The 118,218-nt window shown below is 39.9% G+C and overlaps 2 protein-coding genes and 1 long non-coding RNA gene across 11 annotated transcripts; 1 reads left to right on the forward strand and 2 right to left on the reverse strand.

Moving 5' to 3' along the window:
* Positions 1–650: 650 nt before the first annotated feature.
* LOC144367144 (uncharacterized) lies at positions 651–1,696 on the reverse strand. The gene is made up of 2 exons (XR_013426432.1): positions 1,557–1,696; positions 651–1,121 (listed from the first exon to the last, which is right to left on the reverse strand). It is a non-coding gene; the product is annotated as an uncharacterized LOC144367144 (long non-coding RNA).
* Positions 1,697–2,349: 653 nt separating this feature from the next.
* Smg7 (SMG7 nonsense mediated mRNA decay factor) lies at positions 2,350–80,493 on the forward strand. Of its 9 annotated transcripts, XM_078022463.1 has the most exons (25): positions 2,386–2,519; positions 29,432–29,544; positions 37,076–37,214; positions 43,811–43,842; positions 46,051–46,168; positions 47,645–47,777; positions 54,646–54,817; positions 56,306–56,377; positions 57,475–57,625; positions 57,934–58,069; positions 61,285–61,447; positions 61,802–61,958; positions 63,696–63,766; positions 65,348–65,408; positions 68,023–68,142; positions 68,945–69,371; positions 71,348–71,492; positions 72,036–72,418; positions 73,107–73,478; positions 74,260–74,409; positions 76,369–76,449; positions 76,801–76,960; positions 77,603–77,773; positions 77,894–78,039; positions 79,089–80,493. In XM_078022463.1, the coding sequence occupies exons 3-25, from the start codon at positions 37,099–37,101 to the stop codon at positions 79,200–79,202; spliced, it is 3,651 nt and encodes a 1,216-aa protein (XP_077878589.1). In that variant the 5' UTR covers positions 2,386–2,519; positions 29,432–29,544; positions 37,076–37,098; the 3' UTR covers positions 79,203–80,493. The 9 variants fall into 9 exon arrangements, with proteins under 9 accessions (XP_040132593.1, XP_013211633.1, XP_013211634.1 ...); XM_013356179.4 differs by lacking the exon at positions 29,432–29,544 and having other exon boundaries at positions 2,380–2,519; positions 68,945–69,233; XM_040276656.2 differs by lacking the exon at positions 29,432–29,544 and having other exon boundaries at positions 2,384–2,519.
* A 1,351-nt stretch (positions 80,494–81,844) lies between these two features.
* On the reverse strand, positions 81,845–107,007 carry Ncf2 (neutrophil cytosolic factor 2). Its single transcript, XM_005319707.5, has 15 exons — positions 106,584–107,007; positions 104,726–104,808; positions 99,269–99,377; positions 96,518–96,652; positions 95,472–95,579; positions 94,010–94,069; positions 92,883–92,926; positions 90,845–90,986; positions 90,577–90,645; positions 89,598–89,673; positions 88,069–88,094; positions 87,556–87,707; positions 87,339–87,450; positions 85,814–85,988; positions 81,845–83,267 (listed from the first exon to the last, which is right to left on the reverse strand). Exons 1-15 carry the CDS (start codon positions 106,755–106,757, stop codon positions 83,155–83,157), a joined length of 1,578 nt encoding a protein of 525 aa, XP_005319764.1. The 5' UTR covers positions 106,758–107,007; the 3' UTR covers positions 81,845–83,154.
* Positions 107,008–118,218: the final 11,211 nt, after the last annotated feature.

The raw sequence follows: 118,218 nt of genomic DNA on the forward strand, positions 1-118,218 counted from the left end.
TGTGGGCATTTAACCCATAAACTCAGGGGAACAAACTATGTAGGAACAAACTAGCCCATTTTTGGGCTCTCACGACTTAAGGAAAAGCAAGATGCTACATCGGAGATGTGACCAATCTCTCACTAGATGGCTCTCTTTCCCAGGAGTGGGCGGCGCCTTGGTGTCAGAGGGATGATTGGGGGCAATGTACTGCCGCAATCACCGCGCGTCATCGCGCATCATACTAGGCGCTTGTTTGCAGCACGAGGGGCACAGGTCACTTTCTATTTCCTTAATGACAATCTGTCCTTGGGATTTATTTCAAATTAGGCAGTACTTTCCTTTTCTATTTCGTTAATGACAACCTGTCCTTGGGATTTATTTCAAAGTAGGCTGTACTTTTCTTTCCCCCAAACTTAACAGGACGTTCCAAATAAACATTGGCCGATCTTTTAGTGGGTGCGGTCCCAGGGAAGGATTTCAAAGTGCCCCTTCAGCTAGCCTGGAAAGATGGCAGGAATCTGATACTCAAACCAAACCAAAAAACCGCGCATTCAAATCTTGGTTTTAACTATCCAGTGAGGGGTGCATTTCTAAAGGTTGCGTACCATTATTTATTCTCAAGTATTTTGGGATACCTGCTTACATGACTCCACAAGATGAACTGAAAATAAAATTTGGAAAACGTCAATTTATTCAAGCTGTCAGCATGACGACTTCTCCAGCAATTCGCATACACTCTACAATACACGGACTGCGTTTTAGCCCCGTACCTGACACAAAACGCACATAAGACATTCAAAAAGAGTTGTTCATAATGGAAAATTCTTTTCCTAGACTCCTTTCATTGGACTTTCGTGCCAACACTAGTTTAGTCAATATTTTCTCTCTGATCCCCAAATTACAGGGTGTCAAGTTCTAAAATACTGAGACTCCTGGGAGGAGGGTACTTGAAAAGCGGCTTTTAATAATCAAGCCGGGATCCTTACTGGGAACCCTTCTAAGAGGGAGGGCAGTAAGAAGCCCCTCCGACCGTCCTGGATTCCAAAGGCTTGAGTACCACTTGTCAGCTTTCTAGGACGCGTTTCCACCTTCGCCGGTCTAGTCCGCAGGCTGTCGGACGCTCAGTCGCCGACCGTGTCCTGTGGGGTGGGGCGGAGGGGATTTCGGGAAGGGGTCTGCTGGCAGGAAAACTCGGATGTGCTTGTCGGCGGAAGAGGGATCGCTATTGTCGTGTGCCGCTCTCCTCCCTCAGGGACCCCGTCCAGGCGGGATCCCGCCTCCGTGAGCCCGAGGCAGTTGTGGGGAAACCCCTCGCCCTCCCGCGCAGCCCGGCGTCGCAGCCTCGCTTTCGCCCTGCCCGCTCCAGCCCACCACCCGCCAGCCTTCAGGCCCAGCATCTTCTTCGCAGGCCGGGCCCACTCCACGCTCGGCTCAGAGAGGAAAGAAACTATGGAGGTGGTTCCCGCCCGCAACCGGGTGGAAATGCCCACGGTGAATGCCTCGGGGTCTCCCCACAACTGCTAAGGGAGGAGGGAAGGGAGGAGGAAACTGACTTCACTGCCCGGGAAAACTACCTCGATTCCCACACCAGGGTGGCCTGTGGATGGAAGGGAAGTCGAGGGGGAATCCTGGGCGGTTTCCCGGGAATCCTTTCGCCAAGGGGAGGGTCACCCCGTCCGCACACTCCGGTTACTATGACGATACAACCACAGCCTCCAGTTGCCATGACAGCTGCTTATCCAATCCGGTTGGTTTCCTTTCTCTTCCACCCTACCTCCTCCAAAAGTCTCCCAGTTTGCATGGGGAGGGGCAGCAGCAAAGAAGGAGGCCTTCGCGTCACTCGCGCGCGAGGGAAGACAAGAATCGAGGGATTGGCGGGCGGAACTGTAGGAGGAAGGAGCGGCGTTTCCGGCGGGGAAGAGTGGAGGAGTGGAAAAAGGAAGAGAGAAATCGGGTGGAGTGGAAAGACGGGGGGAAGACTTTGAGTGTAACTCCCGGTCGATTTGGGCTCGATGTTCCTGGTGAGGCTGGGGTTGCCTCCTCGCGCGGGAGAAGAGGGGTGGATCCGCAGGAAGCCGCCAAGCGCTACCAGCAGATACCGCAGCAGCGGTAAAGGCGCCACACGCCTTGTGGTTCCCAAGAGGGAGCGGTACAGAAAGACGGAAGTCACCCTGAAGGACCAGCGCTGTTGAAATCTCGCGAGAGAAGCCCCACTTCCTTCCTCTGTTTCTCCCTCCTTTCTCCCCCGCCCCCTTCCTTCTCCCTCCCCTTTCCCCCTCCCGGGTCGGAGTGTCCCTGCGCCCCACGGGCCAAGAGCAGCAGCTAGAGCAGCCTTCCCCGCTCCCTCCCCCTCGCCTCACTCACCCTCCCCCCCCCCCCCGCGCCGAGTGAGGAGGAGCCGGAGGAGAGGAAGATGGCGGCGGCCGCCAGCACCCGCGGTGCCGCGGGGCCGCTCCGAGGAGCTTGAGAGACCCACGGAGGCTTCGCGGGAAGACGCGGCGGCGGAGGATGAGCCTGCAGAGCGCGCAGTATCTCCGGTGAGTGCCCAGGACGTGGTGGGAACGGGCGGAGGGTTAGGGCAAGAGGCAACAGACACAGAGGTGGTATGTCCGGGGTGGTGGGGGAGTTGCTGCGTCCTCCTCTTCCCCGGCTGGGAGGCGGGGGCTCCGAGGGGATCTGCGGGAGGGGGCGGAGCGGGCACCCACATGCCTGCAAGGGTGTCTAGCTCCTGCCGGCCAGGCTGAGCTCCAGCGAAGCCGGCCGGTCCCGGTGCGCGGAGGGAGGTTGGGGAAGCGTGAGAATGTGTGTTCGCGCGCGCCCGGGGTCTCGGGCTCGCCGGCGAGTGGTGGGGAGAGACGCCTGGGAAGGCATCTGCGACCCCAGGTGGAGGTGGGTGTGGAAGAGTCGGATCCCTGTGGCAGGGGAAACGTGGTGCGGCGTGGGATTGGTTGGAGGGATGCATGCGGAGAGGACTGGGTGGAAGTCGGCACACCTGGGGTGCCGGCGGGGGGGGGGCAGACCGGAGGGGGGTAGACGGCAGGAAACTAGAGCTCCTTCTTCATTCGCGGGCTGGGAGTAGTGAGAATTAATTTCATCTGTAGTTAGTTGACCAGGTGGGGGAATATGAAGACGGGGAATGAATGGGGAAGTGAGGAGAGGGAGGTACTCTCTATGAACAAGCTTGTGTTCCCTAGAAGAAACTGGGTTGGAATCAGTGTAGTTGGAAGATACCATTCTGAGAGTCGTGTGCATTCATTAAGTGTGGTGTAAGGAACTTGTATGTCCGAGATACAGTGACGCATGGATTGTGTGTGTGTGTGTGTGTGTGTGTGTGTGTGTGTGTGTGTGTGTGTGTGAGAGAGAGAGAGAGAGAGAGAGAGAGAGAAAAAAAAATAGATATGTGTGTCTGGGGTGGGCAGATGGCAGCTATTGATGAACATTTCAAGAAGGAGAAGATACAGATACAATAGAACTTAGTACCTGATAGCAGAGAGCATGTTGAATATAAAGACCTCAGCTATCATGCAGCGAGAAAGGAAGCTGAATAAGAACTTGGAGGTAGAGCTAAAGAGGGTCAAAAATCTTGATGGTACATAAAAAATAAGCTTAGATTAATTTGTGTGTTGCTTTGCTACTGCTTAGAAAAGGAGAAGATCTTAAAACTGGTCCTTTTTGTCTTGCAGGAGCAGAACTAAGAAAGGCATTATAGGAAGATGTTTTTTAAAAGTGGTTTCATACCTTGTGGAGGAGGGAATTGGATGGGATGGAAGTCTGAAATTAGCAGAAAAGTCAGTTTAGCTGTTTAGTGAAGTGAAATTATTGATTGTGGACCCCTATATATATTGTAAGAAAGGGTGGTAGGTGATACAAAGGGTGGCTATTCTGCTTTGAAATTAGCATTATTAAGCACAGAATGGAAAGGAGAGAATGATGAGATCTTTGAACTATGCTTGAATGCCTTTGAATAAAGCAACTTACATGCTCAATGACCATAGGACACTTGGAATGATATCTGTATATTGAGCCAATTTCTCTATTATCCCTTTATTGTTTAATGTATTATATAAACTTAAAAAGTACAGCTGTGGCAAAGAGCAAATGTATTAGATAAACTTAAAAAGTACAGCTGTGGCAAAGAGCAAATGTATTAGATAAACTTAAAAAGTACAGCTGTGGCAAAGAGCAATGGTAGGTACTGAAGAGGGATATGGAAAACATCATGACAGTCCTTAATCTTAAGGAATTTGCATTTTAATATCTATTTGGCAAGTAAATTAATAATAGCACAGTACCCTGAAAGATACCAAATGTTATGAGTCCAAAGGCAGGAGATTACCTATCTGAGCAGTTGGAGGAATCAGGAAAAGCTGTCTGTATTCATTCACTCATTCATATACTCATGATTCATCAGTTGTTTAGTTGGTCACCTATATGAGAGGCAGTGTACCAGCTGCTAAGAATAGAAAGTTAGAACTCCACCCTCCTTTTACAGACTTACAGTTTGTTAGGCTTTAAGAGGAAAATAGCACTTATAATGAACTTTAAGGATGAACAGTATTCTGACAGGTGTGGATTAAGGAGTTTCCAAATGCAGTGAAACTGAGCAAGGTATTTAAATAGGAGAGAGAGAGAGAGAGTTGTTCAGTTAAACTAGAATGTAGGGATGTTTTCAGTTGGAAAAGCTTACATAGAGTTTTATCAAGTTTGACTCCTTCCTTTTTCAGATTAGGAAAGTGATTTATTTTGTTAATCAGCACAATCAGAAGAACTTATCCTTGGGTTGTGGAATTCATGATAGACAACTTGTGATGAATTTAGTACTTTGAAGAAAGGAGAAAAGAAAAAAGAATGAACATAATGTTTAAATAAGCTACATACTTCCAGCCAAAAATCAAATAAGCAAAAAGGGGGATTCATAGGAGCTGGTGTCCCTTTAAGATTCCTCAGAGCCAATTTTTTAAAAAACATATATATTTTTAGTTGTAGATGAACACAATGACTTAATTTTATTTACTTATGTGTGGTGGCTGAGGATTGAATCCTGTGCCTCACATGTATGAGGCAGGTGCTCTACCACTGAGCCATAGCCCCAGCCCACCCCAGAGCTAGTCTTGTCCCATTATTGTCAGTTTTTCCCAGGTAAATAAAGCAAGTGTTAGGATTCATAGGAGCCAGGGACTGAAAGGTGTGTGTGTCTTGGAGGCGGGGATGTGGTAATGAAGAAGGACTTCACTAGCCTCAGTTTCCTTCTTTCTCCTTTAGATAATTATTCATTCCATTTAAAAGCTGCTGTGGGGAGACTGGAGAATATCTTCAAGGAAGCATTATGTTCACTCTCTTTGAAAATAGAACTGTTGGTTTTTATAGAATCTCAGGGTGGCTGCTGGGTATTGCTGAATGAGTGTGGTTGGGAGTGTAGCAGTTATTTGTGACCTTGACACTAGGAAGAGTTTATTGTCTACCTTTATTGGTGGTAGAAGACCATGACTGAACAATTTTTAAAATACATAGCTACAGATCTTTTCTCATGTAAATGAAAATTAGTTTTCTCTTAGCTGAATTTTAATTTCTCAGGAAAAAAGAGGCCAGAGTGTCTAGCATTGAAATGGTGGCATGGTGGGAAACGAGGGAGCAATGTGGCAGTTTCAAAAGAGTAAGAAATGAGGATATGAGGTAAGAAACCTCAGTAAGAACAAGAAAAGGGGAATTCAATATCAAGGGGACTGAATTAGTCTCAAGTTGTAGAAATATAACAGATGAGAGGCAGAATCTCTTTATAGGAAAGGGGATGTTTTGTGGGTTTTTTCTTTGCTGCTGTTGTTAGAAGGGAGATGTCATTTTTTCCTAATAGTAAATTAACATGACTCCTATCCAAATTAAAATACTTTCTTAAATTTTACAAAAGTGAGGATTGAACTTAAATATGGAGGTTCTAGGCTGAAGAGCATTGGGAATTTACCACTAAATTTGAAGAAAAATTGGATTTTAAAAATTTGATTTATGATAAAATGAAAGATTTTGAAAAACTTTTAACACTTAGGTGCAGTAGAAGGAAAAGAGTGGGTTGAATATAGTTGCTTTGGTAGGGGAGGGGGGAGAGTGAGAATAGGCTATAGATGAGATCTTAGATGAGGTATAATATACTTCAAAAGAGTGGTGTTTTGGAAGAGTAGAAATATGGATTAACAGCAGGGTCAGAAAACTAGGGTAGGAGAAGTATTAAACTACCAGTAGAGAAGACATCATCAGAGTTGTTTTGGAAGATGAGAAAGTAGAATAATCATAGCCATAGGGAATACCAGTCAAACAGGTCAAATCCTATTATAAAAAAGGTAGCACAGGTGCCACCAAATGACATCTGTTGCTGTTATGGGAGACACTGCTCATAGTCTGTATTCTCTCCAACTTTTATCTTTTGCTTCTTCACTGTTTTTGGTTTTAATTTCTTCCTGTGCTGTGGGTGTTTCAGTAAACCCTTAGCTGATCCTTGGTATTAGACTTCTTTACAAGAAAAGTCCACAAATTTTCCATTTTATTAGGATTATTTTTATTTTTTTGCTATGATACCTCTATAGAGAATAGGGAGTATTCTGGGGGCACACTTCTTTCAGAAACTTTGTTACCAGAGGTAGAAATAATGTAACAGCCACAGAATTGTCTTCTGACATTGCAGAAAAATGGTTTTCATTTAAATAGTAGTGAAAATATCCATTGTGTTGAAAGATAAAATGTGTAGTTGAAGGGCTGGGGTTGTAGCTCAGTGGTATAGAGTGCTAGCCTAGCATGTGTTAGGTACTAGGTTAATCCCCAACACCATATAAAAAGAAATAAATAAAATAAAGATGTTGTATCCATCTACAACTAAAAAATTTTTTTTAAATGTGTTATTGTAAATCAATGTAAATCTTGGGATGAAGCTGGATAAAGTAGCAGGCAATGCCCTGTCCTAGCCTGTGGAGAGGAACAGGTAGGAGAGTGGGAGAATTGGGAGGAACGTGTAACTAAATAGGCTGGGCTTCAGGTTATTTACTGTCTCCTGAGACTTCAAAAAATCCTGTAGCACATGCTGATTTTAATCCATGTGGTCTACCCAATCATGCACATCCTTTGTAGGATATAAAGTAGCTTTGGTTCCAGAAAATCAGTAAAACATGATTTACCAAATATGGGGAAATTATTTGAAATAAATGACAGCCTCTTGAGAATTATACTTTGTTAAACTGGTACATAACCTGTTTGGCTATTGACTGGTTAAATTATTTTAGCAATTGATTTCTGCTTCCCTTGTAGTTTCAGATGGATTCAAAATATATACTTTCTGCCTTAGCCTATGTTTCATTTCTGTGCTAACAGCTGCTGTTGTCTACCTTTGTGATAGAGGAAGCAATTGTTGAGCTTTTTGTTGTTGTTTTTAATGAGTATGTTATAGTAAGATCTGGAACCACCAGTATAGCAAGTTTCTCAGGAGGCAGTTTTAGGGTGGAGAGTGGTTCAGACTTTAAAAGGGATAGTTTGTTTTATACTGTAGTAAAATTGTTGGTGGTTTCCAATGACATCTCTAACTCTGGAGAAATTTTCAGATATTTGTTATTAAGCACATGAATGGGTGCCTGAAAGTTTAGATGGGTTAATTTAACCCGTCTTCTTGTTCAGAGAATAAATTATTAAGCGTAAGTCTTACAGATAGTGGATTGTTCATCTGTATGTAGATATGTTGGCAGTTGGTTGTCACATATTGCCATATAAGTTTTGCAGTCGAACTATATTCACATTTAGTTTGCTGTATTGTTTTGCATAAACTTATCAGTGATCTGGGATATTGTAACTAAGAAGGACTAATCAGCAGTTAGAGGAAAATGTAGGGATGGAGTCTTGCAAATATGTTACGTGGTAAGTGAGAACTTGTAACCACCTCTTTTCTTATTAACATGTAATTGAAGCTGTTTAGGAAAGTTGTTTTTACTCTCTCTTGGTTGGACCCAATTTTTAGTCAGTGAAAAGAGAAAGTGGCAACTAATTGTTCAAGAAAACTTTAGGAATCTCAGGTAGACTAGCAACTTTGGATCTTTTTCTTGTTGGCTTCATTGAGAACAGGGTTTCTCAACCTTAGTACTTAGTGACAGTTTGGGGTAGATTGTTCTTCATTGTGTCCTGTGCATTGTAGAATGTTAGCAGCCTCCTTGGCTTTAACTTTAAGATTGCCAGTTTCATTCTTCCCCATTTGTGACAAAATATTTCCACACACTGCCAGATGTTTCCCTAGGTGTGCTGGATGTTCACCCTCAACTGACAACCATTGATTTAGAAAATATGTATAGGAAAGATGTATCATGTATGCATAGTATCTGTCAGCTTTCTATCACTATAACAAATAACCTGAGATTATCAGCTTACAAAAAGAATTTGTTTGCTCACAGTTTTGGAGGTTTCAGTCCATGTGTTTGTCCCTATTACCCTTGGGCCTGTGGTGAGGCAAGTACATCATGGCAAGAGGATGTGTGGTGGAACTAGCTGTTCACCTCATGGCAGCCCAGAAGCAAAGACAGCAAGACACTTCTGTCCCAGCCTCTTTTGAGGGCATACCCCCAATGACCTAAAACCTCCCATGAGTTTTGTTTTGTTTTGTTTTGTTTTTAAGGCTTCCATGAGCCTTTCCCATTCCCCTTTCTTAAAGATTCCACAACCTTGTAGTTGTGCCACCCTAGGGACCAAGCCAAGCCTTTAACTCATGGGCCTTTGGTGGTGGTGGGGGACGGGACGAGACGACATTGCAGAACCTAACTGTAGCTCATAACATGTATGAGTCTGTTTTCTTGTCTTCTCTTTCTGTAAGCCATGGATTATTTCTTAAATTTTATTGATCATTTTTCTCGTAGGTAGTAGTGGACTAGTTACCATGTTCATACTTTATCCAAAATGCTTGTACATATTCATTTTTTCTTTTTTAATCTTTTAATCTTACCTGCCCAGTTTTATTTTGCTGGCAATTATTGAATACTAATGTGTAGAACACAATTACAGGGGTTTTGCCTATGGCCAATTCAAAGATACTGGAAAAAGACATTTAAGTAACAACAGCAGCTGGTACACCATTAAGTGCTGTGATAGAGAAACAAAGGTACTGTGTGAATTTGGGAAAGATGTTTATTCCAACAGAGGTAGAGGTAAGGTGAGGAGGGTATCTTGGAGGAGGTGAGATTTGATCTAAGTATTAAAAGAAGGATGGAAGTTTTAAAGTGGATATTGGGACAAATTGACATTTCAGGGAGGAAGGACACCTCCTTTATTCCAAATTATTTTTTAAAAATTTTATTTATCATTTAATATATGACATTAGTATTTTGACTAAGCCTTTCTAGATTTTTCTAAGATAGGTTTGTGGACAGAGAAGTAGAAATGTGAAAGTAGTAGTTCTGAAGATTTGGTGACTGGTAAAGGCCTCAAAAAAAAAAGGAAAAGCAATTTGGTCAGGTAGGGTTCCTGCAAAATCCTCTTTAAAATATTGTGATTTTAAATGTACACTAATTCTCTAGAACCTATTTCAATTGTGTTGCTCTCTTCTTTTAATCTTTTAAATTATTCTTTTCTTTACTAGTCTTCTCTTCTGTGAACCAACCTCAGTTTTCCCTTAAAAGTCCTATTCTGGTCTGATTTTCTGGTCATTCCTTATCTTTGCTTTATGGCTCAACATTTCAAGTTTGTCCTACAGTAGTTTTTTTCTTTTTTCCTTTTGTTACCATCCAGTTATTTTTCTTTAGTACTTCATTGGAGTTTGCATTTTTACAGGTGCCAAAGATCTGCCAAATTAATCCATTGATAATTTCCTTTTTCTTTCATACTCATGCTTTTGTCTTCCTGTCTGTGAAACTCTGTCCCTCTCTCCCTCTTTTTTTTTCTTTTTGACTTGACCATTGAGCCACATCCCCAGCCCTATTTTGTATTTTATTTAGAGACAGGGTCTCACTGAATTGCTTAGTATCTTGCTTTTGCTGAGGCTGTCTTTGAACTTGCAATCCTTCTGCCTCAGCCTCCTGAGCCATTGGGATTAAAGGCACCACTGCACTGGGCTTCTGTCCCTCTTTTATATATCTATTTATCTATCCATCCCACCAGTAAACATTCACTTTGGGTAAGCTGTATCCTAGGTCCCTGGGAATAAAAATCATTTGTCTTCAAGTAGTTTTTACTAAGCTCACAAGAAGAACCAGTTAGCATATAGTTTATACTAGCTATGATATGTATGTAGGGTACCTACAGGAAGTTCTTGAACTCAGTTGCTTTCAGTAACAAATCTGATTACCTGCCTAGTTTAGTTTTCCTGGCCTACCTCACCCCACTAGTGGCAAAAAGAAAGGCATGCCCCATTCTTGTTCCTCTCCTGGCATTACTTTTTTTGATATCACATCCACTCACAGGATTTTTGGTATCATTTCATCATCATTGTTTAACATCTGTCAAGTATCTACTGAGTATAAATCGTTGTCCTAGGTTCTGGGAAGACAAATTGGTCTGAGATATCATCCCTGCCATTCATAGTTATAAACAATTTAATGATATAGGTAAAAACATAAAATAATGCAAAGAGTACAGTTGATTATAGTGCTTTAAAAACGGAGTTTCTGGAGTAGAATTGCGTGGATCTAAATCATATCTCTGTCATTTACTAGCTGAGTTACCTTGGGCAAACTCTTTAGACTTTCTGTGCCTCAGTTTCCCCATCTGTAAATTTGGGATAATAATAATTACAAAACTCAAATAAGTTAGTATGTGAAGTTATTAGAATGGTTGTGGCAAATTATCAATACTGTATAAATTTTAGCTGTGAATAACACCTGAAAATTATCCTCTGGCACTGACCAGTCTTATAGTTTTGCACCTCTGCCTTCTGGTCATTCCTCAGTTTAGAAGTCTTACTGTGTCACATCAAATTCAGCAGTCATAAAAGTAAACTCTTAATCTTTCTTTTTCTCTTATCCTCTTCCTGGTGTTTTCTCTTTTTCCTCATTGGTGCTGCAGTACTCTTCCTTCCTGACCCCAGTTCAGGTTTAAATCCTTGCAGTCATCTTTGAGTTTTCCCAGTTTCATCACATCTTCTCCATTTATACAGTTCTGGAAATGTTGCCGCCTTGTTTCTCCTTTCTCCTTTTTCCTTGCTGCCAGTTTTATACCTATACTATTGAAGTATTCTTTCAACTGATGCCTTGCCTGCAATTCTTTTTGCAAGCAGCAAGAAGAAAGTATTGACTTTGAACTTTAAATGTTGCCATTTACTCTCTTTTTAGACCAACAGCCTACCATCTGTGGATCTTGATTTATTTATCTGTGAAATGGAATAATGATCTCGTAAGATTTCTGTCCTTGTTAAAGTAACTGATTGTGTGTATTTAGTAAATTCTGGTTCTCCTTTGGACTTCCCATCACCTTTCCCACTGCAAATTAATCTTTCTTATTACTTCTATCTTAATATTCCTGGGAAATTATTTGTGGCTTTCCTTTCCTTAAATTCCTTAATCTAGCATTGTTGATCATCCAGAAATTTACTCTAACTTACTTCTGCCATTTGGTACCTTTTTACTCTTTGATAGGAGCCACCTACCATAGACTAAAGAGTAATATCCTCATTGTCTTCTAGACATGATGTGTATTCCTGCTTAAGTATCTCTTATGCTGTTTCCCTTGTAGATAGTGCCATCTTCTATTAGTTTATTAACACACTTGAAGATTCTCTTACCTACTTTGGTGATTTCTCCATGCTTTGAATACTAAAACATTTTCAGTCTTTTAGTCATTTAGTACTTATAATTTCTTCTTTTTGGGGGAGGGGGATTCGCAGGAGGGTTGCTAGGGGTTGAACCCAGGGGTGTTTGTTCGAGGCCAGCCTCAGCAACTTAGTGAGACTCTGTCTCAAAATAGAACAGGCTGGGATTATAGCTCAGTGTTAAGTGCCTCTGGGTTCAATCTCCAGTACCAAAAAAAAAAAAAAAAAAAAAAAAGTTTGATGTTGGGAATGACTGAGAGTTTGGTTGAAGTGAATATCACATGAGAGGCTGGGGTTGTGGCTCAGCGGTAGAGCGCTAGCCTAGAACGTGTGAGGTGCTGGGTTAGATCCTCAGCACCACATAAAAATAAATAAATAAATAAATAAAAATAAAGGTACTGTGTCCGACTACAACTGAATATGTGTGTGTGTGTGTGTGTGTATGTATGTGTGTGTAAATATGTATGTGTATATATATATATATATATATATATATATAATCAGATGAGTTTAGTGGTCAGATTATATATTGTAAATTAAAATTGAAGGAATTTTGATTAGTCTTCATTGTGAGTTTCCTAGGGAGTCCAAGATTCTCTTTCATTAAACCTCGTCATTAATGTGTGTGTGTGTGTGTGTGTGTGTGTGTGTGTGTGTGGCTAGGAATTGAACCCAGGACCTTGTGCATGTGAGGCACTCTGCCAACTGAGCTATATCCCCCCCCCCAGTAATCTTAAGGGGGCAAATTATGTTGTAATGGCTGGTGTTTGTTGTACAAATTCCTATTAGATTAGGGAGACACAAAAGAAAGCTATTTATGCGGTGCATACAATACTTTCTTGAGATCCACAGGTTTTTAGATTTCTTTCCCCTACTTTTCTAAATCATTTTATCTTAGGTAAAATTTAATTATTTAGAACATTATTAAATATGAGGGAGATAATGAGAGTTTTGTGAAAACATGATTCTGAGGACGATTTTGGAATAGTGGGGTTTACATTTTAGAATCCTCATCTTTTGAGATAAAGAAGAGAGATGGAGATGAGTTTTTGTAGCATTAAGGGGAAACATTAGAAATCTTTAGTTACTGATATTAAGTGAAGTCTTTGGATTTAACTGAAATCCATCAAAATACTTTGCATACTGTGTTTTGGTGATTGGGGTTTTACTCTCCCAGGTTTTGTGCATGCACATGCATGCTGGGAATTGAACCCATGGCCTCATGCATGCTCGGCAAGTATTCTATCCCAAAGCTACACTCATAGTTTTCTATCACAGTTCTTTAATTCCATGATATCTTAAGTGATTCTAATTCTGATATATTTAAGTAACTGCCATAATGATGCATTAATATCCTCAGTCTATTTCCTAAAACTGTTCACAGACCACAGAAATTGAGTCTTTTTTCCTTCCCTATTCTTTCCAAAGGCATAGTATTTCAGGGGTATGTAGGTTGGAATATAGCAAATTAGTGTTTATTTTACTAATACTATTTCTTAAGAAATGTCATGTATTATTAGTTTTTGTAATCAGCCCATTACCTAAATAAAATTTTTAAAGGTACTGTACAGCTATGAGATAAGCAGTAGTGGGATAATCAAAATGCAACTAAAAGATGGTACTCAAAGAAAAAAACATTTAAGACATCTGTCTTGGAGTTTTTCTATTAAGTGGTGAAAACAGATAAAAAGTATAGTGTTAAGAGAACCATCACAGACTAAGCTTAAATATTAAAAGAGGATCTTAGGGCATCGGTAAAATTTTGTATATATGCACACATGTAGCTTGTATAATGTGTTTTGAATTGTAATTTTAAAATGTTGATATTATTTGTGGTATTGGGTATTGAATCCAGGGACATGTGACCACTGAGCGATATCCTTAGCTCCTTTTTATTTTTTATTTTGACATAGGGTCTTGCTAAGTTACTGACACTGTCCTACAACTAGTGATCCTCTTGTCTTAGCCTGCCCAATAGCTAGGTTTATAGGCATGTGCTACCACACCAGGCAATTTTTTTAATACCTAATTTTATATAATTGTTTTCAAATTTACTTAATTTAAAAAAGCAAATGATGTTTGGTTGAAATAATAATTTTTTAATGAAAAAAGATTAGAACATTTTAAGAAGCATAATTTAAATGATAAGGCATATTGTTTGTAAATTCTGTTTTCTATAAGGAAAGCAAAAGAAATGTGACAGATTAATAATTTTCTATTTTATTTTATTTTATTTTTTTTTTAAAGAGAGAGTGAGAGAGAGGGACAGAGAGAGAGAATTTTAACCTTTATTTATTTTTTCTTAGTTCTCGGCGGACACAACATCTCTGTTGGTATGTGGTGTTGCTGAGGATCGAACCCAGGCCGCACGCATGCTAGGCGAGCGTGCTACCGATTGAGCCACATCCCCAGCCCCCATAATTTTCTATTTTAAAAAGTAATTTGTTAATTTGGTTGTCTATAAACCCATACACTAGGATCTTTTTGGCTTCCTAAAATACCATTATGGTGAAGCAAATTTAAGAGTAAGTTCTTTGAATTAAGATTTTTCATGTTTAGGTTGTTCTGAGTTCAAATCCTGGGTCTGCTAGCTATTAGCGATATGACCTAAAACATCTCTAGGTTTTTTTTTTGTTTTGTTTTGTTTTAAGTAATGTTATTGTGTTTTTATACATTTATTTTATTTTATTTATTTTTTATGTGGTGCTGAGGATCGAACCTAGTGCCTCACTCATTCGAGGCAAGCTTTCTACCACTGAGCTATAGCTGTAACCCTCTATTTTAGTTTTGCTATCTGAAAAATGCTTATTATAATAGGATTACCAGGAGAATTTCACTAATATATGTATATGTATAAAGTATAGCATAGTTTCAGATGAGTAAAGAGCCTAATTTCTGCATTGACTTAATTTTCTGCATTTTTAAAAACATATTGGTATATAACTTATAAGTTTGCAAGTTTAGTCTTGGAATTAGAACAGTTGTGATATAAATAGCTGTAGGATAATTGAGGGGTCTTTACTGTAAAGCAGACTTCTTTATTCTACAAGAGTATATTCTTGGATATCATTAGTACTTTGTACTTTTCAATATACTTTTTTTTAAATTTATTTTTTAGTTTTAGGTGGATATAGTATTTTATTTTATTTTTATGTGGTGCTGAGGATTGAACCCAGTGTCTCATGCATGCTAGGTGAGCACTTTACCACTGAGCCACAACCCCAGCCCCTCAATTTGAGAAATTTGGTTTAATTTGGATTCTTTATAGGATTTCTCATTACTTGCAAAATGCTATGTGTTGTGAACTTAAGGAGGGAGATGTATTTTATTGTTTCCCAAAGTTAAGCCCCTCAATATACTTTTCTATATACTCTTCTTAAATATATACAGTAACCTTGTATAATTGGATTGGGATTTTATAGAGAAGTAAGACTTAAGTCAAGAATACCTAATTAGACAAGTTAGGATTAGTCTTAATCTACTCCGTACTCTTTGACTTCACGCACTTGAATTTAAAAATGAAAAAATGTGTTTGAGTATTCACATTTACTATTGATGTTGTTAAGCGGTGTAATATATTTAAATGATTCACAATTAGGTGGTTGCAAATTCATCTATTAAAAAGGATATTTCTTAAAAATTATTTTTTAAAATTTCAAGTGTTAGTATAGTTGTCGTCTTTGCCACGTTTAGTATCTACTTCTTTTTGAAATAAAACAAAAACCAGAATATGGTAAGCATAACCATATATATGATAGTTTTAGCCACTGTTGGGACAACAGACCTAAGTCTGGACTCTTCAAGACACATAGCAACTATGGTCACCTTACCATCTAGGGATATATAGCCTTCCAGTTATTTTTTTATACGTATATAAACATATCCACATAATTGTATGTGCATATGTATGTGTATACCTTGAAAACTGGGACTGTACTATATCATGGTTTTGTAATCTTTTTTCCTGACATATTAAAATGTATTCATAATGGTATACTATATTATTGAAAAACTGGCATGCTGTTCTATTGTATTGAAGTACTATAATTTTTTGAATTGATTTCCTAATAATAAAAATTTACATTGTCTCCAGTACTTTATTATTTTAAAAAATCCTATTACGAACATCTCTGTACATGTCTATCATTTTTGTACATCTGCTTAGGTGGAAAGTATATTGACATTTAAAAGTGTTAGTTAGATGTATCCTCCTTACCCCCAGTACGTCCATATCTGAACCTTTGGAACCTGTGAATATTACTGCATATTACTTGGCAAAAGAGAGTTAAAGTTGCAGAGGAAATTAAAATTGCTAATCAGTGGGTTTTAAAGAATTGTTATGGTTTATCTGTGGATCCAATGTAATCACAAGGAACCTGGAGTATCACAAGTGTAGAAGAGTGAGATAAAAGAGCCAAAACTAGAGAGATGACATCCTACTGGCTTTGAAGATGGAAAAGAGCCAGGAGTCAAGGAATGCAGGTAGCGTCTAGAACTAGGAAAAGGCAAAAACCAGAATTCTGTCCTAGAGCCTTCAGAAAACAATTTAAGCATGGTAACACCTTGATGTTAGCCCACTAGTAGCCATTTTGAACTTCTAATCTTCATACCTGTAAGATAATAAATTTGTGGTGTTTTTATATCATACACACAGTTTGTGGTAATCTGTTACAGCAGCAATAGGAAATTAAAGAAATGGATATTTCCATAAATCATCACAAAGTTCAAACTGTTTAATCTGTCCCTAGCATTGTTTAAAAGTACCTGATTCTGTACATCCTCATCAGTAATGAGGGTCTCACGCATATCACTTTTGTTTTTAAGCAGACCTTTTGATGTCTTTATTTGTATTTCATGTATGCAAAACTATCCAGTACTCTAGCAATTCTTAAAATGTATCTTATTGAACATGAATTTTCTAGTATATTCATGGTCACTAGGCTTATCAATGTTTCTAAGGCAAAAATAAATTTGAGAAAATTGGTTTAATTTGGATTCTTTATAGGATTTCTCATTACTTGCAAAATGCTATATGTTGTGAACTTAAGGAGGGAGATGTACTTTATTGTTTCCCAAAGTTAAGTCACATTTCATAGGATTGATTTTTTTTTTTTTAATGGTGCTTTCCCTTTTGAGATCTTTTCTCTCTTAACCATTTTGTTAATATACTCAATCTTCATATATGCTGAAATCAGACCTTAGAATTCATCATTCTTTGGAATTCTTCTATCTCTAAAATCTTAAATTCAGCCATTCTGTTTTGACCACAGCTTCACAACTTTCACAACTGCTTCTGGTTAAGGCTTCCAGTGTATTGATTTTTTTTTCTTCCTTTTTCTTTATTAGTTAAGTCTCTACTTTTTCATTTTCTTCCTTCTGTTTTTACTTTCCCTCCCTGCTTGTCTTTAGACATCACTTTACTATCTTACCTGTGTCCTTCTTCCTTGTCCCATTGTCCTTCCACCTCACTTGTTTGGGAAAATTCAATACAGAATGATTCTGACAATGTCCTTCTTTGGGTATTAACAGGTTACTCCACATGGGGAAAAAATATTACAGAGTAGTTCATTGCTATTAAAATGTATAGTCTTCACTTTGGTATCTGTTAGTTGTTTTTCCCTCTCTGATTTGCCTTTAAAGCAGTGGTTTTAAGCTTTTACTATTTTCTTGTAGTATTCTTAGCAGATGACTTTATAGCACAAAGCCTTTTGGTGGGACTTATCTTATTTCTGCTCCCCCTTTCACTAGTCTGGTGTTTGTCCCCTCTTCTCAGAATGGGAAGAAGTTGGCTTCCTCCATATTAAGGTGTTGTCTCTGTGATCTCACAGTGTTTGTTCTGTCTCACCTTTTTCTTGTTATTGGAGCTTCATCATAAATATTTAAACACGCTCCCTTTAACCTCTACATCTTTCCTAGCAGTGTCCTATCATTTCCTCTTCCTCATTTATCACCTTAAAAATATCCTCACCTCATGCTCTTAAGATTTCTACCCCTACTGCTCTACTGAATCTATACTTGTCCTGGTTACCAAAGGCCTCACCTGTTTTTAAAGTCCATGGACTCTTTCCATTACTCCCTGTTTTTCTCTACAGCATCAGTGATGTGTGGAAGAATGTAAGGACATGGGTTTGAGAGGTGGTCATGTGGCAGATTATGAACTTCATTATAGTTTGGATTTGATCCTGAAAGCTATGGCAAGTCATAGTAATGTTTTAAGCAGGAAGCAATAGAACTAGAGGGAATTAGAGAGGATCCAGGTGAAAAGTGATTTAGGGTACAGACTGAGTGACTGTTATTTATTTCATCTTCACACAAGAACCCTGTTAAAGTAGGTGTATCTTTTGATGCTTGGTGAAACATGAGTTTTCCTTGTTTTAGACCCAGATGAGGACTTTTTTTTTTTTTTTTAATGTGCCTCATTTTCCGATCCCTAAATTCCCATGTGAAGTGAGATGCAAACAAGAGGACAATTTAGATTCTGGAAATTTCAACCATGTATTGTAAAGTGAGTTTGAAAATAATATAATGTGATACCAACCTAATAAAATAACAGTGATTCTTCTAATCTCACTCACCACAGCATAGAATACTTCTGTGACCAGACGTGTGGAAAGTTTTCCCGACACACCAAGCTATTTTCCAGTGGGTATCTTAATTTAGATCAGATCTCAGAAGTTGAGGACTCATCTCACAAGGCTGTCTCTACTTCAGACACCAAACACAAATAGTAGGTTGTCATTTATATATACTTCTGACCAACAGGGCATAAGTTGGGTTTCCTACAGCCTTACTCATTGGATTCGATAATTTGTCAGGAGGCTCACAGAACTCAGGGAAACAATTTATTTACATTATCTTTTTTTCAAATAAAAGATATTATAAGGATATTATAATAAAGGCTATGATAAAGCATCATACAGATAATATTCTTTATAAAAAAAAGATGCTTTATAATATCCAGATTAAGAAATGGATAGAGCAAGATATGTAGTAAGGAGGAAGCACAGGCATCCTTGCCCATTCTGGGTTCATAACCTTCCAGTACATCCATGTATTCAGTAATCTGGAAATCCATCAGATCCTTGTTCTATAGTTTTTATAGTGCTTGATCTCCAGATCCTTCTCTCCTCCCCTTTCTTTTCTTTTTTTCCTTTTTTTTTGGGGGGGGGGCGGGGGGTACCCAGGATTGGACTTGGGCACTCAACTCCTGAGCCACATCCCCAGCCCTATTTTATATTTTAATTAGCGACAGAGTCTCACTGAGTTGCTTAGTACCTCGAAGTAGCTGAGATTGGCTTTGAACTCTCGATCCTCCTGCCTCAGCCTCCTGAGCCGCTGGGATTACAGGCATGTGCCACCAAGCCCAGCTCTACTCCCCTTTCTTAAAGGTCAGTGGGTGGGCATGAAATTTCTAAACCTGTAACCGTTTGGTCTTTCTGGTGACCAGCCCTAACCTGAGTCGCTTTTTTAGCATAAAACTTAGATATGACCAAAAGGGATTTATTATGAATAATGAGACATTTCTGTCAGTCAGGAAATTCCAAGGGTTTAGGTACTCTGTGATAGGAAACAGAGACAAAGACCAAATATATTTCATATTATGCCACAATAACCATCAAGTTTTCTGCTTTCTGTTTGTTACCTCCAGTGTTTACTCATACTGAACTAATGATTAGTTTTTCCTCTCCACTATTTTTGGCAGCTAGTGTAAAGCTACTGGTGATGGCAGCTTTCAAAAACATGTCACCATGAGTGATTCTCCATTGTTTTAAATACTTACAGGGAATTGCATTCCTTTGTAAGGATTTATTGTTTTGTGTTGGATTTGGGAGATGTTTGTAGCATACCCTGATGTAATCATGTATGTATCTTTGTAAAACTTTAAAGGGGAATTCTGAGTTAATATCCTTCATTTTAAAATCTTTTGGCACATCTTTTTATGATTTTATAAATAATGTTTTTTAGGAATCATTTTGACCTATTTGTTGTTTGAAAGCCTTCTTGATGATTATGCTCTTAGACTCTGTCATGGGTCCTGGGTTAACTCCTATTCACCTGTAATTTGGCAGACACTGATATGCTTTTTGCTTTTTCAGTTCTGACTTTGAGGCCTGCATAGATTTGTAGTGAGGAATAACTTTATAGAATAGAGAGGCTGTTTTTCTTTTGACTTGATTTGTAATAGCCAATACTTATTTTTGTGCCAGGCATTATTCTAAACATTCATTTTTATTCTTTGAATTGTGATAGGAGTACTATGGGATATATACTTGAGGAAACAGAGGCTCACAGTAGTTGAGGGTCATATACAAAAAGACAGAGCCAAGTTTTAAACCCAGAAATCAGGTTTCACAAACTGTGTTTTTAATCATACATCATGCCAACTGTATTTCCATACTTATATTCTTATTTGTTTAGGGTTGTAGGATTTTAATTTTTATTTTGTATGTTTACTATATATTTACATAAAACACATAATTAAATGATCTAAACAAACATTTCTCATCAATCTCAACTTTTCCAGTGCACTTATTTTCTGTGAACAACAAAGAGTGGGTGGGATAGTTTTATCAATATTGAGGGAAGCAAAAAGGGAAGACTTGTTTTCTTTACTATTTGAAATAAATTTATTTAGACTGCTTTAAGTCATCTTACTGACTAGTCAATGTATTACTTCTTCCCTATTATAGCTACCCTTTCTCCAGTTTCTGCCTTTAGTATTGATATTTAAATACAGTCTATTTACCAGGATCTTTGGAAATATTATAAAACAGTTGTTTATGGGAGCAAGTAATTCTGACCCACCTGGGTTCATAGGACAAGTCAAGAATACCTTCCAGATTTTTTTTAAACTACAGAGAAGATTGGAATTCTATTTTTCCTTATTGACTAGGTAGAATTATTAGAGATATTTATGTGCTGGCTTCTAATGCTAAGGGATATGGTTTTGTGTGTATGAAATTCAAATTTTAGTAAGTTGCTTCAAAAGGAAAAATTCAGTGTGATTTGCTTATTAATTTATTTTTGTGATGCTGTCCTCCTGCACATTGGGCAGGTGCTCTGCCAGTGAGCTACATCCTTAAGCCCCAAGTGTGACTTTTTTAAAGTAACAAGTTACTAAAGCTTTACTTTTGTATTTGGCAAAATACATGTTTGAATTTACTATTTTCCTTCTTAAATATATTGTCAATTGAATGGCAAGACTGTGGTTAACCCAGGAAAAAGGACAACTTTCTTTTACTTCACAGTGTTAACTTTTTTTTTTTTTTTTTGGTGGTAGTATCAATGATTGAATTCAGGAGCACTACACTGAGCTACACCCCTAGCCCTTTTTGTTTTGAGAATGTCTTGCTAAGGTACAGAAGCTGGCCTTAAACTTGGCATCCTTATGCTTTGGCCTCTCAAGTGCCACCATGTCCAGCTCCTCTCTTTTTCATGTTGCCCTTTAAATATTCCTTCTTCCAGAAAATTTTTTCTTGAATCATTTTGGCATTATTTTCCTCAGATAAATAACTAGGTGTTTCTCTTTATTCTTAATTCTCTTTTATTGGTCATATTATTTTTGTGCATTTACCATTTTTTTTGTTGCCATTTTAGCATTTGAAGAGAAATGTACAACCTGAGGGCCATACTGACATTCAGTAAATATTCATTAATAATATGTGAGCTTGTACTAATTCCAACATTTTGAATTATATGAATTTCTCACAATAATTGACATACCTTGTTCTTAAAGGAATGGTAGAGTCTGAATAATCAGTAATATTCTTCCTTGTGACATAAACACAGCGAAGTATACTTGATTGAAGCAATGGAAAGAAGCAATAACTGTATCATTGTCTTTAAAATATTTTTTTTAGTTGTTGTTGGACATAATACCTTTATTGTATTTATTTTTGTGTGGTGCTGAGGATTGTACCCAGCGTCTTGCACATGCTAGGCAAGCGCTCTACCACTGAGCCACAACCCCAGGCTTTTAAGAAGTGCTAGTACAGTATAGGTGTAAAGATGGAAGGATAAGGGGAGTTTATATTCTTAAATTGTGAGGAACAGAAACATTCTGGTTTATTTAAGCATCCAGGAGTTGGAGACGTCGGTTCATCATCTGTAGGAGTTTCCTATTAATACTATAACAAATTACCACTACATTATGAGTTAAAATAACACAAACATGTTATCTCACAGGTCTGGAGGACACAGTTTGAAATGGGTACTTGCCCTTTCCAGCTTTTGAGGCTGCCTTGGCTCATGGCTCCCCTCCATCTTCAAAGCCAGTAATCCTATCATTCTACCTTCTATTTCCCTTATTACATCTTTTTTAATTTCTTGCCTCCCTCTTTTACTTTTTAGAATCCTTGTAATTGTATAGGGCACACTCAGATAATACAGAATAGTCTTCCTTTTGCAAAATCCTTGATTTAATCACATCTGGACAATTCTTTTTCCGGATTTACATATTCAGAGTTTCTGGGAATTAGGCTGTGGACTTCTTTGGGGATCATTCTGTCTCCCACGACAGCTATACAACCAGGAACAAAGTCTCAAATCACGCCTGTGAAGATACTGTGCAGCACCTCAACTGCATTCATCACTGATATGATTACAGTATTTTTTTTCTTTTTCATAAGTACTTCAGCATTAACAGTATCTTCATGTGTTAAATGTTCTCACTGACAAACCTTGAAAAACAAGCCTTCACTTTTCATATAGGAAACTGAAACTCAGGCCAAAGGTCAAACAACAAAGTAAACAGGAATTTAATTATTTAATTCTACTTATATAATATAAAGTGCCTAGAGTGCCAAGTGTTATGTTAAATGATAAGATAGTGAAAAAGCTTGGCTTGGCTTCATTCTCAAGTTCATATAGAATTTTTCTGCTTGGGCTGGGCAAGGGAGGTCAAGTGAAATAACCTTGAGAAGGTAAAATACAGTTTCCCTGAGACTGCTTACTGTAGCTGTTATACATCTAACTCCAAGGTCCTGCAGCTTGGGTTGAGGCCCACCCTCCAAAGTTAGATCTGATACTTTCCTAGGTAGTCTTCAGCAGCCTTATCTCTTGTCAAGTTCAGGCTATAATCCCCATTAGATTATTTTATATGTTGATTTGCTTACTACTTATCTCCTACAACCCCTGGTCAACAACATAAGTTCCCTGAAAGCAGGAGTCTTCTGTACTTTCTTCACTGCTTTATATCTCTGGGCCTAGATTAGTGTCTTAGATATAATGGGCCCTCAAGTATTTGTTGATGGAATAAGAGGTAGATTGTAATATACAACTTGTGTTACTAATAAAATACATAGATTGAATACTTTGTAAAGAAATTTGTTACTTACCGTGCTTGAAGCTGGGAAGTCCAGGGGTCCCACATCTAAGGGCTTCTTCCTGTCATCCTGTGGCAGAAGGCAGAAGGACACGAGGCAGCAAGTAAGGCAACTTTATAACAAACCCAGTCTCATGATAACTATCCTACTCTCGTGACAAGAACATTAATCTCTTTATGAGAGCTGAACCCTCATGACTTACCTAATCATCTTTTATTAGGCCCCCACTTCCCAAACTGTTGCATTGGGAGTTTCTAACACATGAAATTTAGGAGATACATTCAAACTGTAGCAATTAGTATGCAAGGTGGTTGCCCTGGAGAACCTTCCCACCCTTACCCCACTTTATAGTCAGTGTGGTTTTTAAAATTTAATTTAATTTTAATTTTTTTAGTTGTAGATGGACACAATAACTTTAGTTATTTTTTATGTGGTGCTGAGGATCAAACCCAGTACCTCACATATCATGTACTAGGCAAGTGCTCTACCACTGAGCCACAATCCCAGCCCAGTCAGTATGGTTTTAGGCAACAGTTATCTTTGTAATCTTTCTTTTTTCATATTGTTAAAATAAGAGATCCTCATGAGTGGTTTATACCTGTTCTGATCAAGTATAGAGGTTACTAGCCACCTGTGTCTATTGAGCACTGACTTTTAAATTTTAATTAATTCACATTTCAAAGACCTATGCTTGATTATGTTATTGGAAAGCTTTTATATGTATGGAACAATTTGGACATGTAAAAATCACCCTTTTCAACAGTAAATTTTGTGAAATCTGAATTATGTTAAGTATTTCCAATGAAAATCTAGGATGGGGAATTTAGAGGTGCTGTAATTGTAAAATACATATTAGATTTTGATAATTTATTGTGAAAAGAAAGAATTTTAAATCTTTTAGCAGTTGTTAATATTGATTGCATATTCAAATGCTAATGTTTTAGTTATGTTAGGTTAACTAAAATTCAGTGTTTTCTTTTTCTTTTTTAATGTAGCTACAATTTAATTATATGTGTACTCATATTTCTTTCTGTCAGCCAGTAGTAATACTATAAGGAGTTTCCACCAAAGGATTTTTATTATGTTTTAAAAAACAACTTTATTTTTTTGTCATCCTCATTATCTTGATATTTAAATCACAAATAACATCTTAGCAGGCCACTTAGTTCAGACTTTATCTGTTTTTGAGCTAGAAATGAAATTGATGTGTTTAGAATTGGTATGATAAATTTGGGAACTGCAGTGAAGTCAATGAAGACTGTTGGTGGAAACTGCCAAAATTCACGTGAAGACAATAAGAACCTAAATCAAGACACTGAGAAACATTAGTGAGAGATTTTTAAAGGGATATAAGCAGTGGGATTTTAGTAACTGTTTAGATACGAAGGGTGAAGGAGCAGGAGAGTCATTGATGATATTGAAGTTGGCCTTGAAGAAGTGGTAGAACTTTTAATGGAAATAAGGAATAAAGATGTATGTATTGAAGGGAATTTTAAAGGAATGTCTATGCTGACAGCCCTATAGGCAACTGGAATGAGACCATAGCATGAACTGGGTTAGAAATTATGGACTTTGTAGTTGTCTTTTAGTGGTAAGACTTAAATCTGTAAGCAGGGAAGTACAGCCAGACTTCCACCTCTGCTGGTTCTGCATCTCTGGATTCAACCAACCCTAAGTTGAAAATATTCAGGAAAAAAAAATCTACAGACTTAGCTCAATGGTAAAGCACATGCTAAGCATACATGAGACCCTGGGTTTGATGAGTAGCACCCCCTAAACAGTACAGTAAAAGTAACTTTTTAAAAAGCATTTACATTATATTTGGTGTTATATGTAATCTAGAGATAATTTAAAATATACAGGAGGATATGTTAAGGTTATGTACAAATGCTATAACATTTTATATGAGGAGCATGAAAATATGTGGATTTTGGTATTTAAGGGGCATCTTGGAATCAATCCCCTCTGGATACCAAGGAATAACTATATAAAGTTATCAAGGCCAGATCCTCAGGGAATAGGTGCTAGATGATAATAAAATCAACTTGCATTCTTAATGGCTTTTAACACCCCATTGTTGTTACAAATGTATATGTGCCTTGAATAAAACTAGAGGATTGAGAAATAAATTTGTAATATTAAAATTGCTACCACTGCTGTCAACCCCTTCCAACCTTTTTGTGAGTATAAATTTGTATTTTATGTATATACAGATGATGCCTTTTAGAGTAGACATTGTTTTTGAAGAACCACAAAACGACCTGCTTTTTCTCTGCTGACACATCACAAGTCAATGCAAAAGCCTTTCATGACCTTAAAAGGTATAAACCCCCCACCACCTCAGCACACCTGCAAGTTAGCAGATCAAATTCAGTTCTGTCACTGTCTACCTGGAAATAGCACAGATCCCATAGGTTGAGGGAGTTATGAACTAGGAACCATGAACAAAAACCCCAAATATATATGATAACCTCATAAGCATATTTTTTTAAATTTTATTTTTATGTACATGTATTTGGGGATCAAACCCAGGGCTGCACATATCCTAGCCAAGCACTCTATCACTGAGCTATACCCCAAACCCTAGGATATACTATTTTCAGTCAGATTCTTATCTTTCTATAACAGAGTACTCTTCATCTGAAATGTATAGTTATGAATTTTTACAAACATATCCCCATAACCATCCCCCAAATCAAGATTTAGAACATTTCCAAATCCCCCAAAAATTCTTTCGGGCCCCTTTGTAGTCAGTCCTGACCTATTTCATCTTCTATACCTCAGGCAAATTATTACTCTGATTTTTATCACTGTTGGTTTCTTTTGCTTGCCACAGGTTCATAGTGGAATAATACAGTGTGTACTCTTTTGTATGTATTCTTTTGCTTGACATAAAGAGATTCATCCACATTGTTGTACATTTGTAGTTCCTTCCTGTTGACTGCTGAATTGTATTTCATTGCATGTGTATACCAGTTTGTTCATCTATTCACCTTTTTAAAAATATTTTTTTGTTGTTGTAGTTGGACACACTATCTATTTTGTATTAATTTATTTTTATATAGTGCTAACGTGAGCACTCCACCTCTGAGCCACAACCCCAGACTTTTTGATGAACCTTTAGGTTATTTCTGATTTTTTTTTTTTTTTGGCTATTGTGAATAAAGCTTTGTAGAAACATTCTTTTAAAAATGTTTTCATGAACATATTTTTATTCTTGATACTTGTGGCTGTGCACGTTAATGTTCAATGAGGACATTTTGGTCAGTGACAGACTGCATATACAAGAGTGGTCCCGTAAGATTATACAGGAGCTAAAAAATTCTCATCTCATTGACTGAGACCAAAAGGCAGAAGTATTAAATATTGATGAACACAGTTTATTAATTTTTAATTTCATTGAATCATCTAAGAGTTATTTACTCTGGGGTCGTCCATTTTTGTTTCTATAACAATACCTTAAACTAGGTAATTTATAAACAAAAATTTATTTCTCACGGCTTTGGAGCCTGTAAAGGCCAAGATCTAGGTGTTGGCAGGTTCCGTTTCTATTGAGGGCCTTGTCTGCTTGTAAAATGAGACCTTGTTTCTGCATCCTCCAAAGGGGACAAATGCTGTGCGTTCACATGGCAGGAAGCAATAGAAGGATAAAAAAGAGGCTCTCTAGTTCTCTCCAGCCCCTTATGAGCCACTAATCCCATCCTTGAGGGTGGAGTCTTCATGGCCTGATAATTTCTAAAGGCTCCATGCCTTAATGCTGTTGCTTTGGAGATTAAGTTTCAACATGGATTTTGGAGGACACATAGACTTTCAAACCATAGCAGGTTGTAAAAATTTGCTCCTAAATCATCTTCCAGAGATGTTACAGATCAAGGCCTGGATCCATTTTGCATTAATTTGTATGTATGCTGTTTATGTATTGTTTGAGGTTGAGTTTTTTTCTAGTTTTAAATTTTTATCCAGTTGTTTCAGCATCACTTATTGAAATTTTATTTTAACCCATTAAATTCCTTGCCACTTTGGTCAAAAAACTATACACAGACACCTATATACAAACATACATTCATACATAAGTAGAAGAATTTATTTCTGACCTCTTCTATCCCATTGGTCTGCCTCTGCCCTTATACAGATTGCTCCCTGTTTCCTTGATTTTTCATAGGTCTTCGTTAGGTTTTGAAATTAGTGTAAGTTTGTTACCTTTATTCTTTTTGAAAATTGGTTTCTAATAAATTCTTTAAACCAGCCTCTTGGTTTCTACCTGAAACAGCCTGCTGTTTTTTTTGTTTTGTTTTGTTTTAATTTTTGGAATTGTGTTCTAACAATGGATCAAATTTAGGGAGAATTATAAGTATTTCTAAAGAATCAACTTTTGGCTTTTACTTTTTTCTTTTCTGCTCCTTATTATTTCCTTCCTTCCACTTTATTTGGGCATAATATGCTTTTGTTAGCTCCTTTAGGTAGAAGCTGAGATCAATGCTTTTAGACTTTTCTATTTTAATATAAGCGTTTAAAGCTATAAATATCTCTACTGCTTTTATTGCATTCTACACATTATGTATGTTTCCACTTTCATTTGGTTTGAAATGTTTTCACATTTCTCTTATGATTACTACTTTGACCTTTTATTTGGAAATACATTATTTCATTTCCAAATATCTCAGGAACTAGAAAACTTTATTCCTCAACTTAAGACATCTGATTCCAGGTGGGTTTCTGTATTGATTTGTACTTATGTGATTTAGTTCTTTTAAATTTCTGGAGTCTTGTTTTGTGGTTCAGCATGTGATCTGACTTGGTGAATTCCATGTGCACTTGCAAAGAATATGTGCTCTTTTGTTGGGTAATATATTCCATAAATAACAGGTTTATTTGGTTGATAGTGTTCATCAAACCTTAACTGGTTTTCTGCCTGTTTGCTCTGTTATTTACTGAGAGAGGTTTCTCTTTTCTGTTTCTGATTTTTGTTTTGTTTTTTTCTATTGGTTTATTACTAGCCATGTCTGTCTGTCTTTCTCTTTCCCTCTTCCTCTCTTTGGTTGCTCTAAGACTTATAATATGGGGTCTATTATACCCTTTTATATTTAATGTAAAATGTTGTAACATGTACTTTCATTTCCCCTTTTGTTTATTATTGTTAAACATCTTCTATATATGTCTTGAGTTCCAAAATATAATATTTTCTTCTTAAAACAGTTAATTTTTAAATACAATTTTTAAAATGGTGTAAAAAGTTGTTGAGTATCTGCTGACATGTTTATTATTTCTGGCAATTCTCATTTCTTGATTCAGTTATAATTTTCCATCTAGTATCATGTTTCTTTTCTTTTTTTAAACTATTCCTTATGATGTTGATCTTTTTGGCATCAAATTTCCTTAGCTCTTAAGTTTCTGAAAATGTATTTATTTCACCTGCAGTTTTGAAGAATATTTTCACAGAATGTGAAAGTATAGATGGAGTTTTTGTTTTTTCCTCTAGTACTCTGAAGATGTTCTATGTTCTATTTATTACCTTCTGGTTGGATTTTTGTTTTGTTTTTTGGATAAGCAGTCAGCCATGATTCTTAACTTATTCCTCTTTATGGTTTATATCTTTTTTGTTGTTGTTGCCTTTTAAGATTTTCCTCTTTTATGATTGTTTTTCAACTATTTCATTGAAATGCTTTTGTGGTTTTTCTTTTTTTGTTTAATTACTTGTAGTTTATTGAGTTTCTTACATCTGTGAGTTTATAATTTTCATCAAATCTGGAAAATGTTTATTATTTTTTCACCCAGTACAGAAAAATTGATATCAACCAGATTCCATTATGAACTCTTTAACTTCTCCGGGTCAGTTGCCCAAGTGAACTGATAATTTAGTTTTGTTGCTATGGTATAGAGTTGTATTTTGCCTTATGCACACTTGGCAACATAAGAAGGTATAGTTTGTTTTTCTTGTTTAGTATTAGAAACAAACTGAAAATCTGGCTTTTAAGCTGTTAGAATAACAAGTGATGTTAGTCTATATCTTTGCTTTTGAATAGCAGTATGAGAGGGTGTAATAGAATCTGTTTGATCTTACTCTATGTTTTAGATGCTGCTGAAGAAAGTTGCATAGTATGAAAATGTGTCCCCCTTGTCCTTTTAATTGTGTATTCAAACTTTTTCTATGAATAACAGTTTTGGCCCTAAGCCACAGTACAAATTATTTGTAATGATGACTTAGAGTCACTTCCAAGAACATTCTACAGTTGCTGTTAAGTCTGTGTGTTTATTTCTCCTATATAATTTATATGAAAAAATATAGGAAATCTATGTTATCCATAATTATATTAATTTTAAAAATTTCTGAAAATTAGGATTTTTTGTTTTGCATTGTGTCGAGTAGGAAGAGAGAAGGAAGAACTGGAGAGATACCTCCTGGGAAAGAACTTATACTAAAAGCTAAACCAGGAAAATCACTTTGAGAAGTTCTTCATGTTTAGCAGGAAAATGGGGGAGGTAAGTGGGTCTTACACTGTTAAAAAAGGCAAACTCAGATTAAATCATAAACAATAGGTATTTTCTAGTTAACTTTGAGTATGTGTGAACTGTTGATAATTGAGATCTGTCATGCATTATGTTTGGAAAATGTTTAGGCTGCAGAATTCTGGATGTGAATCCTAGTTCTAGGACTTAATATCTTTGTGGCCATGGGCAAGTTCCCTAAAATCTCTGATCTTTATTTACTTACTTATAAAATTGGAAAGATCTCAGGTTACTATTAAAATTAAACTCTGAATGGTTTATTTCACTTATCATTTAGTAGACCTCAATAATTATTGTCTTTCTTTCTGTCTGTATTTTAAATTTTTAATTTTATTCTGTCTGAGACTTTTTTTTCCTTTTAAACATGCATAATATTTGAACAAGCCCCTATGGCTTCCGGAGACTTCTGTTTTCACCCATTTTTTTTCTATCAGAATTTTTCCTATATTGTTATTTATCCCATTTCACCCTACTTAAAAACCCTTATTTTTATATATTCCATCTTAAAAATCTTTTTGACCTTCATATTTCCCTCCGGCTCCGGGAAATATGAAGGTCAAAAAATATGAAGGTCTTTTCTTTTTCTAGACAAAGTTGTCTGAACTGAGTTTTAGTCTCAGTCCTCTCTTCTTACTCTCGAGGTAGTCTATAGGCTTAAGCCTCTACTTCCCCAACAAAATTACTTAAAAAGATCCTCTCTGACTTCCATATTACTAAATCCAGTGGGCAATTTTCAGCCTTCATTTTAATCGTTAGCAGCATTTATTGATTCTATCCTCCTTTGTTGGACTTTCAGGATTCCATGTTCAAATTTACCTCCTGTCTGTATCTGTTTACTGCTCCCTTCTCAGTGTAGCCTTTAAATATTGGAGTTTCTCAGACTTCTGTATTTCTATACTTATTCAAAATTTTATGTGTGTGTGTGTGTGTGTGTGTGTACACACACACACACACACACACACAAATGGGTATCTGTACTCCCAGTCTTTCCTCTGAACCACAGACACTAACAAACTGCTAGTTACAGTGACTTGAATGTTTAATGAACATCTCAAACTTATCAACATTGTTATAAAAACAGCAAATGCTTATGTAACATCATGTGCCAAACATTGTTTTCCCCAAAACACTCTTCTCCTTAAATTTTCAGTTGCCTTCCCATGTTAGTAAATGGTAAATCCTTGATTTCAGCTTCTTATACTGAAAATCATCCTTGATCTCCCCACCCCCCACTTAACAATCAGTCTGCTGACAAATGGACAGAGTCTGACTGCATCTTACTGTCTCTACTATTGCTGTTATTGGTAAGCCTGTTAGTGTAACACAGCAGCCAGGTGAAACCATTTTAGATGTTAAGTTAGCGCATGTTATATCTTAATATCTTCAGAGGTTGTGCTGGAAGATCTCTCACCCCTCAGACTAAGTCAAGTTGATCCTGACCTTTATGATTCAGTTCATTCAAATGTCTGGACCCTTACTTGGGATGACTGTGATAGCTGGGAAAAACAGATCTCTCTTTCCAAGTACTCTCTTATCCTCAGTTACATATACAGTGGGTGGTATTACAAAATGAACAAGTGCTTATCAAGTCTTTGTGTCATATTTGCTGAAACCCAGTTAGCGCAGGTAAGCCAAGTGACCAAGCCCAGGGTCATTGAGTGAAGGGAGTTCATGAGGGTGCAGGTGCTAGGAAGTATGTGATTCACTGGGGGCCATTAATAAAACAATACACATAGACTCTTTCTGATCTGTGTCATGTTTAATTTGTTAAATTGTTTGCTTATAACATAGCACCTATTTCTTTACTTAAATAAAAAAATAATCTAGGTCGGGAGCAGTGTGCACACCTGTAATCCCAGCTGCTCAGGGGGCTGAGATGGGAAGATCTTGAGTTCAAAACCAGCCTCAGCAAAAAATGAGGTGCTCAGCCAATCAGTGAGCCCTTGTCTCTAAATAAAATGCAAAATAGTGCTGGGGGTGTGGCTCAGTGGTCGAGTGCCCCTAAGTTCAATCCCTGGTACCAAAAAAAGAAAAAAAAAACTATCTACATAAAATCATTGTGTTGAAAATATGGGCTAATGATTCTTTTAAAAATATTTTTAGTTGCAGATGGGCACAATACCTTTTTTTTTTTTTTTTTTTTAATGTGGTGCTAAGGATTGAACCAAGTACCCACACGGGTGAAACAAGTGCTCTACCACTGAGTTAACAACCCCAACCCAGGCTAATGATTCTCTGATTGAAAATCAAATTTGACTTTTGTATATCTTTAGATTTTTAATTTTAGAAACCACTTACAAGAAGAGACTATACAATGTGTACCATAATGATTTATGTATTCTTTTAAGTCAAATAGTATCTTAAATGTTGCTGCTAGCTGTTTAACTTGGCCATCTGCCATATTATCTACCTACTTCAAGATAGAAAGTTGAATTTTATTTTTCCATAATTTAAATTTATTTGGTTCTTTACATTATATAAATGACTGTTTGCTGTTTCTTTTTCCAACCTTATTCTTGTTCTGCATCACCTATCAAAGGATATACTCATACCCTTGTTTTCTCACTATTGAGTTTTAAGAGTTCTTGTGAATTTTGTATAATAGTCCCTTATCAAATTCATTTTTTACAGATATTTTCTCATTTTTATTATTTTTGTGTGTTATTAAAAAATTTTATTAGTGCATTATAATTATACATAGTAAGGGGGTTCTAATTAGTACATGTTCACACATGTACACAATGTGATTTCATTGATACATTCCCCAGGACCTCCTCTTTTCTTCCCCTCCTGCTTCCCCTTTGATCCCCTTCCTATACTCTATTGCTTTCTCTTTTATTTTCTTAAGATCTCCCCACCTTTTTCCACTCCCTACCTTTTTTCCCCCCTCTCTATCTTCCACATATGAGAGAGAACATGTGGCTCTTTAGTTTGGCTTATTTCAGTTAGCATAATGTTCTCAAGTTCCATCCATTTTCCAACATGATTTCATTCTTTATAGTTGACTAGAATTCCACTGTGTATATATTTCACATTTCCTTTAACCATTTGTCTGGAAACTTCTCTTGACATGCTTGTTGTCTTCCGTCACATCCTAATGCTTTATCTTGTCATGTTGTTGCTGTGTCAGTTATTTTTCACTTATTCTTACTATTTCTTGGTCTAGTCTGTTTTTACATTACAGTTGTTTTTAATTCTAGTGTCTACTCATTTTTGCTTTACTTTATATCCTCATTTGGGATTCTGTTGACTTTCCTTCTGTTAGCCACGTATGGAAGCATATGTTTACTTCATTGTTATCTTTTAAGGTGATCTTTTTGTATTTATGGTGATACTAATTTTATTCAAACTTGCTTTCTTTTTATTTTTCTTTTCTATTACCTGTATTAGGTTTTAATATATTAATTTTGTTATGTGTGTTTCATTTTGTGAAGGTATAGGGGTTATTGTAAAGGATTGATTTTTTTTTTTAAACCAAAGAATTTTTAAATGGAAATTAAGTCATTTTGTTAGTAGTTTAAAATGTAGTATTGGAAGCTTTTATATAATCACCACAGTAATGATAAAATGATATTCATAGAAGACATAAACAAAGGGAAATGGGATTATAAAAATCAGTGAAGTTGGGGCTGTGATTGTGATTCATTGGTAGAATGCTTGCCTAGCACATGTGAGGGAGGCACTGGGTTTGATTCTCAGCACCACATAGAAAAAATAAGTAAAAATGAAGGTATTGTGTGCATCTATAACTAAAAATACTTTAAAAATATATCAATGAAGTACAAGTTAAAGCAAAAAAGAAAAACAAAACAACTACAAGAAACACGGGAGATAATAACAAAACGGAAATGGTACATTTTCAGGAATTTATTTAAATATAAATGGATCAGATTCTCCAATCAAAATACATAAATTAGCTAATGAGATTAAACTTTAATAATATTCCAACTATATATCTTGTCTCTGGGAAACACTTTTTATTTATATTTTATAAAGGCTTGTTTTTTTGTTCTTTTTAGATATACATGACAGTATAGTATATTTTGACATATTATACACACGTGAAGTTATACTTCCCATTCTTGTGGTTGTGCATGATGTAGAGTTTCAGTGGTTGTGTATTCATATACAAACAGAGGAAAATGATGTCTAATTAATTCTCCTTTCTTTCCTATTCCTATACCCTTCCCTTGCATTTATTTCCCTTTGTCTAATCCTGTGAACTTCTATTCTTCCCTCTCTCCAGTAATATGTGTTAGCATCCGCATATTAGAACATCTGGCCATTTGGGTATTGGCTTAGTATTAGCATGGTAGTCTCCAGTTCCATCCATTTATTGGCAAATACTATAATTTCATTCTTCTTTATGGCTGAGTAATATTCTACTATGTATATATAACACATTTTCTCTTTAAAGTTATAGATGGACACAATACCTTTATTTATTTATTTTTTATGTGGTACTGAGGATAGAACCCAGTGCCTCATGCATGCTAGGCAAACCCTCTACCATTGAGCTACAACCTCAGCCCCACATTTTCTTTATTCATTCATCTGTTGAAGGGCATCTAGGTTGGTTCTTAGCTATTGTGAATTGAGCTGCTATAACATTGGTGTGGCTGCATCTCTGATTTTAAGTCCTTTGAGTATATGCTGAGAGTAGAATAACTGGTGGTTACATTCCAGGTTTTCTGAGGAATCTCCATTCTGCTTTCCAGAGTGGTTGCATCAATTGCAGTCCCAAGAGCAATGTATGAGTGAACCTTTTTCTCCACATCCTGGTCAACATTTATTGTTACTTGTATTCTTAAATTGTCAAAGAATGGATTATTGGGGGTGGGGATGTTGGACTTTTTTTTTTTTTTAAGAGAGAGAAGAGAGAATTTTTTTAATATTTTTTTCAGTTTTTGGTGGACACAACATCTTTATTTTAAGTTGTGCTGAGGATCGAACCCAGTGCCCCGCCCATGCCAGGCGAGCGCGATACCGCTTGAGCCATATCTCCAGCCCCTGGACTTTTTTTTTTTTTTTGATGGGGTTGAAAATCATAGTTCTTGGCATACCTTGACTAATGTAAAATTTGAGATGAGGGGAAATAGCTTCCCAGTTGATGGCTTCATTTAAATATCACTTGGATTATTCTATTTGAGATTTAAGATTTTGTATTTCTAGAGAAATATTTAGTGTTCTGTGTATGCTGTATAGATGAAAACTAAAAATGAAAATAAAATCTGAATTTTCAGAGAGCCAAGTAAACAGTCATCTATTTCTCTGTATAAAATGATAGGTTTTCTGAACTTAAACAGGAATTTGTTATCCTTTTTCAGATGGAAAAACCTTGCTTTCCTGAAGACTTTTTGAAAACTATTATCAAAATTTGAGAAACCTTGATTTTTTTTATTATCTTGACCTTTAACTGAGAGACTGTTTAGTTCAAATTAATTTAAATTAGAGCACACTGTAATAGAGGGCACTGTTAGGTATAGGATGTACAGGGTGGAATAGGACAGTGTTTAGTGTAGATGTGTAAACAAATGAGTTCTTATAATGCTGTGACTACGGTAGTTGAAATGAGCATTAAGATGTGCTGTCAGTACTTGGCCAAGCCAAGGCTTTCTTAGAGGAGTTGCTGAATTTTAATATACGAGAAGGGTTTAACAAGATAAAGAAAGAAATGGGAGGACACGCCAGGTTGAATGAAAATGCATGAATAAAGATATTGGGGGACAAGGGAGTGGGGATGTGGCTCAGCAGTGGAGCGCCTGCCTCACATTACACAAGGCGCTGGGTTCGATCCTCAGCACCACATAAAAATAAATAACTAAAAATGGAGAGATTGTGTCCATATACAACTTAAAAATAAAAAGATATTGGAGGGCAAAATAGCAAGAGATTAAAAGTAAAGTCATTGGATCATAAAATGCAAAGTAGAAAGCTATGGAATCTTTTATGTGCTGTATGGCACTTCTGTTTTATCATGAAGTATTTTATATCATTCTTTTCCACTAAAGTACAATTAAAGTCACAAGAGTTTGAATATATGTTTTGGAAATATGGCAGCAAAGTCCACTGCTACGTGTTTGAAATTTCTCTTAAGACTTGTTTTATTATTGTTCTGCTGCGGATGACCCAGGGACACTTTACCACTGAACTACATCCCTAGTGCTTTTTAAATTTTTTATTTTGAGATGGTCTCACTAAGTTGCTAAGGTTGGCCTCAAATGTGCAGTTCTCCTGCCTCAGCCTCCCAAGTTGCTGGAATTACAGGCGTGTGCCACCATGCCTGGCTTAAGGTATAACTTATTGTCAGAAATTATGAAAACTTTATGGTCAATTGTGGAATTGATAGTATGGGTTCATAGCTTCAGTTTCCTAATTTAGAATGAAGATAATATCATTTACCTTTTGGAACTGTTGGAAGGGATAATAATAACTGTAAATGATGATAATAACAGTGATAATAGTGACTAACATTTTGAGGGCTTGCTTATGGTCTTAATTGCTTTATTTCTACTACTTTCTTTTATCCTCAAACCATCTCAGTGAGGTAGATTATTTTATTATCTTACAAAACCAGAGCGTAGAGAAGTAATCACCTTAAGTTACATAGCTAGCAAGTGGCAGAACTTGCTTTGATTCCTAGCTCTCTTAACAATATATTATATTAACTTAACAATATATTAACTTAATATATCATATCATACTCCCATTCTATCAGATCATGCATATAGAACATTTGGCCTGGTGTCTAGTACATAATTACAAATGTAATCAATAGTTACTTATCTAACTGCCTAAATCTTTGAGTTAAATTGATACCCTCAAGAAATTGGGCTCTTTTTACTGTATCTTGACTTAGTCCCTGCCATACCATTAATTATAGACAGTGACTTCCCAGCCCATGGTTTTTACCACTACTTTTTGTTGCCTTCTCCTTTCTAGTTGATCTGTTTCTACATTAAGTTTTAAATCTATGGTAGGGACCATATCTGTTTCATTTATCATTGTGTACTTAGGCCTTCATGTAGCAGCTAGCACATTAAAAATGACCCAATTTTGTTCTATGAATGAAGATGTTAAAAATCTGACATTTAAAAAACTAATCTTAGAATTATTCGTATCACCTGTAATTGTGGTTTAGTTGTTTCATGTGTCTTGTTTTTTCCTGCAAGGAGTCTCTCTGCTTCTGTATTCTGCAGGGCATTCTTACCTGGTCGTACAAGACCCCGTTGGGTAACCTGTATCTGTCCTATGGAGATCACTCAGCTTTCAGCCAGTGAGACAGACTAGGAAAGGATAACATTTTGGTCTATAACTGGAATCTGTTAGAAATACTTGAAACAATTTAAAAGGGTGTATTCTAAGAAACTAAATATAAAAAGAAAAAACTTTGGTATTTTTTTCTTTGCCTTTCACATTAAATCATTTCAAAGAAAAATAATTTTATTCCAGGGGAATCTGCTTTTGTGAGTTAACTCATATTTTCCTCCTCTCCTCTATCTAGAATGTCTTAAACCATTCTACCTTATGAGAAATTGGATGTTCTTGCAGATAGTCATTGTGGGAGAAAACGTTTCATTTAAGTCCCAGATGAGGACCGAAAACTTGAAATCAGAGGAGCATCTGAAATCAAGTAATATTAGGTAGGATAAAACTTACAAGGGATTTCTACATGTTTTTATTCATTTTTTAGAGATGTATGTTAAAGTATTTATATTTCATGAACACTAATGGAAGACTTGGAGACTTTGTGAAAGATTTTATTTTGACCAAGATGGGGGAGGGGCATGCTAAAGATTTTTTTTTTTAACCTCTGTGGCTTTATGAGAACTTTGGCATGTTTACTTTGTCATGAGCATTTGTATCTTGTGATCCAAGGAACAATTGTTTAAAAATTTACTGAAGTAAATTTAAGAGATTTTATGTTATGTACTAGTTTTCTGAATATTTATAAGCATAGAGATGTGACCTATCTTGTAAATTATTCTCTAGAATGAAGATTTTGTGCTTCAATTACATGTATAGTAATATATTTGAGTGCCAGAGACATCAGCTCTTATTTCTTTACATCAGTATGGGATGCAGTTAAGCCTACCTAATGCCTAAGGAAATATGTTTATGATAATGTACTAGAGAAGTCTTTTACATGATGAGTTAGTAACTCTTTGCTATAGCATCTTAATGACAGAACATGGGAAAATGCTTAATTTTATAGATGAGGCCTTTAACTGAGAGGTGATAGTTGCTCCTGCAAATCAGTGCTGTGACAGTGACACCTGTATTGAGGCTATTTCAAAAGATTTACATTATTCTATAATGCTTATGAGCTCTGGTTCTGGGAGTGGATTGCAGGTGGATCCCAAACCCTCGAACTTCCTACTAGTTGTGTGACCTTGGGCAAATTTAACCACTCTGCGCCTCCATTTTCTCATTAGCAAAATGGAGAGCTTATATCTCACTTGGTAGAATTGCTGTACAATTCAAAGATTTTATAATAGGTGAAAGCATATATGATCTAATTGTATTATTAGATTATTAATTTTTAACAGATGGATTTAGAGTCTGTTATCATTAGTGTGGCAAAATTTCTATAATTTATAGTTTGTATTATCAGATCCAGTTTTTAAAATACTAAATAACGACATAATGACAACTAATGTTTAGAGAGAGAAAAAAAGAAAAACATCTATGACTCAATTCTTTAACTCCTTCTTGGATTTATTTTCTGTTCATACTAATAATATAGTCTCCATGACATCTAAACAGTTTATTGTTCTTTTGTCACTTGGCATTGTGTGGTGGTAGAGAACCTAGGATTTTTCCACCTTGAAAAATCTTCAACCCAATGTGTCTGCAGAAGGGATCCCATGAAGCAGTAGAGGGGGAGTGGACATTTGACTAGCCAGTCAGTAACCGAAAGAGCAAAAGTAATTTGGTGGTCACAGTCAGATGACCTCCTTTTTGAGGGATCACTTATCTTATTTTATGGAATTTGTTTTATTTATTCCCCATAGTATCTCATCTCCAAATGGCTGCTTACACATATTTACCTTTTCAGATACCCAGCTGTCTAAGCTAATAATCTGGGAGAGATTTTTGTGCTCTTTCCTCTGTTTATCTCCCTTCTGTTAGTTTAACTTCCAGATATTTGTTCAGTCTGAGTTTTTCCATCCACCTGTATTATCACTTTCTCATTTCCAGTCTTGAGCTATTAAAATCCATCTTTCAAAAATCTTGTAGAAGTCTTTTTAAATAGCAAATCTAACAATGCTATATACCTTACATAAACTTAAACTTTGGGTTTTTATTCATTGTAGTATAGGATTTGAACTCCTTAACATTCACACAATGCTTCTCACAATCTCTTGTCTTCCTTGGTGTTCTCCAGCTTCATCTTCTGAGGCTTCCTACCAAGTAGTGTTCCAGTCATCTTCACTCACTGACTTAGCTTTGCTTTTCATTGTTGTGTTATTTTCTTTTGCCTTCTCTTCCTTGAAATTTCCAGATCACAACTGGCTCTTAATAAAACTAGGTACATGGGCTGGGGTTGTGGCTGAGCAGTAGAGCACTTGCCTAGCACATGCCAGGCTCTGGGTTAGATCCTCAGCACCACATATAAATAAATAAATAAAATAAAGGTATTGTGTCCAACTACAACTTAAAAATACACACACACACACACACACACACACACACACACACACATTTTAAACCAGAAATGTTTAAAAATAAATAAGTAAAACTAGATACACATTTTCAAAGAATATAGATTGTGCAGTAAATGTTATGGTATAGAGCTTTGGAGTATTAGGAAATTTTAAAATGCCATAGGGAGAAAGCTGATTAGTATTTTTACTAACATACTGAGAAAAGTTCCTTTAGGAGCTTTGGATCCTTGAGTCTCAGCAAAATTCAACAATGCCGAAATATGATTTGGTTTTCTTGATTAACATCATGAGACATACTGATGTCTGAGAAAACTATATATTGCCTATGAGGTTTTGTGAGTGTGTGCGTAAGTGTACTACACTCACTTTATAGTATCTGGCCTCTTATTTAGTGTAAATTATTATGATTAGGTTCTTGATTTATGGATATAATTACAGAATATTGTTACCCCTAATTGCTCCTTCTCTGGAAACAAGTAAACAAATTAACACAATAAGAAAATCTACCTTGGCTGTTGCTCACACTACTTCCACCCCCCAAGGAAAGAAATTAACCTCTTAAAGTAAAAGGGAGTGATGGGCCAGGCCCAGTGGTGCATGCCTGTAATCCCAGCAGCTCAGGAGGCTGAGGCAGGAAGATCAAAGAGTTCAGCAATTTAGCCAGGCACTTAGCAAGTTAGTGAGACCCTGTCTCTAAATAAAATACAAAATATGGCTGGGGATGTGCCATCGTAGTTGAGTGCCCCTGAATTCAATCCCTGGTATTCTTACCACCACCGAAAAAAAGGGAGTGATTTGCCTTTTCTCAATAGCTTTGAGATTTGGGTTTATATTTCTGTTCTTTTTATAGAGAAAGTGGATCTGGAGTTCAGATAGAAGGAATCTCCTATTTATGTGCCCCCAATTTAGAAATATCTTGTATTTAAACCATAAATTTTAGAGTGAATGTTCTTAATAGAATGTAATCTTTATTTGTTACCTTGCATTGTTATATAAGTACTATGTATGATCAAGGAATTGGTTTAAAAAGATAACCCAAATTTTAGGATTCTTTTTTCTTTTTTTAAAAAAATTATCTTAAAATGACTAAGTATTAAAATCCCCAGTTCTCTGGACTGTTACTATCAAACATTCTCCATCTTTTTTTCCTGTGTACTCTTGTATTAGGAATTCTAATGTAATGGTTAGGAACTAACTAGGTGTTGGAACCAAACTGATTGAGTTCAAATGTTATTTTTACTGGTTACTAACTTTGATTTTCAGCATGTTACTTAACCTCTTATCTCCTTGGGTTTTCTTCAGGGATAAAGTGGGGACAATAATACGTAGCATGAGTTAAATGATCACTTTCTGTAAAGCCCTTAGAACAGTGTTTGACAATAGTAAGTACTGCGTATAGTGTTAGCTATTACAGTACATGGTGCTTAGAATTCATGAAATTACTTGTAGATGATGATGTCTCCAGGAGTGCTGCTTCAGACTGTTGGTCTTCAACATATTTGTCACTCAGTGATCCAGACTTTATTCAGTCTTTTAATCACTTTTTATTGCTTGATAGAAGTGATTAATTTCTCTTATTTAATAAGACAATATAGTAAATGTTTTGAAAGCTTTATATTTTATAAAAGTGTTTTATAAATAATGGCATGGTGATGTAAATTTTAGATTCTTGGCTCATTCTTTTCATTAATTTAGCTTAAAGCAGGAATGGAAAAAAACTCATGTTGCCATACCCTATGTCAAGAGAAAATATTTTGTCTCTTTACAAAAGCATTGGCTTTAAACTGTTCATCTACTGTACATAATTTTCCCCCCTTGTGTGTGGTGCTGTGGATTGAATCTGGGGCCTTATGCATGCAAGGCAAGTACTCTACCAACTGAGCCACACACACTGCCCCCCACCCCAGCCCCTGTACTGTAAGTCTTTAACAAAACCAGTTGAACAATTGAGGTATAGTACTTTTTTCTTAATGAAATAAAGTAATATAATAGCCAATTTTGTCCTGTCCTGCTTTTGCATAAGATCACATATCTATTTATTTCATTTCTTATATATTGTACATAATAAAAAAGGAAAATTAATACTTCCATATTGTGGCAGAGAAGGGGACATTGGTAGAATAGTAAACATAATATGTTTCATCAAGTTGTATGCTCTTAGATTCTAAGAGCATAAGCCAATAGCCTTGTGACAGTTTTTTTTTTTTTTTAATGCCAAAAGTTGATACCTGGTCCTAGGCTGTGTGGATAATGGAATTTGATGATTATGATATCACGTTTTAGGAATAAACATAACTAATTAATACTGTTCCTTTGTATTGGTTGCTCTCATGAGATTTGTGGTACCCCACTGTGATTCTCTTATTTGAAAGCTTAGTTTAAAACTAAACTTATCTTCATAAAGACTAAGAAAATAAAAGGGCTCACTTTGTTTTAGTTAAATTAAAATTTGTAATTTCTGTTAAATAACTAAAACATTATGTGTTAACTGTTTACAGTAAAAATTTTAGAACCTTAATCTCTAGCTTTCCCATCAAAAAGTTATTTTTTAAATGAAATTTACTACAGTTACTTTTTTCATTTTTTGTTTTTCAGTTGACAATGTATAATTGTCAGATTTATGGGTCACAGTGTGTTGTTTCAATGAATGTATAATAATCATCTCAGGGTATTTGTATAGGTGTCACCTCAAACATTTATTATTTCTTTGTGGTGAGAACATGCAAAATCCACTCTTCTAGCTATTTTGAAATATTTAACACATATTGTTAACCATGATTATCCTGCTATGCCACATAACACCAGAACTTATTCTTCCACCATAATTACAACTTTGTGTCTACTGACCAGTGTCTTCTTATCCTCTCCTGCCCCTTACCCTCCCCAACCTCTGATAACCATTCTTCTATTCTCCATTTCTATGAGTTCAACTTCTTTAGATCCACATATGAATGAGGTCATTAAGCAGAGTATACAAAAATGACTTAACCTTTTCCTTTCTTCATTGGAAAAATGTTTGTCAAGTGCCTGCTGTGTGCTAGGCACTGTACTAGTAGGCAGCCTTTGCAGTGGTGAGCATTCTTAAAAACTATAATATGTACTATAAAGAAAAAATACAAAGTGCTTTAAGAGCATAAATAGGATTGTCCTTGATCTAGATGGGTTCTGACTCAAGAAAAGGAGTAAGTCATAATTAACCAGACAAAGAGGAGGAGGTGTTCCTAGCAAAGGGACTGTCCTTTACAAAGGCCTAGAAGTCCAGCAGTGAAACATGGAGATCAAGGAGGGAAGAGTGGTAGAAGTCGAGTTCTGAGACTATACAATTTTGTAGGACACTTTATCAAAGATTTTGTTATACACCTCAACAACAGTGGGAAATCATTCATGTAAAGTTTTAAGTGGATAATTGATAGATCAGGTGTGCATTTAAAAAAATTTTTTTGTAGTTGTAGATGGACAGAATGTCTTTATTTTGTTTTGATGTGGTGCTGAGGATCGAACCCATTGCCTCCCTGACACATGCTAGTCAAGTGCTGTGCCCCTGAGCTGTAGACCCAGCCCCCAGGTGTGCATTTTAAAAAAGAGCCTTCTGACAACAGTGGGAGAACACAATGAAATGGAGCAAGCCAGAGGTGGAGAAAGCAGTTTTATGGCTTTGTAGCAGTTCAGGCAAAGAAGAAAGTTACAGCAATAACTTACCAGCTTCTGCCTTTAACAACTGCAAAGCCATATTTATTTGCTAAGGTAAAAAAAAAGAAATGTTAGAAAGACAACCAGGGGTGGGATTGGGGATGGACCATAAGTTTGATTTTGGATTTCTTGAATACAGGCAATTCCTGGAGAATATGAGAGAGAAAAAACAGGCATCAGCTAGAGAGAAGTATAGGGCTGAAGTGTGGGAGTGGGGGTTAAAATATATGAAAGGTTTGGAAATGTTTAAATGCTAAAGGAAGGATCCAGTAGAATTTAAAAATTGTCAAAAAGGATAGGTGTTGATTAAAGAAGCAAGCCCTTACAAAGAGCATACATAAGTGGAATTTTGGTCTTAAATAAGAGGTACTATACCTCTGATCTTTTTAACAAGAGATAAGGAGAGGACAATATACATGTAGTATTTAGTAAATGTTAATTGTTTTCCCTGAGATAAAATAGGTCTGTCATTTGGAAGTGAAGAAGGGGAACAACAGTTTGATAAGAGTGAAATTTTGAAATAGCTGTGGTAACTAGTAAATTGAGAAACACAGTAGGATCCTTAGCAGCAGCAAGGGAAAACTTTTTAATTTTAATGGATAGTCATTTAATGTTTACCTTTAAAAAGTCAGATTGAAGGAAAGCAGCAAGAAAGTCAACTACTTGATAAAAGAGGTCACTGGTGATCCTGTAAGCTTTTAAGTAATGGCATCAGTTTGTCAAGATCTAGTGCTAGCTACCCAGGATGTTCAAGCAAGAAAGCAAGAACATACAATAGCCTTAATTATATTGTAATAAATTGTTTCACTTAATTTATATTGTTATTTATGTTGGTCAGGCCTAATTTGTTTCTAACTGATGTTCTTTCTTCCCCTATCTAGGCAGGCAGAAGTCCTGAAGGCTGATATGACAGGTATTGGCTAACTTTATTTTTCACAGCTTATTTTATACCATTAAATTAATGAAAGGATATTCTCTCTCCTATATTACTTGTAGCACTAAATCCTGACCTAGTTGCCAAAAGGGATGATAGTTTGCTGTTTGCTGAATATGTTATTTTTATACTTTGAATTCTTACGTATACACTTGTCAGGAATTGTATATAACATATGCCACAATTAATTGAATATTACCTAATTTAATATATGTAATCACTTTTTTATGAACTTTTTATCATCAGTTTAACTTTTATCATCAATTTAAGATATTCAGAAAATAATTTATATTCCATATAAGTAAAAACATAAAATTATGGTGTTTGGTTATTATTTTCCTATAGAAAGTGTTCTTTTCCTATTTATAATTACCCAAATTGAGTAGGAATAAGCCATCAGAAAAAAATGTTTACAGGAAAACTCTACTGAAAGCTTTTAATTCATTGAGCTGTCTTGCCACATTTCTTTCTTTTTTTTTTCCCATATCTTTGCTGCTTTGAATAATAGCTGAAGTCTTTTTAAAAGAATTCCTGGGTTAGTCACTGACAGGAGCAGATTTTTAACTCCAAAATAAGAACCTATATAGTAATAACTATGTAGTGATCAGTGTATCCTCCAGTGATAATAGATCTCACTATAATTTTTGAGGATTTTAATTCTACAGTAAAACCCATGAAAAATTAAACTGTTTTGATAACTAGCATTCCTGCCAAGATTTACAAATCAAGAAGGTAAATACTGCTGAGGTATCTTTTTCTCAATTTCTAGAATCACAGGCTGATGGTTGGAGTTCATGGGTTATACTGTCATCTTATTCGAGAAAAAAGGAAGGCCTATTATAGATTTATTATTATCCATATTGTATGTATCATTGTCAGCTCTGAACAGCTACTGTATTCTGCTTTTGAATTAGCATGGAAGGCATAATCTGAATCATCTGACAAAAATAGTTCATAGAGCAGCATCAGGCTATCTATGCCATTATCTTTTCGTTTTTTGAAGTATTTAACAGCCTTAGTAAATAGTCTTAGAGTTTGACTTTTATAGGGGACATTTAGCTGCCCAGAAAATTCACCTAACATTAAATTTGCTCACTTAAATGAATCAATGTGATAGAGTTAATGATCTCTGATAGTCCCCTTTTTTGCTATCAATGAATCAAAATGGTTAAATAAATCTATTAATCTATTAGTGATTGAAAATTTAATTTATAATAGACTTTATTCTTATTAGTCAGTAAACTCTTTTGAGCATTAACTCAAATATATAGAGATTCTGTTTGCAGAATAGTATTGTGGTGGTTATTGATACGATTAGCAAACCTAAAGAGGAGTAAAGTTTAAGCCATTGTGCAGCATTGGATTCCTAAAAGAAATTAAATACCTTAACTGGTATTTATTGGAAATATATAATTCAAAAGTCCATTATTAAGTTCCTCTACTGAAGCAACTTGCTGTCAAATAATAACTGATACCTAAAATGCCTTGAAGGACTTTGGCATACAGTATGACAATATGTATAGTCATAGTCTAACTTCCTGATTTTAGTCTACACCCAGGCTGTCATCTGGCCTCATAACGAATTTACTCCCAGTCTTTTACTGGCCATTCTTCACATTAAATGGCAAGTGTGGATTGCTCACAAAAGTGACTTAAAGTAATTGATCACCCATTAAGATAATTCCTATTGCCATGGCTTTATTGGATTGACATGTATAAAATAGGAATAATAGCAAAATATCCAAGCAACGGCTGGATGGTGAGCCAATATGAGAATTCTATGTGAACACTCTTGAGAATAATTCATAATAAAAAGGAAAAGTCTGCTTTGGACAGAGATAACGGGACTGTAGAGATTCCAACTTGATTGTCCATTATTTCAAATAGAGTGACTTACTGTGAAGCATATGGTTTCCAGTGGTATGAATATGACCAAATCAGTAGCAAAGGATAAACTGTTCATATTTTTTTAGCCATTTCATTTCATGATATTATTTCACAACTAAAAGATTAACAAAAATGAAAGCATCTTAAATCACAGCCATTAGCTAAAAGGTGGGCATTTGAAATGTGGTAATATAAAACTTCTGCCTGGAATATATTTAGAGCAAATTTGCTTTGGGGAATGGAAAGGGAAGGAATTACTGTTTACCTGTCTATGTGTTGTATTTTTGTTTTGTTACTCAGATTCTAAGCTGGGTCCAGCTGAGGTCTGGACATCCAGGCAGGCTCTGCAGGACCTGTACCAGAAAATGCTAGTTACTGATTTGGAATACGCTTTAGACAAGAAAGTAGAACAGGATCTGTAAGTATTATCATTTGGGATGTTCCTGTAAGATCAAGACTCTCACCAAGACTTTAAAACTGGTTGGTTATTTTTTAACCTACCTTAGAACAAACTTTTTTGGTAGGAAGAAATTAATTATTTTTGTAACTTTTTTTTTTTTAAACAAAATATCTGGCCATTGGTATTTCAGGTGCAGTTTTAAAGGTAAGAAAGAAATGTTTAGAATGGAATCTTATAAAGGGCAGTCTTTTAGAGCATATCAGAAAAACATTTCAAGTGCTAAGAATTTTTGATTATCTATTTTCAGTCCTACATTTAAGTCATGATTTAAACAACAACAACAAAAAAACTTTAGAAAAATGTTTCTTTGGTAAATGTGATCCTATAAATTTCTCCAGCAGAAAAATGTATAAGCATTATAGAAAGTTAATCAAATAAATTGACATTTTATTTTTTTCCTTCCCAATACAAATTAAAGATTTGGGGTATTTATAGGCTATTCCATTTGTTCTTTCTATGAAGGGTAAGATAACAGATAACCAGATTCCCAAGTGAGTAAATAAATACCTCTTGCGGAAGGTCCTGCCTGAAAAATTGGATCAGGGACATTAACCTAGTGGAAATTTGAAAGTCAGTGAAGAGATATTTCTAGTAATGTCCATTACCCTAAGTTGTGGTGAAGATTAGTTTTTCCCATTTGTTTCACTTTTTTTTATATACTTTATATTTTTAGGAAACCTAGATAATAGAGCTAAATAGCAACTAATCAGAATCCATGTCTGTGATATTAGAGTCAAGATGAGATCTTAGTAGCAATAATGAGGGAGTGATGACCTCCTAAATCATTTTTTAAAAAAAAGTACCTCAAGTTGATGTTGATTTAATTAAAATTAGGTGCTTTTTTGGTAAAATTTTATGACTCTTGTGTTTACCTCCTTTTAGTTACTATGATTTTCAAGTTACAGATTGTATTTCACCAAAACTGAATGTAAACTGATTCTCTAAAACTATTAGTTACAGAGGGAAGAAAGTGCTATGGGAAATGGCTTTTGGTAAAATAAGAGATAAAGCATAGCTTAATATTTACACCCCTTCCCTTTACATTGTCACTTCTTAGGGTACAGTTAGGTATTTTTGGCACAATGTATGGAATTTTGTTAATAGCTTATTTTTATAACCTTGCCACTGTAGTTCTGATTTTTATACTAGAATTTCTAAATAGGCTCTAATTGTAGTTGCTCTAAAAGATTAATAGCTGAGGCCACAGTCTTATTATTTAAGTATTTGGTAAGTGTTTACTAAATGTTGGATTCTACTGCACGCCTATTGTTCAAGGAGGAACATAAAGTTATTTAAATACATGAATAACTTTAATGCAGGTTTACTGTCCAGTGTGGTATAATTATAACAAACAGTTCTTTCTTGTTCTCAGGGGGACCAGTGTCTGCCCAGTGAGTCACTGCTATACCAAATAGAATTACATTTTGTTTTCAGCTGGAATCATGCCTTTAAGAATCAGATCACAACACTACAAGGACAGGCAAAGAATCGAGCAAACCCGAATCGGAGTGAAGTTCAGGCAAACCTTTCTCTGTTCCTAGAGGCAGCTAGTGGCTTCTATACCCAGGTGAGTTCTTCATTATACACCAGTTTTCCTGGTATTAATAGTAAATATTCTTCTCTTCTAATACATCTTTATTTCATCTAAACACATTGCATAACCACTGTAAGAATCATCTAGGGGTTGATATCTGTAATCTCAAGTGAATACAGGTTTCTAAAATTATTTCCCAGAAGATTTTTAAAAACTAAAGACTCGATTCTTAAGCTGATTGGTTTTGGCTTATAGATTGGAGGTATAACTATATGAATAGAAAAGGGGCAATGAAAGCAAAGTTTTAGTCAAACAGTGGAAGTAATCAGTTCCAAGTGTGAGTTTATAGGTATGAATATAGTTGTTATGAAAGCAAGCTATGTTATGCTAGATAAGAAGTAGTTAAATTTTCTAGATAAGAAGTAGTTAAATTTTGCCAGGTACAGTGGTGCATGCCTGTAATTCTAGCAATGTGGGAGGCTGAGGCAGGGGGATCTCAAGTTCAAAGGCCAGCCTGAAAAGCTTAGTGACCCTAAGCCACTTAGTAAGACTGCCTCAAAATAATAAATAAAAGTAAATTTTTTAAAAGGGGGGGGGTGGTGGTGCTGGGGATGCGGCTCAGTGTTTAAGCACCCTTGGGTTCAATCCATGGTACCAAAAAAAAAAAAAGTAGTAATAGTAGTAGTAGTAATTAAGTTTTGTAAAATCAGGTGGGTTTTTGTTATAGTATTATTTATATAGGAGAATTTATCTTGGCTTTGAAATGTTTTAAACTACCTACAAAATGGAATAACTTTTTATTAGTTTAAGTAATAAAATATTATTCATAATTTTCACAAGATTTTTCTTTTCCTTGGTCACATCTAGATAAAAATCAGGCAAGGAATGAATAAATTTTATTTTTGACCATGGAATTTTATTTGCTATAAGCATAATCCTTTAAATTCCCATCTTATCAATTTGTAATTTAATTAATAAAATTTTATATATAAACTACCATCATAATATAATATAGATCCTGTACTGAAGTCTTGGGCCAGTTCTATGTTGCTTGCTATATTTGCCTTTATCATCTTCTTTTTTTTAAGAAAAATAAAAGCATTTCTGTACTGGAAGACATCAATCATTATAGAGGTTATTTATGTTTTATTTAGATCAAAAACATTCATCACAATTTGTAATTGAAAGAACTCAAGTATAATTCGTATTCTCAAAATTCATTTTCAGTGGTTATGCCAGCTTTTAGCAGTGTAAGTTGATGCTTCTGGAAAGGGAAGACTCTTTACCTTCTGCAGTACATTCAATAGCCATTAGACAGATTAGTTTGTTATCTTAAAATTAATTCTTAACCTTTTTTATGATGTGATGTACATATGACTGGATACTGGTAAATCAAAACAAATATGCAAAGTACACTTATATTGAGGAACCATGGTATTTATAAAAGTGTTCTGTATGCTGGTGAATAATAAAATCATTCAAATGTCTCAAATATTTTATAAGAGAAAATACATGGACAATTTAATTTTGAAATTAATTTTTTGAAGTTTTTATAAGCATTGACTCTTTCCTACCTGCATTCTACAGGCAGTGGTTGACCAATTATGAATGATAGAATAAGTACCAACAAACTTCTTTATTTTCGCATTATGCTTTTTTTTAGACTTTTCAGATGTTAACATTATTAGGACTTGCATTTTGACTTATTTTACCATTGAAACAATTAATAGTGTTACTAACAATAATGTTTCATACATTTTTCTTGGTTATACGCAGTACAATCATTTACCAGATTAAAGAAGTAGACAAATTCCAGATCATTATATGACCACATAGGCTGAAGTTTTGAATTTTAATCTTTAGTATAATTGCATGCCATTGGAGAGTGATAACATGTTCTGATTTGCATTTTTAAAAGATTACTTGATATTGGAATTGAGGATAGAAGCTAGTCTGGATGGAAAGAAATGAATTTTGAAGTATGGCCAATAGGGCTTCCTCTGATGAACTGGGTTAGGTTTGTGGAATTCAGGGTAAAGGAGTCATCAAAGCTGATAAATCAAAGAGCAGCTAGTTGAATGGTTGTACCGTTTACTAAGATGGGAATCACCAGGAGGAAAGGAACTTTGTCCATGTTAAATTAGAAAGATGCCCATTTGATGTTAAAGGAGGGTTGTCAAATAGGTAATTGCATAAACATGTTTGGAACCCAGTGAAAAGGTAAAAATGTCATGGTCATAAATTTTATGATTACAGTACAGAACCCTTAGTGGGGAACAGGTTTAGTTCAAGAGGAATAACATCTACAGGTAAAAGAAAATCAGGGAAAGGAGACTTGGGAGCCAAACAAGAACATTTCAGTGAGGAAAGGAAGTGATCAACCCTGTTTGAGTGCTGGTAAGAAGTCAATTAAGATTTTAAAAGTGTCCAAATAGATTTGAAAACATTGAGGTCATTAGTGGGCTTAATAAGTAACATATTTCTTCATTTCTAAAACTTGTTTCATATTCTAATAGAGGTAAGTTTATCATAGAATTTTTAGATTTCAGTATATAAGACTAACAGCAAGTCACCATTTAATTTACAGTGTTTTTCTTGCCATACTGTATAAAATAATGAATGGCTCATTTTATAACTTATGATTTCAGCAGAGTGGAGATGATAGTCTGATTGGAATAGCATGAAAACTAACTGTGTGTGATCATTCACACTTGGGTTTTGTGCAAAGATCCTTTGATTTCTTAGCTGTTACTTTGTTAACAAATTAAAGCTTAATGCCTGAAGCAGATAAGAAATTCCTGGTCAAAGTAAAGATATAACATTCTACTGTAAGGTTTTTTTTTTTTTTTTTTTTTTTTAGGGGTGTTTTACCTCTGAGCTACATTCTCAGCCCTTTTTATTTTTTATTTTTTTTATTTTTATTTTTTTTATTGTTGGTCGTTCAAAACATTACATAGTTCTTAATACATCATATTTCACAGTGTAAGTTATTTTTATATATCAAAGAATAGTAATCCTTATGAAAAAGGGATTAAGTTTCTACATTAGTGAAGGTAATACTCTGTACCTTCATAATCAGTCCTTCATTCTTGGCATAGAGTGAAGAGCTGAGGAGAAATGGAACAGTATAAAGAGCACTGGATGAGTCGGAAGCCAGGACATATTGTCTAGTACTGTTCTAGTGCTAACCGTGACAGTTTGGGCAAGTCACTGACTTCTATGGTACTTAACTTCCTCATCTGTGAAAAGAGTAGGGTGGGCAATTCTATGATTGGAGTTTGAGGAGAACACAAAGCATTAGTTATTCAGCCTCTACCCTTAGGAGTATCTCCTGGTTAATGCTACAATAAAATGAACTAAACAGCTTCTTATCTTAGCCACACACCTAGTTTTAGGAAACTGCTGCCAAGTACATTAGAATACTTTATAAAGATAGGATACAGGTTCATATATAAAGATAGAATATAGTTTTAGTTTTTTAAAAAAAGCCAAATATAGTTTTGTTCAACTTCCTCTTTTTTGGTTCCACCTTGTTATTGCCTCTAAACAAAACAGAGCTGTCTTTCCCAAAACCTTTTTACCAGCAGAACTTTTGTTCTGTTGGATATTTCTACCTATAATTCATGGGTTCTGGCATATTTTATTACAAAGCTGTTCTACATGATTTTTTAAAATCTGTATTTGATTTACTTTTTTTGTGATCTTTCTTTTTGCCTTGCCTAGTTTCCCAGTCTGTTCTTTCAGTAACTACTGAATTCAGTTCTTTATCTTCTCATGTTTTCTTGTTATATTCCAGAGTTTTGGGTTTTGCTTCCCTTTTTTTAAGGGGCCATGGATGTGGGCAGGTGCTTTCTGTTTCCTTACTTCCCACTTTTTAGTGTAATTTTATGTCAGCAAGTTCCTTGCCCATTACAGATGTACAAATACAAGGAAAGAAGAAGTGGGTAGTTAATGAGGAAGCACTTATTGGCTTTATATTTCGTTATGGAGTTATCTTAGGAAAAAGGTGGCACCTTTCAGATACTTGAGTTAGGTACTTAGATGGTGTTTATTTTGGATTGTGAATTCTGTACATGCCAGAGTGATGATAGAATTCAAGTATTTCTAATTCTGTAATCTTAGTCAATCACCAGATATTTGTTCTCACATCCTTATCTGAAAAAAAAATGGAACTGTATAGCTACATACACTGTGTTGCTGCTGCTTTATCAAAAGGGTGAGACAAAATAATCTAGGGAATGAAGTTTATTATAGATATAGAATATTCTATTGATTTATGCTATTCATCCTGCTTTCTTTCTCTCCTTCCCTCTCCTCCTTTCTCTCCCTTCCTCTTTTCCTCTTTCTTTTTTCCTCTTTCCTGTCCCTTTTTTCTATATATATATTTATATATTTTATACCTGACTTGCGCATTTGGCTATGAGCTCTTCAGGGACACAGATTTTCTTATTCATTTTTGTATTTCTGTTGCTTACCACATTAGTCTTTGCCTGAGAGGGTAGGCAAATCGTAGAATGAATATAATATTTAGGAAAAAATATTTGAATGAATATATTTCTGAGAGTTTAATAAATGAGAATAGAATTGGAAGAACTGTGTAGGGACCAAGGATTAAGCCCTTGACAAGGTGGGAGGAATGCAGGAAACTGAAAAGATATAATTAGAGAAATATATAAAAGAAAAGCTCAGTGATCAACATTAAGATCTACTGGGTTTTTTTTTGTTTTTTTTTTTTTTTTTTTTTGGTTTTTGTTATTATTGGTACTGGGGCTTGGACCCAGATAGTCACATGTGCTAGGTAACCACTCTACCACTGAGCTATACCCCAGCTGCCCCCGCTTTTTTGGAACTGGGATTGAGCCCAGGAGTGCTTGACCACTGAGCCATATCTACAGCCCTTTTTTATATTCTGTTTAGAAACCAGGTCTCACTGATTTGCTGAGGCTGGCTTTGAACTCGTGATCCTCCTACCTCAACCTCCTGAGCTACTGGGATTATACGTGTGCCCAGCTCTTTTTTTAGTATATTTTAGTTTGAAACAGGATCTCACTAAGTTGACAGAATCCTCCTGCTTCGGCCTCCTGAGTAAGTGGGATTATAGGCATATTCCCCTATGCCCTTCCTAGATCCACTGTTTTAAATGCTGTCAGAGAGGTCCAATACAATGATTACTTAATAAACAAGCATTGTATTTCACTACTGGGTAGTGAATTATAAGTTTTAGTAAAGCAGTGGTGGATGGTGGAGTGGGAACAGGGTTGTGTAGAAACCAAATAGTAATCAATTCAGGGTGGATAGGAGTTAACAAAGCAAATATGAAAAATGGACTCCTTTGAAGGAATTTGTTTGAGAGGAGGAACTATTAGAAAGTTGCTGGGAAGGATTCTAGGGTCAAAGGAGGGTGGTTGTTTTGTTTTTTGTTTTGTTTTGTTTTTTGTTTTTTTTGCTATCATATTTTTTTTTTATAGAAAATCTCGATAGGTTTAGGTCACCAGACAGATGCATGAGAGGTTGGAAATAGATGAAAGAATAGAGCAGTGTGTGGGAGTGATAAGCATGAGAGAAAAAAGCAAGGTAAAGCAGGCATGTGCAGGCAGGTGAGTTGGCTCTGACCAGGAGAAAGAGCCCTCACTCTCTGAAGAATAGAAAAGGAAGGAAGAAAGAATGTATCTATGTAAGGCCTGTGATACCATGAGCTCTGTTTTGTATACAAAGAATTAGGCTAGAACTTTAAAATGTCAGATAACAAATACTTAGCTTTTATTTAAGTGACGTTTATAACCAACTAGTCTTTAATGGATTTTGTGTATTTTTAAGAGAAGTAAATATATGACTTTATGGAATTTCTTACTTTGCTTTGGTACAGTTTTTTTTTTAAGAGCTTCTGTTCCTCATAAATGCACATCCTAGAATGTTGTAATATTTGAGAATCCAAAAGATGATTTATAATAAATGATATTAGTTATCCTATCAGAGATTACCATATAATTTTCATATAGTTCTCGCCTCAGGTCTTAGCAGTATGTGTTAATAAATATACATAGACTTTACTGCTAAAACACTTCTTTTTTAAAAATTTTTATTATTAGTTTTCAAAACATTACATAGTTCTTGACATATTTGATACATTTGATTCAAGTGGGTTATGAACTCCCATTTTAACCCCGTATACAGATTGCAGAATCACATCGGTTACACATCCACTTTTTTACATACTGCCATACTAGTGTCTATTGTATTCTGCTACCTTTCCTATCCTCTACTATCCCCCTTCCCCTCCTCCCCTCCCATCTTCTCTCTCTACCCATCTACTGTAATTCATTTCTCCCCCTTGTTTTTTTTTCCCTTTCCCCTCACTTCCTCTTATATGTTTTGTATAACAATGAGGGTCTCCTTCCATTTCCATGCAGTTTCCCTTCTCTCTCCCTTTCCCTCCTACCTCTCGTCCCTGTTTAATGTTAATTTTCTTCTCTTCCTCCCTGCTCTGTTCTTAGTTGTTCTCTTTATATCAAAGAAGACATTTGACATTTGTTTTTTAGGGATTGGCTAGCTTCACTTAGCATAATCTGCTCTAGTGCCATCCATTTCCCTGAAAATGCCATGATTTTGTCATTTTTTAGTGCAGAGTAATACTCCATTGTGTATAAATGCCACATTTTTTTTTTATACATTCATCTATTGAAGGGCATCTAGGTTGGTTCCACAGTCTAGCTATTGTGAATTGTGCTGCTATGAACATCTATGTAGTAGTATCCCTATAGTACGCTCTTTTAAGGTCTTTAGGGAATAGTCCAAGAAGGGGAATAGCTGGGTCAAATGGTGGTTCCATTCCCAGCTTTCCAAGGAATCTCCATACTGCTTTCCAAATTTCTACTAAATTTTGCTTATGTTTTTCTTTCAGTTATTACAAGAACTGTGTACAGTGTTTAATGTAGATTTACCATGCCGTGTGAAGTCTTCCCAGTTGGGAATTATCAGCAATAAACAGACGCATACCAGCGCCATAGTGAAGCCACAGTCTAGCTCCTGTTCCTATATCTGCCAGCACTGCCTCGTCCACCTTGGAGACATTGGTGAGCCTTTGGTGTAAAGAAATTCATAGGGCTGGGGATGTGGCTCAAGCGGTAGCGCGCTCGCCTGGCATGCGTGAGGCCCAGGTTCAATCCTCAGTACCACATACAAACAAAGATGTTGTGTCCACCAAAAACTAAAAAATAAATATTGAAAATTCTCTCTCTCTCTCTCTCTCTCTCTCTCTCTCTCTTATTCTCTTTAAAAAAAATTAAAAAAAAAACAGAGAAGGAAAAAAAAAAGAAATTCATAATATATTCATTCCTTTCTTTTTTTGGAGTAGTCATAGGAAAAAACTTTTCCTTTAGACCGTAAGTATGTGCATATAATTTAGATTATCATAAGAGGAAATTATGAAATGTATTTTTAGGAACTTAGAATTTCTCAGGGTTTTAGGATTGTCAGATAATCTTGAAAATAATTTTTATATTAAGATTTAAATTTTATTTACACTTTATGAGGGTAGAAAAATAATAAGCAGCAAAAATGTAATCAGAACAAAATTTTTCAAAGTGATACATATTTTCTAAATTGAAAGTCTGTACTCTTTTGGAATAAATAATTTGTAAGTTATTTCTTCTAAAGTTAAATTCCCTTATTTTCCTTCTTACTAGTGCGTTAAAAGCTCATTTTTAACTTTGCTTCCTTTTTAAAAGATAAATGTGTATTTCCATTACATGTATTTTATCTGAGAGTATTATACTACTTACTTATTCTTGTTATTTCTTTAAGGTGACCTTAAAAGGTTATAAAACAAATTAACTATAGGATTATGTTTTGCTTGTTGTCCTCAAAATAATAAGAAATGGAAAACTTTTTTTTTTTTTTTTTTTGTGTACAGATATTAGGTTTCTTAATGTCTTAAATCAGTGACTCCATTAGAGGAGTTACATCAAAATAAGCAGTTGAGTTCTTCAAGGAGATTCAGGGATAGTATGTTTGAGTTGTTTTTGCTTTCAGTGTATTCTTTGCACACACATACTTAATATTGCAGTAGATTATAAGGCATTTTTCAAATATCACTTTATAAGATATTGAAGAACTACATAATTCTCAGATCATATTGTATAGTGGTTTTTTTTTGTTTTGTTTTGTTTTGTTTTGTTTTTAAGTGCCATATAAGTCACCCCTTCTTGTGGGCCGGCTCCAGGTCACCAGCATAGTCCATAGTGGGAGCTGGTGATGCATGACACTGGAGGACCTGAAAATGGGGGCTAGGTAAGCTTTAAAATTGGTTACATGCTGACTGTCCCAAATAGGGAAGGCGGATGGACACTTCACACATAATCCTATAGTTCATTTGTTTTAAAGTTTTTCTGTCTGTAAAGTGATCTTAAAACTAATTCTAATGCCTTTATTATCTTTAGATAATTTAAAATGCTAACTGCTTGGAAATGCCCTCCTGGTGGTGTGTGTGTGTGTGGGTGTGCGCGCGTGTGTGTGTGTGTGCGCGCGCGCGTTTAACTAAATTCTCTTTCTCTTATTCTTAGCTCGATATAGAAACCAGACCAGCCAGGCAGAGTCCTACTATAGGCATGCAGCTCAGCTTGTCCCCTCCAATGGTGAGTGGGTCTGTCAACTGGAGGTTGGCCGTGACACTTTGTTCTTTATAGCACTATAACGGATAACTAAAGGCTCATCTTTCAAGTTTTATAAAAGCAATAGATGTTGAGTTTGATATTGAGTTTTGTAATTGCCTTTTAAAGTGTACATTCCATATAAGTGAGATAAAAAAGTTTCAAATAAGATTACTTTTGTTAATAAAATAACAGAATTAATTAATGTAATCTAATATTGTTTCTATATCTGTAGCTTCCTCAATTGCTTGTGGAATAGTTCTCTTTAATACTACCATTTCCCCCTTTGGAAATGATCAGTTATCTAAAAACGAGTACTTTAGTCTTTTGGTGGTCCCAAAATAGTCATTAGCAATGATTCTGTATTTATTTAATGGGTTTATTTTTATGTGATGCTGAGGATGCTAGTGCTTCACACATACTGGGCAAGTGCTCTGCCACTGACCTGTAACTCTAGCCCTAGCAGTGATTCTTGAATTAAAGAAATTGCATCATATACTTAATGATTTAAATCATTGGTGTTAAGCCAGGATGAAATTCCTTTTAATTCTAGAAGAATCTAAAGTAGGGTTGGTAGTCTGGCCATACCATTCATTTCGTATTATCTTTGGCTGTCTCACTGAGTGATTTTGATAGAGACCCTTTGGCCTGCAGAGCAAAAAAATACTTACTAGCTAGCCCTTTGTGAACCCTTATTTGAAATGCTTATCATGGGTTGGGGTTGTAGCTTAGCGTAGCACACTTGCCTAGCATACTTGAGGCACTAGGTTCGATTCTCCGCACTACATACAAATAAGTGAAAATAAGAGTCCATCAACAATTAAAAAATATTAAAAAAAAAAAAGAAAAATGCTTTTCGTGCTCTCCACCCTAAATATATGACTTTTAAACGTATACATGATAGTACATATCATTGTTAAAGTATGCTGTTTCACATTATGTTCATTTGTAATTAGTCATGAGATTTGTCTTATAGAATACTTACCATTATTAATTTAAGGATTTAAAAACTGAACATTTGTATTCTGATAGCAAGACTGTGGTTCTTGGGTTATTTTAGAATCTGAACTTTTCTCCTTTAGGTCAGCCTTACAATCAGTTGGCTATCTTAGCTTCTTCCAAAGGAGACCATCTGACCACAATTTTCTACTACTGCAGAAGCATTGCTGTGAAGTTCCCTTTCCCAGCTGCCTCCACGAATCTACAAAAAGCACTTTCTAAAGCACTGGAAAGGTAGGGTTGAAACCCCCCGCCCCATGAGAGGCATACAGGAAATAATAGTCAGTGACCTGTGCTTCTCTTCTTTCATTCCTAAACCTATAGATGCTTCATAATAGTATGTGTACAATCACTGAGTTTTACCCAGTGTCTGATTTGTTCCCAACCAAATACTTATCTGAAGTTGAAAAGTTAATTAAATGTGCAACTCTTGCCTCACGCATCAGGTGCTCAAATAACTTGTTCTTGCAAGCCCAACCTCTTTTAGGTGGTTTTATTATATTTTACTCTTAAGATTCACAAAAGTTTTTCTTTCTTTTCAGCCGGGATGAGGTGAAAACCAAATGGGGTGTTTCTGACTTCATTAAGGCTTTTATTAAATTCCATGGTCATGTATACCTGAGTAAGAGCTTGGAGAAGCTGAGCCCTCTTCGAGAGAAATTGGAAGAACAGTTTAAGGTTAGATTTCAAAAATAGAGAAATTTTTTTGTCTAAATCAGAAAGGCTAACATTTGGAGAAAACTGACTCCTGGTTCTATGACAAAACTTAACCAAGGTATTGGTAAAAATTAAATTGGAAGAATAGGAAATTCTTGCATATACATTTCGTCATTTAAACTGAAGTATAATATCAAAAGAAATAGAGTAGCGATGTTTTAATTGAGTAGCTGCCATTTGGCAAAAAGTGTTAACTCTTTATTCTTGTTTGGAAAATATTACTTTAGTTGATTTTGCATTCTTAGATATGATTCTAATGCCTATTTTATAGACATTGCCATTCTACAAACCATTCTCATTGTTCTTAATGTGCTTCAATCTGTCAGGTGTTTTGGTAGTTTGAAGGAAAGTAATGAGAACTTCACCAACAAAAATACTTATTTTACTAATTATATAAGTAAATAAAATTAAATAACCTTTGTTCTATTTATATAAGAAAATGACCTTTTTTTTACTATATTGAGAAATTATTTGTTTAAATATAGTGTAATACATAAAATAGAGATAGTCAAATTTAAGTATTAACTTTTATTTTTAATTAATATATGCAACAAATGTTTTGTTAAGTATCAGTCACTGTTGTAGGCACTGAGATCAAGAGCACAAAAGACAAATCTCAACATTTTATTTTTCTTGATTATTTCTTTCTTTCTATATACTTGGGGAATTGTCTATAACTACCTGACAGTTCCTATAATTTATGTGGATACTTCAAACATAATCCTATAGTTCATTTGTTTTAAAGTTTTTCTGTCTTTAGTGATCTTAAAATTAATTTTAATGTGTTTATTATCTTTAGAATTTAATAATTGCTTGGAAATGCCCTCCTGGTGGTGGCGGTGGCGGTAGTGGCGGTGATTGTATGAAAGTCTCCCATTCTAATATGTTTTTGAACATGGACAGTTAAAGGCGTGGATTATCCAGATATAGTCATTTGAAGTAGTTTTAAAGATTATAATTTTTTTGTTGGTACTTGATATGTATAACAGATTCTAATAGAAATTGTTTTAAAATAAACTTTTGGGATACCCTCCTTTCTCTGTTTCTCCTAATGGCCTATTTTAATCTTAGCTCATGATATATCATTTGTTGGGTTGGATATATGAAAGGAACAACGTAACTTGATGATGCTCTGGGCTATTTAGCCTGGAAAAGATCAAAAAATCTAACTAGATTTTTAATAAGTATTCATATATATGAAGGATTATTTAAAGAGAATATACCTTTGTCTTTCTTGAAGTCAAAACTAAAATTTTTAAGTTGAGAGCTATAGGTAACTGAGGGAGAGTGTGGATTCTCCTTTTTTGGAGATTTTAGGTATCAGATTGACAGTCATCTGTCTTGCATGATTTAGATAAAATTCAGATTAAAGGGCAAGTCATTGGGCTAGTTGACATCTTGAGATTGCTTCTAGCTCTGATTCTATGAGAGCTGCATTAATATGATCTTCACTGTGTAGTTTTTCTAGTTTGAACCCAGTCAGTTTTGCATTTAGTAGAACCTCAAATGCTAATATTTTCTCAATATATATATTTCTGTAGGTAAGAATGTAGATGGCCAGTTGCTAAAATATACTTTAAAGTGTCATCACCAACACATGGGATTAGCAGGTCTATTTGAAACCTTACCCATTATGTTAGCTTTTTATTACTGTGGCAAAACACCTGAGATAATCAACTGAAAAAGAGGAAAGTTTGGAACTTTTAGTCCAATAGTTGGTTGGTTCATTGATTTGGGGCCTGTGGCAAAGCAGTCAGTACACATCGTGGTGGGAGCATGAGAGGAAGCTGCTCACCTTATGGCTCTTGGGAAACAAAGAGGTGAAGAGGCTGGAGTCCCAGTGTCCCCTTAGGGTCACACCCCCAGAGATTTGACTTGCTTCCACTAGGACCCACCTCCTAGATTTTCTTCCACCCACCAATAGCACCACAGGCTGGGGACCAAGCCTTCAACACATGGGCTTTTGGGGACATCCAAGTTTCAAACTACAAGATCCAGCTTTAAAATAACAGAATAATCTTGTTAGAATCAAATTTTAGCATAGTGGATTAAATTTCTAAAAGTGTTTCTAAAACATGTAGATAATTAATATCATCCTCATATAAACTTCAGGGTACTGAACTCACAGTGTCATCTGTGTAAACGGTTTGCTTATTTAGAAGATTGGATCTAGAGGTTGAAGGAGAACTTTTGTGTAAAAATTCTGGAGAACGGGTAGAATTTTAGGAAATTTTGGGGAAAGAAAGAGAAATGCTTTGTGGCCTTTAGAGAAGGGATGAGCATTGTAGATAAAGACAATGGGATGGCAGATTGCAAGGGGGCTGAGAGTTGTGATAGAAAAAATAGAATGGATTGTGTTTTTCTACAGTAATAATGTGAAAGACTTTGCTTAGAATTGCAGAGATTACTATGGATATTTCAGATTCTTAAACTGTGTAGAAACAAAAACTCAGAATAGTCAAAGGCAACTGTGAATCTGGGTATATTCTTTTATTGCTGCTGATATAGCTGTAAGTAAAGGTTGTTATTTCTAACCATAAGACTAGAGATGCAGATCGCTGCTCTCTCCAAAACCTTTCCCTGGGGAGGGAAGGAAGCTGACTGTAGTTAAGGTAGGGTGAAACCAGTGTAATGCTTCTGGTAACTATCAACTTTGTTAAGAACTTCTCTTTGAAAAGTATTTTACTGGGGGATAGTCTAAAACTATTGAGGTATCAAAGTAGAAGGGTAATTAAGTTGAGGCCGCCAGCTGAGAGTATCGGGTAACAACTTCTTTGTAATGCAGTTGATCAGATCAAATAAATTTCTTTATGTGCTTTCTAATTATTGGTATTTTAATATATTTGTATCTTTTATAAAACAATATCTAATGAATTAAACTGTGTAAAGTTATGGATAGATCCCCCCAAAACTTTTTTCTCAAGTCATATTTACAAATGTATAGTCTTAGGATAAAAAGATTGTTTGACAAACAACTCAGTAGTTTCTGGATTAATTCATTTGAGAATTATTCAGATTGGGAAATGTTAGACCCAATTAAAATACTGGGATGAAAAGTGAAACAGTTTACTCATCTGTAATTCTATTACCCATGTGGTCTTAAGTGCAGACTACCAGTCTTTAATTCAAATTCTTTTCTTAATAATATACCAGTATTTTTTTGTCCTCTTTTACAGAGACTGCTATTCCAAAAAGCTTTCAACTCTCAGCAGTTAGTTCATGTCACTGTCATTAACCTATTTCAACTTCATCACCTTCGTGACTTTAGTAATGAAACGGAGCAGCATAGTTACAGCCAAGATGAACAGCTATGTTGGACACAATTGCTGGCCCTCTTTAGTGAGTATTACATCTTTCAACTTTGACAGGCATCATCTTCTTGGAAAAGCAAAATCAAAAGCATTTTCATCAGTGTAGCAAAACAGAATGATGTACAAAAATGTGTTCCGTTTTTGTTAATATTAAATCAGGAGCCCCAGACCCCAAGTTCTTTCCTTTTTACTTGATGATATCCCCTCACCAACTTTACAACATTTTAACATAGAAAAAAAAAATGCCCTTTTAGGAAGAAACTTGAAAATCCTTGCATATTCAGTAGAATATAGGAGGAGGAGACTCATAATGACATTTTAATTTAGATTGGTATGCAGTTTCAAATATCTTATGCTTTGTGAATACATTTTTTTCTTTAAGTGTCTTTTCTTGGCATCCTGTGCAAGTGTCCTCTGCAGAATGAGTCTCAGGAGGAGTCCTACAATGCCTATCCCCTTCCTGCGGTCAAGGTCTCCATGGACTGGCTAAGACTCAGACCCAGAGTCTTTCAGGAGGCAGTGGTAGATGAAAGACAGTAGTAAGTGTTTTGTAATTTCATCGTAGCTTGTATGCTTTGTTTGTTTGATATTCATAGATATGTAAAACTGCCTTCTGAAACACAACAATTCAAACAACACAACATTCAAACAATGGAAGACTTTGTATTTTCTGCCTACACTCTGGAAATTGAACTAAAAACCTCTTTGTATGCTTCTCATTTATTTGAATTCTTCATGTGAGGCACAGTCTTAAGAATTTGTGCCTCTCTCTGCCCTTCCCTGTTCCCAGTTACCATCCTGAGGAAAAGATAATTTTCACATTTCAAGATGAACTTGACATACAATCAGTTTGTTTCTTATCAAATACCTTGTGCCTCAGTTTTTTGTTCAGGAAAAGGGATTATAAAGGGATTCTTAATTCTTTCATTATTTTCTGTATGTTAAAACTATTTGATGTTGCTTTATAATGACACCCAATTTGAATTGTATTTATTTTAATCACAGAAGATTGAAAGCTATTTTTACTCTTACCATTTTCTCTGTGATCTGTATTCAAAGTAATTCTGACAGAACTGTTGACTTCACAGTGACAAATGAAAACTTTCAATTTACCTTTGAGTATTAGAGGTAAATACCTTCAAGAAGGCTTTGCAGTGAATAGGAAGTTCCTTCCCTGTGTGTTTTGGTGGTAAATTTAAGGAAAATCTCTGAAATTGCTATCTGTGGCCCATCACATTGACGAAGATCACAACTTAAGAAAAGGCCTCATTTGAAACCCTGTGATTCCTCTACTTCATAATTCTCTTTCCTTTTTTCTCTCACCTAACTGTAAGCTAGCTCCATCACTTTTGACATTATTAGTGGAGTTTGGGAACATAGCACCACGTTGTATACATCTCCTTTTAATATTTGCAAAGGTATTTGTTATATAGATTTCTAGGCACTGTCTCGAATAAAATTTTTTTCTTAACCTAGGCTACATTCACAAAATATTGGGATATTATAAAACTTTTGAAGTTGTTTATTCAATATCAAATATAATTTCAATTAAACTATGACAAATCAAAAAACCTAGGCTATACAGTTTTATATATGTAGAATTCAAACTTCTGTTTGGTTTAATAAATTGTATCAGTAATACTGTGAAAGAAGTCTGTTTTATCATTTACATATAGGGTTTTTGTGTTTATGGACAGGGATGGCCGTTTCTGTATATAGGCCTTGTTCCTATACAATTATCATATTGGCCCAGAGTTTAGAGATGATATTGAGCAGAGTAGACTTTTTTATGTGTATATCATAAGGAAGAAGGCATTATTTATCATTTAGAAGAGAGTGATTTGAATGTGATGTGCCCTCTCTCCATCACAGGTTAAAAGTTCTGCCAGTGGGTCCCACAGCTGCTAATATATGTTTAAAAAAAAAAAAAAAGTCTATAAAAACGCAATATCTTTTTTTTTTTTTTTCTGGTTAGAATTTTCTCAGTAAACATCAATTTTCAGTGTTTAAAACTAATATCATTTTTGCTATTTGTTAAATAAGAAACCTGGAAAACAATCTTTAGTAGTATGTCTCTGTCATGGAAATTTGACTCTTCTGGGTACATCTTTATAGCGATATCTTTGAAAATATATTTTAGGGATTAATACAAACTAGAAATGTTGAAAAGGAAAAATACATTAAGACTAGTTCCTGTAGACATCATTTTCATGGTTTATGAGTATTCTAATTATCTTGTATAAAAATTAAATTTGAAATATTTATTTACTTTACAGCATTTGGCCCTGGCTAATTTCTCTTCTAAATAGTTTCCATCCGCATGAAGAGGATCTCTCAAGTACTAATGGTAACAATGAATTTTTGCTATAGTTTCTCTATCACTAATGGTGCGTTTAAGGCCAGAGAAAAATATGTTTTTGGTGAGAAGTCTTTGACTTTAAATTCAGTATTTTAGAAGAGACTTTGAGCTCTATACAGATTAAGTGGGTGAAAGTAGAGATGATGTTCTTCAAGTGTCTTTTGGGGGTTTTTTTGTTTTGTTTTTTTTTTTTTTTAGTTGTATATGGACAGCATGTCTTTATTTGTTCATTGGTGTGGGGGTGGGGGGGGGGTGCATACTAGGGATTGAACTCAGGGGCACTTGATCACTGAGCCATATCCCCAGTCCTATTTTGTATTTTTATTAGAGACAGGGTCTCACTGAGTTGCTTAGCGCCTCACTAAATTGCTGAGGCTGGCTTTGAACTTGTGATCCTCCTGCCCCCTCCTCCCAAGCCACTGTCATTAAAGGCATGTGCCATTGTGCCCAGCTTTATTTGTTCATTTTCATGTGGTACTAAGGATTGAACACATTCCTCACACATGCTAACCAAGTGCTCTGCCACTGACCTATAGCCCCAGCCCCTCAAGCAGCTTATTCTTGCTCAGCCACATTTGAGTAGGAGTTCAAAAAGTAAAAGAATATATTTAAATTATTTCCATCTTTCTTTCCTCTTCATTCATACTATTTAAAGGGGTAGGGGTGTTAAGAATATCACTCTGTCAAATTAATACCTACTCATCAGAAAATTTGGCACATGCAAATACACACATACACACACACACACACATACTGCCCATAGTTATCCTGAAGTACTTTGTACCATTCACATGATAGTATATTTTCTCCAAGCCTCTTTCTTATAGGTAACAAAGTAATGTATGATATCAGATACTGCTGTGTACCTGCTTTTAAAATTAACATTTTATTGTTAAGACTCTTTCACTAAGCATTTTGAAAACAATTTTCACTGACTTCATGGTATTGTATCCTATATATATATGCCATAATCTATTTACTCAGTGTCTATGACTTTTAACATTTTCTCCCTTAATAAGTAGTACTGCATTGAGCAACATATAGCTTGACTCCTTTCTGATTATCTTCCATTAGATCAGTAATCCTCAGGGCTAACTTGCAAGTGAATCCCCTGGATCTTGTTCAAATTCAACATGATTGAGTAGGTTGAGAGGGGGCCCAAGAATCTGTATTTTTTTTTTAAGTTCTTGGTGATATGAATGTTGCTCATCAATACTTGGAGTTAAAGGAGATAAATGATATAAATATTGGGATTACTAAATCTGAGGCTAAGAATTTTTAGAAATGCTGATAATAAAGTCTGTATACCCATCCTCCTGCGCATTGACTATTAGGTGAATAGTAGAAGAATGCTAGGCTCCAAAGGTAACATACTCTGGGATTTTGATGGGTAAGTTATTTTTATCAAGATTACTATGAAGATTACAGAATCGAGCATTACAGATACTTTCTTTGCATATTTATTTTATTTTATCCTTAAAATTTAGTGAGCATTGTTTGAATAATAATATTTTAATTAAAATACTAAATAAATGAAATTTTAATAAAATAAAAATTTGCTCCCTTTAGCTACACCACTTCCAGAGGAGTTTGAGTTACAAGGATTCTTGGCTTTGAGACCTTCTTTCAGGTAGGTGGCTGCTGAAGGAGGTTTATTGCATTGCTAGTGGTTGAAGTATTATAATTAAAAAGAATTAGGTTTGCGTGTAGAACCTTTGCTCTGTTCTTATTTCATAACAAAAACTAATAATGAAGTGTGTTGATGTGAAATGGATTCATGTATGTCATGTCTTTAATTCCTGTATAATACCAATACTGAGTGTTTAAGAAAGGAATGGAAAAGAAAATTGCTTCTCCAAGTAATATTTTTTCACTGAATGATATGAACTTTCAAACTTTTCTTGAAATTAGAGGGTAAATGTCAAAAAGGGAAACAGATGTAAACCAAAGGTTATTACTTGTAATCTGGTTTTCCCAGTCATCTTACGTCTCTTGGTCCCATCCCTTTCTACCTCCTCTGGCACCTTCATTCATCTTTTACTCCTCTCCATATCATTTTTCTTTTTCTTTCTTTCTTTCTTTCTTTCTTTTTTTTTTTTTTTAAACCAAGCACTTCCCTTCAGCCTAGTATCACTTATGTATGCTCCATTCTTTTACATAAAATAAAGCTGGATTCAGTGGTACATGCTCTATAATCCCAGACACACAGGATGCTGGGTCAGGAGGATCACAAATTTGAGGCCAGCTTCAGCAACTTTGCAAGACCTTGTCTCAAAGTTAAAAAAAACAAAAAAAGGAGCTGGGGATATAGCATCCCTGGTATTACCCCCAGTGCCTCAAATATTAATTAAATAAATAAATTAATAAATAAATTTACAACCCCCATCTTCACTGTTGTTATCTTTTCTCTTCAAATTAGTATGAGCTAACCATGTTGACCTATCTTCAACTTTTATTCATTTCTCAGCCTTCAGCAACTTAGAACTGTCAGTGCCCTCCTAGATACCAAATTCCTGGGGCTGTTGCATAATTTTCATCCTTTTTTAATCTCCAGCATTGAATATATTGATCCCCTTTCTTGTCAAAACCTTGGGGGGCTCTGTGGCATTACTCTTCTGCTCCCACCTTTAGTCTTTTTCACTCTTTCTTTTGCACCACACATGTTAAATGTTGTTCTCCCTGGTGATCAGATCCATCCCTGTCTTGAGTTTTTATCTTGTTTTGTAATTCCCAAAGTTTTACTTCTGAGTTCTCTTGGAATTTGGATTCTTATTTTTAAAAATCTAATGACCCTTATACATTTTAAGCTATATTATGCCCAAAATTGAATTTATATTTTCCTATCTGGTCATTAAAATTAATCTTCTTTTTTTATTTTTATAACTATGCTTGTGTAGACCAAGCTAGAAATTGTCAACCAGGCTAGAAATCAGAAAAGCTCTTGTTTTTGTTAATATTTCTCACCAAGTTTATGAATTCTGTGGCCAAAATGCCTGTCAGCTTCATCACCTTTTATTTCCCCATAATTCAGGTTTTTATCACCATTTACTTGGAGCATAAGAAGCCTCTTAGAGTTCTCTTCCTATAGCTCCTACTGCTTCCAGAATTATTTTTTTTTTTCCAAGTGTAGAACTGATGCTGTTCCGTGACTAATCTAAAAACTTAGATTCACCCAACTCAGTCACTGCAGTATTTCTTTCAGGTCGGTGTCCCAAGTTCTAATATTATTTAGCTTAGTTTTTCAGATTTATTTTCACCTGCTTTCTTCCCTTACCCCTGGTACTTATACACTCCATGCACTCACTGTGTTTTATTCTAGGTTAGCTCTGTATTCTTATTTCTCCGTGCACCTTATTCATGCTGTGCCTAGAACATTCCCTCCTCTTCTCGGCCCTTCCCCTACTAGCTTGGTAAGCAGTTATCCCATCTGCTAACATCCAGCTCAGTGTCATTTTCTCTGAAACCCTTCCAGAATTGCTGAGAAGGATCTCATCCTTATTTTACTTTGTTCCCTTATTCTTTGCATAGTTTTTACTATAAGATTGAATCATAATTTATTTATCAGATTGAATCATAGCTGATGTCCTCAAACTCCTCCCTACTGCCTAACTTTTTTTTTTTTTTTTTTGAAAGTGTAGTGAGAGGAGAACTGAAAAACCATTACTTTCTCTGGTTGACAAACCCTTCTCTTATCTGTATACTTCATGATATTTATGCTTTTTTCTAATTTAGAATGGGCCATCTTAAAAAATGGATAGATTAATGCTGTTTATTATAATAGGCACCTCAGAGACTCTTAGCATTGCCTTGGTTATTTTAATCAAATTGTTTGGAAGGCAAGGTAAGTGTTGATAAAACTTTATTCTGGGCTGGGTTTTGGCTCTGTGGTAGAGCACTTGCCTAGCACTTAGGAGGCCCTGGGTTCCATCCCCAGCACAACAAATAAACAAAAAATACTTTATTATTACAGGATAAAAGAATGCTAGTGAAAAGTGATTTATTTGAGCTTCTTAACTAGAAAATGAAATAGAAGCAAAAGTATTCCATTAATGTAATGAGCTCTTATTTTTGTTTTCTGCTTTATTGTATTTAAAGTCTTTGCAAGTGTAATTCATACAAGTGCCATCAAGTAGCTAACTTGTCTGGAAAACATCTTATATACTTTGCATTTAATTAGGTGAATTTGTTTGCCTGGAAACTATTTTTAGAGTTTCATTTTCTATAATTTGTTGTGTGAATTTTAGGAACTTGGATTTTTCCAAAGGCCACCAGGGTATTACAGGAGACAAAGAAGGTCAGCAACGGCGAATACGACAGCAACGCTTGATAGCTATAGGCAAATGGATTGCCGATAATCAGCCAAGGTATGTCCATTGGCCTTCTAGCACACTCCTTTGAATCAAATTATACATACCCGCTCTCTCACATGTATTTCAGGCTTTGGTATAAATACTATCAATTATAAACTAAGTAAAAATATTTGTAGCAGAACATCTAATTATGACAAGTAATCATAAGTATACATTTTATTTTAAAATTTGTTCCCCCAGTACACTGGAACTGGACGTGTCTTCGTTGTTTGTCATGAGCTTTGCTCAAGCTTGTAAACATCTGTATAAATCTGAGCTTCAGTTCTCACAGTGATTTCTTTGGGCGAGGGCATGCTGGTTGGTTTCTGTCAGGACTAGCTGGGATGGTGCTAGTACTAGTTAAATACAAAGCAGATCTGACAGTTGGTATAATGGAAAAACAAGTTTTCGAATCAGATAGGTTTGAATTCAGTTTCTGGTTCTGCCACTTTCTAGGTGGCTTTCATGTGAACTCTTCATCTCTGAGTGTCAGTTTTCACACCCGAAAAATAGGGCTTATAGATAGCCACTTTACAGTTTATGCCAAAAGGCTTAGACTAGTGTCGTGTACTTAAAACATGGTCAGTAGTTATAACTAATTATTAGCAAATATTGAAAGGATAGTGGAATGTATTGTGATGTTAAGTGTGCTAATAAAAAATCTGAGTTTCAATGTATTTTCTATGTGACCTGGATTCACAGTTATATCCTATTGTTTCTTTGATATTCAGGGCCAGGAATATATTGACTATTGAATCATACACAGTTGAGTTACTGTTTTTTAGTTTCATATATGGATTTATTTTTACTTTTTTAGGCTAATTCAGTGTGAAAATGAGGTAGGGAAATTGTTATTTATCACAGAAATTCCAGAATTAATACTGGAAGACCCCAGTGAAGCCAAAGAGAACCTCATTCTACAAGAAACACCTGTGATAGAGTCGCTGGCTGCTGATGGGAGCCCAGGACTGAAATCAGTACTGTCTACAGGCCGAAATCTAAGCAACAGCTGTGACACAGGAGAGAAACCAATGGTCACCTTCAAAGAGAACATTAAGCCACGAGAAGTGAACAGAGACCAAGGAAGAAGTTTTCCTCCCAAAGAGGTGAGAAGGGACTATAGCAAAGGAATAACTGTAACTAAGAATAATGGAAAGAAGGACAACACCAAGAGGAAAACTGAAACCAAGAAATGCACCTTAGAAAAGTTACAGGAAACAGGAAAGCAGAATGTGGCAGTGCAGGTAAGCTGTATTTGAACTACAGAGCAGGTAGAGGAAGGCAGGCTCACACAAAAGGCAAGATTTCTTATTTTGTTCCTAAAGCCTTCAGCATTGGCTGTTGTGAAGTTTACGTGAATTCTTTGAATTCATCGTAAGGTATGTAAAGAGCTATGGTAGGGCTAAGGGTATAGCTCAGCATTTAGCATGTGCAAGACCCTAGGTTCAATCAGTCCCCGATCTCCCCCCCCCCCAAAAAAAAGGCAAGCTGTGGTGACTTTATTGATTCTTGGGCATTATAATGTGAGTGAAAAAAAAAAACTGATAAGAAATTCTTATCAAGTCTGTCTTAGTGATTTGAGTTGACTGGTTGTAGATCCCTCATTTCCATACAGGATTATATTTTTATTTATAAGGTTATAATTACCATTTGTTAATGTTAAAGCAAAGATTTGAGGTCTTTTGTAGATCTAAGATCTATTAAGGTTTGTCTGATCTTTTGTTTTCTGCTAAGATTCACTATCCAAATTACAAAGCAATAGCTGAGACACAGGAGAGAAACCAATAGTCACCTTTGAAAAAATGTCAAGAAAAAGCTTCTCATCTTTGAACTTATACCTGTTCCAGCCAGTGGCACTATCCGTTAGTAATATTCCTAAAACATGAGTCCTTTGGTTAATACCTGACTCACGGGAATTTGTAAAACAAGAACCCAAAATATCTTGTTGGGGGAAAAAAGAAAGAAAAAAAAAAAAACTCTGCTAAGTTATTTCTGAGAGTTTTTTTTTTACTTTATATCTTTCTAAAGAAATACAGGTAATTTCATATTAACAGAAGGTATTTACTCTTTGCTGATTTTATCAATACCATTAATTTTGAATAAATACTTAAGTAGCCATGTGATTTGTTAACACATTTCAGCAAATGTATGTGTTTGCAGGAGGAATGTTACATTATTGAAGGCTGCTTACAAATAAACAGTATCTTCAATTTATTTCCCTAATAGAACTTTTTTGAGAAAGGGAGAAATAAGAAAACAATAGTTTCATTTTCATTTTCAGATTAATTGTAGGAAGAGAAACAGAGAAGAACATGGTGGAAACTGAGAAAAGACATGGAAAAAGAGGTCCTGGGAAAAGAAAAAAAAAAAAAACATAGAAAGCCAAAGGACTCATATTTTAGGAATATCAAGACTAGCATTTTCTGCCTGTCCTTCATCCATTCTCATGGCCTTCCAGTAAGGTCCAAATTGATAAATCTCCTTTCTCCATTTGAAATCCACCCATAAAAAAAGCCTCATCGCAATTTTTCGTAAATGCTAATATTTCCCCCCCCCCCAACCTTGAGTAGTATATAGATACTTTCTGGCTCTGCTGAAAATATCCTTTTTTTATTCCAAAGAGTGATAAGGTTGCAGGGTTGAGGGTAGGTGCCTGACTACACTTAAGCCTGTCCAGATGAAATTAAACTGGGGGCCAAAAAAAGTCACCAAGAACTGATGATCTTAATTAATTCATAATTCAGCATAAAGAGCCCTAGACCCCATAGTAGGCAGCTTAAGATCACAGATAAGTTTGATAACCTGTTGGCATCAGGTATATCACTTGTAAAACAAATGGGCATTGAAGTCCTTTCCATATTTAGAGGTTCTGTGATTGTATGAAAGCAAAATTACTACATTAGTTAAACTAAATCCTTATCTATTTTATTGGCAATTAAATAATTTTAAATTTTTTTTTCATTTTTTTTTTAATATTTATTTTTTTTAGTTCTCAGCGGACACAACATCTTTGTTGGTATGTGGTGCTGAGGATCGAACCCGGGCCGCACGCATGCCAGGCGAGCGCGCTATCCCTTGAGCCACATCCCCAGCCCTTTTTTTTCATTTTTAACTTAGGTGAATTTAAATATCTTCAACATACTTTCTTAGGAATAGGTACTTTTTCTGACACATTAGAATTCCATGTTTTTATTGATAGTTTTGCTTCTGTTGGTCATAGGTGAAATCCCAGGCAGAACTAAGAAAGACTCCAGTGTCTGAAGCCAGGAAAACACCTGTAACTCAAACCCCAAGTCAAGCAAGTAACTCCCAGTTCATCCCCATTCATCACCCTGGAGCCTTCCCTCCTCTTCCTAGCCGGCCAGGTAAATGCATTTTGTAATTTGTTGTACTTAATTCCATATGTGTCTGGGGATTTCTGTTCACTCATTGAGTAGTTTATTCTCTTAGAATAATAATGTTATCAAGTAGAAAGAAGTTCAGTTTCCCCTAATACTTATGAAATTATTTTTGTAGTTCATATACAAGTGCATGTTTGTTATCATGAAGGAATTCCTATTACTAAACTTGAGAAGCCATCTTTAGAGCACTCAAATGGGCTGGGGGTGTGGCTCAGGGATAGGTTGCTGCTTAGCATACGTGAGAACCTCGGTTCAACTACCAGCACTGTAAGAAAAAAAAATCTAAAACTTAGAATGTGCTTATTACTTCAGTGGACAGAAGAAAATTAGAAAATAGTGTGCATTTAATTCTTAATTCTTGAATTCTTAAAGACTGACAACATGGTTGATGTGTTGCTTTTATAATGTATTAGAAATCCCCCACCACCACAAAAAAAAAAAAAAAATGACTTTCCCCTTTTTGGCTAACTTTCTTTAGAACTAAAGCTGTGTTCTTCTGTTTTGAAGGGTTCCCGCCCCCAACATATGTTATTCCCCCTCCTGTGGCATTTTCTATGGGCTCAGGTTACACCTTCCCAGCTGGTGTTTCTGTCCCAGGAACCTTTCTTCAGCCTGCAGCTCACTCTCCAGCAGGAAACCAGGTGCAAGCTGGGAAACAGTCCCACATTCCTTACAGCCAGCAACGGCCCTCTGGACCAGGGCCAATGAACCAGGGACCTCAACAGTCACAGCCACCCTCCCAGCAACCCCTTCCATCTTTACCAGCTCAGCCAACAGCACAGTCCACAAGCCAGTTGCAGGTTCAAGCTCTTGCTCAGCAGCAGCAATCCCCTACAAAAGCCGTGCCAGCTTTGGGGAAAAGCCCTCCTCACCACTCTGGATTCCAACAGGTACATTGCAGTCACGTATGCTGACCACCCTGAATAAGGGGAAATGCCAAAATGATATGTTTGACTAATTAAAAAATGTTAAACTTTAAAAATACTTTTTGTTTAGACTTATGATTTATTATTGTGGGAATACAAAAGTATTCTCTGTCAGAAAAATAAATATTTTCCTTCTCTATTAATAAAGGATAATCTTCACTGTCATTCTTTGCTAGTGCTAATTATGAGCTTTGTAGGAAAGATTTTATTTAAATAATTATCTCTTATTTGAATATAAACTGCAAAATGAAAAGAAAATCATAGTCTTAATGAAGTGCTATGATGAATGTGATACCAATCTTACATGTTATCCCCATAGCACTTGAAGCAGAAAGTCTCTCATATATATTCATTCATTAAACTTCTTAAATAATTGAATTGAAAAAGTAAAATATGATTTCAGTGCCCATACTTGGTTTCCTAAAATCTATATTGAAAAAAACAATGAAGAGTAAAGGAAACTACTGCATTGCTGAGTTTTGGTTTTGGATTTTTATATCCCCTTCTACCTGCCCACCCACATACAGAGAATTTGGTTTGTTTTGGTTTGGTTATAGTTTTGGTTTCTGGTTCATTCTGTGATTCTTTAGCATTAATTTTCAGTAATATTGCATATTATCTTCACCTTGGTCATAGGTATCTGTCTTTTTAGTATCAACAGACAGATGCCTCCAAACAGCTGTGGAATCCTCCTCAGGTTCAAGGCCCATTAGGGAAAATCATGCCTGTGAAACAGCCCTACTACCTTCAGTCCCAAGACCCCATAAAACTGTTTGAGCCGTCATTGCAACCTCCTGTAATGCAGCAGCAGCCTCTAGAGAAAAAAATGAAGCCTTTTCCCATGGAGCCATATAACCATAATCCCTCAGAAGTCAAGGTCCCAGAATTCTACTGGGATTCTTCCTACAGCATGGCTGATAATAGAGCTGTAATGGCACAGCAAGCAAATATGGACCGCAGGGGAAAACGGTCACCAGGAGTCTTCCGTCCAGAGCAGGATCCTGTGCCCAGGATGCCATTTGAGGTGTGTGTCCTTTCCGATCACCAGGTTCTTGTAAAGCTGGGTCTAAGATTGCTTATCTTTTTAATTTCTATAGTAGATACTGTATTTATTTATATTTTTCAAGTTGACACTTAAAAAATACATGTAGGAAATAGATATTATAAAAGATCACTATGCTCCATTGGTACTACAGCACTTGGTCTCTTCAGAATTACATAGTATGGTTCAATTGGGGGAACTGAAGAATTATAACCGATTTTAACTATGATGTTCAGGTGAGAAATGTACAGAAATCTCTAATACAGCATGTTCGAGAATTCTGAGACAAAGAGCTCCTCTTAGTTGGGCCAAGTCACTGAGTTTAAAAATGATTTTATTGAGCATTTAAACAAATTGCTTTCTGAGAGGAAAAAAGTCAGTTATCGAGGACAGTGGAATTCCCTTTTCTTGCCCTTTTAGTCATGAGAAGCAGGTGTGCTTATAAACTTTTTTAAAAGACCTGTTTTTCTATTTGTTAGCACAAAATACGCTAATCATTTGCTCCATTGCCTTGTTTTACTAACTACATTAATCTTTTATGTTCTGCTCTGTCTGTGTCTTTGCTTCTTTCTGTTGGCTTAGTCTTTCTCAACCATGTCCTATGTCACTTTGCTTTTATATTTCACAGCCTTTTCTCTTTGCATTAACTATTTCCCTACTGATTACTTCTCCACCCTTTTAGTTGCCTTATCCACGCTACTACTACTCCATTATGCTTTTGTCATACCTAATTGCATCTCACTGTGCTCCTTTCTGTCACTAGGACCCCAAGAGCTCCCCTTTGCTTCCTCCGGACCTGTTAAAGAGTCTGGCTGCCTTGGAGGAAGAGGAAGAGCTGATTTTTTCTAACCCTCCTGATCTTTACCCAGCTCTGCTGGGGCCTCTCGCCTCTCTTCCTGGACGAAGCCTCTTTGTATGTATTTGACATAATCCTGCTTCTTGCTCTAACCCCAGCTGCTTTTCTGAGATTTTTGTATTACATTATAGGTGATTTCTTCTTTCCAGGGCTTGGCTTCTTTATAGTATGAAGTATAAAATATATTTCCTCGTTGCCTGGAACTAACCTTAAAATGGTAATCCAATATGGCAAAAAAAAAATTCTGACTCTGGTTCCTCCAATCGTAGAATCATACAGAGCCTAGATACATGTGCTACCCACAAAGCATCCTGCAGGGCTAGTCATGCTCAGGCCATGGTATTAGCAAACCTACTCGCTTTCCAGGTGGCACTTCCATCTGGACCCAGAAACTTAAGTGTCATTTAATCTTGCCTAGGGGAAGTGAGATTTTTGGTCTTAAATGTATTCAAAATATGAAAGGAAATATGTTCTAGATTTTTCTTACAGAAATTATTGAACAGTATTTAATTCTTTCCTGTTTAGCTGGCTGAACCCAGAAAGAGCCCTGATATTAAGAGTTGGATGCATAAACTGAGTAAAATTAAAGAGGATTCTATTTGTAAACATTGTTGAAGTACCATATTGACATGTATGAAGATAAATAATTAGGACAATTTTAGAATTTAAGACTGGATTAATCATGTCTTTTTAAAAATGATCTACAACATAGACTGCATTTCAAAGACATTCTTCATGCTCATGAGCATTATATTTTACTGAGGGCAGGGAGTATAAAAGTTGGGAAGACAATGTATGCCATGAGGCTTTACCCCGCTGTTCACTACATTTCAAGGGGGAAAAAAAAGTTTCTTTTTTGGTGTTTCTTTCCCATAAACACAGGGCAAGAAAAACATTTTAAACATTAGATTAAGATGCATTAATTGTAGTATCAAGAGAAATAAAAACAGCTGTCATGACATTAGCTGCCATCCCTAGTACCTGAAAGTTCCCTTAGGAATTTGCCTGGGTGAATGAAAATGAAAGCCTCTTCCCAAGTTAGCAACTAAGACCCCTGGTATTAGTGCTACACCCGGTAGCAAGGACATGCTGAAAGCCCAGCTGCTGTACTGTTGCCTAGGTGTTTGTGCCTGTCTTGTTTCTTTTCTGCTGGAATGGCTTGAGAAACTGGGAATACTGACTGGCTGTCCATCTGTTTCCATATCTTATCCCTGGGTTCCTGTTGCTCCTGCTCTTACATTGGAGGTGGAGCAAGTGGTGGGGGTTTCAGTTTATTTTTATTTTTCTTATGTGTGTTTTAAAAAACCAACCATTAAAAACAGATTTTTTTAAAGCCCTCAACAGTAACCCTTCTTAAACTCATTGTTAACAATATAATATATATGAAAATGCCTTGCCATGTAATAGGTATTCAATAAATGATTTGTTGACCCACTGTTTAGTGGCAGTGAGCATTATAGATTCAGCTTTCTTTTCCCCATATTTTTCTTATAGCCAATAAATGTAATTTAGACTTTTAGTATATTCATACACCACAAATATAGCTGCTTAGGAAACATGTAAACAAAACCAGTTGTCAGACAGCTTTGAAAGGCTTTTTTGTATGTCATCCATGTCAGTATTTTTAAAATTTAGGGAGTAAGCAGTGGTAGAACAGTTCGCCATCTTGTTTTAAAAGCAATTATTGATAAAGGAATTCCTGAGATTCATGCCTTAAAAATACTGAGAACTCCTGCTGTTTTCCTGGCTCTGTGGTCCCTGCCAGAATCTCTGAGCTAGCCTAGATAACACTGATAAGGAAGAGTTCTGACTAACTCACCTGTGGCAATTGAAGCTTAGCTAGCGTCATGGTATTTCAGCTTCGAATTCACATCTTCTAGGCATTCGTTATATACATTGAATGAGTACAAGTATCCTTAAACGGTGGTCTTTTACTTGGATTCTGTAGTGTCTTAAGATTAATATTAAGAAAATGGAAGGCATAACTTAACTACTTTTCTTTCTGGGACTGTGAAGAAATCCTTATTGGAGAAACCCTCAGAGCTCATGTCACATTCATCCTCTTTCCTGTCCCTCACCGGATTCTCTCTCAATCAGGTAGGTAAAAAGTTAAGAATCTTGCTTTGTACTTTTATTCTATGCTGATGATTTTTCCTATTCTTTTTCAATCTAACTGTTTTTCTCTTTCCCTTCTTTTCCATATATTGATATCTTCCCGAAATTTGAGTTTATCCCCTAGTGTCTGATTGGGTCAAATTAATGACCTGTATAATGTGAGTAGTTTATGTAGAGCAAAATAAAGGGTGAGAGAAAGCAAAAGGGGAAATGAAAATAAAAGCTTTAGGTATATTAAGAATTTATGAACATGACATTTCTTTTTCTTTTTCTTTTTTTTTTTTAATTTCTTTGTTTTGGAGAAGTTTGTAATTTGAGTGTCATATCTTTCAGGAAAGATACCCAAATAACAGTATGTTCAATGAGGTATATGGGAAAAACCTGACAACCAGTTCCAAAGCTGAACTCAATCCCTCGATGGCCCCCCAGGAAACATCACTGTACTCCCTTTTTGAAGGGACTCCATGGTCTCCATCACTTCCTGCCAGTTCAGGTATTAACTTATCTTAAATTATAGATTTTGCCATTCTCATACAGTCAAATTGACTAAGATTTGTAATTACAAATATATTGGTTTTGTAAAAAAGTAATTTCTGAAAGAAAATAGGGAAAAGAACTGATAAGCCAGTTTGTGTAGTAAATGCTACTGAAAAAAGCTTTTTATTCCTAGATAACCAGTATATAAGAGACAGAAATATGGGCTATATATCATATGGCTTCAGCTTTTTAACAGTTTTGTTTATAGATATTCATTCTTTGCAAGGAAAGTTATACTTTTCAAAGTAAAGATTTTTTTTAATCTCAATTTTATTGTCTGACTTTACAATATTCTTAAGACCAAGAAATTTTATTTCTGATGGAGAACCAAATAAGTATTTATCTGAAACAAGCTAGAATAATGTTCAATTGACAAAATTGTGTACTATTTAAGGAAAAGAATGTGCCTCAGATAGGCATACTAAGGTAAATTAGTACATTACCCAGGCTCCCTTATGGGGCCCTGGGTTTACCTCTCTGCCAAAGCCCTGGGGTTATTTTTAATAAAATTTGGATGATTGGATCTGCAGGAAATAATTGGTTCTTGGTATGTTTGTGAAACATCTATTAAATAACCTGTATTGCTATCATTTAATAGATCACTCAACACCAGCTAGCCAGTCTCCCCATTCCTCTAACCCAAGCAGTCTGCCCAGCTCTCCTCCAACACACAACCATAATTCTGTTCCATTTTCCAATTTTGGACCCATTGGGACTCCAGACAACAGGGATAGGAGGACTGCAGATCGGTGGAAAACTGATAAGCCAGGTAAGATCCAGGCTTTATTATATAGAAAAAATGAGATAACTTGCTCTAACCTTACCTGGGGTTTGGAATTTGGCAATGATAGAACATCATCTTGAATTCTTATCTCTTTCTATCTCTTAGCCATGGGTGGGTTTGGCGTTGATTATCTCTCAGCATCATCATCCTCTGAGAACAGTTGGCATCAGGCCAGTACTCCAAGTGGCACCTGGACAGGCCATGGCCCCTCCATGGAGGATTCCTCTGCTGTCCTCATGGAAAGCCTAAAGGTGAGTAGACTTCCAAAACAAGAGCCAGGAAACTGGCAGCCATGATAATTTCTACTTTTGTTCACATAAGTAAGTAGGCTTGCTTCTGTGCCCTTAGAGCTGCCTAAAGCAGAGTCCATGTGTAGTGCAGTCCTGGGAACATGTGAAGCCTAGCAATTTGAAGGGGATTTTTTTTTTTTATTTGTGAATTCACTAGTGATTAAATATCATCACAGAATCCAAAATGTAAAGCTTTTAGTTTTATTCTAAAGTTAAGAAAATTCTGATTCACCTTCAGTGTTTGGTTTAAACCTTTTCTGACAAAGTGAAAGAAAAATATATCAGAAATATTTTTGTTTACCTAAAATAGACTACTACAAATATACCCTGTGGTACCACATGGAGCTGAGTAAAGAGATTTTACCTAAAACATAATTTCACCTTTTCAAATTTAAAATTGATCTGGGCTGTTTTTCATCTATCAGGTCCAGTTCCATGATGCATTCTGGACCTTCCACTCTGGAGCAGTTGTTAAAGTCTAGGAACTAACTAGTCTTTTTTTTTTTTTTTTTTTTGGTACTGGGGATTGAACTCTGGAGCACTAAACCACTGAGCCACATCTCCAGCCCTTTTTTCTTTTTTTTGTATTTTATTGAAAGACAGGGTCTCATTGAGTTGCTGAGTGCCTCGCCTTGCTGTTGCTGAGGCTAGCTGTGAACTCATGATCTGAACCTTCTGAGCCATTAGGATTACAGGTGTGCACCACTGCACCCCGCAGAACTAACACTAGCCTTGAGAGTATTATAATGACTTTGTGATAGCAGTTGTTTCAGGAGGCAAAGTAGGGTTCTTGAGATATACGTGTCTTTTTTTTCTTTTTCTTTTTAGATATACATGACAGCAGAGTATATTTTGACGTATTATACATACATGGAGTATAAGTTAAATCTAAGTAGGATCCCATTCTTTTGGTAGTACATCATGTTATAGTTGGCTGGGATTAATATACAAATCCCAGTCAGACAACCAGGCATTTGACCTCTGTTGACAAGATCTGGGCTATTTTTCAGTCTATCTGGTCCAGTTCCATGATGCATCCTGGACCTTCCGCTCTGGAGCAGTTGTTAATGCAGCAGAAGCAGAAACAGCAGCGGGGACAAGGCACCATGAACCCTCCACACTGAGGCCAAAGTGGCAACCCTGGGAATGAAGGCTCCATAAACCATGGCATGTTGGGTTTGCAGGACTGGCCCACACAGTCCCCTGCAGGTGGCAGCCCTCTTGTCTGTTTCTTGCTATCAAGAGGGTGTAAGTGTTCCACCAGCCCGCTGAGTGTGCACGAAATGTTCGCAGTGCAACAAAAAGAAAAATCCATCAGGAACTCTCCGTCCCCCCAGGTCCTTCCGGAGGGAGAGAGGAACTGCTGTTTGTCTCACTCAGTTACTTGATATCACCACCTCTCACCTTCTCCATCGTGCATGTCCCCAGCCACATGGGAAGTGAAAGCTGAGAAGGGAAGGCAGATGGGAGAAGCCAATGGGAACTTCTCAGTCCTTTTTTTCCTCTTTGGGGAATAAAATAGGAATCCATTAATGATTGCTTTGCTGACTGAGAATGTAGTTGAAATTATTCCTAAACATCTTTTATTATTGTTATTACTCTCAGTAGTAAATTATCACACTGAATTCTTCCATACACAGGTGTGCTTCTAGTCAGTGTGTAGCAAGGACAGCCCTATTCACTGCTCCTGTGAGAGGTTGGTGGTGACAGGATGGGGAACCGACCTCTTCAGCCAGTGGAAGTGTTCTGTAAGGGAGAGTACAGGGCCTTGTAGAAGGTCCTGGGTAGGACCTTCTTCTGGCCTGGAGATTCCAGCAGGAAATGCCCTTCACTCTGTAGGTGCTCGAGCCCCCAGATACGGTATGGGTAGTGGTGCTGGGCTGGACTAGCAGGTGACTGCTGTAGGATTTCAAATTACGTTTTTGATTCCTGTACCTTCTGAGGTAGCCTAGCAAGCAGTCCCACAGAAGGCAGGCTGATCCATTCTGGCCTGACACATTTTAATGGGTAGAAGCTTTCAGTGTGGTTATTTTTTGTTTGGTTGGTTTTTGTGCCCCCATCCTACTTACCAGCCTCCTGCGCCTGTCTCCATCCCCTTTTAATCCTATGCTGTTTGCTAGTAATCGTTTTTTATTCTTAATGTGTACAACATCTTGCCAAGAAGCAACAGCATGGGGTCCAGCAGTTGGAACCCAAAAGACAGTCTGAAGAAGAAGGAAGTGACGATGTCTGCACAGCCGCAGAGGGGCCAGGCCCCGGCCCAGCTGCAGCCTCCCAGCCTCCACTTCGAGAGTGAGATTCAAGGCAACATGGACACATGCACGTCGTGAACAGAAGAAAACACAACGAAGGCCGTTTTGGAAAAGGCAAAAGAATGGAAAATAAACTTTGTATTTGATATTTATTAGGAGGAAAGAGGACTGAAGATGTTCTTGTGTAGAAACGGAAGGACAGCGTTTCTGTTAGTCGTTTCCTGGAAAAGTAATATTTTAAGGGGAAATTATGGAAACAATCTAAATGTCCAATTGCTGTGCTAGAGGTAGGGATTATTTTCTGGGAGGTCTCTCCTGTGTTGTGTGTGTGTGTGTGTGTGTGTGCGTGCGTGCATACAAGTGCTCACACATACCCATCTGCTCTCACAGAGGGACAGGGTTGTGTGTATGAGTGTGTGAGTTAGTGTGGAACTTAGCTGGAAAACAGCTTCAGAGCAAAGCACATCCAGGAGCCCCGGTTGTCACTGGAGTCTGGGCAACCCCAGCAATTGAAAGGGGTGAGATAATGCTCATTGCTCTTCAGAAAGAGTGGTTGGAGTCCCTGTTGTGCTTACATTATTGCTCTTTTAGTTTGACATGGTGTTGGGATTTTTGTTTTCTGGGTTTTTTTTTTTTTTTTTTGAAAGGTCTGAAAGGGTGAAGGCCCCCACCCAATGGCAATATGAAACCCTTCGTGCTTCTCTCCAGCCCCTTCACTGTGTCCACCTTTTTCCTTTTCCTTCTTTCCTAAGCCTCTTTCCCTACTGCCTTACCCAGTTTGTGTGTTTGAGCTCTCTGCATTCAGGCAGCTGCAACATTCCAGTGTTTGAACTGTCACTGATTCTTGCACCCTAGACAAGCAAACCAGGCTTATCATCTCCCTCCCAGTAGTACCCAGTTCCCATCTACAGCCCCATTCTGCATGAGAATTTGATGTTTGGAATGTTTTCTGACTCTTGGGGCAGGGCTCCTCGCCTTGTCATCCTCTCTGTGGAGTAATGAGGAGGGGAAGGAGAATCTTCATCAGAAATTGGTTTTGTGTAGTAAACTTACTTTTATGGGTTGATTGTTTGGTTTGTTTTGGGTTTTGTTTTGTTTTTTTGTATGTCTGTGCGAGACCTGCAGCTGCTGAAATCAGCTTTGCCTTTAATTAAACCATGTTCTCTCCAACCACATCTGTGTATGGATTGTTTCTTTTCTATCCTAACAGATTCAGTGTTGAAGGAAATCCAACTTAAAGAATTTCACCTAGGGGCTGGGGATGTGGCTCAAGCGGTAGCGCGCTCGCCTGGCATGCATGCGACCCGGGTTCGATCCTCAGCACCACATACCAACAAAGATGTTGTGTCCGCCGAGAACTAAAAAATGAATATTAAAAATTCTCTGTGTCTGTCTGTCTGTCTGTCTGTCTGTCTCTCTCTCTCTCTCTCTCTCTCTCTCTCTCTCTCTCCTCTTAAAAAAAAAAAAAAGCAAGAATTTCACCTATGCAGAAGTAGTCTAGGGAAGAGCAAAGATGGCCAGAACTTGCAGGTTTATTTTTGCTTTTTGTATCATTCAAACAAAATACCAATGAATTATTATCGAAAGGGAGGTAGAAAGAAACAGGTTTTCAGAATTATTTTATTTAAGGAAGAATGATTGACTTTTGTAAAGGAATTATGTAATACCCACTATTTTTATCCCTGTTCTGTTAATGAGTCAATTCAGAGATAGTTTATTGTTTGGGCCTATAAAATTCACTAAATCTGGTTACCATCAACAGTAATTACTATTCTTGGCCTTGTGGTGGCTTCTCTTCCAGTTGTGTTCAGAGTTCCCGTTGGTGGTTTGCTGGGCCTTCAGCGGTGTGCTGGAAGCCATTGCTCACACTGATTGTCCTTTCACCTTAGTGCTGATTCACTCGTAGTTCATTTCCTAACTCTGCATTTCACAAGCACCTACACACTTGAAAATGTGTTAGCAAAGCCGTACATAGCTACATGAAAAAGGGGCGGAGGAAAATTAAGGTCAGGTCCTAAGGTCTAGTATTTATTGAATCCTTCACCTGAGTCAACCCCAAATGATGACCAAATAAAACTGACATTATGTATCTCTCTTATTATAATACTATAATGTGTAAAGTCATAGAATACTGTTAACCAACTCAAGTATTAGCGGCAAATATTCAGTATTGAACTCTTTATAAAAATGTCCCTCTGAGAAGGCATAAAGGGATTTAATTCTAGTATTTTAGTTCTTTGGGGAATTGAATGTTATATTCTGTGGGAGCCTAACTCTGTTTAGGTTCTGTTTAAGCAATGAAACTTTTAGTAAGAAAAGAACAAGTTAGTTTTGTCTGTATACGCCTTCTGAATGACTTGTGAAATTGCTTTCAGGCCTCAGTATGTGATATTAATGATATAAGAAGAAGAATGTTTCCACTGAGCTCTTGAGCCTGGACTCTGGATGTCTTGCTTTATTTTTGTGAGATTTTTATTGAGGTATCATGCATATAAAGTGCACCAATTACACATGCAACTCAATTTTCACAAAGTGAACCCATCTGGATAGCTAGCACTAAACAAAACCATATTGTCACATCCTTGAGGACCCCCTTTCATGTACCAGGAAATCTTCAGACATTCACTCCCCCACTCCATGTACCAGGAGATCTTCATCCTGAGAAGATCTCATATCATTGTCTAATAGTTCAACTTTAACAGGGAAAATTTAGGTTAATGAACACTTACAAACTGTAATGTTGTAGTATAGTGTACGTCAGAGGTGTGGTAAATCTTGCAAACAAATAATAGACCTTTTTCTTCTTGGTAGATTGTGAAACATCCTAGACTCCTCTAGGAGTGTTCTCCAAATCTGTAGTTGCACACTCTTCAACAAAGGCTTTAGGGAAAATGCCAACTTTCCCTTTACACTCCCCTTCCAACCATTCTTCATTCACTAAAAAAAAGGGAAAGTACATATCAGTTACTAAATCCAGAGGAGGAAAATTACTCCCTTCAGGTATTCCATGCTTATCTTTTGTCAGTAACCCCTCCCCCACATTGTGGTAACGGAGAAGGCGGTGTTGGAAAGGGATTTGATGTTAGAGTGAACATAGGTTTTAGCATCTCAATGATTTTTTTGTCTTAAACATGATAAAGGGTAAAAGAAGAATGAGTTGAATTTTTTTAAGTATTTTTTGTTGTAGATGGACACAACATCTTTACGTGGTGCTGAGGATTGAACCCAGTGCCTCATACGTGCAAGGCAAGTGTTCCACCACTGAGCTACAGCCCAAGCCCTGAATTCTATTTTTCAAGAAGTTACCAGGGGCTGGGATTGTGGCTCAGTGGTAGAGCGCTTGCCTAGTCTGTGTGAGGCCCTGGGTTCAATTCTCAGCACCACATATAAATAAATAAAAAGGGCCATTAACAACTAAAAAATATTTAAAAAAAAAAAAAAAAAAGAAGTTACCAGATAGAGAAATAAGGTGAAAGAAATGGACCATCTGAGCTTTGCTGGGAATGTTCATTTTGATGACAGAAAAGGGGGCATGCCATTGGTTAAATATATTAAAAATGAAAGTTTCCAATACAGAATTCATCAAAACATTAGGAGTTAGAACTAGTGATAGTTTAGTACATTTTATAAAATATAAGAATTTTGACATATTATGTCCCATTGTCATATATGGAATTCCTATAAAACAAATTGAGCAACAAATATGCCACTTACAGTAACTTTCAAATAAACTTTTTTACCATTCTTTTATTAATGATGATGAGTTATATGATGAACTCCTGATTATGATTTCCAAACTTAGTGCAACTATGTCAATTTCATTGAAATAATTGTAGAATTGGAAACTTGGGACTTAATGGGTTCATAGCCCCTTTCTTGAGCCTTTAATGAAAAAATAGATGTATGAGGGTGTACGCTCAGACTTAATAATTACTCAAGTTTATCTTTTACCCCATTTTGCTAAGGAAAAGGAGGCCCAGAGATTATTCAGAGCCATTCTACCAGTAAATGTTAGATGACTTGGGTATAACCTCCAAAGCCCACCTATCAACCACACAAGCCACTCAGAATTCATCTTTGAGTGAGTGTAAGACAGAGCTCAACTGCATGGATCCTGCCCTCAAGAGATTCTGTAATTAGGGTGGAGTGTGGTTGAGTGTCAGTTTTTCCAAGAGTACCCTCAGGTGGTTTCTTAAACCAGTTAGACGTGTACATATCGGAGTAGGAAGTACATTGCCTTCTCTTCCCAGGGTTTTCTTGCATATGTATGGTTTGGGCTTTTGTGGTACTGGAGATGAGTCCTAGGGCTCCTGCATGCACGGGCTAGGCAAGTGCTCTTCCACTGAGCTACATCCTCACCCTGCATGTTCTCTCATTTTTATCTCATCACTGGCATACCCAAACAAAAATTAAAATGTTTTGAAGAGTTTAGCTGACTGGTTGATAGTGGTCCTTAGAAAACAGCACTGAGGTTCTCAGATCCAGTTTCCAATCTCCCCTGAATGAAATTCACTGCAGGGTGCTCTGCTGCTGTTTCTGTTTGAGTTCATTGTCACACACTTATATACTCATTAACTTCAGAATCTCTCACTGATTTCTTAATCTGTTGGGGTTTCTACTGTAATTATAGTGGTTTTTCACTACTTCGCATCACTGAAGCACAGCGTTTTAATCTTGTGATCAAGGCTTTTCAGGATGGGAATCTGTTGCACCCAGGTAAATAAATGGGACTACCCAACCATGAATTAGGACTGTTTCTTAGAGTGTAGGCCTGGATCACCTGGAAACTGGTTATAGAAGTACCAATTTGTGGGCCCCTCCCTAGGTCTGAACCAAAATCTGGGAAGCAGGCCAAGGAACTCCATTCAGGAGGCTCTTTAAGGGATTCTTGGGCATACTAAAGTTTGAGATTACTAAATTAGAACTCCACTTTCTTTTTGTTCATTTGTTTTGCGGGACTGGGGATTGAACACAGGGCACTTTATTATTAAGTTACACCTCCAGCCCTTTTAATTCTGAGAGCCCTTTTAATTGCTGAAGCTGGCTTCAAATTTTGTAATCCCCCTGCTTCAGCTTCCCAAGTTGCTGAAATTATAGGCATGCACCACCATGCTTGGCTCAGATTGACTTTTTAATCTTTTGATCCCTAACGGAATCCAGAGAGATTTTTCAGGTAAAATTTTTCTTTTCCTCTCTTCCTCTTTGGGAAGTGTGTGACTTCATAGATCTATGGTTTGATATAAAGGCAAAATGATTCCAGGCAATTTGTTAACTCTTGGAGTGAAAATCCATGGTTCCAAAGCTCAGCTGTCTTTTAATAGCAAAATCACATCCATGTTGCTTCTCTATTAGGACAGACAGGGAAAGGAGATTGAAACCCCTATGAAGTTTGGTTTGTGGGATATCAGTGTTTACTTCTCTGTGCCCTTGACCTTGTTTCTACTAATGTGAGTTGAGTTCTGTGGTCAAGCAGAAACACTTACCTGTTGATAGAACCAGGATTACGTCCCCTTCTTGGAATTCCAGGTCCTCCGGTTGGGTAGCCTCGTAGCTGAAGAGTGCTACCACTTGGCTGCCTTCCTTAAACTGAGGTTCCATTTTCTGATTAGAATCACATTTTTCATGTTCCTTGGATTTGTCTAGAAAGCCTTGGTCACCCTGAAATAAAGGCCCTGTTAATTCAGTGAGAGCCAACTGACTTACTGCCTTCAGGCTAACGGATGATGACAGAGCATTCAACAGTGATCCCTGAGCCTGGATGAGTTCCAGAAGACTGCATTTGGAATATGGGGAGGGTTAGATACATATAGCCACTAAACAGATTAACCTCATCACAGGGGGAAAAAATTCATTTTTAAAAATTATTTAAGTGAAATTGTTCACATTTAGAGTAAAGAGCCCTTTCTAAGCAAATGTCTGCCAACAGGTAAATAGATAAATGGTGGTCTTCATGCTATGGAATACCAGTTAGCAATTGAAAGGAAGGGATTACTGGATTGCTGAAATCTAAAAGACCATATATATTGTATAATCCATTTATAATGAGATATATAAGAGAACAGTATATTGACAGAAAGCAGACGGATAGTTTTCTGAGGAGGGATTAACATCAAGGACGCTGGGGGCTTTCTATGGGTAGTTTTTTTAGGGGGGAGGAGGGGAGGGGCCAGGGGAGTGTGGAATTAACATCCACAACAGAAAAGAAAGGCAACTTTTCCTCTGGAGATTAAGGGACAAACTTCAAGCATGTTACCTCCTGGTTACCAATTCTAGCCTCTCACTTTGCTTCTGATTCCCATCATTTTTACGTGAAAGGTAACTTACAAATCTCGGGGCTCTAAGATGATCTGCCCTCGTCCTGTCAGTACAGCCTGGTGCCTGTGAACACAGCCGGGCTCTGGAGTCAAAATGCTTGCCACAGCCCTGGCTCCACTAGGGACCAGCAGTACAACCTTGGGCAAGTTGCTTGACCTCTTTCTGCCCTGATTCCTGATCGTGTACCTCGTAGAGTTGTGGCGATCCTAAGAATTCATATACAGAACATGCTGGCACAGTATCTGGCCATGGGAAGTTCTTGGTGATGTTCGCTATTAATGGGAGGCTGTTGCCCTAACCATCTCTTTGTGAAATAAATTGTTTTCCTTCATTCACCTTCAAGTACCTCCCCCATGGAAGCTGAAGATGAAGAATGGCAGTGACCTCAGCCTTGAGCTGTGACTTTGCTCCAGCCCTTGTCCTATAGTGATGTGCATGATGCGTGTCCTATGTAGGCCTGACAACCATTGGAGGGTGACCAGGCTTTGTGTGGGCAGCTGGGCCTCTGAAGCCTGGCTTTTTTCTCTTGAGTTGGGGGGGACCCAGCTGGGGTTAAGATGCAGATAAAAAGGAGTCAGAGCTGCAACTTGTTCCCCACCGTATCCCCAACACTAAGCACACGCTGTGGTGCCTGAGGAAGGTGCATTGAGGAAGTGGCTCAGTGGAAGGGATCTTGGGGCTCACTGCACTCACCACTGTGTTCTCACACCAAAGAGTCAGGCAGTAGTTTTTCACGTGGCTCCAGGCATCCTTCATGTTTTCTTCCGTAAGGTGCACCAGCTCATTGCTGTCCCGGGGCCGATAGCTGAGACCACAAGTAAGGACATCAGCAAGGAAGACACCCCCTCTGTGCTCTGGGCCAGCACGAGGCCCACAGCCTGCCCCTGAGTGCCCCCTGCAGGTAGCTCACCTCAGCTTAGTGTGTTCTGGCAGCAAGTCCAGTTTCTGAGACACCACGTCCCGGACCTGGCTGTATGGGAGCCCAGGCTGTGTCTCCATGACCACCGTGTACTTGTAGTGCACCTTGAGTGTGTAGGGCATGGGGACGCTGAGCTTCACTTCCTGAGGGAGGAGGAAGCAAAGGGAACTCCTGAAGTGTCTGGCTTTCAGCACCATCCTAGATCACTGTGGTGCTGTACTTTGGCCCAGGAAGTAACCCAGCTGCAGGGAGAGACTGGCAAGCCCAGGTTCCTTAGTGTCCCGCAACCTGCAGAGGTCCTCTAGGCCACGGAACCAAAGTTGGTCACCTAGCTATGAGCTAGGACAAAATGTGTATGGGGGATGGGGGTGGTGGCTGAGGGGGTCCCCAGCCCATGGACTCTGCCAGAGGGCACCTGGTTCCACCTTTCCCTTGGGACTCCATGGCTGACACCTCCAGCTCTTCCCTCTTCTCCCACTTGAAGCAGTGCAAGGAAAAACTCACCTTGAGCTCTTCTTTTTGTTTCTGACCTAAATGGAAAAGGTAAGGAGTAAAACAAAAGAAGGTGGCCAGCTAATGGAACCCCTTAGGATGCAGCACCCGCTTCCTGCCTAGAGCCTCAGGGGAAATTGTTAGCCATAGGAAACGGTGGGAAAAGCCCACCCTGGGAGAGCATGAAAGTCACCAACACCTGAACAACCCAGCTTCTGCTTCTAGGAGCCAGAGGGTAATTTCAAAGGACTAGCACATCCTTACACCACAGTGGTTAGCACAAGTCCCCAAAGTCAGTAAACCAGTGGGACCAAAGCCATGAAAAGCAGGGAGTGGGGGATGAGTCAGAGACCTCAAGAGGAAAATAACCACTTGTTTTTACCTTGTCCTTTATTTTTTGTATGTTTTTTAACATACATAATGTATTAATGTAGTGTGCATATACTTTATTTGCAAGAAATAGAAGATACTATAGGAGGTGCATTAAAAAAACAGATCTTAAGCTCGGCTGATTATTAGAATAATTTGGGGAGTTTTGCTAAAAATGCAAATAGTTTCATTCCTGTCTTTAAAAAAAAAAAAACAGAATCAAAGACTCAGGAATCCATACTCTTAAAATCTTCCTAGGATAGTAAGTCATCCTTAATGAACCTCTAGACAGAAAAGATTTAAAAAAAAAAAACTATAAGGATATGGTGGGCAGGGCAATTGAAGAAATTTACATGTGGAAAATACATTATATGAAGTCATTATGTTAGTGCTGAATGTCCCAGATCGTGCTGTGGTCCCACAGAAGACTGCACTGTTTTTAGAAAAGTCAAGGCTCAGGGGGAAAATGAGAGAGGGAAGCAGGGCGAGTGCTTGGTGCAAAATGGAAACAATTGGTGCACTTAGGTGAAAGGCATTCTGGTATCTATTACACACTACTTCCAACCTTTCCGACGGTTTGCAATTTTTCAAAATAAAAACACAGGAGGGTACAACCTGAGTGATTCTGATGACCAGAGGTCAAAGACAAAGCTCTCTCTATGAGAACGTGCTTAAACTGCACCAGTAACAAAATCCCTCCACTTCCCCCAGACAGCCCTCTCCACCTCAGGGAGATGCTCCTGGAGAAACAATCTCCCTTTCACGTCTGCAGAGGCTCTATCCATGCCCCAGGGCACTACAAAGCAGTTTCTTTCCAAGGTACAGCTCCTCAGATATTTTAAAAGCCATCCACGTCCCTCTGAGGTGAAAAGGCGCAATTGCTGATCCTTTTATTCTGCGACTGGTTTCTGAACTTAACAAAGGAGGGGTTTGGTGCCTACTTGAGGGCTGACACACTGCGCTGAAACCAGCACATTCACCCACGCTCCAAGGGTTCTGGAGCAGGCAGGGAGAGGGCGTGGGTCTCGGGTTTGGGGTGGGTGAGTGCAGGCAAGAGGGGGCTCTGGGCCTCTATGGTCATAAGCTGTTCCTAGAAGAGAAACCAGAAATTCCTGGGAGGTGGGGAGAGCACCTTAGTTGGAAGCAGCCTGGAGTGCCCCTGGGCCACTTACCTGGAGACAACTGGGGTCTTCCTGGGGCATTGGAACTAGGAGGAGGTGGGATTTCAGACTCCAGCGAAGTTTCCTCCTGCAAGAGGTAGAAAGAGATGGTCAGAACTTTCATTAGGACAAAACTCTTGGGGGTAAAGGGTCATGAAAGGAGCCAGATGCAAATGACTTTCTAAAAGTTGGGGTGGTGATGTCACTCAGGAAGACTAAGGAAAATGCTGGCTGAGAGAAAAGGCAAGCTTGGCCCAATGAGGTGGAAATATCACAGTAGAAATAGACATCCTAAAGCCATCTACGAAGCCCTTCCACCTTGCATCCCTTCCGCAGTACTGGAAATCTACTGGAGATGCGGTAGTAGGCTGTGCTCTTGTCTCAGTTGCAGAGGGCACAAGAAAGGAAAAATTCCATGTCCCATCTGCATCACATTTGAAACTTTTCAAAACACCTGGATATGGTGATGACCAGGAAGGGCTGAGCCCGTATACAACTGGTCACAGGGTCTGGAGGGAGACAGGTCCCGCTGCCATGGGATCATTTACACGTCTACTCAGGGCCAACAAAGTACACTGTAGTCTGGCAGAAGGGCTGGGTAGCAGCTTCAGAGGCAGCGACTGCTCTGACTCAGCACTGCTCTGCAGCTCTAAAGCTCTAAAGTGCATCTCACCAACCAGCATGTTGACTCTTCTTCCTGATGAAGAGGCCAGATCTAGGAGGACTAGCTCTTATCTACTGTAGGCTCTGGTTTCTAAGTCACCCCAGAGGTCTCAGAGATGGATGGGCCCTGTGGGTCCCTGTGGGTCCTCTAGATCCCCCACTCAGCACATCTTGACCATTTCCCTCGTCCCCAGGTTCAGCTCTCAGCAACTCATCCAGCCCAGGACCAACTGGTGACAGCACCAACATCTCTTTCACCACCTTCTCCCATCCAGAGGGAGTTCTGCAAAGGAAGGGAGGAGGTGGGTGGGCATTAGCGTTTGATTACCTGGGGCTGCTGCTGAGGGTGGATTCGAAGCTCGACAGGCTCCAGGTAGTTGCAGGGAACAAGCCCCTTCTGCAGCCCAGCGTCACAGAATCAGAAAGAAGAAAACAAAAATATGCTTGTCAGTGTCCAGACCTCAGAAGACCAAGAGCTTCTGGGAGGGATGGCACACGACAGGAGAACCTGGCCACTCTGCAAACGAGGTGGCAGAAAGCCCTGCCATTGCCGCGGGGTTCTTGTGGCCTTAAACCTCTCCCAATCCTCTGAATACCTGCCCATTGAACATGACCGTGGCCCAGTTATCATTGCCCTTCTTCAAGACGAAGACGATGTTCCCTGGCATGACCTGGAGCTCCTCTGGTGTCTCAGGCACAAACCCAAACAGCACCCGGTGAGCTTCCCCTTCCAGAGCCCTGCAGGGGCAGACACAAGATCCACTGCACTGTTGAGCCTGGACCACACCCCTCATGTGGTGCTGTGGGACAAGCATAATGGACTTGGAGGCAGCAACTATACGAATACTATTTTTTTTCCTATACCTACGTACACAACGGTAGGTATAGGAAACTAAACACTTCACATGCTGTGGCTAAAACTTTTATAGTTTGAGGTATGACAGCAAAACCAGCACAAATTTCTTTTCCCTTCTTCACAATTTCACAAATAGAAGATTGATTTGTTCCTTTTGTAGATATTAGCAAGGTCAGCATTATAACTTTCTTTACCCTTTCCTTATTAAGGTGAGCACTTGCTTCTTTCACTTGAAGCAAGCATTTTACAGCTTCTCTTTATATAAGCAAATTGCTGGTATCACCACCCTTGAGCTTGCTTCTTGAACGTAAGTGATACTGAGATAATCTTGATTGCATAGACAGCTACTAAACAACTAATGGGCAGGTAACATATACCGAGTGGATACATTGGACAAACCAAATGGATGATTGACAGCTCAAGAGTGTGAAGTGTGAGTGAAATTTCATCACACTACCCAATGGCATGCAACTAAAAATTTACGATTTGTTTATTTCTGGAATTTTTCATTTAATATTTGTGGACTGTGGTAGATCATAGGTAACAGAAACTGGGGAAAGCCAAACTGCAGTTAAAGGGGAGCAACGATACATGCAGTGGGACAAGAATAAAAGACAAAGAATGACAGGTTTATGCTTGTTTGAATAAAGTTATCCAGGAAAACTTTTTAAAGAATAAAACAAAATAGCTATAGGTAATGGACCTTACAGTCTCCTCTCTTCTGAGGAGATTTCCTGGCTGGGTAAGCTTGGCCAGGTCCCAAGTGTGGGCAGAGATGGGTCATGGGGGTGAGGCAGGGGACTGGCTAAGGTGGAAGTCAGGTGAGAGCAGCTGAGCAAGGAAATGGATGGTGAATTCTGAGGGAGGAGAGTCTCCTCGGGCAGCTGGGGCCAGGGTAGGGGCAGGAGGATGAAGAAGGAGAGAGGTGAGGCGTGGGAAGTCTGAGATGTGTGCGGAGGGTCCTGCAGCTGCCTTGCTGTGCCAGGCACCGCCTTCCCCTCTACTCTGCTCAGGGTCCACTCGACTCCTCCACACTCTGGGGCGTCTCAGTGATGCACTTTGGAAGGTGTGGGTGAGGCTGGCTTCAAGGTCCCCAGTCTCGGCCCACACCGCCCTCCCTTCTGATTCCAAACATCCCAGCTATTCCTGTAGGGGTTACAGACTCCTGAGCCAGAGAGTTAGAGAGGACCTCGTCCAGCCCCCACGTCCTTCTGTCACTTGGTACTTGCTCTCACTTGGTACTGTTCTAACCTCCTTAATGGTGTGGACGCTCGGCTTGGGCTTGCTTTTTTACGGAGAGGGAATTCTTAAGAAAGCTGTAGGTTACATCACTCTTTGCTTCTCATCTTACAGAAGGATGACTTCCTGTGCTTGAGTCCTTCCTCTTACTTCTCAGAAAACATGTGGCAATAGAGAATGGAAAACACCCACGCAGAGAAGGGGGTACCCATCCAGTTTCCTGACTTCAGAGACCTCTGACCTCCACCTCTTCTCTGACCTGGGCCATGTTCCATGGGACCTTGGTCCTTGCTGCCCTTCAACAACCCCTCAGTGTGTGGGTGACTGTGCCCACGGACATGGGGACACCACATAGCGGCAGCCAGGCCCCGATGCTCTGCCCTGCTCCAGGCGAGACCCCTCCTTCCTACTATCACTCTGATCTAACCTTGGAAACAGATTTAGACCTGACCCCAGCTTCGGCTTCTTCACCCTCTTTAATACCATCGACACAGGCTTGGCGATTGGCTCTTCCACATTTGGACCCGAATCCAACTTACCTGAAGATCTCTGGGGTTTTGGGTCTGGGTGGAGGCTCAGCTGCCTATGGTACATTCAGGAGAAATGAAGAAGGGGAAGACAGCGGGGGAAGGAGGGGAAAGAAAGCAGACTGTTAATGGTGGTTTGAACATTCTTCCAGACGAGAGCATCCAAGACTGCGTTTCTGACTGATGGGAACAGTCTCGGGGGAGGCACGGTGTACCCTGATGGAACAGGACAAAGTTCTCCCTCTCGCCAGCTCCCTGCACATGGGATGCACATGAAGCCAGAGCTGGTTTCCGGAGGTTAGCCAGCACAGGGCCACGTGGCATCAAGGGAGGGCTTACGACCTTGAGCTCTGACCTTTTCCCAGGACACTTTCCAAAAGTGTTCCATAATTAATGTCTGTGGTACCACGTGCCATGTCTGGTATTTAAAATCAACTCAGGATCCGCTGATCAGGAAAGAATCTGCTTTCAATACATGTTCTCTCTTCTACGCTGAATATCACAGAGTCTGGTCATCTGGGGGTCTGTCCCCTCTGGTTGTCCTTAGCTGAACTGAAGCCCGGCAAGGCCTTCTTCACCTTTATGGCGAAAGCTGAGGTCCAGCAACCCACACACTGGCCTTTCCGCATCCCTCTTGACTTATCCTGTGCCCTAGAGCCCCAGCATTGGTCACCCTTGGTGGCCCTGGGAGTGTGACTGCAGCCTGGGTCCTCTGGTTGGAAACCCTCCCTCAGTCAGTGCTGACCGAGGTCTCGCCCACCACAGTTCCACCGCGGCAGGGCTCCTGTATCTACAGGGGTGTCTCCTGAACACGGGCAAATGGATGGTACCAGGACGGCCCAAGGCCTCAGGCCCTGGGCCCACAGGATTCCCCCACTAACCACTGACCCAACAAGAGTCAGAGGCCCCAGGTTCGATCCCCAGTCCTGCACATTAAGAATAAAATGCCTTCCACAGCTTGCATTTCGATTTTCTGAGAAAACGGTCAAGGAAAGTTTCACAAGATAATCAACTGATCTCTTTGAACTTAGAGAAGTGAGAACTGGTATTTTGGGGAAGCAGGAGGACATGCAGTTACGCTGACCTGGGCTTATCCCCCCATGCCTTGGGAGCTGGGCCTGAGAGATCGGGGCGCTCACCTGTGGTTGCAGAGGGGCAAACCCGGAGAAGCTGTCTTGGTCCACCACAGACGCCACAACCTGGAATCAAGGGCAGCGAGGCGTGAGGGCTCGGCCAGATGCTTCCCCAAGACCCTTCCTTCCCCACATCACAGGTCCATGCCCACTCGTGCAGGTTCCAGAAGTGCACGGTGGCTAAGGGTCAGCCCACTGACCTCCGGATCAGAAGTTCCAGTGACCAGAGAGACTAGTACTCTCCTCACCACCGATAACCCAAACTCGCTTTTTAAATTTTAATTTATTATTACTATTAATTTTCAGGGCTAGAGATCAAATCCAGGGCCTTTTGAATGCTAGGCAAGTGCTATACCACTGAGCTACAATATCCCAATATTTCTCTCTCTCTCTCTCTCTCTCTCTCTCTCTTTTTGGTGCTGGGGATTGAACCCAGGACCTTGTGCATACGAGGCAAGCACTCTACCAACTGAGCTATATCCCCAGTACCTTCTCTTGAAAACAGAATTTTTAAATTGAGGTGCAATTCATAGAATATCAAATTAATCTTTGTAAGTGAACCATTCAGTAGCATTTAGCAGATTCACAGTGCTGTCTAGCTAACACCTCTACTAGTTCCAAAACATCTTCATAACCCCTGAAGAAAAAGCTGTACCCATTTAGCAGTTAGTCCGCATTCTCTTAGCCTGGCAACCACTACCTTGTTTTCTATCTCTGTGATTATATTTTACATAAAAGAAAGTTTATAACATGTGATGTTATATGTGTGGCTTCTCAGACACAGCAGAGTTTTCAAGGCTCATCCATGTTGAAGTATATATCAGTACTTTGTTCCTTTTTATGGCTATGGAATATTCCACCGTGTGGACATATCACATTTTGCTTATCCATTCCTCCACGGACAGACATTTGGGGTATTGCCGTCAACCTAGGCTCTCTTGGCCTCTGCCACTGTGCCAATCCCAGCTGCCCAGCTATCGAGCACCTTAGCCATCCAAATGTATTAAAGTCAGGTGCAGTTTGGAAGGGGACTGGTGAGACACTTTGAATCATGGCCAAGAGGATTTCTAACCCGATTCAGAAGGAACCCAGTTTAAGAAGGAATCTAGTGAGGGCTGTGGAAGTGGAGGGAGTCCTCAGAATCCTGAGAATTGAATGACAGAACTGAGCCTAGGACTGCCACGCTGGTCCTTTCCACAGTTAGGAGCCCGTGTGGCTGTGCTCTCCTTCCCCTGGATCGGCCCCAGCCCTCAGCACCCAGACAGCCACTCTCAGGAATCACTCATCAGGTTGGGAGGGAGAAATGAGAAGGGGCCTGGGGAAGATAAGCCCAAGAGGTTGCCCCGTCCTCACCAAGCAATGCCGTCGTCCACACAGCCGCAGAGGACACCCCGTCCTCCAAGGTCCTTGCCACCTTGCCCCGCACGGCCTTGGGCACAGGACTCAGGCAGAATGTGATCCCACCTACCGTGGCCTTGCCCAGGTAATCCTTCTTGGCCAGCTGAGCCACTTGTCTCTCGTTTGGACGAAACAATCTCCCCACGGGGATCACCACAGGCTCATACAGCTTCTGTTTCTGAAACACAGACGGCAAAGGACAGTCACCCGTCACTTAGCAATGGCAACACCCTCGGAGACATGTGCTGTCTGGTCATTGTGTGAACAGCACCAGCTGGGCTCAGTTCTGTCATTACTTCTCAGGATTCTGAGGACTCCCTCTACTTCCACAGCCCTCACTGGACTCCTTCTACAACACACAGCCCTAGATGCCACGGCCCCTGCTGGACATGGGATCGGCCGCTGACCAAAATGTCAAGAACCCTCCTTTGCTGTCTTGGGACCAGCGTTGGTGATATGGATGTGACTTGAACGCTCTTCCTGGTGTTTTAAACATCTTACTTAAGCCTGGTGTGGTGGTGCACACCTGTAATCCGAGTGACTCCAGAGGCTGAGACAGGAGGATTGTAAGTTCAAGGCCAGCCTCAGCCACCTAGCAAGGCCCTAAGCACCTTAGGGAGACCCTGTCTCAAAATTAAAAAAAAAGAAAAAAAAGAATAGAAAGAAAGGGCTGGGGTGTAGCTCAGGGGTAAGGTGCTCCTGGATTAAATCCCCAGTACCTGTCCCACCAAAAAAATCCTATTTAAAACTTCATTCCCAATGTGCTCAGACTATCATTCATTTTTACCATTTGTTCCTCTAATCAAGATGTTTGTGGAGGGCCATTTTGTGCTGGCTCTGTGCCAGGCTGCTAGGACTCAAAAGCGAGCAGCCTCTGCCCTCACAGCCCTGCTCAGTCTCCAGCATCCTGCCGCCCAGGGGTGCAGGCTGCGAGGATCCCCACTACAAGGGATTCAAGGGCTCTGCCACCCTGAGCTCTTGTCCTTGGCTTCTCGGCCCAGATTCAGAGCTTCAGTGGCCTCATGCTGAGCGCGGAGCAGGGCAGCCCAGACTCAGCCCTGACACAGTGAGAACCACAGTGAGAACCGTGGAAACCTCCCCTCCCCACACACCTACCCAGACGCTTTCCATGGCCTTGTCGATCTTGGAGTGCCTGGGCTCAGACTTCATGTTGGTGGCCAGTGCGAGCTGTTCTTCGGCCTTCTTCCATTCCTCCTTCTTGGCATAGAGGAAAGCGATGTTGTACAACACCTGGAAAGGCAGAGGCCGCGGCAGAAAGCTTGAGGCTCCTTCCCGCCAAGGTGCCAGCAAAGGGCAGGCACGTTACACACAGGGCATGGCACCTGGGCCACTTCCCCTCCCAGCTCCCCCCGGGGGCCACATTAGTCTTGCTACCCAGTTCTGTCAATCACTAGCCTGGTGCTAAGATAGCGTCTCATGGCGTGTCAGTCAACATCTCTACGTTCTTCCCAAACCAAAGGGGGCCCAAGGGGACAAGAGCTCAAGGGGACTGTGTGGTTTTAGTATGGAGATGAGTGACTTGCCCAAGGCCCCTTGAAGAGGCAGAGAGAAGTGTGGCCTCCCAGTCCAGTTCCTGCCTCTGAGCCTGCGCTGAACCACAGGACAGGTGCAGGGTGGAGAGAAGGTTCTAGAATAGGAGTCTCACTGTAATCTAGCAATGTACATAAGGAAGCTCCAGGGGCAAGGTCTAGCGGAGACAGCAAAGAGTTAGGTGAGCGCTTGTCCTGGGTGGGGAGGTGGCAGGTTAACCATCGTCATATTCCAGGCCTTTAGTTGAGATGTAGGTTTCTAAATGTGCGTTTTATTATCATGCATCACGACTTACACATAGGACCCATTTTTTTTTTTTTACTTTAAGATGGTAATGTGTATCCAGCAGAAAAGGTATTTCAGTTTTTTAATTTGATCTTTTCCTGGTCCAGCAATATGCACTACAATAGACTTGCACTTTGAGCAGCGGCAGTGAGCCCCAGCTCCCAGTAACCAGCTCCCAGCCATCATGGGGGAACAGTCCCCACCCTGCAGTGGACCATGTTGCCAAGCTGTGACGGTCAGTAAGTCAGGTGCATGGCATGCATTAGGGTATTTTAAATTTAAGATGAGGGGGCTGGGGCTGGGGCTCAGTGGTAGCGCTCTTACCTAGCATGTGTGAGGCACTGGGTTCGAGTCTCAGCACCACATACAAATAGATAAGTAAATAAAATAAAGACCCATCAACAATTAATAAAAATATTTAAAAATAAATAAATAAATTTAAGATGGGTTAAGCTGCACAGGTCTGGAAGCATCTGTGTGTGCTCAGCTGCTCTTAACCATGGGTAGAAAGGAAAGGAGAACTCGAGGGGGCTCAGAACTTCCTGTTTGGTTCTCAGCCACCTTCTCTTGAAACCTTTACCCACAACAATTTTTGTGACTCGGTGACTAGAAAAACCTTGAGACTCCTTGACAAGACGGCTGAGATTTCTCAGAAGGCGAGGAGGTGAAACACAGTGGGGCGAGAGGAATGGAGTTAGAAAGAGGGAAATGACTTGACATCGAGGGCCTCAGGTCCCCAAAGATGGAGCTCCACTTGCAAGGAGACCCCCTCAGTCAGCATTTCCTGTTCCTCGGGTCATTTCAACCTCTGCTACAGGGAGGATGTCCCTTTCATGGAGTTCTGCTGGGATGCCACTGGGGCATGATCCTTTCTCTAGTGCCACTTGACCCCCCGACCCTGTGTTCCGTGTAAGTGGTACTGGGGTGACTGGCAACGTTGAGATGGTTTCACCACCACAACTGAGGGTAGGGTGCCTTGGCATCTAGAGGGCAGAGCCCAGGGGCCAGCATCACCCGGTCCACCGTAACAGCTCCAATACCAAGCCTCATCTGTCCGGTCTGTGAGAGGTAAAGAAAAGCCGCTAGCCTGCTCTAGGGCTGACATGAGGCCACATGTCCCCAGGGACCCTGGGCAGCTGTGGACTCTTATTTTTAGCCCTGGGTGACCCTGGGAACACTTGACTTCTTGTGCCTGAGAAACTAAAGCAAGGAGACTTTTTTTCAGCAATTCTTCTAAATAAAGATCCTTGACATTTGCAGGGATTTTTGTTTTTAAAGTCACGGGTGTGGACTTGGGGGCAGGAGGGGGTGGGGAGGTTGGTTTGGAAAAATGACATGAACCTGCCAAGTCATGTCTGTCCTTTCTGGTGATACCGAAAAGAAAGTTGTCCTTCTATGGAAACCTTGACCTAAATTGGTGCTTTGAGCTGTTCTGGGAGCAAGAGGGGACAGATTTGTGCCAAAGTATCCTCATTTTCTCTTTGGGTGTCAACCAAACACATGGTGGAGACCACTGATAGCAGGAGTGTGGTCTGGAAACAGCAAGGTCACGGCAGGAAGGTGCTGCGTGGAGAGCGAGGCTGGGATTTTGGATGTGTGAGTGCTGAGCAAACAGCTTGTCAACCTGGATCGCTAAACAAAACACGCCAATTATGATGAATGCTTTCTTAGGGTGACACAGTCCTGTCATCTCCCTGTGAGAGCCCATTTGGCTCATTTTTGCAAGGCCCTTGAAGCCTAATATTAACAAAAATGCACACCAACTAATGACTCTGATGACCCTGAACTCATTTGAGTCTGTCTTTCTTCCTTTCTTCCTCTTTCTACACTGGGGATCAAATGTTGGGCCTCACATATGCCAGGCAAGTGCTGTACCACTGAGCTATCCTACCAGCCCATCCAGATCTTCTTTCTAATGGAAAACCTGAGCCCTGAGGCACGGGAAGCAACATGGCTTTCATAAGCCCCTGGAAGTCGCTGCAGACCACTGAGCATCTCAACTGTACCTGCCGGAGCCATCGGGGCCCTTACCTCACAGGCAAACAGCTTGAACTGCAGCCCCAGGATCTTGTAGTCTATCAGCTGGTTCCCTCGAAGCTGAGTCAAGGCCTCCTTAAGGTCTTTAATAGCTAAGTCGTATCTGCAGGAAAGAGGGCGAAAATAAACCCGTCCCAGACTCGAAGGAATAAATGCAAAAGCAAGTGTTCCTGGGTCTGTCTCTCCCATCTAGCTCACTGGGAGAAAAGGCCTTTCAGATTTCTTGATTCTGTAGTTCTTGTTCTTGTTCTTGGTGGGAACTCTCCTCTGGATCTGGGATGCCCCCAGTTTGTCCCTGGGATTTTCTTCTCTATGGATTGTATATAGCTCTCACCTTTCTGGCCATCTGGTTTGTCACCTTCAAATACAGTGCTTATTCCTTTCTCTGGAGTGCTCCAGGCAGAGTCACGCCTGCCCACCTGCATCCCTGCAGGTCTTAGAGCTGATCTGAAGCACAGCTGGCTTTGTACCCCACCCACCCTCTGTGTAAGATCAGAGCAGCCTGGCACAGCAACGAGGGGCGCTTCTCACAGCTGCGACACCACCCTCCTGCCCACAGCCTTCTCCAACTAGGCTCTCCTCCCTGCTCCCACCTCCTCCACACATTTGGAAAAAAGGAGGAGGTAACCACCCTGGCAGCCAGACGGTACCTCTAATGTTGCTCCTGGCACGGCCTTGCGTACGGTTGAACTGGCATTGTTGACTAGCTGAAGGTGTGTTAGGGCTGCTCTCCTTGAATCGCAACAGAGAAAGGATCCCAGACACACAAGGTGCAGGGGTCCAGTGGGCAGGACCTAGATTCACACTTCTCTGGAAGCCAACCCAGGCTGCAGCCTAGCCCTGAGCTCCAGAGGCCCTGGGGAGAGAGAGCCCTTGCTGGGCTGCAAGCCACCCTACCTATGGCTCCTCTCAGCCCTCTTGGCTGCTTGGTTGTGACCCCCACCTGAGCAATTGAGCTGGGAAGCCCCCAGGCCACTGTGATCAGAGCTGCCATGTGGGACTTGTCTTGCAGTACGGTGTAGGGAAGGATCCTGGAGCAGAGCCAGGCGTCAGGCACCCTATCCACATGTCTGCCACTAACTGGGAGACCCTAGCAAGCTACTTCTCTGGCCTCAGGGGCACATCAATAATATGGGAGCATACTGTATACAAGAAGCATATAACACGAGGAGCTTGCTACTGTGTAGTCCCAGATCCAATTTCTGAAGTCAAGGTAAACTGAGCCTGAGTCCTGGCAGGCTCTGCCACTGATGTCTGGTGACCTGGTGACGAATGGCAAATGACTTTGCTTCTCTAAGTGTGCTTCCTCGCCTTTAGAATAAGAGGATGCTAACAGTGCAGACCTGAAGCGTCCAGGCACTTAGGACCCGGCAACCCAGTCACTCATTTAGTTCTTGGGCTCTGAAACCCCAGTGACACCCTGCATCGGTCATTTATCACCTGCTCACTTAAAGCTCTCTGTGGCATTAGATGTTCTCAGGAGATTAAAAAATTGCCTGTGGAGAAGTGGAAATCTGATCTGGAGGAGGCTTAGAGCTGACCGAGAGGGCTGGTGGGCCAAGAGAGTCCTAGGAACACGGACGCGGGGTGTTTGGGGTGGGGACTTGACTTGCAGTCCCAGGTAGGTTTGAAGCAGCTCACAGCAGGGCATCTGTGGGTGGGAGGGGACAGCCTGGGCCTGAAACAGGACCGTGGTTTCTCCAGGATCCTTGTTCACACGGATGATTGTAAAATGCCTTAAAAAAGTGCAGGCCGCTCTGGAAGACGCACCGGGCATTTCAAGGCCTCACCACGCGTCTTTCAGGCAATCCTGGAAAGGGGGAGAAGTAGCTCCACCAAGGCTGGGCACTGGCTCCTTTCACCACACAGAGGAGGGGGCAGGTGGAAGTGCAGGGGTCCTGTTCCCTCCGCAGCGGCCATGCCAGGTCTCTGAGTGCCGGTCAGCATCGACCTAGGATCGCGCCTTCTTCCCTGCTGAGGTCGCTAAGCAGATGGATTCCAGCTGAGAAGAGACCCACCATCCCCTGGCCGCTGTCTGTTTTTGCATGAGCCTAGCAAAATCCTCCTTGTGATTCTCCAGCCCATGAAGTTGTCTGGGCCCCGTGGGAGGGAGAGAGAAAGCACTGACAAATTATTCCGAGTGCTTGCTTTAGGGGTGGGGGGAATGGGCTAGAAGGGATCCCTGCTAACTGTCCCTTCTTAGGAGTTCTTCAAGCTCAATCGCTGGCCTGGCGGCCCCCTCCCTTCCTCTGCAGGCCTTCCTCAGTCCTCTACTCGCTGACCTGGAGCTGCACTTAGGAGCTGGTGGGGGTCCACTCTGACACACAGCTCTGCTTCCGGCTGGGCGGGTCTGAACAAGCTCAGAGTGAAAAGTCTGAAATAGCTCGTCAGCCTGTGCCCCTGGAACCTGGGCATAACCCAGACTCCTTTTTGCCCTTGTCCAAAGTTCCCTTGGGGGCCGTTTAGAGGCCTCCTGAGGAGCCAAGGAGCTGCCTGCTTCCTGTGGCTTCTGGGAGGCCCCGGAGAACCCTGGCTGTGCCATGCTGTGCCCTGGCCTCCACTCCCCCGCAGGAACTCCCTGCCCAAGTGGGAAACACGCAGAGTCTTTTTGCAGGCTCGGAGCTTGAGACGGTTCCTAACCACCATTTTTGTAAGACTCTGTAAAGGTGACCGTTGAAGTTCCTGCTTGTTCCTCTGGGGGGACCCAGGTCCTGCCCTTTCCGTTTCCGAGTCGGCAGGGAGCAGCCTGCCGCTGGCCTCTTGAAGCCAGGTCCCTCTAACGGGTCTGTGATTCTTCTCTCTCCACACCCCTGAGATTCAATGAGGCGCGGGGCTGAGAGCCCCTTAGATGACAGGACAGCTCAGCTGGTCGTCCCGAGGCACCACCTGCCTCTTCAGACACACGCTCTAACTCTGTGCTATTGGAACTTGATGGTGACCAAAGAACCAATAACAATCAAGAGTGGGAAGACAGAGAAAGGAGCACCCTCCACGACGTTATCGCCCGAGAACAAATCCCACTGTGATCAAAGGGAACTCGCAGCCCACTCGGCAAGAAGCCTTCTCTAGATCCCCACAGCCCTTAAAAATAGCACTCACAGCCTGGGCTGGTGGTGCATGTCGGTGACCCCAGGGATTCAGGAGGCTGAGGCAGGAGGATTTCAAGTTAGAGAACAGCCTCAGCAATTTATTGAGACCCTGTTTCAAAAGAAGAGGGGAGGGAGGGGTGCTGGGGAGGCGGCTCAGAGGTGGAACGCCCCCGGGCTCCATCCCAGGGCTTACCACACCTGGCCCCTTCTTGCGCCACAGTCACCAGTGTTGGTGGCTCTTTCTCCCCTTGTCATCTCCCCTTTCTTCCTTGAAGCAAATACTTGCTCACTTTCATTTACCAACCCAACAAGCATTTATTGAGTGACTACTGCCTGGACTGAAGTTCCAGCGTGAAGCTGTGAAGATTTCTTCTCCTAAGGGACACAGCGTCATCGTGGAGAAGACGATCACGTAAGCAAATACCTGCCATGGGCCAGAAGATGTCAGGAAAGGAGGCACGAGGGAAGGTGTGGCTCCACCCCCAAGGTCGAGTGTGGTAAAGGCATGGAGGATGAGTGACGGCGGGCAGCTGCTGGACCGCACAGGAACAGGGTGAGGACTCGGCCTGTGTCCTCCAGTAAGGGGAGCACTGGGTTCCCAAGCCGACCTCATGGATTTCCTTTTTTCAAAGATCGCCCTGGAACGTGGGGAAGTGAGGGTCTCACCCAGGGCAGTGACAGGCAGATGAGACAGAGTCTGGAGGTCACCCTGACAAGGTCAGGACTAGGGGCATTCTGGGTTGATCCGGATACAGATGTCCTAAGCTGGGTGGTTACAAATGGAGGCCAGTACTTTGGGAGAGGGCAGCCTTGCCCAGAAATAGAAACAGTGAAGTTTCGCAGGAGGATTTCCAAGTCGGTACCCCCTGAGATGGGACGTCACAGAAGGCTTGCGTATTGTTTCACGAAAGAGAGCTCACGTGTTTTTACGTGATCACTTAACAGCCACTGTTGTGGTCATACTAGGACAAAGGGGTGAGAGCAGAATGTCAGGGAGGGGCACCAGCTCCTCTGGATTGGTCAAAGGACAAGGAGCCAGGTCAGGGTGGAGATCTATGTCCTCATCAAAGTGCTGCTGAACTATAGATTAAATTTGCAAGATTTTTCTCTCGGTTTAACTATTATGTGGAGTAACAGAACTCTGGATCTCATTTCTAGATCCTTCTAACTCACTCAAAATCTCAGCCTTCCAGAATCTGGAGTCCGTGGGCATTTTCATGTGGGAATTCCGTCTGGACGCTGAAACTCCTGCCGTCTCCCCTCCTATTATAGGTTACTGAAGCTAATTAAAGGGACAGCCTTAGAGTTTGTCTTTTGAAATTGAAAACAGGGTGGAGGATGGGCGCTTGGCCTCCCTGTATGTTATATCCATCTGGAGAATACAGAGGGGTGCAGGAAGTGAGGGATGAGAAGGACGCGAAGAAAGGGGACAGGCAGGGACAGTGCCAATAAAGGAAAGAACCACGTATCTTATCCCAGTCACAGGCTCTCTCTCCCAGATGGTCTCTGCCTGTGCTTTTTCTTTGGGGAAGACTTCTTAGTCATTCAGGTAACTGGCTACGTCTCCATCTTTGAAGTCCTCTGAGTGCCTTGTGGTTGCCCCTAGTAACCGCTGAACACACAGGACATTACCAGCTGTGTTTCTCACAAACCCTAGGATCAAATCCTTCCAAGGTGGCGCAGGATCAGAGCTAACCAACCCTCCCCCATCCTCAGCACCCTCCCCATCAACACCCCGTCCACCTGCACCCCAACACACACCATGCTAGGACCAGACTCACTGCTAGAAAGTTCTTCAGTGACCTGAGCCAAATTCCTCTTCCCTAGAATATGTGCAACTGATTGGACAATTTCCATGAAGAATGAGTTTTCTGTCACTTAGAACATTTTTCCTCTGTTATTTATATCTTGGGTCTTGAGTCATTTGAGGGGGGGGAGTAGAAACTGAGACTAACTTTCACTTTGTCATTATCTTTTTACTAATTATTTCATATTTACTGTAAACACACTCCTCCCAAAAATGCAGATAGGATGACAGAAGAAAATGAACTTCCTAATCATTCCATCATCCAGAATTACCAAGAATATTTTAGTGACCCCATCAGGGACACGGGCGGGCGCCTGCTGGCTGAAGAGCAGGGAGGTTTCTAGGCCCCTGTGAGTTCGCACTGTGGATTTATAATCCGGGCAGGCCTGCCCTCCCCGCCACGGGAGCCTCGGCCTCAGGTGCTGATTCTTGCTTCACTTCCCGAGAATGGGCCAGTGGAGTCTTTTCCCAACAGAGGCTGGAATACCAGGCCCGAAAGCTCCAAGACTCTTTGGGTTTCCCTCCAGACTTCCCGGGCAACTCTGGACCACTTACTTCTCTGTCCTGTAGTAGAGCATCCCGCGTTGGAAGTAGGCCACCGCCAAATGCTTGTCCCGATTGATGCTTTTGGTAAAGGCCTGTGGAGAGAAGGGTCCACACATGGCCGTGGAGCAATGAAGAAGAGGGAGATGAGCCAGAGCGGGGAGGTCAGCAAGGGGCATGAGATCGATAAAGGTCAAGGCGCCAAGAAGCCTAGGGCGTCGACAGCCTGGGTCAGAACGCCCTGGATGGTCACTTCCTCATTGCATGGTATGTGGCCAGTTATCTGATCTCCATGAACCTCAGTTTTCTCTCTGTGAAATGGGGATATCACTACCCGCCTTTCAAGATGATTGGCAGGAACAAAATAGTCAAATTCATTAAAATGCAATTAGTATAATTAAAATATATAAATCATTGTATTTGTGATATAAGTGTATTATATAATTAAAATAGTAACAAATAACAATATATATATAACATTTTGGCAGTAAGGGCCCAAGCATAAAAACAAAGGCAGGCAGAGGGACTGAGAGGGCAGGCGGCAGGAGAAAGCAAGGGGAAATTAGGGCAGTGAGTGCGGGAGCCGAGTGGGGTGCATCGGTCTGGCCTGCTGGCCAAGGATCCCCCACCCAGGTTGAAACGCAAGCAGACTGTCAGCTTGCCGCTGCCTTTGCTAATCTCTTCTCCCCAACAAGCAGCCCTTGGTCCCCTGAAGCACTCAGGTGCACCGTGCTGTTTGCTCAGCCCCTTGGCAGGCCCAGAGGGAGGTGGAGCAGCAGTGGAGGGTCTCCTCACAGGCCCTCAGCACAGTTTGTCCCCCCCTCTCTGGAGCCTGAGAGCCACTTGTCAGATGGGAGAGCGTTTGGAGCCCTGGGTCTCTCCTCCCGTCTAGAGGGCGTGACTGAGGCTTGCTCACTGCTGTAACAGGATGACCTGGGGTGAACAGGTTCATTAAGGAGTACCGAGGAGTAATTATTTGTCTACACCTTGCAAAGGCTGGCAGGACAGGGTAAAAATCAAAAATTTAATTCGGGATGGGAAGTTACACAGCACTTTAGTAGTTGGTATCTCACTTAATCTTGGTGATATTTAAAGTCTCACGATGCCAAAAGACAGAAGCTTATAATGGGCTTGTGTTATGATATAGGCCCAGAAGAGGTAGAGCTGGGATTGGATACTAGATCTTCTATTCCCAAACTCCGTGCCCTTCCAACTTAGCACAACCAATCTAAACAAGTGATGATTGAGAATGCTCAAATGGTTCGAGGGCATTCAAGAGAGAAAAAAGTATTTTTAGAAAATGTTAAGATACCCCATACCATGCTTGTGGCCGACACCTCTAAACCAATCGTGGTATGAATTCCTCTGACAGCCTCAGAACCCTTAGAAGAGTGTCCCGTGTACCGGATGGGAATTGTCACTGGGGATGGAACCTACTTTTCACCCTGATCTCTTGGGCAGGCAAAGCTGATGCATGTGACATTCTTGGAAAGCCACAAAGGGCACCTAGCGATCAGGTGTGAGGCAGTGATAGACAGACATCCTGTGTCCAGCAGGGTGGCTAGAAGATGTCATGGGGAGTCTTCCTAACACTGTTAAATAATGGTTGCAGGATGGTTTGGATTTAGTAGATGGAAAAGAAAGGAGAACAGGCCAGCGACCTGGCTGCCCACGAGAACCACCAACCACGGGGGAGCTTTCCCAGGGGTGGCTCCCGGCTCCTCCTCATGCCAATTAGATCAGGACCTCAGGGGGTGGGGCCTGCACAACTGGTTCTTTGCAAACTCCCTGGAGCTCAGGTTTCTAAAGGGCAGGGGGTGGGAGCCCTAATTACAAGGCAGAGACAGACCCAGGAGGCAGCTGTACTCACCTTCTCGGCCTCGGGCATGTTTCCCAGGATGGTGTGCATGCAGCCGATGTTGAAGCAGATCCTGGAGTGAGGGTCCTGGACGGCACTGAAGGCGTCCAGGGCTCTCTTCCAGTCCTTCTTGTCTGCTGCCAGCACCCCTTCATTCCACAGGCTGATGGCCTCAGCCAGGGACATGGTGAGGTGGAGACCAGGAGGCCAAGAGGGCGACCAGGAGACGGGCAGGGCTGCCCCAGCGGCCTTGGTCTTCTGTCCCCGGCGTGGTGTGCAGAATGGGGCCTGGCCTTCTTCGTGTCTTGGGACACTTTTTAAGGTTGCGAATGAGTCAGGAAATGTCCCCACCTGTCAGCAACTGATGCATGACCTGCCCACTAGAGAGAAAAGGAGCGTCTGGAGAGAGGGCGGGTGGAGGCGGGGTGTGGAGGGGAGAGGAAGTGCGTCTGAAATGCCTGCCCTGGGTCAGTTCCTCAAAACGCTTCTGCTGTCACCCTGCTCCTTCTCTCTGCCTCCCACTCCCTTCTGGGGCAGCTTGGGGTCAGGGCCCTGCCCCATGGTCCAGGGGCACCTTTCCTCAGTGCCCACTCTTGTTACATGATGGTGTGGGCTAAGAGCAGAGGCCTCCACAGCCTCGAATGGATTCCTTGCTCACAGTCTCTCAATCTGTCTTGAAAGGCTCGCTTTTATTTTCAGTGAAATGAGCAATTACGTCTCGGACTCAGCAGGAATGTTCTTGAGCGTCTTTCGGGGTTGGAGAAAACTTGCACGAACTCTCAGGAAGTTCAGAAAGGACTGGTTTAGCTCTTTCGCCACTGTGACTAAAGGACCCCACCACAACCACTGTGAAGGAGGAGAGGTTTATTTGGGGGCACCCAGCTTCAGAGGCCTTAGTCTATAGACTCCGGCTCCAGTCCTCAGGGCTCAACGTGAGGCAGATCATCATGGAGGGAGAGTGTGGCAGAGGGAACCAGCTCACATGGTGACCAGGAAGCAGAAAGGTCTCTCCTGGTCAGGCACCAAATGTATACCCCCAATCCACGTCCCAGTCCCCGCCCCCTCCCCCTCCATCCACACTCCGCCTGCCTCCCGTTACCATGACTCATTCACTGATTAGGTTAAGGCTGGAACCCAGTCATCTCTCCCCTGAACCTTCTTGCATTGTCTTCCGTGGGAGCTTTTGGGGGACACCACATCTAAATCATAACAGACGGATCTCCTGCCAATGCCAGAACTGGAAGCCAGAGAGGAGGGTGAATCACGGCTTTTCCTGTCTTTCTGTGAAACAGGAAGAGACAGGGCCCTGGATCCATGACTAAAGAGTTTCCTAGTCTCGGAAGAAACTGATTTCAGATTCCTTTCCTTGATGCCCTGGAAAAGTGAAAGTCACTAAGACATTTCTGAGGAATAAGGGGGGGGGGTCGTGGGTCTACTCTTGAGACTGATGAAAATCCCCACTTCCTGCTGGTAAAAATGCGTGCTCCTGAGGTCAGTGCTTAGCTGTCACCTCTTGTTTGGTAGAAACTGGCAGAGCCCACAGCTTGTCAGGCTTTGTAGGGTCGAAGGGGTGAGAATTGAAAGAATCCGCGTCTGCACAGCCCCTTCCCTGGGTTTGGAAGACCTTCCCACCTCGCTTCTTGGCCTGGCAAACTCCTACTCATCCTTCGAGGCCCGTCCTTCAAGTGACACTTATATGTCACCATCTCTCTGAAATCTCACTCCACACGCCAGGTGGTGGAGAGAATTTCCCCTTTCGTGTCATCTCTTCCCAAAAATTCATGGTGGCCCTGAGATGACGCCTGCCCACACACCCCTGCCCCATGTCCTCCTCTCCTTCTTCTAAGTTCCCTGCGCCCCCACGCGGCTCTCACTCCCCCTCCAGGCTGGGGCTTTGGCTGCACGTGGGAACCTCAGTCCCCGCAGCAGACGGCACAGCTTGGAAGCCCTGGGGCTCACCCACCCTGGTGTCCCCCGAGGCACCAGCAATGCCATGGAGGCTCAGCTTGTCCACTCGTCCTCCCTCCCTCTGTCACTGCCCAAGCCAAGTCACCACCATCAGCTCTGGGCTGATGTCACGGTCTCCTGATGTCCCCGAGCCTCCCATTCTTTACACAGCAGCTGGATTGAGTTCTTAAAAACACAACTCCGATCACATGGTGGCCCTGTTTTCAAACCATCGGAGCCTTTGAGTGGCTCCTGGGGTACAACCCAGGCTCCTCCTCAAGGAGCAGGAAGTCCCTCCTGCTGCCCCACACTCAGTCCAGCCACAGCGGCCTCCTTCCCTGTTCTCAGTGGCCTGTCCCCTCTGCCCCTATGCCCGAGATAGAGTTCTGGCCAATGGGATGTTAGGAGAGGCCTGAGGAAGATTTTTTTCCTCACCGGTTAGAAGACAGGCTACACGCAGAGATACAGTACTTGTTTCTCCACTAGACAGCCTCATGGAGATGTGCCTAGAGCAGTGGCAGCTGTCTTGTGACCACGAGGAAAGCTAACTATGAACAAACCATTGTCCTGAGGAGAAGACAGTGGAAAAGCAAAAAGGACCCTGACCTTAATCACGTTAGTGAGCATGTAAGTTCACAGATCGTGGGCCTGACCACCTCAGGACTTGCTGTTTCGTTAGGTAATGAATTTGTTATTTAAGCCACACAAATGGGGTTTTATATCAGAGTTTAAGACATTCTGACACACGAGTGTGTAGGTATTTACACACCAGTCGGGAGCCCCCAGGAGGTGGGCGGGCAGACCTCGCTTGCTATGTATGCCCCTGGCCTAGATGTCACCTGCAGGATACAGAAGCTTCAAGGCCACCGACACCCTCAGCTTCTAGTGCATCTGCCCAGGAGGACACCCAAAGCCAGCTCTGTCTAATCTACCTCGTATTTGTTTTCCATCCCCACAAAACAAGTGACACAAACCGAACGCCTTAAAATATCACACTTTGTCCCAGGTCTCCTGGGCTGGGAGTCTGGGTGGGGCATAGCCATCTGTCTGCCCAGGGTGTCAAAGTGCCAGCCAGGATGCGATACCATCCAGAGACTAGGCTAAGGACGCATTGATTTCCAATTAGAGCCCTTGTGCTTTGGGTTTGCTCTCTCGTGCTGCTGTCAGGGTTCATTTCATTATTGCTGCCGGCTCTCTGGAAGCTTCTTCAAGGCCAGCAGTGGAGGCAGGGAGAAGCTGCTTCACTGGGTCTCTCATTTCTAGACCTTTGTAAAGAGTTTACCTGATGAGGTGAGGCCCACCCAGGATAGTCTCTCTTTTGAGACCAGGTGCATTCAGGGTAGTATGGCCATAGTCATCGTCTCCCTTTTGAATAACTTAAAGTCAGGGGCATTAATTATTGCGTGCAAAATAATTTCACCTTTGCCATATTTTAAAAGCAAGTCACAAGTCCTTCCCTCTCAAGGGGAGGGGATTACATAAAGGCAGGGATCATTGGGGGTCACCTTAGAATTCTGCCTGTCACAACCACACAGTTCCAGACTTCTCTGATTCACAGACGAGGTTAGTTTTTCCTACCATGTGCTCTCAGAGAAATCTACCATTCTTGGAGTGTGCTCAACCACGTGGGAGTGCACTCATTTACCTGACTGACCCCAACTAGACTGTGGGGCCACAGTCTATTTTCAAGTTCTATCCATTTTCCTGTGAATGACATAAGTTCATCCCTCTTTATGGCAGAATAAAGCTCCATTGTCTACCTACACCACGTTTTCTTTATCTATTCATCCACCAATGAACACTCAGGTTGGTTCCATAGTTTGGCTACTATGAGTTGTGCTGCTATAAACATGGGGACGCATGTAACACTGTGGTATGATGACTTTAATTCCTTAGGATAAGTACTGAGGAGTGGTATAGCTGGGTCATAGGACGGTTCCATGCCTAGTCTTTTGAGGAGCCTCCACACTGCTTTCCATAGTGGTTGTACCAATTTACAATCCCAGCAACAGTATAAAAGTGTTCCTTTTTCTCCTCATCTTCTGCAGTGTTTATTATTTGTATTCTTGATGACTGCCATTCTGACTGGTGGGAGATGAAATCTCAGTGTAGTTTCAATTTTCATTTCCCTAATTGCTCCTGATGTTGAACATTTTCATATATTTGTTGGCCACCGATAATTTGTGGAAGGTGCTTTTATCTTGTCTGGCTACGTGTACTTGGTCTATCATTTTAAATCAAAATGAGGGCATTTGCAAAGCCATTTTTTTCAGGAACTCCCCTATTAAGCACCTAGAGACCAAGGTCATCTTTACTTGGTACTCCTCATGCATGCCATATCTAGGGGGAAGCACTAAGGAAAAGTTTAGTGAATAATCGAAACTTTGCACATTGACTGTGGCAAGTAAAACACTGGACCCTCAACATAAAATTTCCGTTTCGCGTTGCCCCCATACATCTGAATCCCGTTCATCCTTCAAAGCTGGGTTTAAGCTGGGCAGGGTGGTGCACTCCTGTCATCTCAGCTATTGAGGAGGCTGAGGCAGGAGGATTGCAGGTTCAAGTCCAGCCTTAGCAATTTAGTGAGGCCCCATCTCAAATAAAAAAATGAAAAGGGCTGGGAATGTAGCTCAGTGGTGGAGGGTTTAATCAGCAGTACCTCCAAAAAATAAACATAAAACAAAAAAGCTCCATTTAGACTCACCTCCTACCCAAAGCCCTTCCTGACCTACGAGAGTCCCAGTACTTTTCCTTCCTCTGAGTTCTTTTGTCAAATTTTACGATCAAACCCAAAGCACAAGGGCTCTAATTTTTTTTTCCTGCGACATCTGCGGTAAGCTGTCGTCTACCACATCTGTCTGGCTAGCAATACTTTCTCTGAAGACAGGAAGTGTGCTATTTTTTACATTTTCCACAGAATCTAGTGCCCAATGTCTCCTGTCAAAGTCTTAATGAATACGTGCTGATCTAAAAAAGTTGAAAAGAATAGGGCTGGTCTGGCTGGAGTTGAGTCCTGGACATTTGGGTGACTTTCTCTTGGTGAACACAATTGGCCTTGGTGGTTCTCTCTTCTTTGGAGAATAACGGTGCACTAAGTGCAATCCCGTCCCGAGCTGGGGAGCTCTCTTAGACTTGCTTAAAACTCCTTGGGTCTTTTCTTCCAGGAAAGCACAGGTCTCCAAATAGTTCCTGTGCGTGTTTGTTTGCCACGTCTCCCTCAGGTGAGCGCTCGGAGCCAGGGGGCCTCTACGGAGAAGGAAGCTTGAAGCCACACAGTTAGTTACCTGATGTCACAGGAGGGGACACTATTTCAATTATGACGTGTGTGTGTGTGTGTGTGTGTGTGTTGTGGGTGGGGAAGCTTCATGTGCAGCAGAGTTAGAAATGTAGCAGAATAGATTCTCGTTCACGTTCCCTGAAATGTCCCTAAAACCCAAAACAGTGTCAGGACACATGCTCATCATTGGCTGCATGAATGATGAACAAGTTTCCTATTCGGAAGGGCTCCCACTCCTTCTCTAGCAATGGCCTCACTGGGCCGCAGCAGGAGAAAGGCAGGGCCACCCGGCCATCATGATTCCTGGCTGGGACCATGGTGGGCACCTGCAAACTCTATGTCCAAGAGGTTCCTCTCCTGTGAGTCAGGGTTTAGGGCTGACAGGTATAATATACTCAGGAGGTTTCTACTATGTTCTGCCCTGAAGCCGGGGAAAGCAGAAGTGGCCAGTCTACAAAAAGAGACTGAAGCAGGTGTCCAGGGAGGGGAGGGACAAGAGACAGAGAACCTGCAGTTCCTGAGCCCAGCCTTTCCTGAGACCCATCTGAATTCCTGCCCCAAGCCTAGGCCCTTATAAGAAATTTCAATGTACAATCCGGTTTGCTCTGATGGGGGTTGATGTATGCCTTTCCCTGCTCCCCACACACAGAGAGGAAAAGGAAAGTAGATGTCAGCTCCCGGCCAAAGCGTCCAGGTCCATCAATTTGCTGAAGAGTTGAGAGATCCTCAGGAACAAACACAACCACATATTAGGAATCTCAAAGATGAAGGAAATGGGGAGGCAATGAGGTTCCCCAGGGAACCCTCTAAGGAGCCAAGCTTGCACAGATAATGGAAGACGTGGCTTCTGACCAAGGAAAAACCCAAGTGCTTGGCAGAGATCAAAGGCGGAATATAAGGGGAAAAGAAAAGAAAAAACAAGTAGGATGACCCAAGGTCTTCTTAGAGTCAGAGAGGAAGAAGGGAGGGACTGGCTTGGTGCAGAGGGTGTCAGGTAACAGATGTCAGAGAGAAAAGCAGAAGGCCTCAGCTCTTATTTTCTTTCCAAGTTACGCAGGGAGCTGGAGATGCAGAGGGTGGATGGTGAGAAAGCTGCTAGCTGCTTTAAAGACATTGCAGATTCACTAAGTCCCAGGAACCAAGAGCGCTTGCAAGTGTGGTCTCCAAAACCCCTCCATGCTGTGCACCGGAGGCTGGGATAGAAGCTGGGAAGCTGTCATGGACCGAGCGTGGCTCCATTCTTCCAAACCCGTGAATTCTAGAAGTATCAAAGATTTATGAGCCGACCCCTGGAAGGAATTCTAAAAAGTAGATTATTAAATAAAGGGATTAGAAACAAAAAAGAAAGCTGGCATCTTTAGGAACTGGCAAGTTTGGTAAAAACAAGTCAGATGAAAACAAACTTTTTTTTTTTTTTTCCCCTTTTTTGAGAGGACTTTCCCAATAGGTAGATCAGGAAAGTACCTTATGCAAATGTCAGGGAGACATCTGGACAAGGCATTCCTGAGGACAATTTAACAAATTTAGTTGGCTAAATATTTTACAATTTGGTTGTCTAAATATTATGCCTGCAGAGTCTTCTTCATATTAATGTCACTTCTGCTTTTAGACTTTTTATAAGCCACCTGGGTCAGATTTTACAAATAACCCAAAGCTTGGAGTGAGAACATTGACGTGTACAACAGGATCGTTCCAAAAACTGCCCGACCCACACAAACTCCAAGTTCAAGTTTGGTGAGGATTAAAGTAAAGACCTCCTCCTAAGGGACAGGGACCACTTGACTGACTGGTGGAACAGCGCTTTGGCAGAAGATCTGCCCATTTAAGCGGACCTCGAGCCCACGGGGAGTCAACCGAGTCCTGTGGTCACCCTAAGTGGCTCATGCAACCTTTGGTTACATAAACACAACCACTTCTTGTGGCCGCCGCCTCCTGACTCAACCATCCACCCGAGGCCTGGCGATCGCTGTGCTGGCCAGTGCAGGAGGCTGGTACCAACTCCCCAGCTTGTGACGTCCAGAGAACCGCAGCTGCTCTCGGGGCTCCACGGTCCTTTCCCTGGAACGCTTGGTTCCGACTGGAAGGCGCTGTCTGCGATGCTCCTGTTTCAAACCCTGTCCTTCTCAGATCACAGTTGAATGCCAAAGCAGCCAGGGCTGGAGCATTCTCATTCTCCTCCTCCTTCTCCTCCTCCTCCTCCTCCTCTTCCTCTTCCTCTTCTTCTTCTTTTTACTTTAGTTTTTTTAAAAAATATTTTTATTAGTTACTGATGGACCTTTATTTATTATTTGTTTTATATGTGGTGCTGAGAATCGAACCCAGGGCCTCACACATGCTAGGCAAGCTCTCTACCACTGAGCCCCAGCCCCTACCTTAGGTTTTATTGCAATTTTACATTTTATGGCAATTGGCAGTTTTAAATTAAATATTCCTATGTTAATAGCAAATCTGAGATGGGTAAGTGAATAGACACATGGTAAACAAGTATAGGAAAATATAGATGGGTAGAATATTGGTGGTAGATACACAGAATCCCTGTAGAGAGTTTTCAACTTTTCTCCCTTTAAAAATTCATATAAGAAAATGTTAGAGAAAATGATAATAAATCTAAACAACATGATTTAGGTTGTAATTCGGATTGAGGAGAGGGAAAAGAAGAGTTCAGCACAGGGCAAAGTTAAACTACGGTGTGGTTGCAAAAGAGGCCTCAGCTGATCCTAAGGGTGTTCAGAAGCCAGAAAGACCCTTTCAAACACCAACTGAGTCAAGGGTCCAAAGCCTTTGTACCGGCTGGAGCACTCTTTAGAGTCAGGCCCCCTTCTCTGGGGTTAGGTTCCATTTTGGGCTTTAGGACACCAGCATCTTGGACTTTGTCACCAGGTAATTGGACTGAGTTGATATTTCACATATGATTTTCATAAGTTTTAGCCTTATTTGCAAACCTCCGCCGTTGCTAGGTTTTATTTTTTGTTTTTTTTTTAAAGTTGGGGACTGAACCCCAGGGTGCTTTACCACTGAGCTACATCCCTAGCCCTTCAATTATTTTCTTTTTTTAAATTTTGAGACAGATGATTGGCAGTTTTGCTGAGGCTGGCCTCAAACTTGCAATCCTCCTGCCTCGGGTTCCTGGTACGATGGGACCTGGCTACTAATTTTCTTTTCTTTCGTTGGTTCGCCCTTTAAAAACAGCCTCATTATAAAAAAAAAAAATTATTAATTGCAAAATTGTCAACTTGGTTGCTAACTATAGATTTTTCCAATAGGCATTAAAAGAAACACGCCCTCTGACCCAGTTATTCTACTACTATGAATTTATTTATTTGTGAACGTATCTTATGAATATGTTCACAAATGTTATCAAGAAATGTATAGATAGGAACATTAGTTGATTGGAACATTGTTGTGATACAAAAGAAGTGACCTGAATTCTGTACAATGGAAAACTACACAGCCCATGAACGAAGAATGAGGAAGGGTCCTAATAAGGAACAATGGCTAAAAGAAAAGAGCAAGGTGGAAGATTGTGTTTCAAATGGTACATGTAGAGAGGAGGACGGGCTGGAGATCTATATTTGTATGTGTTTAGAATCTTCTCTGAGAATCTTCTCTGAGAATGCCAATGATCCAATAAAAGTTGTTTCTAATGGGCAGAGTTAGGGTTAAACAGTGACAGCACTGTCAATCCTTGAGCCACAAGGAATATCATGTGTCAAAAGCTAAATGAATTAAAAGAATACAATAATCATTATAATAGATATATTTGCCCACGTACTCCCTAAAATCATTTCACAAGCCACAGATGGTATATATTCCTACCGCAGAAGCACTGCTTTGGTGGATTCAACTAAAGATAAGTAGAATATCAACTTCCCCGACACAGGCTCCGACAAGTTGGGTTTCCCTGCAGGGTTTGAGGGTCCTGGGTTTGAATCTTGACTTCCTGCAGCTGGCTGTGGGGCTGATGGTCCCTTGCTGCCTCACTTTTATTCCGTGGTGTGTTGAGAAAGAGTAATATTAGCCAGGTGCCTGAGCACCTACTTGATAAGGTCGGTCTCTTGCAATCCAGTTATTCCAAGGGAATTTGGGAAAGAGAGAAGTCTGAATCCCTCCCCTCTCAACACCCTTGCCCTGAAGCACGTTCATCAGGCAGACACAGCACATGCTAGGGTGGGTGACCTGAGCAATCACACTTAGAAGGGCCCCACGCTTGATTTATTTCTCTGCTGTCAGCATCTTGAAATTCTTAATAATTCTGAATCACAGGCCCACGTTTGCGTGAGGCCCTGAAAATCTGCCACTTGTCCTGTGTGTGACAGTCAGATCCACATGGTCTCCTCCCACCCACAGCCACTTCCACAGACTGTTTCCTGTTGTTCCTGAAAGCTGCTAAGCCGAGCGCTGCCCACGGGCCCAGCTGAGGTGGTCACTTCTACTGTGGTCTGGGCCCCGTCCGCTAACTCAACTGTCCTGGTCCTGCGTCTCTCAGGACTTCCCCAGAGGACACTGCCAACATCACTCCAGGGGAGACACTCTGGGGTCCTGGTTCCAAGGTCCCCGAGACTTCTAGGGAGCCCTTACTGATCAGACTCTGGGTCTTGAAGTGCCTCGGTGGCTTATAGGACACCACTGTGCTCCATGGAACACTTAGCCTCCTGTGCCCCTCTTGTCCTGCATTTTGACCAAGAAGGCATTGATTCTGGGCTCACAGATCCTGGATTCAAACCCTGGCTCTGTCCTGTACTACTGAGGTAAACATTTCACAAGTCCCTTCTAATCTCAAGAGCCTCAGTTTAGCCATCTGCAAAATGGTTATAAAAGCAATAACCAACTTGCAAAGACTGAAATGCATTCATGACAGGAAGATGAACAATCCGTCTTTGTTTGCTGACCCTCCCTCTGACATTCCACCCTCCTACTCCAGCCAGGCTGAGTTGAGCCAAGGGCTCACAGTGTGCTGGCACCACCTCCCGGGCCAGCTTGTGGACACTCAACTCCACCTCTGTCCACACTCAGGCAGTTTTCTCTCCAGGGCTGGGACCATTTCCTCCTTAGAATTCCTGGCACACAAAGGCTTTGCAGAATACTTTATTGCTCTGTGGTACAATTAAAGCCATAAAATTCAAGACAGGCTACCTAGGGTCATTAAATGCTGTGGAAGTTCCCCTTTTACACAAAACATTGTAAGGCTTTAGCGACGTAAGGCTTTAGCGACGATTGTAATTTTTCACTCCACACAGTTCCTCATTCTTCGGTCTCTCCCTCTCTGGATTGCCTGCTTACGAGCAGCAGGTGAGACATCTGTGCCTTACAGCCACAGCTCTGGTCTCTGTCTGGCTCTCCCCTCTGTCCCTGTCCACTGGGTCAAAGTCCAGGAAGGAAGATCAGGCAGTGAAGGGTTTGAAAGCCCAGAGCTGTGGTTTCCAGCAGGGTCAGGAAGCATATTAAGAAGAAGCTTTTGCAATATTTCCGGCAAAAAAAAAAAAATAATAATAATGCTTAGGCAGCTGTAAGAAGAGAGGATTAAAGCCCAGGGAGAGCCGGAGCTGCACAGGGAGAAGGAGAGGAGGAGTCAGAGAGAGAGAGGAGGCCCTTGGGGTTCCCAGCTTGAGCTGGGAGGCTGGTGACCCTCCTGGTGGCCACAGTGAATGGAAGGTCATCTCATCCCCACACTTTATACCAACAACTCTTCAAATCACGCTTCTGGCCATATTGTGTCCCCAGAGCATCAATCTGAGATTGGGTGACATGGCCCTTTGGGGAGATCCTAACAAGGCAGATGGAGCTCTGGGAAAGAGGAGCCGGGGGGACTGTGAGGAAGTGTCACCCAGGGCAGGAGACCAGCTCTTCAGGGAGCGAGGAGGAGGGGAGACCTTAAGGTCAGGGCAAGGTCACTGGCAGAGCTGGGGCAGTGGATGGAGGAGGCAGAAGTCAGGCCGTGAGGAGCTAAGGAGCTACAGCTATGTAAAAGGTGCTGCTTTCCCATGAACTTTAAAAGGCAGAAGGTGAATCCCATGATTAGTAGGTTTGGTGCTCCTGCAGGTGGAACAGGCACAGGGGAAAGACAGGTGACCTTGGGTCTGCAGCCCTCTGCCCTTGGCCTCCGTGTCTTCCTCATGCTGGGCCCTGTGCGGGTTCAAGAGTCTTTCTAAAACTCGGGCCAGTGTGTGGCAACACCATTCCACTGATGAAACTTGTTTTTCTTCTCCTTTTTCTGTTGCCTTTAGCTGCCTTCCTCCTGAGCAAAGCTGAATTAGGCTGAACCCCAAAATTCACTCTCACAGCGTTCGCCAAATAAGCCACCCAATGCCTGAGGTCCCAGAGAAGTGTCCTTGTCCAGTGGCTAGGGCCTCGGGAGTCCTTCAGAGGCCAGCTGCAAGGCCAAGGCCAAGGGAAATGATATAGACCGTGTCCACACGTGCTTCC

The sequence above is a fragment of the Ictidomys tridecemlineatus genome, chromosome 10 (genome assembly GCF_052094955.1).
Source record: "Ictidomys tridecemlineatus isolate mIctTri1 chromosome 10, mIctTri1.hap1, whole genome shotgun sequence".
Classification (NCBI taxonomy): Eukaryota; Metazoa; Chordata; class Mammalia; order Rodentia; family Sciuridae; genus Ictidomys; species Ictidomys tridecemlineatus.

Bases quoted from the DNA above. Each gene is read 5' to 3' on its own strand.
- Smg7 (XM_040276656.2), top strand. From the start codon at position 37,099: ATGAGAAATTGGATGTTCTTGCAGATAGTCATTGTGGGAGAAAACGTT. The intron at 68,143-68,944 runs GTATGTCCATTG...TTACTTTTTTAG, and splicing joins ATTGCCGATAATCAGCCAAG to GCTAATTCAGTGTGAAAATG. The intron at 78,040-79,088 runs GTGAGTAGACTT...GCTATTTTTCAG, and splicing joins TCCTCATGGAAAGCCTAAAG to TCTATCTGGTCCAGTTCCAT.
- Ncf2 (XM_005319707.5), bottom strand. From the start codon at position 106,757: ATGTCCCTGGCTGAGGCCATCAGCCTGTGGAATGAAGGGGTGCTGGCA. The intron at 104,809-106,583 runs GTGAGTACAGCT...TTCTCTCCACAG, and splicing joins ACATGCCCGAGGCCGAGAAG to GCCTTTACCAAAAGCATCAA. The intron at 90,987-92,882 runs GTAAGTTGGATT...CTGCCCCTGCAG, and splicing joins AAAACCCCAGAGATCTTCAG to GGCTCTGGAAGGGGAAGCTC.